The sequence below is a fragment of the Calonectris borealis genome, chromosome 6 (genome assembly GCF_964195595.1).
Source record: "Calonectris borealis chromosome 6, bCalBor7.hap1.2, whole genome shotgun sequence".
Lineage (NCBI taxonomy): Eukaryota > Metazoa > Chordata > Aves > Procellariiformes > Procellariidae > Calonectris > Calonectris borealis.
In genome coordinates, this window is record NC_134317.1 from 10,254,705 (window position 1) to 10,388,558 (window position 133,854).

Genomic DNA, 133,854 nt, shown 5'->3' on the forward strand with positions numbered 1-133,854 from the left:
GAGCTCCTCAGGCTCACAAGCCCTTAGGGCAGAGCTAATTAAAGTTCAGAAAGAGCAGCAAGAAGTGATGAGCATGACAATTTCTCTGATGGAGGGGGAAGCCAGTGGGAGGCTGAGCATAATCACCCTGAGGTGAGATGTGTCAAAGCTAGGGAAGGCCATTTGAAAACTGGTGATATCTCGGTGAGAAGTGCTGCGGTAAGCAGGAGGCAGTCCCATACTTTGCAGTGGGGGGCAGAGGAAAGCGGTAAATTACGTAATTTTTTCCACTCAGTACAAACATAACTTTTCTTCCACAAAAGCACAAACAGTTTGCGTGCTGAAGGACAGGGTGACTAACTGAGCCCAACCTCTGGACTAAACCTCTATGTCCAAATGTTTAGTCCTTGAGCCAGAATTAGCTGTACAGAGTGATATAATACTATTGGATGAAGCCATGGCTACTGGCAGAAATGCTATGAGCAGGTGAAAACACATGCAGTTCAGCTGTATGGACTACTAGGGACCCATGGTTGCTACAAGCTGAAACGTGGCCCACGACTGCTGTGGGACAGGGAGGAGAGGGGGAGCACTTCACCTCCAAAGTATTAAACTGTTCAGTGGAGAAATGTAAGACTGGCAGAAGAGAGAGCAGCATCTTGCTCGTGTGCATTCAGACAGGAACGCGCTATCAAGAAGCTTTGGTGAGAGGCACAAACAACATCACTCTCCCATTTTGGATCTCCCCTGTAGACAGTACACATAAGATATAGCACAAAACATATAAACAACTTGAAGTGCAGGACATATTGCAGTTCTATTTTTACCTGATGCTACATTGGAATAGATTGCTATTAAGCTGGTAGAAACTTCTAAAGCAGCGCCAACTGCCTTTAACTGATACTATTATTTTAACTGATTCCTTCAGCAAATAGCCAGCAATAGTCTTTATTTCCTAGGTTACCTCCCCATAACAGTAATCGAATTCTTGTTAACAATTTTCAGTCATGGAGGAAATCTGAACAAACTAATCTCTGATAAAGCACCTCTGTTCACAGCTGTGCAATCTGAAGTATTTCTGAGGGAGAGACATATTAAGCCTTGAAATTCTTCCATTTATTATCCTCATGCCAATGAGAAAATGGAACATTTTAATTGAGTTTTGAAAGAGTGTTTGCAAACTGCTGACTTAGAAGGAAAGCCCTGCAAATCATTTGCCATAGATTTCTTACAGGACTAGTGAGAAACCTGACATGAAGCAAAACAGCCGTCTGCCACAGCACTGGTGAGTGAGTAGTGCATACAGATCAAGTTAAATGCTGTTTTTCACAAGCCTCAGCCAGAGCTACATGTAGCTTTGATTCAGGAGCAACAGAAGCGTTTTGCACCACAGCATCATGCGCACCATTTCAACTTTCCTTTAAAAGGAAAAACAGGAAAATATAAACCCAGGAAAATAGGAAAATATGAACAGATACAGATGATGTGGTTTATAGTGCTTGCCTCTCAGCAGAGCACAGAGGTAGAAACTCAATTTGCTTAAGCAACCATCTGCCTGTTCTCTGATTTGGGGGAACCTTACACAAATTATCATAAAACTTAGATACAGAGTACATACGCTCATCTCATTCTGATAAGAATTGATTCAGCATAATTCAACTCACTAGAACATACACAGAGCAGCACAACGCCATTAGGCGGTAGGCATATATCTGCTCTAATGCTAACTTTCTGTAATAAATGATTCTGTTTTGATTCTAAGACTGGATTTCTGATAATGAAATGTGCTACTAACCTCAGAGACACTTACAGCTGCAGAGGAACTCACACCACAGTTACCAGGAAGGAAAAATATGAAATGATATAACCCGCATTCTTGCACTTCCAGACCAGAAGATTACATTTTGGATTATCTTGACAGGCTGGATTGCAATACTTGATATTTTGGGCAGAGTGTACTTGTGTCAAATAATTGTTCTATAAGAAAATGAAAGACACATTTACCAGTGAGAGACAGGTGTGAAAGCAGAGATCAAACACACAGAAGCATTTCTGTGCCGTCTCCCACAGTGGTGACTTCACATGTTAAAATATTTTAGAAGTTTGATCTGGTACCAAAGGACACGGAAAAGGCCAAGGTACTCAATGACTTCTCCATCTTGGTCTTTCACTGGTAAAGCTTGCCATCAGCAATCCCAGGTGCATGAGACCAGCGGGAAAGTCTGGAGCAAGGAAGACTTACCATTAGTGGAGGACGTTCATGTTAGGGAACATTTAAACAGATTGGACTTACATAAATCCATGCAAACTGATGGTATGTATTCACAAGTGCTGAGAGAGAAGGCCAATGTCATTGCACTCTCAATTATGAAAGATCATGATGATCAGGGGAGGTCACTGAGCACTGGAAGAGAGCAAACATCACTTTTTATCTTCAAGAATGGCAAGGAGGGTCCAGGGAACAACAGGCCAGATGGCCTCACTTCAGTCACGGGGAAGGTGACAGGACAAATTCTCCCAGAGGTCCTTTACATACAAATGAAGGTCAGAAAGGTGATTGGGCATGGATTTATGAAAGGGAAATCATAATTGACCAACCTGATAGCCCTCTACAGTTACAAGACCAGCTTGGTGATGACAGTAAATGCTGTTTATCTCTACTTTATTATGGCTTTCAGCACTGTCTACCACGGCATTATCACTGACAAACTGATGAAGTACTGGCCAGATAAGTGGAACATGAGGTGGACTGAAAACAGGCTGAATTGCTGGGCTGAAAGGGTTGTGATCAGCAGCATAAAGTCCAACGGGAGACCATTCCCTAATGGTGTACCCCAAGAATCAACATCAAGGCCAGTGTTGTTTGAATCTTCATTAATGATCTAGATGATGGGGCAGATTAGGAAGGCATCCGCAGGAAGCTTGCAGATGATACAAAACTGGGAGGAGTGATTGATAGACCAGATGGTTGTGCTGCCACTTGGAGGGACCTCAGTAGGGTTGAAAGATGGACAGAATAATGTTGGACTTCAGGAAGTCCACCAAAGGGAAATGCAAAGTCCTGCACCTGGGGAGAAATAACCCAATATACCAGTTCAGTCTGGGAACAACTAGCTGGAAAACAGCTTTGCAGAAAAGGACCCGGGAGTCCTGATAGACAACAAGTTGAATATGAGTAAACAACACGCTCTTGCAGCAAAGAGGACCAAAGGCATCCAGGGCTGCATTACAAACAGCGTTGCCAGCAGGTCAATGGAGGTGATGCTTCCTCTCTACTCAGCCCTGATGAGACAGATCTGGAGTCCTGTGTCCAGCTCTGGGTTCTCCAGAACAAGTCAGACATGCACATATGGATTGAGTCCAGCAAAACATCACAAAGATTACTAAGGGCTTTCAGCATACAAGTAGAGGCTGAGAGAGCTGGGACTGTTCAGGCTGGAGAACGGAAGGCTCAGAGTGATCTTATCAATGTGTATCAATACCTGATGGGGGAAGTAAAGAAAATGGAGTCAGACTCTTCTCAGCAGTGCCCAGTGACCAGACAAGAGGCAATGGGCACAAACTGAAATATGGCAAATTCCATGTAAACGTAAGAAAAAGCTTTTTCACTGAGAGGATGGTCATGCTCTGGAATGGGTTTCCCAGAGAGGTTGTAGAGTAGCTCCATCCTTAGAGCTATTCCAAATCTGACTGGACAGGATCCTGAGCAATCTGTTTTAGATGACCCCCCTTTCAGAAGGGCATTTGGACCGGATTATTTCCAGAGGTGCCTTCCAACCTCAACCATTCTGGGATTACGTGAATTTACCATTTTGGTTAATTGTCTGCATATCTTTCAGTGGGGTAATTCAACAAAATTGCAAGATGTCTATTACTTAATCTGAAAAAATGTATGTATTCCACTAGGCAAGACACGTTTGATGCTGTGTTTGACAGCTGCAGTTAGGGAAATGGTTTTAAAATATACTTTATATTGCAGTGCATTAGTGTGACTGCTCCTACTGTCTAGGTACCATTATTAGATGGAAGTACCTGAAAGAATGGATGCCATTGCTCTTTCCAAAGTAATGTATTCATGAAAGAGCCTCTTTGTAACACACAAAGAAATTGTAACTCATATTTTATATATTTTACAGCTTTCATAATTCAAAGATACCAGCACTTACATGTTATTGATTATACTTACAACTCCTAAGTCCAGGGACTTGTTTCTCAGAGCCAAGGATCACCTTTTTTCCCCTCTAATCCATACATATTTTTTATTGAAGAGGAGCTGTTTCACCCACAGGCACCCGCTTGTAGTCAGTTGCTGCTTAATAGCAATCACTGCCTCTCTGTTTTTTCTCTTAGCTTTAGTATAATCTCAACAGCAATTCCATACTGATTAATCTTACCTAAATTTAGTGTATATATGTTTCAAATAAATAGCATGAATATTGAATTTCAAAACACTACCCTCCATTCTGGTACTTCTCTGCTGAATCTGCTTGTCTCATCTATAAACTTCTTTGGAGCAAGAAGCATTTCAACTAAGGCACACAGACACTACCCTGACAGAAACAGTAGGAAATATGAACAATAAATCTCTCTCACTGCATGCTGAAAGAAGGTTTTGGCTTCTCTCTGTACGTGCATCTTCAGAAAACAGATTGAGATTATTGAACGCAGGAACACTTTGCCTCTTTGAGATCAACATGGTGAGGTGGGAATATAATCAAGTCAGACTTGAATAAATACTTTAAAAAGCAAAACAAAATAAAACAAAGCCATATTTTCCCTAGAGAATTCAATATCATGACTAGCCTTCTCCATAGATTTTCTCCCAGTCAGAAGTATTAAATGCTGCTATGGTGCCAATTTAGCTGGCCAATAATGAGTGGCTGGGGTTGGACTTAATGTGGTCTAATCAACATTCAGTAGCACTACATCATACTGCAGCAGGGAGGAGACAGAATGGGAGAGGGAGAGGAGATAAAAGGAAAGAAGGATTAAGACAAATATTATTTCTTAAATTACACAGTAGGTTTTCATGCTAATGGATATCCCCTTCCAGACTTCACGCTAAGTAAAGAAATTGGCATACTATGTAGCGAAGACACTAGTATGATTATATTTATTTTTGGTGGTTACATTTTGGCAGGAATTTTGGCAGCCTTATTCCACACAGAGATGTAGACAAATCATTCACTCTGTAAACAGGCCTCCATTACAGTCACAACAATATCTACTGTTATTCTCTTCTCTCTCTACACTCCCGAGACAACAGCATTTTTGCTTGAGCAAAGAATACATAGGGTATCTGAGGTCTTAACAGCACCCCAGGGCCAGATCTTTTTTGGTGCTAATGGCCACAGGGGACAGCAGACCACACCAGCTGACACTCCTTATTTGCAAAGATCCACCTGGAATTTGTGACCAACAAGCGCAGTTCGCACTGAAGCCTGTGATACTAAAGTATCATTGCTATCAGTATTCATTCTACCTACAGCGAACTGACTAGTTTTTTTGTGCTGAAATCACACTTTCCAGTGATGCTGTACACACGTCACAGGTCTCTGCTAGAAAGCACCTATGGTCCTAGTACAGCATTTTTAAGACATATTTAGTATGCTTGTTATTAAAATTGTCTACAAGTTCTACAAATCTATAATTATGTGTGGCAATGAGGCCATGTTTGTTGGAGGGTTATATATTTTTTTAATATATTTGTCTTATATATTTGTTGGATGATTATGTATATATATTTTCACCCTTAAATTACCCCTTTTTCAACTTGGGCCAAAAAATTGGTAATTTCTGTCTTTAATGAAGCACTAACATTTTCAAGCAAAAATCCACCTTGCTTAGCATGGGCCTTGGACTATCTCCATGCACAACCTCCAGGAGGGATTGTCACTCTATCTCCCCCACGCTCTTCTGGCATTCCCATTATCCAGAGCCTTCCCAGTCCCATGCTGACCACCTACATTGGCTGCTGGGGGAGAACACAGTCACAATCCTAGTTTCATCTCCACACAAAATTTGGTAAGAGGGAGTAATGGTACAATTTCTTCTTAAGGATTTATGGCAAGTGCATGCACTGCAGAAGAAAGTAAAAAGAGGGAACTGTAATGACGATACAGGTATAGATAAAGTTTCCACTCATATTTTCACATGGTGTTACTATGAAAAGAAAAATCTCTTCCATTTAAGTCGCCTCTCCCACTAACATTGCTGGATATATCAACAGACTTCACTCTCAGACTTTGTCACTTAGCAATATATAAACAGATCTACAGCTAGTTCTAATTGATTCATTCTGCCTGTTTCAGAGACCCTGCCTGAAATTTTATAAAATATAATTCCAGCAGTTTGCAGCAGATCTATTGAAAGGGTCCATAGATTTCTGATCCCCATTTGTATTGAAAATCAATAACTACTAGGCATAAGACAAGAGAAAAAGATTTGTTATTAAAATGGAAGGTCAGGAGCCCATATACCTAGGTTGTACTTCTGGGTTGAGTCTAGGTACCTGTGGGTCCAAATATATAATTTCATATTTCTGTATCTAGCTGTCTTTCTAAAATGAAGTATTTAATTTGCAGAAGCTGGCAAAGGTAAAATACCATTTCTAAAGGACCTGAAGTCTTCAGGTGGAAGGGCAGTCTGGTATCACTGGACTAACATTAAGTATCCGTTATATTCAATAGAAACCAAGCGAAATGGGAGCTATTAGGAACAAAGTCTAGCACACAGCAATTAGTCAAGGCCAGTTCAGTTGCCCTGATTCCCTCCCTTTTGTAAGTCCCTTCTGCACACTGAATAAGGTGGGTACCCTGTAAAGAACCAAAGTAGGACGTTATAATTTAAGACACTGGACATACAGTTAATATGGCATGGCCAACCATAAATCTGGCATTTTTCAGCCTCAAAATATTTGACTTTGCAACCTAAGTTAACTATCTTAATGAACTGCATTGCTCCAAATAAGTAGTAGACTGTTAATCTAGATAAGCATCACTTTGAAGTGGGAAGAAATATAAATAACATAACTATATATTTAAGTTTTACCTGTTCCCAAGCTTACATCCCCATAGTCAATTTGCCAGTCATTCTATGGACACATCTGGTAATCACAGAGCCCCATGCCATGGGGGTCTGGCTGCGTTTGCCTGAAGTCACTTCTGAATGGAAAGTATCGCTGAACCCTGAAAGACTCCCAGCTCCTTGGTCAAACAGGCATTTAACAAGGAGCTAAAATGGATATAACAACTCTTTTCCTCCTCTGACTGCTTCTTCCCTAGAAGCAGCCCTTGAACACCTATCCTGGCATCTACATCCTATACCACACCCCAGCCATTAGCATCTGGAAAAGTCCCAGAGACTTCATTTAATTCTTATTTGAACTAGACTATGTCTTTCTGTGAAAAAATAGTCTTGCTATCTAGAAAGGCAGAGAGATCTGAACCTTATACTGCCTCTTCATTTCTTGTACGACATTATCATCAAGGGGGAAGGCTGTGTAGGTCAGATGAGGTGCCCAGTTTCACCTGTGTAACACCCTCGCTGTCACTGTATTTGCACAGCTGTGGCTTAGCAAATGGGTGTAATGTTGAAGACAGACAAGGAAGGAAGTGTTTTTCTTTGTGGTACCGGCTGAGCAAACCTTGCAGGCATTCTGCTAACAGAGTAAAAAATCATTCAAAGCTGTCTCTTGTCACAGTAGTCAGTGAGTATCATTCTCTGAGTGCAGCCTTGTTGAGAAGGAAAAGCTATCATTACATAGATACTTTTTGATCTACAAATGCATTTTAAGGCAGAGGTATATATTTTAAAGTGAGAACACAGAGACCAGTTGGAGAAGACAGAAATGCAGCATGTGCTAGTATGAAATCAGCAATGGCAAAAAAGACAGGGCTATGATGAAATACTTTCTTTTACAGCATGGATATCCAGCTTCAGCATGCCCTTGACAAAGCCTGGAGACTGACCCAGACCCCTGAAATGAACAGCAGACTTCCACACAGAATATTCCTAGTTGCTGACTTGATTGCAGATATTTATACATTTCTTGCAACAGACACAGTATTTTGTACCTACTGACAGTCAGCCACCGTCATTACCCAGCCTGTGGGTGGCTGACTGATTTTCCACTATATATGTAAAATATGTAGAACTAACTAGGCTGTGATCTGGCTGCTTTCACGTATCTGTTTATCCTTGTGGCATTGCTGTATGACTGACATCAGACGAACAACGATGTAGGACCCTTCCTAAGAGTGTTTTTTTGCCAGGTTTCTTCATTACAATGGTGCAGCTGGACTCCTGTGGTCCACAAGAAAACGTTGATAGGAATGCCCCTGCGGGTCTCCAGAATGGGCTGTACCCAGACTTGTCTTTTGGGTTCACTCTCACAGATGTTAAAATGAGCATTTCAGATTCTTACAGCAATCAGACGGCATCCCTCCTGAGGCAGCAGGAGTGAGCGGTAGAAAGCCTTTTTAACCTATGGTGGCATGAAATATATTCTTCCTCAAGCTAAATGTAGAAACTGAAGAAACGGCTGGAAAAGTATAGCTGCACTGAGCAGACAGATTGATCTTCGTTTTACAGAGCCATGTTCCCAGTCCAGTCCAACCCAGTCTTATCTCCCTAGAAGAGTCACCACAGTGTCAGGGATAAAAATGTCACTGGAATTTCAATCTGCAACGTGCGATTTCGTAGTGCACCAAAAGCAGATATACAGACAAGACACACACAATGTGTGGAAAAATACTACTAGCTGTTAATTCAGTTCATAGATATATTAGTAGTTAGCATACAGTTTCTTCTCCTAAAACTAGCATATTTTAATGTTGTCTCTAGAAATAGAGCACTAGAGCTGGATCACAGCGAGAAACAAGGTAAGTTCAGCCATTTTCCAAAAAAAGATTTTTATTAAAAGTAGATTCAACACTAAAATGAACTGAAATAATTTTTCTGCAATTTTGAACATATTTGCAAAATGTATTAATGTACTCTCTTTTCCACAAGAAGCAGTTGATATGTACCAAAATTTCCACGCCAACAGAGACAGCGTTTCATGCGTCATTTCAGTGCCTTCCTTTTGGGGTTTTCAGCTTATGACGCTTTAATGAAACTTACTCCTTTTCAAGCCAAATATTGCTGTCAGATAGACATATCAATCAAAGCACCAACTAGCTCCTTTTTTTGGAAAGCATGAGTCGTGTTTTTTTATGGTAAGAACTGAGCTATAGGAAAATGGCTGTATCAGTTGCTTTACTCTAACAAAATGTCTGATTTCTTACAAGAAAGACTTGAAATGATGAAAACTCACTATCTGTGATGAGGTATATGAAGGGTGACGGCACAGGAAGGGAAGAGGTGCACATCTGCCACCTCTCCTCCATACCGAGATGCAATGGGAACATTCTGACTCCTTCCACCCAAGGCACTCTGTGATGAGACAAAAGCCTATGGTGGGACTCAGGCTGCCTCTGCAGTCTCCCTAGGGTCAGTGCATTTTTCAGGGTCTGTGCATTTTTAATTTCTTAGTAAAAAATTACTTCTTAAGCTTGTTCCTGAAAATACAGCTAAATCTTAAAGAGGATCAACAGACTTCCTATTTGAGAAACTAAGTGTCATTTTTCATATTTGAAAAGGAATACACATGCAACATGAACATGAAGCTAGAGGGTGTTCTTTTTATTTACAATGTCCTGGTTAAGGATGGGTTCTATGGCAGCAGAAGAGGGTTTTGTTTTTTCCCATACACCCACCCCTGTCCCAGAGGAACTATTCAGCTATTGCTGAATCTTTAGGAAGATCCACTTAGTTTATTGAAAATATTTTTTCTTCTTTGATGATATGCCAAAAGTGATAAAATATCAGCTATTTATATTATATCCCACTTTAAACATTTCCTTCAGTGTATCTGCAATTGTATTTTCTTATTGCTGTTCTGTGTTTCAAAAGAGGTGTTTAGAGATACAGCAAGGGCATTTGATTATTCAGCACCAGCTGAGGTCGGAAAATCACACTGATTAATGATATTAAGCTGAGAAGAGTCACAAAATTAATTATAACTTTACATCAGACCTTTACAAGCAGGTAGCTCTAGGTTCAAAAGAATGACATTAGGTTTTGCATAAACAGCTACGTAGCTGAAGATAACTTCTCCTATTAAAAGCATATGCATTTATAATTTCTGTTTTTATATATGATGGCAAAAGGTATAATCACGAACTCATTGTGCAGATCTAGAAAGTTCTGTTCTAAGATGTTTGTGTGTCGTGGTTTAACCTGGCAGGCAGCCAAATACCACGCAGCCGCTCACTCACTCCCCCCACCCCCCCAGTGGGACAGGGAGAGAATCGGAAGGGTAAGAGTGAGAAAAACTCATGGGTTGAGATAAAGACAGTTTAATAGAACAGAAAAAGGGAAAATAATAATGATAATGATAAAATATACAAAATGAGTGATGCACAATGCAATTGCTCACCACCCGCACTGACCGATAACCAAGTAGCGATCGGCACTTCCTGGATCACGCCTACCCTTCATATACTGAGCATGACGTCACATGGTATGGAATACCCCATTGGCCAGCTGGGCTGGCTGTCCTGATTATGTTCCCTCCCATCTTGTGTACCTAGCTCAGTCAGTAGGCACGGGAGCTGTCCTTGGACTAGGAGGGCCCTTAGCAACAACTGAAAACATCTCTGTGTTATCAACATTCTCCTCATACTAAATCCAAAACACAGCACTAGGAAGAAATTTAACCCTATCCCAGCCGAAACCAGGACATTGGGCTAGGTAAAATGTTGGAGAAAAAAGAAATGCAGTCCATTTTAATTTACCTCCTCACAGCCACATATTCTTAGGCAAGTTCAAAGACTCAAAGACTGTGGTCTCTTTACATTGCCTGTGAAAGACTAATATACTCACAAATGGCACAATATGAAGATCTATGGTTAAAAAAAACTTACAGCCTGGCATTCAACAGAGATGAACAACTGCAAGGGCAGATTTCGGATATCAGCTCAGGATTATTTAGACTGTTAGGCACTTGGAGACTGATCTTATTTCCACTGAAGTCAACAATTACACTTCTGTTCACACCCGTGGTAGAGATTTGATACTTCAGCTAAATAGTTTCCATGTTGCTTGATAGTATTTTACAACAAAATATGTCAAGCTGCACAGCTTCCCAGCACCAGAGGTATGTCTATATAATCAACAGCTGGTCAAACTTGCGCTCAGTCCAAACTACTCCTGTGTCCACATTGTATGGACACAATTCTTGGTTTAGGACTGCATAATCCCTTGGTGTGTATCCAGACAAGACAATAATCAAGAAAGGCGGATCCCTCATGTCCCTTGGCCCAAGTCCAAATACATCAATATCCAGTGTGGATGGGACAGATATGCTACATTTAACCTGGCTGTTACCACATATCCCGCTTGCTTTTGCAGCAATGTCTCATGGCTGAGGTCAAGAAGACTTGTCATTACTAGGTCTTTGCTGGGACCCTTTTGTTTGCACATGAGCAAATATTGCAAGGACTCCTGCACTCCAAGCAAGTGCATGCTATAGGCAACAATTTACATACACAGCATATGCACAGCTCTAATTTTACCTTCCTCTCAGGTGTTTGCATGGCAGACTCCCTTAAATTCACAAAAGAAGCAGTGTTGGTGCAGTGAAGATTATCTATGCAAATCCATTCCACTCTTTGTAGGACCTCTTCCATTTTCTCTGCAGCACCAGACAACCTTCTGGAACATAGCAAGTAAATAAAGGCCATATAATTTCTTTGGTGTTTTCAGGAGGATTCAGTCACAGAAAAATACTAGCATTGGCATGGTCTTGATTCAAATAACATTGTTTTATGTGCATCCTGTATTTGTAATTCTTTGCAAACCTGACCTTATAACCTTCAATTCTAATGTCACAAATATTTACACAGATAAGCAGTTTCTTGGATAACCCAGTTTTGCTCAGAATGCAAAATCCCACATATGGAACATAGTTCAACTATCTAAACATTTTTGTAAACAAATGCTGCTTAATTTGGAGCACCACTGTACTTAACACTTAACATTTCTTTTTTATTCCAGCATGCCATACTATTGAAATGTGCTCCATATTTGTTTCAAGAACCCAGCACAAAGGGGGCGGGTTTTGGTCCAGATCCTGCCATCACATACCTTCTTTCACCGACCTGAATGCGAGCTGCATCGAGCCTGATAGATACATCTTCCATTGAGAAATTCCAATGGACAAACAGTTTTGCTTCACCGTCCTATGAAGACTTTCAGTTCTGCAACTGCTTCAGTGCAAGGCTCTCCACGTACAGAGAAGAGTGCCACGTCACTCCCATTGACTGCAGTATGAATGACGCTTCGTTGCTTTACAAATCTCTCTCTTCCCTCTCTCAGATGGAAACTGCCCCATTTCTACTGGAGGGAGAAGAAAAAAAATGCATTAAAAAGGCAGCAAAGTGTATGGCGATTGTCTTTTTCCCTATCTAGTGAACACTGTCCCAAAGATGTTCTCCTCAAGTCAGATGAAATTGAATAATATATTTTAATATCACCGCAGGCTAAGTTTGACCTTTAAATATTAATATTTAAATATTAATGAAATAGCAGGAGGAAAGCAGACTGACAGGTGTAATACAAGGCAGACAAAATAGCACAGTAAAATTATATGCTGCATTGAAATTCATTAGTGATAATGAGATATGCACCTATAGTCCATGGTCTAAAGATCTACTCCAGAAAATCCAGGAAGAATAAACGTTCAGAAAATTTTGCTAATTACTCTTATTTTATAACTTTGGGGGCAATTCTTTAAGAAAGAAAAAGTCACACACCTGTACTTACGCATGTAAGTGGACTTTTTTCTTTAAAGTGGACGCTTACTGGATTTGTTTCCTAAAATATATTAGCCAAGGGTCTCTTTCCATTCCAACAGTATAGGAAAATCTAAATCTTTACACAGTTCTTCATAGTAGCTCACTAGTCTGTTCTTTATTAATCAAAGTGTATCTCTCAAACACGCCCCGAGTATTGCTTATACCACTAAAGGTGTCTGAGAACAGTGGAAAATTACATGCTGAAATTATAAACATTTTCCCATTAAGTGCAATATAACAAGATAGAGACATAATTTTGAAGTAGGATCAGTTCTTCATTCGGCACCTTCACTGCAATATAAAAAGGCAAAATCACAGAAGTCAGGTAGGGACACTGGGAGCTTTCAAATCATCCACACTTAAAATCATGTGTGCAAATCTATGAGACAATTTTGAAAACGTGACTGAAAGAATCTGTCTTAAAACCAATGAAAACAAGACATTAATAATGAAGGAGAGCTTAACAGATCCACAGCTCCTGCCTCACAGGTCTGTCTCGCTGCTAAAGCTGTGCTGTATAATGGAAAGATAATATGATGTTGGAAATTATGTAATTTTAAAAATTGTTTACAATTAGTTTGTTTTTCCTTTTTGAAGATAGTTAACTACCTAGAAGGTGTCAAGTTGTAAAAGGTGTAAATGTTTAGAAATGCATGGTGGAGGTGAGGTTTAACTTCCCTGGAAGCAGTAAATATTCTACACTAATATCAGGCTGGCTAGAGAATTCAATTTGTTATATCTCCCAGTGTCTCTCAGCATCACCTGCGGGACCAGACTTATTCAATGCTTTATCTTCTTCTGTCAGAAAAAAAAAGTGACTAACACTAATTCTATGGCATAGCACAAATGACTTTACTTTTGCAGGTAAATTCTTATCCTGAGCAATCAGACTCCAGAGGAAGTCTCATAGCGACCAACAAATAGCTGTACAACCTCAGCCAACGTAAGAGTACTGCAAGATCATGAATGTAGAATACAACAGAAAATGCTATTTTCACAGGGCGTGTATATTCTGAGGAGGCTGAGATCTGTGCTAAGTCTGAGCGCCAGCATAGCAAGTTTTATTTTAAATAACACCTGTTCCGTCCTTACTGAGCTTCCAATATAGCCCTTCCAATAATTACATCCCCACCACCTCACCTGCACTATGCACAACTCCATGGCTCAACAGACAGTACAACAAAGTGTCCTGCCAGCTCCTTACTCTCCCTAATGATTTCCCCTGACTTTATTGTGCCAGAATCCTGTAACAGGCTCATGAAATTCAGGGCAAACAACTGAGGGAGCTGAGACATGACATCCAGCTACCCCAGACACTACACTGCCCAAACCTGTGTGAGATATGGGTCTGGATGAGGCAGCCTCTAAGCACAGGGAACATGGTTGACCTCATGCCAAAGACATCTCCACTGTTCTTAGTAAGCACCACCCATCAGCAGAGATGCTCATTGTCCTTCTGATGTGAGATGATCAACCAGGAGCCATTAATTTCAGAATGTAACAAGGCTCTTGGGAAAAAACAAGCTCATTTTTGAGGATACACAACATGTAGATATACAACATGAAGAAATGTGGCATATGCTTGGATGTGAGACATTGCATTCTGGCATCATCAAAGGATTGTCCCACTACTGTTGCCAGGGTCAGTGAGGGAATGTGCTCTTTTAGAAGAGCACACTCAGGGGACTCTGGGGTTTAGCAAAAACAAATGTTTTTGTTGAAGTTGACTATCACTTTTTTCTAATCAAAGTTTAGTTCTATGGCACTTGAAATAGCATTTTACAACAGAAATTTTGCTCCACATTTGGTATCTAGACAGAAGAAATTTTTTGAGTGCTTACGCTTGCTGGGGTGTAAGGCTTAGAGTCTAAGAAGTCACACACGAGATCTGCTTCATTCACCAAAACCTGCTGCACGTCTGCGAAATATATGTCTTAGGCTCCAGGTTTCCATGTGCATCCTTGCTTTATTTTTCTTGAAATGTACAAATCCCAGCTTGGGATTTTTTTTTGGCATTTTGCCATCTAAATTGGTTAGGCATCCCTTGTTTTTCTTGCTTTCTTTTGTGAAATTACATAATTACGGATTAATGCATTTTGCCACTCAAGGTTGAAGTAATTCAGGCTTCATTTAAAGCCCTAAATTGCCCTTTTGTACATTATACAGTGAGTACATTTGCTCTCTGTCTGGAGTTTACCTATACTGATTTGCTGCCTCCTTCTCTTTGTCTTTGATTATCTTCATTCCTACGGACATGGATGGGAACGGGTAAAACACACTATTAATCCAAAGGATGGGCATTTTATAGAAGCAATGTCATTCTGAGACTAGAACAAAATAAAAATCCTTTCCATTTCACTCAATCTTACTTTAAAAATTTTTTTTTCACTCCGTACCCTCCAGAAGAGGAATGAAGGCATAGGCACAAAAACTGCTGCAAAGCAAGATGAATACCAGGACTCCCTCGTGTTTTGTGCAGAGAGGGCTGAGGGAGGACAGGCTCTCTGAGAGACCAAGGGCTCACCAGAGGGATACAGGAACAGGTCTAGGCCAGACTCTGTCTCTGACAGTAACCAGGAGCTTTAATTCCCTGCATACCCTGGATCTGGGGCAAAGACTGATTGTTATCATGGATAAGCAAGCATAAGTAATTACTGAACGCTATACAAAAGGGTATGAGGAACCCTCTAGGGAAGTCCAGCATTTCAACTCAACTAGGTAATACTTAAAGCCTACAAACTGAGATAAACATCCAGCAGTATTTCCAAAACTGTACTTAAGGACCTTGACTATGTCAAGAGCCTATTCACTCTCTACTCCCAACAGTCAATGAAGAGAGACAGACACCACTATGGAGCTCATGAGACATTTGAACTGCTTTTTGAAGTGAGTGCTTTAATACAGGACCTCTGTTAATGTCCATAGTTAGATAGCAGGAATGTGAGCATGAATGATTTATTTCAATCATGCAGGATGTCTGTGGCAGAGGTAGAAGCTCTACATGTAGGTTCTGAGTCCCATAACTGAGTGACACTCTGAAATAATTTTGGTTATATTATTAATGTCGTTTCTTTACACCTGCCAATTTACACGAGAATGTTTTAAGCTGTCAGAGTACGGGGGAATGTAGAAACTAGACTTATGCCATGGCTGAACACTATTTCAATCACCAAATGCTTCCTTCCTTTACTAATACATATCCTCTAATAAAGCTCTGTTAATTCCCTTCCAGAAAATTGGAATATCTGATGTGCTGTTGCATGCTTGGTAAATGACCTGTGTTTTACCATTATGTAAGTAAAGACGGAACATCTCTCTTTGCACGACTCAATGATTTAATAATTATTAATGAGACTTTATGCCTTTAAGCATTTCTGGCAGATGATTAAGTGCACGCTAGATGTTTAACATAGCTTTTAGAGGCTTGTATTATGATGCTGCATAGCAACTGAAACTTCATATACACAGCTAAGGTAAATTCCATTATAGCTATCTAGGAACTGTTGTTGAGATTTTGTGAAGAGGACAAAATAATAAACTTTGGTCAATATATTCAGTGTCATTTGTATATCAAGCAGTTTTGCCACACCAAGGAGTTTTGCACTCTCAATGTATCCATATTGCAAACCTATATCCAGATATTCCTTACCATGTACACGATTCTAATCTGCAGAATCCTGGCACGCAAGTCCAAAGACATTTGCCTTCTGCTAGATGTGAACAGCCTGTCTTCCTGTATGCCAAGTTAAAAATAGAGCTCTGCTATGAGAACCAATCATCTGCAGGATGTCTACAGGTATGAATGCTCAGGAAAGCAGTGGCAAGACATTGAGTAACGTGCATCAAACTGAACATGGTGAGCTGTAGAAGAAAGGTTGAGGACCTTTACGCACAAACATCACACGAAGATCTGTTATGACTAACTTAAAAAACCAAAAACCTTTCCCTTATAATACTGACAAATATGGCAAGTGAGAATATAGCTTGACATTTGGAACAATTTATTGTTTTCCTCCTTTGCTTGGTTCTGCAATAAGCTTAGGTAGCAACCGAATACTTAATAAACATTAGCTAGCTTCTACATCTGCTCATCTTATTCAGCATTGCCTAAAAGAATTTATTCATGTTATTATCATTATTATTGCTATTAGTCAGTGAGGGGTTGTTTAAGACAGTTTGAAATGGTTATAAGGTACAAAGCAAGAGTTTGCCCCAATAGAAGACAAAGTGTTAGTCCAAACAATGTATAAGCCTGATGTGGTCATGAATAATATGTGCTCTTGCTCTCTATACACTTGCCATTCCCATGTACCTTACTGCAGTTTAAGGGAAGGAGGGATAACAGTAAGAAGCAGCTTTGGGAGTACAAAAGCCATGATGATTATTAGTTAGAATTAAAACTACCAGAGGTCCTTGGTTCTAGTAAATAATTGAAGGCAGATCATCGTTTTCCTAAGCTCTGTTTGAGTTGCACTGTGACAATAAGGACAAAGAGTCAATTTAAGCCACCTTTATGCTCTCCTGTCTCAGAGTCCTTGGTGCTTACTCTACAGAAAAACATATAGAAAGGTAAGAAGTTCATGTTTATGTTTGCTGCCAACAGCTCAAAAGAAACTATATCTAATACTGCCGTGCAGCAATTACTTCTCCGGTAAGAATACATAATCATATATCTTAGTGCAATGATATCCCACTGGGTTATAAGCTGATGTGACATTGCCTTTTGTCAGATTATATGAACAGAGACCAAAAGCACCACAGCCAGTTAAAACCACTTTGATCCCTGATGAAGGCTCTGAGTTGTCCAAGAATGGTGACTGGTATCTGTTAGGAGCAAATTAACAAAGAGACAGAGTAGGTTACACAGTCTCTGGATGACTACATTTTTACTGATTAAACACACATGGATGAATTGTAGTTTGTTTCTAAGACAGTTTTCTCTGAAATAGCCTGCCTTCAGATGAAATACACAGTCTTAGGAAGGTGGGTTAGTCATTGATTTCTCCTACCAGAAGAGAATTGTCGTTCAGGTATGTTCAAACCGCCAGACTGCACTAAGGCCAATCTGAAGACCATGATTCTCCCTGGATTTACATGATTGTTCAAGATCTGACACCTGAAAGAAAAGGCTCTGGAAGATACCAGAGGGGTCAAGCATGCAATGACTTGCCGTGCCAACAAGATATGTGGCTCTTCCTTCTCTTCATTTTAAATTTTTGCCTATTCTGGGGCACAAGAAATTGTAATCACCAGAAGAATTTATCTCTGATGCATTAAGAAAGACTGCCATCTCCTGGTTTCTTCAACAACATTTTTCACGGAAAAAAAAGAGGTGGTTTAGTTAAAGCTTATGGCACATCATAAAGTCATGCTTGCTCTGAACCTTTAGGGGAAAATGTCACTGATAATAAAGGACAGGCAAGTGAAAGTTGGAAAGGCTAATGCATTATGACTACACTATATAGGTTAAGCCAACGTGTGCAATAATTATAACTATCACAGCTTGACAGAGTTTATAAAGGCTTGAACCATAAAAGCTCAGAGTCCAATAATACAAGCTACTGAGCATTTTCTTACGGAGCACTGACTCTCTGAGCTCCCACTGAGTTTCAATCAAAAAATGCAATATTACATAACAGTCTAATAATTAACCATTTGCATTCTCAGGAATATTAAAACTCCTTTAAATGGTAATTTGAAAGGGTCTTAAGAGTAAAAGTAACTTACACTGGTTTTAAGGACATGCAGAATGATGTAAAGCACAAAAGTAGTGTAAAACTATGGATGTAGGAGCATACTAATAATATTGAGCAATTTGAGGGGTCAGCCACTTCAAGGAAATCACTATTAAGTGTATACCTAACTGCGCCTTGCAGCAAATGTGAGGATGAACTCACTTGATATTTTCTTGAGGGTATTCTGTTATTCACCATGGGCTAAAAGCACACTTATGTAGAGGTATCACAGATCATTTGACATGCTGTATGTTCACTATTTAATTTCCTCCTCCAGGATTCTAAGAATCTGGTCCCTGAAAATGTATATTTTGTTACAAGATAGTATTTTACTATCACTTGTATATTTAAATTTTGGTGGTTAAGAGTAATATACTTTTGTTTAATACTACAATAGTGCCCAGAGCTCCCTGATACGTACAGGCCTTCTTTGTTATAGGACCCATACAAACATGTTTTTTAAATTAGTCTTTGCTTTAAGGGCTTGCTATCTAAATACAAACAGGCAGTGAGAGTAAAGAAATATGGCTATCCTCACCTTACAGATGAAGACATTCTCACTGTATGGATGAGATAAATGAAGTTAGAATGATCACTTTAAGATAATATGAGCATCTACAGCATAACAAGGCATTGAGTTCTGTCCTCACAAGTCCCAGACAGATGTCCTGACTGCAAAATCTTTTTTATAATTTTATACAGAAGGCAATGAATGTTTAAAGCATAAATGTCATTCTGAACATAGGCATGTTGTCAGTATTACTGAAGTCAGGGGCCTGAGCTCAAGGAGTTTAATATTTAAGGTATCAGTTCCCCATCCATAATCAGAAGAATGCTAATACCATTGTTTAAATAATGCTTTGTTTGATTCAAGATTTCAACCCCTTCTTCCTTGAAGGAAGAATTTTGCATTGTTTAGAGCAAAGGTAAAAGGAATTTCAAACTGTAACATAAACAAAATATTACTCTCTGGCACAAAAAGATGTACACTGTTTAGGAAGAAAAACAACAATTTAACTGTGTTACATTACCTGAAAGTTTTTCACAATGGTTGCCATTGCATCCTTCTATAAGCTTTTAGACTTCTAAGTACATATGTGAAAATGAATAAGACTGAAGAAAACTTTAAAAATATTACACTGTGTTCTCCATCATCTTTTTCACTAACAGTACAAGAAACATAGGGCTACTATTCAAGGAAGTAAAATCTGACTTCAACTTTCAGGAACCTACTTTAAAACAGCAAGTAAAAAATCATAAATGGCATGATAGAATTGAATTAAAAATGTTCAGCAATGTGTAGAAAATTTTGTAGTGAAACATTGTTCTGTGATAGTTAAATGAAGGAACACGTGATGGACAACTTGTGGGGGAAAAAAAGTAACCTCAATTCTTCATTCCCTTTTCTCTTCAATAATGGCATTCCATCCACAAAATGCCACAGATTTGTCTCCATCCAGCTGCCATGACCCAGAAAGTCCAAAGCTCTATCCCTCCCCTTCAAATTTTATCTTCAAAATAGCTGCAAAGAATCTTAGCTGACCCTATGTATTTCACTTACTGTCTCAGATTTCATCATCTCTTTAATTGTGACTTTATATTATTTAACAGAGCTATTTTAAATGAAGATATGTTAAATGATAAGGCAATATAAAAGACACACCCCTTCTGAAAAGGACACAATATATTTACTAAGATTCTTTAAATTAATGAAGGCACTGTAAAAGGAAAGTCTTTTATGCCTGAGAAAATCATTATTTTAAAGATTATGAACCTGTCAGTCTGTAAGTTATAAGCTAGCTGCTACACCTGCAGTTTGATTAATCTGTTAATTAATCACTTGATCCTACTTGTAGCCTTTGCAGTATTTTGAAAAACCTTCACTAAGTTTTTTAAAAACAGGAAGATATTAAAAAATGGATCTTCATATGTAAAGAAAGAATATTGTGAATTTAAATGCTATCTTAATAAAAGTGACTGTACCTTACTGTCATGTGCAAAACAGGCTATTTATCAATACTTACTAGGGATGGTGGAACAGCTGAAACAAACAGCTATAAACAGCCTCCTAAAATAGAACAGAAAATGTTTGATTGTTATTTCATCCAAATCAGAAAAGCAGTTTCTGAGTAGCCCAAAAATATTTTGTAAGTTTAAATTACAAATGTCAGAAACAACTTGTTCTGCATTGATAAAATAAAATAAAATAGAATCTAAACTATTCAGCTGTGTGCCATGCCTGCTTTTACGCTACAGTTATCGTCATGGTACCTTCTTGCCTGCCAGTAGGACATTACAAATTGTGCACTGCTCTTGTATTATGTATTATTTGTTCTCTCATTGCCTCTGTGAGGATAAAAATGTATACAGCACCTTGTTTTCCTAGAGGATTTTTTTGTTTGCAGTGTGTAGGTGTTAAATATAAAATGACTATATATTTATCTTGGAAATGGCAAAGTTTTCTTAGCAAAAGAGTTATACAATTATAACACAAAGGCCTGCTGTGACAACTGTGACAAACAAAAGGGAGGTGATCCTTCCCTCTACTCAGCACTGGTGAGACACATATGGAGTACTGTGTCCAGCTCTGGGCTCCCCAGTACAAGGACAGGGACATACTGGAGCGAGTTCAGCAAATGGCCACAGAGATGATAAAGGGATTGGAGCATCTGGCACACCAGGAGAAACTGAGAAAGCTGGGACTGTTCAGCCTGGAGAAGAAAAGGTTCAATGTGTATCAATACCTGATGGGAGGGAGTAAAGAAGACGGAGTCTTCTGTAGAGTCTCCATCCTTGGAGACACTCAAAAATTGAGTGGACAGGGTCCTGAGCAACCTGCCCTAGCTGACCCTGCTTGAGCAGGGAAGTTGGACTTGGCAATCTCCAGAGGTGCCTTGCAACCTCAACCATTCTGTGATTCTATGATTGCAACTGTCATCTTCATTTCAGAGAGATTTAAGCAATATTTTAGATAAGCTGAGCCCTAGTGATGATGTATTTTGGAGATGAGGAACAAAATACTGACCTTAGCATAAATTTCTGTGGCAAACCAATGCATAATCCCTCTTACTGCAGGGAAGAACTACAGCATTTTATACTAGGTGGCATTTCCTAAACACTGAAGATTTTTTGCCCATAAACGTCACATAGTCTAGTTGTAGTCACATCTATACAGCTCACTTCAGTTTAATTAAGCTAATCTCACACAATTAGCTGATCACTTTGGTAGTAGCACAGTTGATGATGTAGTCACAGATGGTAACGAATGCACATGGCCAGGTATCATCTGCAAATTGCTAGCCTCTGAATCCAGCTGCCAATGTGGTTGCATTCCACTGCTAGAAAAGGACACAAGAAAATTGATTTTTGTGGGTTTCCAGCCATTAAGGATCAAGTCGGGTAGGCATGCAGCTGATCATCGCTATCTGTTGTATGCATCTCTTCAGGAAGGGCCCACTCTAGGACAGTAACCTGGACTCCTGCCATCCAGCTCATGACACACCAGGATTTCACGATCAACCATGCTAAACTCTGCAGAGAGGTCTAAAAGAGTGAGATTAGATTTTGGTCCTCCATGCGTATAAAAGAGGAGATCATTCATTAGAACAATTAAAATGGTTTCAGTTCCTTACCCTGGCATCATCCAGATTATTCCAATTCTAGAATATTGGCTTCCCTTTAATGAACTAATAAGGGCAATGGTGATGGCCTAACACTGAGATATTAAATTGCTTCTCAGAAACACCTGAGCAGTTGTAAATTCCAGAAAATCCACAAGAACTATGCAAAATCTACAAGGTCTTCTACAAAATGCAATTCAACCCGTCTCTACTTTCTCATCGCAGCTGCAGATCTGCACTGAATTTGATTTGGAACACATTCAGGTAAATATCCATCTGCATTTATAATTGATACACTGAATAGCTTCAGTTGTAAAATATGGGGTAAACAAGAAATTTCCTAAAAAACTCAAAAATGTGGTTTGAATCCATCTGTATTCCACATGCTACACAAAGAGTTGATGATGCCAGTTACAACTGAGACAACACCTCCATTTGACACAAGGGAGATATTATTTGAAAGCAGCATTAAACAAAAACCCTAAAAACTCTGATTACGATAGCCTAGCTTGCTTTTTCCAAACCCAGATATCTCAGATATCCAAAAATGACTATACACGCCTATTTCACGATCTTTTCTACATGGGATTTTGATACCTTTTGTATAAATTATCACCATCTACGTGAAATGATACAACTGAAATCAATGACTACTTTTGTATTACATTGTTAATCAACACAAGTTAGTTAATGGTAAGTAGGAGCAAAGATTTTGAACTTGGCGTTAACGATGAATTGACTCTGGGAGATAAAATACTGACATTGGCACTAAAAATATTCATCCTCAAAGATAAATTCAGAGTATCTAATATGGACTTATTCAGCTCTATAAAGGCTTTGCTAACTCAAAACATGATTCCTTACAAACCTTCCTGCAAGATCATGTGTAGAGAATTCAAGACATTTTGACAACAACTCAATAACCATTTGAGAAAATCCTATTGTTAGTAACGATTGCCTGATAAGTCAAGCAATTAGGAATTAATCTATTGGACAGAAATGAGACATGTACTACGGGGAATTCATATGATATCTAAGAAATGCCAAACTTCAGAGAAAAACTATTAACATGGGTTAGTGGTTTAAACTATTGTCTAGATCTGTCACAATAAAATTATCATCATTGCCTTCTGAGTCGTCTTCTTTGTGACTTTCCACAATTGCAGCTTGAAGAAAAAACAAAGACAAAAAGAAAGAAGCCCATAAAACATGTTTTGAAATTTCCAGAGAAGCACACTTCTTTGCTAACTCTAAGCAACATTTTTTAAAAAGATATTGAGACAAAGCAATGTTGGAGCACGTGATACTTTGCCACCTAATGAAATCTGTAATTTCTGAATTCCTATACATAATGCCATGACATCTGTTTACACAGATGCAAGATCATAATTTATCTGCAAATGCACAAAGTTTTTCTTGTGCGCCACGCTGATAATAGTCAGTTGACATAGCCAATATATTCTGCTCAGTGGGATCTAACATACCTTCTCAGGACAGTTTATCAATTTGGGCCTCGTGCCACACTAATGCAATTTCACGAAGACTTGCCAAGTCAGCTGGGACTCAACATGGACACTGAGGTGAGTTCTTTATTTAGGGTTTTACCTGACAGGTTTTCCACGTCCTAATTCTTGGCAGAGCTGGGGGTGTGATGACGTGGGTGAAAGCAAAATAGCGATGATCCTGGCAGTATTGGTTAAGATAGGAACATGTGGACCATGCCATGCCCGAAAGACATAATTTTCTCCTCCCTCAATGTAAGTATTAATGTCAGCTCCCTCCTGCACAGATTTTTAATTCACTCTATCTGCACAATGACCATATTACAGAAAGGAGCACTGCCTGGGTTAAATCTGGGTCCAAACAGTAAACCTCGTCACATACGTATAAATCAGTACAGACTAGGAAGAGCAAACCCGTATCTACTTAAAAATATATTCTGCAGACACAATATAAGATAGCCAGGAAGAAAATATGTCCAGAATCTAAATTACACTGAGCTAGGGTAAGGAACTTTTTACCTGCTTAAAATTCAGCTTTGAACTGACTTCCCCTGGAGTTTTGTACCAAAAGCCTTTCTTGCTGAGGATGGTCAGTTTATTTTCAAAACGCAGCTGATGGAGATACCCAGTCTGTGAAAGTCTGAACAAGATCATGCCATTCATATTTTGAAGTTCTGGCAAAAAAACTTAATTCTCATCCTGGTGGTTCATATAACCTCTGCAAGACAGCAATTACAGAAGGTGAAAAATGACTTTTGTTTCATCTGTAACATCAGTTGCTTTTTAAAAAAAAAGTTATATGCAATAAACACTTTGAAATTAATATAATAATAGTTTTGCAGTTTAATCTGCATTACAGCAAGGTATTGCAGGCTGAACCTTACACAGTCTGTAATAATTCAGATTTCTAAGAACACGGTGGTTACTGGTTTAAGAGAGCAAAGCAATCTGCTGTAAATTCCTGTACTGTTTGTGCCATCTGCTGGTCAAGAAGGATCTGAAGGGTGCTGCTATTCAGCCTGCACGAATCACTCCTAGCAAGAGGATGTAGAGCCAAAAAGCAGAAGGACGCTAGAAGGAAAGGTCATACTGCCTATCACTGGAATCGAGGAGCAGCTGGGAGCTCCAGCTGGCCGGCTGGAAAGCACTACCTAATAGAGTTCCAAGAAACCGTGCCCTGGAAATGACAGGCTCCCAGGTTTGGCCCACTCGCCAGCACTGCCAGGCTAGTGAAATTCCAGGGGATTTCTATGTTCTTTGCACCCATCAGGAGGAACAGACAGCGGACCAGTTGGCTACCAAAGATGCAGGACTTCACTGAAGGCACAGCTGTGTCCTTTATTCCCAGGGTCGGTGCTGGGGATTCTGCAAGCCTGAAAGCTTCACCAGCTTCATGCTGGAAGTTGGCATGAAGTTTGCACCGCCACATGCTGCACCTCCCGGGGATGCCAGCGGAGCTAACAGCCGGTGGGGATCACCACTTTCAGCTCCTGTCTGCAGTTTGGCGGCACACAGCGCCGTCTCCAGTCCTCAAAACCACCTCTCCTGGAGGTGCTAAATTTGGAACCGCACAGGCGGATGCCCGGGAGCGGTTCTTGCTCCCGTTGGAGTTAAACATCTGTAACCACGAGTGGAAGCAACACCACCGGGCAAACGGGTACTGTGGGGCAGGGGGTGTCTGTGGCGGAGGTGGGGATTCCCTTTCTCAGGGTCAAACGGGGCTTTTCCCGCCCTCGCTCGCTGAGCTCCAGGGGACGGGCAGGGCGGACGACGGCCCACAGCAGCACGCACGCCGCGATCTCCCAGCCGTGCCCGCGGACGCCCCCGGGAGGGGCGGGGGACCCAGATGCTGCCCGCCGGCGAGGCGCGGGTCCCGCCTGGCTGCGCGGCGCAGTCTCCGCCGGGCCGCCGGAGGCCGCTGCGGGCCGCCCGTCAGGCCTGGCGGGCGGCAGGGAAGGCGGGGTTCCGGCGGGGCCCGGATGCGCCGCGGCGCCGTCCCCACGTGTGGCCGGCTGAGTGGAGGGAGGCGGTGGAGATGTCGGTGTCGGTGGCCGCGGGCAACCTGCCCATGCGGCTGCTCCGCAGGAAGATCCACAAGCGCAACCTGAAGCTGCGGCAGCGCAACCTGAAGCTGCGGGCGGCCGAGGGGGCAGGTACGGCGGGGCCGGGGCCGGGGCTGGGGCCGGGGCCGGGCGGGCGGCCCTGTGGAGCCTCTCCGCGGCTGAGCGCTTGCGGAGCCGTCGCTGACTTTCCCCCTCTCTTTCCGCGCCGTGCAGTGGCTCCGCCCGGCGGGGCGGCATCGCAGGGCCCCGTGGAGGAGGAGATGGAGGAAGCGGCGGCGGCCCCTGAGGTGGAAGCGGCGGCGGCCGGAGCGGCCACGGAGGGCGCGGAGGCTGCGGAGGCTGCCGGCCCCCGCGGCGGGGAGGAGAAGAAGAGGAAGAAGAAGAAGAGGAAAGCGGCGGCTAATGCGGAGGGTGGTACGTTATCTTAACGAACACAGCTGGTCTCTGGGGGCTGAGCTGTTCTCGGAGACCCCAGAAAGCGGCTGCTTTCGTTTCGTCCTGTCGGAGAGGGACTGCGAGAAGCGCCGTGCGTTGGTCTGGTGTACGTTTTAAAGCCCCGGAGGTCTTCAGTATTACCTGTTTCCTTATTCTAGCTGTAACATTTGAACTCTAGTATGTACTAAACCGGTAGCAACCAATTTAATTGCTGCATAGGATTATGCTTTGTAACATTAAGTTTGGATGTTTTGCTTGTTTATTATGCCGATATAGATACTGCCTTTCAAAGTAGAGCTTTGATAGATGGATGCTTTCTGTGCTTGAATATCAGCCAGTACGTCTTTTTAGCAATGCATCCAGCCTTTGGCAACGTTTGTATATTATGAAACTAAAGTATACCGGGAAACTACCCCAAAAAATTGCATCCTGCAAATATTACTAGTTTTTAGTATATTTTTATACATATATATACACACATCTATATTTCCATATATATATTTGAAACTTCTCTCACTTATGTGTTTGATCTTTGTGACACTTCTCGTGGTTATGCAAATAAAGAGGTGTTTTCATGCAGTTCTCTGAAGATTCAGGTACTTAAAACGGAACAGGCATTACATTTCACATGACCTAGGCACAAACCGTGTTGGAAACTTGCTGTCTGCTTTACAGATGGGAAAGAATTTTGTAACTTGTTCCACGTTTCCACAGAAAATTTCATATAGTATACATTTAAGCTTCGCTGTTTTATTGTGCAAAGTGGATTGTGTGCGAGGAACTGCTGAATTTTTTGCTCTCTGCCTCGGAAATGTCCATAGAACCTTGCCTCCCTTTCTCCTGCCCCCCTTCCACCCCATGAAAAAAGCGTGACATTTGTAAGTGGTTTACAGACTAAAGAAATTCACTCTGTGGAACGACGTTTAATGATGAACATGTCCTTCGTATCTCTAACTGACTTGTCTCCTGTAAAATAACGCTCTAGATACAGAAACTAAAAAAGCAAAAACTAAAGAAGATGGATCTGTGGAGGTAGAAGATGAAGATAAGCAGGATTCTGGAGAGAAGGAAGTGGAAGAAGAGGAAGGGGAGGAGGAAGAAGTGCCCAGTTTACCACTGGGTGTAACAGGTATCTTGTGTCCTCTTTTTCATACGTCTGCAAAAAGCCAAGGTCTAACGCTTTCTTCCAGAGCAAGTTGCAGTTTTCAGATTAGCTGTATAAGTCAGGTGTTTGAATATAGTGACATGACACTGGCAACTCCACAGCTATTACTCAGTTATTGTTCTTTGAAATTTGCATTATATACGCGCTCCTATTAGTCTTAAAATTACTAGTGAAAATCTGTTTTAAAACATATATACACATATATGTTTAACTGTAGAGGAAAAAGTTAATGAAGAGCAAGATGGAGGTGTATGACGCACAAATTTGGCAGGAGAAGCAGTGCATTCATGTTCATTTTTAACAGCTCTGCCTAGTATTCTTAGGAACACATTAATACAGAGTATTTTGTCCATGTCTTAAGATTTTATGGTAGAAAGGAATAAGAAAAAGTCCTTTGCTTTGATTTTTTTCATCTAGGTCAATTTTAACTGGGTAATCTCAGAGGGCAGATGGAATTGAAGAAATAAGTTTGAATATTTTTTTATTTCCCCCTCTCACTTCAGGTGCTTTTGAAGACAATTCTTTTACTTCCCTGGCTGGTGTTGTCAGTGAGAATACATTGAAAGGCATAAATGACATGGGTTTTACACACATGACCGAAATTCAGCATAAAAGTATTAAGCCGCTTCTGGAAGGCAGGTAAGAAATATGTTTTTTTAATCCCTGTATTGACCCCAAATGTTGTGTAAATTTTGCTAGCAAGCTAAATACATGAAATGTGACTTTTTGCAGCTAAACTGCTTTGTTTAAAGATGTTCTCATATATTTCCTATATTTTGTTTATAGACATTAACACAAGTTAACAAAGTATATCTGTATTGCGTGTGAACAAATACTTAGGGTAATCTCATGGAAACTGCTTTGGCTTTGAAAGCAGGGAAGTCTCTTTTCACTAGTCTTGTTGTCAGTGTGTCTCAAAGACACTGTCTCACACTGTCACTAGAGACATAGTGACCAACTGCTGTGAACTGCACCTGCCACCAAGCTCTTAATATCAACTCTACTGGTTTCCTTTAAGTCATGTTATGTTTTTACGTTGTCAATGTTGTTCAAAATAGGATTGTTCTTTTCTCTGTACAATCAATTAAATACTTCTTTTTCTAACTTTGCTCCATACAGGGATATTTTAGCAGCTGCAAAAACAGGCAGTGGCAAAACACTTGCATTCCTTATTCCTGCAGTAGAACTCATCTACAAGCTAAAATTCATGCCTAGAAATGGTAAGGCTCTTCGTTTCACAGTTGAATTTTACTGTGGTGCAGCCATTTAGGGACGTGGCTAGGAGAGGGATTGGATGGGTTGTAACTTATTCTTGTCTGATTGATGTTTTCAGGAACAGGTGTTATTATTCTTTCTCCTACTCGAGAGCTTGCTATGCAGACCTACGGAGTTCTTAAAGAACTTATGAATCATCATGTTCACACCTATGGTCTGATAATGGGGGGCAGTAACAGATCAGCAGAAGCACAGAAACTCGGGAATGGAATCAACGTCATTGTAGCAACACCAGGAAGACTGCTGGATCATATGCAGGTAAATAAAATATTGATGTCTAATCTGCATTATTAAAACTTAAAGAACTTCTGTCGCTGTCTGGCTCTGAATTTTTTAATCTTCTAGAACACTCCAGGTTTCATGTATAAGAACTTGCAGTGTTTGGTAATTGATGAGGCGGATCGTATCTTGGAGGTTGGATTTGAAGAAGAAATGAAACAGATCATAAAACTTCTACCAAGTAAGAAAAAAAAAAAATCTGTCTTTCCTGGAAATCACTTGACTAACATTATGTCTTCTTTATGACTCAATTATTATATGAGAAGTCATTAATTTTTATAGTTCTGTAAATGCACTTCAGAGTGAGTGTCTTACTCTGTCCTTTTTTTCTCACAGCTAGTATATATTACTTTATTTAACGTCATTTATCTGAAGGACAGAGTTTTCATATGCACTTTAGGGATATAATTCTGTTCATATAAGATCCTTTTAGTTTAATATCCACATTCTCTCATTCATCTTCCTCTGCCCGTTTATTTCCTACAATTCATTATTTCCTAATACGGCTTAAATATAAGGAAAAAGGTCTTCTGACTTGCAGTTTGAATTTTCTTCATACCTCCAAGAACAGTATCATAAGGAAGTTTAAGTATTCACCTTAAAATTTTCTTTTCCTAATTTTTCATTTAGTTATTCCTTGTAATTGATGTATTAAACACATTCTCAGAGTCAACAAGGTTCTCCCTTTAACTTTCAAAATGCAGAAAAAAAACCTCCATGGAAATATATAAGAAAGTTTATAAAAAATCAGTGATAAATATTTTGAGGTTCCACATGTTAAATATTAAAATTTGGATTCTTCACATGCTGTGAAGAATGTTAATGAACAGTGCTAAAAATGGGAAGGGAAGGAAGAGTGGGAAAATGACATGTTCTTCATGAAGTGGAAAATGATAGATAAAAGAAATTTTTTCTTTGCATGAGTTTAATTTGTTTTTGTTCTTTAGGAAGGAAATTATATTTTAAAACAGACACTTCAGAATAGAAAAAAAAAATTCAAAAATGGTGGCACCAGTTGTTCAGCAAGAACAATTGCTACTGTTCTTGCAGTTGTGAAGTGGAACAGGCTAAGTCTGCATTTTCCATGTACTCCTGTAACAAGAAAATGTTACAGGATCAGGATGTATATTTGAGCTGAGAGATGACAGGCAGGCAGGAGATTTCCTACACCTGCTTTAAGACCATTGAAGTCACTGAGGCTCAGTACAGACATACTGCCATGTGACTAAATAGCACGCACAAATGTGCATGTTCTAGACTGATTTTGCAAGACAAATAGTAACAATGCGCGTCAGTTTTGGTAAATTTTTTCTTGCACAATCTTTAGCATGATTCTCTTTTTCTTTCTTTTTTTTTTAAACAAAAATTTTAATATTCATGGGAATGAAATCAGTTTATAGTTAGAATTACAAGGTCGGTCTTTATTTAAATCATTGTTTTGTGTCTAAATTAGGGTGCAAATAATTATTAACATTTTCAGAAAGAATATTGTGTTTTGATAGTTGTTAGGATTTTGGGGGCGGGGGCAGCCTAAGTAAACGTCCTGTATGATCCATAATACAACTATACCTGTCTTTGTCAGTAGCAGTATGTCAATTAGAATTTAATTGAAAAAAGTAGACTTGCTCAGGGAAGTTTGCAGCTAGAGATTTTGCGGACTTGCTATTTGAATTCTCCTTTAAAAAATGAGGCTGTCTTTCTAAATAAGTATTTTTTCAGAGCGCAGACAGACGATGCTTTTCTCTGCTACACAAACCAGAAAGGTTGAAGATCTGGCAAAGATCTCCCTGAAGAAAGAGCCGCTATATGTTGGTGTTGATGATAACAAGGAGACGGCAACAGTAGATGGTCTTGAACAGGTAAACCACAAATGTTATTAAAAGGGGTATGATCTGTCAACATACCAAGTCCTATGTGTTTTTAACTGGGTTGTACAACACTGTCTTAAAGGATGTTTACCATCCTAGTGGGCAAAAAACTATCAGTTGCCTAAAGGGCTTTTTTCAGTCTGCTAACTATAGTAAGTTATATGCATCTAGTTAATGTTTGTAAGACAGATGATATAAAACCTCATGAAATAGTAATATAGTTACTTACACTTGTCTATTCCTATCTATATTACATACCTAAGCTCTAGTTGTCTTTCTTACTGTATTTTCCATGTTACTGACTAAAGATACATATACTTCAGATATATTTCATTGTTGCTGCTTCAGATAATAGCTAAATGGAGTTGCACAGCAGTTTCTGTGTTTGTGCAGTTGACATGATGAGTGTTGTTGTAAAATTACCAGTAGCTATGTATTACCTTAAAAGAGTAAATCAGTAGCAAGAATTCTGTAAAATAAAATTCTTGAAATCATAAAAAATGTTAAGAACCCTATGCAGTTTTTTCATGCCTAATGTCAGTAATTCAGAATTCTTGAAATGAATTTTTATTGTATAAACTAATTACTTTTCACTGAGCTTACATTAGTTTGGAGAATTAATTAAAAATTACTTCTTCACATTTCAAGTTAGTATAAGAAGTTTCTTGCCAAGTTCATCATCTTTAGGAGTTTCGTATACCAAGGTGAGTGACAGACAATAAATCGAATGGTTTGGCCCAATATACCTGGAAGAATTAACTATTTGGCATATTTGTTTCACAACATAACACTTCCCTGATTTAATTGTATTGCTGAAACAAAAGTTTGTTCCATACTACTTTATTTAACAATATTTTAAAAATTTCTAGGGGTATGTCGTGTGTCCATCTGAAAAAAGATTCCTTTTGCTCTTCACATTCCTCAGGAAGAACCGGAAGAAGAAACTAATGGTATTTTTTTCTTCATGTATGTCAGTGAAGTACCACTATGAATTACTCAATTACATTGATCTGCCTGTTTTGGCCATTCATGTAAGTATTTTATTCATTGATTAATTAATCTGATAGTACCTGTAAGTTGTTACTGACCTTGCATTTGCTTTGTTTATTTCAGTCCAGTTTCTAATAAACAGATACCCTGCTCACAAAAATGATGATGATCTTGCTTAGTCTGTAGAGGAAGGAGAGAAAGCAAAGGCGATGTAATAACAACTTCATTAACACTTCAACGTTGTTAATCTTGCTATTTTCCAAACCAGGATTGAACACTGATACTAATTTATGCTCTGTGTGTAGAAAACTTTCTGTTTTCTTCCAAGGGGTTGCCTTTCATAAGCACTAAAACTCAATTTGTGGAGCAAAGCCATTGTCAGAGGAATCCAAACACTCTGCTCCCTGGAGTGTTGGGTGCTTTTTCTAAGGCTAGGGTAATGTTTGGTTTTAGTATGCCAATTCTTAGCAGTATTTTAAATTTTTATCAAAACCACAAAATGCATAGTTCAGGAGAAAGAATTACTGAAAGTTTATGAAATAGTTATAACTGACCACAAATGTCCTTTTTTATTTTGTTCTTTTGGGGATTTTTTTCCTATCCTTTGATAGAACTGTTACAAGTTTATTTTTGTTTTTTTTTTTTTTTTAAAAACCTGTAACGTACCTTAACATGTTGCTAGACTTGCAAATGTCCTTTTTCTGAACTTCAGGCATTTATGCAGCCCTCCTGAAAGGAATGCTTATGCAACCAAATTTTTAATGCTTTGGAAGTTACAGTGGAACCTCTGAGAGATACCATTTCGTGTAGCCCTGTGCTGTTTACTGTGGTAGCATTGTTTCTTCACTGTGAAATAGTCCTGCTTGGTCTGTACAAGTCCATAGTATGGAAAGATCCCTCAAATTATTTTATATTTCGGCAGCGATATGATATGTGAAATGGGAAATTAGATTTAAGCTTACAAGTTGGCAGATGCTTTTTTTTTTTTTTTTAGTTGATATTTCATCCTTAATGTGTTTGTTTCCTTTTAGGGCAAGCAGAAACAAACCAAACGTACTACGACATTTTTCCAGTTCTGTAATGCAGAATCTGGAATACTGTTGTGCACCGATGTAGCTGCCAGAGGATTGGATATTCCTGAAGTTGACTGGATTGTCCAGTATGACCCTCCAGATGATCCAAAAGTAAGTTAAGGAAATAGAGAAACTTCGCAGCAACAAATCAAATCCTAGCTACAAATGTAGTTGCAGAGAAAAGCTGAAACTGCTGCTTGACAGAGGTCAGGATTCAGCCATGTTCATATCTAGCCGCTGATTTCTTCCACTTCCCTTCACCAGCTCCTAGGAGATGCTGCACCTAGCTGAGACCTTCATTACCTTTTTAAGAGTTGCTTTTTAAAACATTATTCTTTGTGCTGTTAAATTAATTTAAAATCTAATCAGCTAAACAACAAAACACTTCTCAGGAGGAGTATGAGTTTATATATGCATCCCTGAGTCTCCTAACAGCTTTTCCAGTGGAAATTTGATTTTTATTTAAAAGTCAGTATTTTATATAAGTAAATGTCCAGTGTAAACAAGCGAAACTCAAAAAACTCAGAAGTTTTGACAAATACACAGAGCAAATATACCAAAAGCAAAGTTTAATTTTCAGTTAAAGCAGGTTAAGACTTTTTTCTTCAGTAAAAGGTAAAATACTTTTAGTCAGGGGTTCTGTCTCAGCCTAATTATGCTTTGCATCCTCAGCACTTGGTTTGCCTCATCCATGTGTCAGTGCTAAGAAAAAGTCTTAAAATATAATGGATGATGCGTTACGCTATATTAATGTTAAGTTTTTTTGTGCAACTGTTTGATTATTACATGTTTGAAAGACTGATTGGACTTGCTGTTTCTTATTCTTTCCAAAAGGAATATATTCATCGTGTTGGTAGAACTGCCAGAGGCATAAATGGTAGAGGACATGCTCTGCTCATTTTACGACCAGAAGAACTGGGCTTTCTTCGTTACCTGAAGCAAGCTAGGGTAAACTTATGTCTAGATTTTTTTTTTTATTTTTTATTTTTACTATGCAGCAGTTTTTTAAAGGCAAAAGCTGTATTGATTAATCAAACACTTCAATTTTTTAAGCAAAAAACATTCTGTTGCTTAGAAAATATTTAACTGATCATCTGACTTTAAAGTCAGTAGCACAAAGGTAAATATTAAGTGTATTTATAGTTGCTTTGCAACTGTGCAACCTGTGTTATTAAAAAATAAATCAATTTCCTATGACCTCTCTGTGGAAGGCTACTGGGAGTTTGACCATCCAGAGGAAACTAAAACCCGGATGTTGCTTGTGCCGTTTTTATTTTTTCTATTCAAAGAGTCAATTGCATTTTGTTCAATTCCAAAAGAAGCTAGCTGCCTTCTAAATGTAATCATTTTAACATGCTAGAACTGCAGATAGTTTCTTGGTTGCTCTCCTTATGGGTTTGTTTACACTACAGAGTTTTGCCACTTGTAACTGAAGTGGTATAGCTTCTAAAGCAAAAGCTGAAGTGGTAAAATGTCATATTGAGCATCTTATTACTCTAGCTTAAAGGAAGTGATAATACTGGCATATTGATATAAAGGCATTTTACAGATACAGCTGTGGTATTAAAAAAAATCTCTGTTATGTAGCAGGTCTCTTTCTATTTGTTTTAGATCTTAAACACATTCACTATTTACACAGTATGAATAATTTTTATATTTTATTTCTTTTTTTTTTTAAGGTTCCACTAAGTGAATTTGAATTTTCTTGGTCAAAAATTTCAGACATCCAGTCTCAGGTATGAAATTACTTCATACTACAGCTACTCTGAATATCTGTACAATAATTTACATGGAGAATGTTAGTCTGTAATGACTACAGTTTAAAAATACATATGCTTGTTTGGAAAAGTTCCTGTAGATGAGTACTGTGCAGTAAATCCTGCCATATTGTCCCTTAATGACAGTAAAGCGATAAAATGTTCAGAAATTAAAGATGAATTTTAATATCTAGTACTAAATTGTCATCGTTATATGGCACGAATTTAGTTGTAAGAATTATTTTTTCGCATTACATCACAAAACCACAGTGATGTAAACCTGCTTGCAACTTTTGAACAGAATGTTCTTGTCTAGCATAGCAAACAGGGTTTTGGTAGCTTTTATTGAGTAGTTATGTATGTTCAGATTAATTGCGAGTAACATATGTCTTATAAGATGATTTACTTAGACTTCAGTGTGCAGAAAGAGATCCAGTACGAACACTTAGAAATGTTAGTATATACTCCAGATGTATTTTTAACTAGCTGGTGTTAATAAAGCCCAGCATCAGCTAAACCTGTTTTGTGCTCCAGTGCTACAAAAATAGCCATGGAGCACAAAGTTGAATAAAATAGCATAGATAGTTCTATAGATGTGAATTTCTATTGTTGTTTGGTTCTGTGAATCATTCTTTTGATAAGAGCTCTGTAAAGCTTCTTTGCAGTAACTTAAATTTGAAATAGCAAGTACAAGAAGCAGTGAAGACAGTCCTTACAGAAAGAGGTACCTAGTTAAGAATAATTAGGAAGTAATGATGTCTTATGCAACTTATTTTTAGTATGCTGAATTAATGTATGTTAAACATCAAATGAGACACTTGGTTCTAAAGAGTATTGGGAACTTAGCCTGCAACAAATAAAATGTGTCAGTCTACACTAGTGCATCTGCATTTTTGTCTTAGAATTAATACTGCTTACTTTACAATGCATTTGCACTGTAATAGATAATACTACGTATAGAATTACATGGTATGGTACAGTATAGATGTCTGACTTAAAAGTATACTATCACTGTCCGCTAATTCTCAGTACACATAGTTTTATGGTGTGGCTGCAGTTGTATACTCCTTCTTGATTAACTTGTTTGGGACAACCCAATTTAATATTTCTGTAAATTTTCATATTGCTGAGGCTTCGTACTGTAATTCAGCTTCAGGATTTTTTGTCCCTCTATTTGGTTATAAAAGCACTCTGATATATGTATGTGCACTCTACCGTCACAAGGCAATTTTGCTGAAGTGAATAGTGAGTGTCACTGCAACTCACACACTAAACAATTTGCTTGAATATAATTTATACACTTGTTACAGCTATAATTGGAAATGCCATTTGGTTTTGTTTTTTCTTCCCCTCACCAGCTGGAGAAACTGATTGAGAAGAACTATTTCCTTCACAAGTCAGCCCAGGAAGCATACAAAGCTTACATTAGAGCTTATGACTCCCATTCTCTGAAGCAGATCTATAATGTCAATAACTTGGATCTTCCCAAAGTCAGCCTTTCATTTGGTTTTAAAGTTCCTCCGTTTGTTGACCTCAGTATCCTTTTACTGCAGTGTTTCAAAGCTGAATTTCTGCTTTATACATGTTAAATGCAACTTAGTGAAGTTCCTATGCCATTTCAAATTCTGATTTTTTTTTTTTTAATTTTTGCTCTTAATCACATAAATGCATTGTGCTCCAACAATGGTTTATCAAAGAAAATGTTAAATTGCAATTTTTGCAGTTTTAGTATTTGCTTACAAACATCTATGTTTTAGTGCACGTACGTGCTTCAGTTGCTGCAGGATAGCAGATACTGGAATATTGCATACATGTTCTAGAGTACTGTCCTCCTCCATGCAGAATTATTTTCATTGAAAGGTACATGCTTAAGTTTAATAATCATGGAATATTGAAATAGGGGGGCAAGAGCATGAAATAGAAGACTATATCTAGATTACTGTCAAACCTGCCAGTGGGTGGAATTTGAAGCAGTAGTACTTTGGACAACTTAGTTGGACAACTGGAGGAATAAAAGCGTTATTTAGAACCACAGGCACAAAGTTCTAGTTTTGTCTGTAGGTATGCAGCTCAACTTTTTGTATAATGCTGTTATTTTTTTCTCACATTAATAACTCTTACAATACCTAAAAAGCAGCATTTCCAATTATTCCTTTTTAAGTTCTTTAACCAATAAAATTCCAGATGTGAACAGCAACCATGGCAGAAGAATACAGAAAAGAGGTGGAGGTGGGGGATTTGGTTACCAGAAATCGAAGAATGTCCACAAAGCTAAAATCTTCAAACACATCAGCAAGAAATCAGACAGTCGGCAGTTTTCTCGTTAATCATACATTCATTAAAATGGCTTGTGGCATTGGAATAGAGGACCTCTGACAGTTACTTCCAATTTAAACTGCTCTATTCACATTTTTAGAGGTCTTTATGATTTTGTTTCTGGGAACATCTTTTATCTTTCAGTTCATGAAGACTCTTTAGAAGGGAGACTAAAGATAGAAAGGGAGAATACGGCCAGCTAATTTTGCCATGCTTGTTGTAAGGAAGAAGATAGTTGAATATAATTATCTTAAGTCAATACTACAGAGTTTTTTATGAAAGAAAGAAAAAATACTTTCAGGTTTTGTAGAGAAATTTGCTTTGCACTTACCATTTTTTCTATGCACACCTCTGAAAATTGTTGGAGTAAATGCAAGGACAGATTATAGTGTGAGATAAAAAAAAAATTTTGCTCACAAGAATCATAGCTAGGGTGTTTAGTGCTACAGAACTCTGCTTTGTCCATCAAATATGCTGAAGAATATAGGAAGATTTCTTTAGAACAGAACATACTTATTAATAATTACGGCTGTATGAGCTTGTGATTAATTTCAGTCATGGTATCTGTATAGCAGGTACAGTGTCCAAGATTAAAAAAAAAAATTCTCTTACACCACATCTGGGACATGTTTAATGCTGTTTCTTTCAATGCTGTGATAAAATGGTAACATTCTAGTGAAATGTTTGGTTTTCCTTCCTGTTCTTTTTAAATCTGAATTTATCCATCTGGTAATGTCTAATGTAGTCTCTTATGAATACGCAAAGAAATTAAGAAAAGCAGATTACATAAATTGAAGCAATCAGCCCAGATAATGTTTTTTAAAATGCTCCGTAACCTTGATGCAGTGAGAATTTTTGCAGTTGTATCTTGTAATTTACAAAAGTGAATTGCTTTTTAGTCTTAGTTTATCACAACAGTGATAGGCAGAGTCAAAGATACTACCACAGGTTTGAGGGGGTGGGGAAAAAATGAAATGGCGTATAAATATACTAGAAGGGTTTTTGAGGGAAAAATGTAAAAGACTGAAATGGAAGAGGATGGAATGCACGTTGCAAACAGAACAAACATGGAGACTAAGTAAAAAAAGAATACGCAAGTTGGGCAAAAGTAGAGTAACTATTATATGTCTTATTTTCATATTTCTACCATTGTAGAAGTAGATAACTATTCTTAGAAGGCTACAACGGTAGTGGGCAATAGTATTTCAAAAATGTACATCCGTCAATGCAGGGAAAGACCAAAATGTCACAGAATCCAGAAATCTGGGCCCCGTGTGATTACAGTAAAACAACTTTTAATTTACATCTAAAATGTAACCCAGGACCAATTATGAATACATGGACTGTTATTCCTTAGGTCTTTTGAAGTAGAATGTCAGATTTAAAACTATGATATGCGCATTGAAGTATTGCAGAAAAACATTGGCGAACTTTCTTTTTACCCGTAGAGAAATGAGATCATTTTGGGGGGAAAACAGTATGATCATTCTGTTGCTAGTGCGTCCACCATTCAGAACGGAGTGGTGCCTTTTTTTCCCTTTTTTGTGAAACAGCTGACTTTAGCCCTAATGGACTTTTCAAGGCTTTTAATTAACATTGATCAGATACTAAGAACTTCGGATATGTCAAAATATTTAAGTAAATTAATTTAGTTACTAGGATTTGAATGTTTCATGCTTCCAGGGTTGCAATGAAAAAGCAAAATCTGCTCTGAAGGGTAAGCAATACTAAGTACACAATGCCTGGCTTGTTGAGTTCTAATCTTTGATTCTGGGTTTGTTTATATATTTATAAATAATAGATGTTAAAATAGTTCTGTCTGTTCATTAATAACACGTTCTCAAAGAATTATCTCTGAGATCTACAGCATCATACAGTTGAAGGGTTCTGTCTACACCTGCAAGCTCTGCAGTAACAATATAGAAATTAAGTTACATTATAGTGAAATTGACTGAGGGACTCATTAGAGGAACTGCAAAATTAATTACTTGGGAAGAGATGTAAGCAAAGCTGCAGTAAACCACTGAAAAAATCAGAGTTATGTGGGCAGAAGCAGCGTGAATGAAGTAGTGTGGAATATTCATTTGGAACAGGAAAAAAGCTGAGGTGATGGGCACAGTCAGTGACCACTTGTCTGACCATGTGCTGCATAGCTGGAACTGGTTGGGCTTAAAAGTGCATCAGAATTCTTGCCGCTTCTCTATGTAGGCAAAAATCTGCTTCACAGAGAACTGCTTTTTTCTGTCACTTGTCATTCTGTGAACAGAAGGTTGACTGCTTTCCCAGCAGCTAGAAACCTCCAGCTCCACCTGATTTTTTTCTTTGGAAGAGTTGAGGCACTGTCAATTTCTAAAGTCTAACATGAGGACAATTGAAAAATAGGGGTTTGGCATGAGTCTGCACAACTCCCTGTTTTTTTTTTTGGTTTGCATTTTCTTATATACCCTAATACAAAGAAATCTTTGAAATAATCTCATCTAGGAGATGAAAAGACTGGATGATATTGCTCTAGAGTAGTACTAGCTTATCCTAAAAAAAAGTTAACACTGTTATTTAAACATTATAGATGTATAATGGCTGTACAGTCTGAAGTAACTACATAGTCTGCTATTTGACACTGTAATTTCCCAATTAAGCAGAAGAGAAATTCCTGAGCTGAGACTAAGTGGGTGTTGAAAGAGAAGGGCTTCAGCTTCCTGTCTTGTGCAGATGCAGTTACTTTTCTCTTTGTTCGTGGAATCATAAATGAAAAATAGTTTCTGGTAAAGTATCTGTGTGTATCAGGGAGCATCTATTCTACTATGGTATTGCAAGAAGTTTAAAAGATTGTCAAACTGATTGGAAATCTAACGTTTCCTTTGCAACTTACCCTGTTATCAATCTTGTGAGCAGTTAATAGACCTCAGCCATCAGACTCTCAAGGCTTGTCTCATAACAGTGACTGATAGGTTGGGGACTAATATTGTGTGCCTTGAGAAATTGCCTTCTTTCTCTGAGAACCTTGACAAAGAAATTGGACTCTTTAAACCACTTAAGGGGATGATCAAAACTGTCCTGCTTGAACTGGAAGATTTTTTTGACAGTTCTTGGAACAGGCCCATAAAGGAGAATTCCATTGCTGAGCTACTGCTCATAATCATGAAAAATCTTGTCATGATAGGAGTTTCCTATGCCATAACGCTGCCGAGTTATACACAAGCACAAGACTAGTCAGAAAGTGTTGCCATCAAATTTTTCAGGGTGAATGTCACAGGTAGAGGGTACATTTATTGACAGTGTAGAGCAAGAATACTTGAGAACTGGATAAGATATTATCTACTTAGGTCTGCTGTAAATAAGTATATGTTTTGGCAGTAATTAGACTTTTTGTTTCATGTATGAGTTGATAACTCAATTTAAGTAAGCTACCAAAGCTTTAGATACTCTAATTACTTGCTTTCAAGCCAGTAATCTAAGGCTCAGGGGAAGCAAGCTCTCACAGGAAGGGTAAAAAGGACTATGTGATGTGAAAAAAAAAACCCACAACATTTGAGTAGAGGTCTCCCAATTCCTTCCCACTGTGAAGGAAGGCAGGGTACTGACAGGATACAGCACAGGTCTGCGACTTGGGTTTTTAGTTTTACCACTGTCCAGTTACTTCAACCCCCCAAAACTTACAAGGGATTTTACAGAGATCTGAAAAGCTAACAACTAGAAAAGAGCTGGCTACTAGCCCTTAAAAGGTAAGTTGTTTGTTCGTTTTTTTTTTCTTCAAACTAAAATAACAATGCTGACAGAAGCCTAGAATCAACTGGCTACGCATGCAGAATAAAATCTGTCTCTGCTCTTGTCTTTTGCTCTACTAGCTTGATTTCCTCAGGATTTTAGCTGCTTGGCTTGACAGAAGAATTCATGCAATTGTTTCCAATGGTTTTTTTTTTGCTCTAGATTTATAGAAGATGTTGAGCCATGACAGTAAGAACCCAGCCTCTTGAACTGGAATGCTCTTTGCTTCTAAAAAATTTGCTGGCTTGCATCAAAGTCATAAATACTATAATGTTGCTTGTGTCAAATCTCTTTATTGCACAGCCACGTGGGGAAGAGATTACCTTTTTTTTCTCCTCTTAGCCACCATGATAAACTTTTGATACGGAGTTGTGAGAAGAGGTAGAGGAAGGATGCCATTAAGAGAATGGAAGACAAATGGAAAATCGGGGTGCTGTCTGGACACACATTCACTTTGTTATATCGGTGTCATCCAGCTTAAGAACTGCATTCACCTTTCAAAAAAATATCTGAGCATACTCTACGATAGCAGTCCATCTTCCCAAACACTTTTGTAAGCTACAACACTGAAAAACATAACTGTCTACTATTTTTCCCACCTTGATCAGAATGAAAAAAAAAGAAAATAGACCCTGCAAAATCTTGTATAACAACTCCAAAACTTCTTCCAAGTGCTTCTCTCTATTTTGGCTGTCATCTGATGACATGTAGCTGTGCAGGGCTTTCTGGGCTCCTTTGTGAGTGGTTGCAATCCCCTATGAATGTTGAGAATCACAGGAACATTAAACATGTTACTCTGCGTAACTAAAACTAGATGTTCACTCATAGGGGTTGACAGACCATGTGAATTTGTAGGAGCTATTGAGTATTCCTTATAAGCTCTGGATAGTGTTCTTGATATATTGTTACTTCTTCTAATTAATAAAACCCTTCTGTACGGGAAGAGAAAACAGACTTGAGTAGCAGGTAAGTTCTGCCCAGCACCTTTCTCTAATTGTTATTAGGAAACCTGAGAAGGAATTTATGAAGGTACATAGTAACACTAATACCTACAAAATGTAATTTGAGAACATAAATGTAACCATAAAATGACGTTGCTTAAAAAAAAAAATCATAAAGCAACTTCATTTTTCCATAGAAATTGTATTCACTGATGTCTTTACATTCCTTTCTCAATTGTGGCAGAAGAAAAGTTAGCTAAATGGCTTGTAGTACTAAAAGAGGTAATTCTTTAACACTAGAAAAAGAATCCTTAACTTCTACTAAGCCCTAGCTGCAGATGACTGTAACAAAACTATATGAAGTGCTAAATGATTATTTAAACATTGTATTTTCCACTTCATTGCAAAACTTTATGAATCTTTTTCTGATGCTTTACTGTATGTTCAGTCCACCTTATAATGGCAGTGGAGTTAATTAGTAGTAATATGTGGCTCATATGAGGAATGTTTTGTGAACACTTTGTCCAGGGAAAGAAGGCCATTTCTACCGAACTTAAGACGAATGTGAAAGAGTTGCTGTGCAGGTTTGAAGCGAGCTAGAATGAGAATCAAAGGCATTTGGCCACCGCAACTTTCTCAGACATCAAATAAAATAGAAATCAATGGATGTGGGATCCTAAATAACTTTGAATCTGACACTTAAAAATATTAAAATCCACAAGTAGAAAGCCCATGTCTTGTACATAGTCAAAATAATAATTAAAAAAAAAAGAAATCTGGCTCTTCCTCAAGATTATTGGTGGTAGCAGAAGTCAATAATCAAGGTCAAGCAAATCAGATTTACTCGATTATAGATTACTAGTTGAGGGGGGTTTTTTATGTGGCTGCTCTAACAGGAAGGAAGCCTAATGTTAGCAAATCTGCTACTATATAATCCCCTTTGTATTCATGTGTTGGCTCATTGTCTGTTAACATACATGCACACACCTCTGTGGCAAACCTAACTGATGCAGGTATGCAGGTCTTTGCTGACTACCCCCACCCATGCGCTTAGTGGTTGGCATCCTCATAGGTTACATAAAACTGATATTTGAATGGAAATTATTCTGTCAAAGATTTGGTCATCATTATTAATAAAATCAATATTAGCTAGCATTTATGTGACATCTAGATTCTCCATCACATTTTCAATCATACAAATATGGAACCAGCTGTCAAAGGGGTTTTGAGGGTTTGTTTTTCCCTTGAGCTGAAATTTTTTCTGGATATTTATCAAATTAATTGTAGGATTTATATAACTGGGTTTTCTGAAAAATACTTTATAAAGGAGGCTGGTTTTCTGTTAAAGAGCTAGCAGAGAAGACAGGATGGAATAAAACTGCATCTACTAGAAGCTCTCATAGGACTTATGTATCTAAAACAAAAATGGAAAATGAGTCATAACAGTCAAGTTCAGTGTAGTCCCTTTATAAGTCTAAAAATAATGTTTCTCTCTAACAGATAAAAGCAAATTTCTGAAAAATGTAAACTATATTTAAATTTATATATTTGTTATAAAAATACAACATCACTTCACATAATGAGTTGAAATTCTGTTATCTGGATGAATCATCTTCCTCCAAAGCTGTTCCTAAGCAGCAAGCTGTCCTTGAAAGTGCTTGAAAACAGATAGCTATAATGAAGCTGCCTGGGTAGCTGCCGTCTGGTGAAGACAGCTGCTTCTTTAGCACAACTGTACGAAGAGGAGCTTGGACAGGAATTATAAGGATGCAGGGAGGATTAAGCTAAGTTAAGAACTTTAAGACTGACAGAAAAAAAAAAATTATGAGAAGACTAAGTCTGAGGAGATTCATTTCAACGTTGGCAGCCAGAAGGGTGAGCTTTGCAAGTGGTGTTTGGTAAGGTGATAAAGGCTAGGAAATATGTTTTGCAATTCCTCACCTCTGTCGCAAGTCCTTTTCTCAGTGATTCTCAGGTCACCAGGGAAAAGTGAGAAAAGTTGCAAAGGAAGATGTAAAGGATTTCTAACTTAGACTTATAAGCAGGTTACTATTTTCCACCCTTTTGTGTTTTGCATTCCTCAGACTTCTCAGCCCACAAAGCTCCAAACATCCAGATGGAAAGATGACATTATTTTGTATTTACTGTTAATTCCATCATCTTGCTCCAAGTCCTTAGTCACATATTTATTTGCTTATTTTAAGAGCAACGAAACAGCTGGTGATATCAGTTATCTTTTGAGGATACACATTGCCATACTTATTGAGAAAAGAAACTATGAACATGCAGACTGTAGTTTCTGAAGTCATTGAAAAGTATCAGTGAATGAAACAAAGGATTTTCATTGTTTTCATTGCACTTTGACATGTCAGTAACTCGTAATACTGTAATTATGTAAAAGTAAAATAGGTCCTTCTTTAGTTTCAGTAGAAGAAAAGTGTGGGTTTGTTTTGTTTTGTCTCTTTCTTGTTTTTTTTAAATTTTATCGTTTCATGCAATATTTACTTGTTTTTCTGTTATTTCGAATACATGAATACCTGCAAGTCTCCTCATATTTTAAAATTCCCTCTTCTCTTTTTCAAAGCATACCCTGGTTCCTGAGACACTGTAATGTGTTGCCATAGCAACCTTTGAGGCGCACTAAGCCTTTGCATTCACAGGACAAGACAGCAGTGGGGTAATTATCAAGAAAAAAATAAATCCTTTTGAGACTTTATTCCAGCCTCTGTATTATAGGACTAGCTTATTTCAGCCAAGTGGGAGGAAGAAGGAGATTTCAATGCATTTGACGTGTGGACTGAATTGTAACTATCCTGATGTGGCACATAACGTACACGTAATAAATAGGAGTAGAGGGATGGGACACACGGCTTCTAGGAAAGGAAGATTTTGAGATTATCTGGGCTGCTTGAATGGTGGCCCACACATAGTCTGCAACCCACAAATGAAGTACCCTCACACAAGATAAAAACAACCTCATTTCTTGCAGAAGCAGGAAGAAACGGATCATATCCTGGCCCACTTGGGCCCCTAAACATGAAACTTCTGCAGTTAGTCTGAGTTTTGTTTGTTTGTTTGTTTGTTTGCAGTCTTTCTTTAATAGCTGAGTTATTCAAATTGTGACAAGATTCTTTTATTCCTGTATTAAGTTCACAGAATTGGACTGACAATTATTGAAACATTTAGAAGTTAAAGGGTTTCCCTTATTGCTTTTAGGTCTGGTTGCCTTCTATAGGAATAAATTGTTGTTCAGTAATTCTTTAGCTGGCATATTAAAAGTAGCATTAACTAACAAAACGAGACACAAAATAGAAAGGAGCAATATAAAGACAAAGCATGCAAAGTTGCTTGTGAAGCAATCACATGCTCTCTGCCAACCCTGACAATTTTTTACCAGTGTCTAATTGTTTCAGATGCTGCTTTAGGCTTAACTTGCAGCAGTATTGTGAAAAGGCTTTTCTTGACAAGCTCTGTCAGATTCTTCCTATTGGCAGGTCAAGTGGCAAAATACAAGACATATAGCACTCAGAAGACCTTTTCTCCCAATAATAAAAGTTGGTAAGTAATGCAGATAGTTTTCTCTTTGCTGCTGGCTTATACCAGAGCACTTGTCAGAATTACTATAGGAAACAACAACTAAAATCATGTCTGCACTAAGAGCCTGGGAAAGGATTTATTTGCTTTATAGTTCATCTGGTGAGTGAAGTGGCATCCAAAAGTTAACCAAACAAAACAGCCTGATTATTCTGACTACAGTCATTGCCTTCATTTCTGTAATATTTCATCATTGTGCCAGCTTCTGAAGTTGGGCCCCCTGAGTGAGGCAAGCTGGACCCTGCTTGCTGTGGGTAACACAGTGGTGCTGTGAGAGGTTTGTGTTTTGTCAGATGGTGCTGTTCTTCAGTGAATGTGAATGTAAGTGAAAAACATTGATGTGACCAGCATTCATTTAGATGGGATTACTCTGATCCCAAAAATACTCCTCTTCTACCTCAAAAACGAGCAACCAACTCCCGCCCTCAAACTCTGTCCTGTTACAGTTTGTGATTGCAGGTGTGCTGCTATTTGCAAACTTACAAACTTCACTGACCTTCTCTGATCTTATTTTCATCATCAACATTTTGATCAACAACTCCAAACACCTCTGGAGAGCTCTCGACGGCACCGTATGACCTGGTAAGGGAAAAGAGCCTGTGTTTTGTCCAGTAACTCCCACTGAAATTGTCCTGGTAATGGTCTAAGCGGGTGGAAATGCTGATTACAGGTTGTAAAGGACCCCAGGAATAAAAGCAGGCTGGGATAAAGGATATTTCCCAAAGACCTTAGATATAATACCTTAAACATACCTTAAATATAATACCCAGGTTGCTATATGATCCTGTCACGGTACTTGTTACCCTTTATTACTCGGGAGGTGACAAAACTGATCACTGTGTCTGCACTGTGCATATCACCCGTTAACATACATTACAGACTTTAAAACAGGTTATGTAACAGGTTTAAAAGTATTTTTGAAACATTTTGATTTTGAGAGTAGTTATTAGAAAGGGCCGGGAGAAGGGCGTGTTTTCAGAGGCTGGGCACGTGCCCTTAGTAAAGAAACCATGCCATGAACCTGCCCCGAAACAGACGTAAAGATGGAGATGTTCCCGGCCATTTAAAAATTTAAGAGAATTTCAGAGATTTTGGGTTTGTGTTTTTTTTTTTTTTTTTTAAAACTGGAAAAATCCCCATTTAAATGCTGCAGCCTAGAAATAACTCGTGTTCAGTAGCAAAAACATCACCAACCTTGCAGGCTGCGCCCGGCAGCGGTGGGCAGGGGCTGTGAGGAGAGGGGGTGTCCGGCCGCCTCAGGGGTCTGTGAGGAGAGGGAGTGTCCGGCCGCCTCAGGGGTCTGTGAGGAGAGGGGGGTGTCCCGCCGCCTCACAGAGGTCTGAGAGGAGAGGGGGTGTCCGGCCGCTTCAGGGGCCTGTGAGGAGAGGGGGTGTCCCGCCGCCTCAGGGGTCTGTGAGGAGAGGGGGGTGTCCCGCCGCCTCACAGAGGTCTGAGAGGAGAGGGGGTGTCCGGCCGCTTCAGGGGCCTGTGAGGAGAGGGGGTGTCCCGCCGCCTCAGGGGTCTGTGAGGAGAGGGGGGTGTCCCGCCGCCTCACAGAGGTCTGAGAGGAGAGGGGGTGTCCGGCCGCTTCAGGGGTCTGTGAGGAGAGGGGGTGTCCCGCCGCCTCACGGGGATCTGTGAGGAGCGGGGGTTCCCGCCGCCTCACGGGGGCCGTGGGGAGAAGCCGGCGGGGCGGCACCTGTCGCCACACCGGAGCGGGCCGGACGCCGCGCAGGGGCTCCGCCACCGCCCCCGAGGCGGCCGCTGGGGCGGGGCGGGAGCGGCGGTGCCGCCCTCCCCGTGCCTGCCCCTCGCCGCGGTCCTGGCCAGCCTCCTCGTCGGCGCCGCAGCCGCCCGGTATGGGCGTGAGGAGCGGCGGGCGCGGGCGGCAGCGGGTGCCCGGCGGCGCCGCCGCGGGGGGCGCGAGCTGCGTTGAGGCGGCGGCACATGGCGGGCGGCCGCTGAGGGGAGGCCCGGTGTGGGCTCCCGCTCCGCGGCAGCGGGGCTGGGGACGGTGTCCGGGCGGCAGGCGACCTGGAAAGGGGGAGAGTGCTCGTCTGCAGGTGTAGTGAGGGGTCGAGTCCCAGGCATGGCGGAGACCCTGAGCCCCTGCACCCCACGGGGCCAGTGTCAGGCCAACATGGGCGCCAACACCTCGTCAGCCAACGTGGACACCAATGTCTCCTCGGCTGCCTCTGTGCTGGTGGGTGGCAGCGCGTGGAGGGGCCGGGAGCCCTTCTCCATCTTCACCATCCTCGTCCTGACCCTGCTGGTGCTGCTGACCGTGGCCACCTTCCTCTGGAACCTGCTAGTGCTGGCGACCATCCTGCGAGTGAAGGCTTTCCACCGGGTGCCCCACAACCTCGTGGCCTCCACAGCAGTGTCAGACGTGCTGGTGGCAGCCCTGGTGATGCCGCTGAGCTTGGTGAAGGAACTGTCGGCCGGGCGGCGGTGGCGGCTGGGCCGGGAGCTGTGCCTTGTGTGGGTCTGCTTCGACGTGCTGTGCTGCACGGCCAGCATCTGGAACGTCACCGCCATCGCCCTGGACCGCTACTGGTCCATCACCCGCCACCTGGAGTACACGCTGCTCACCCGCCGCCGCATCTCCAACGTCATGATCGCTCTCACCTGGGCGCTCTCTGCCGCCATCTCCCTTGCCCCCCTCTTCGGCTGGGGGGAGACCTACAGCCCCGAGCATGAGCGCTGCCAGGTCAGCCAGGAGCCCTCCTACACCATTGTCTCCACCGGTGGGGCTTTCTACCTGCCCCTCTGTGTGGTGCTCTTCGTCTACTGGAAGATCTACAAGGCGGCCAAGTTCCGCATGGGGGGCCACAGGAGGAACGCTGTGGTGCCCCTGCCCGAGGCTGCCCAGGTAAGGGTGGGGGACGGGGAGAAGAGCCCCCGCTGCCTCCCCCAGGCTCCTGCACTCCTGCTTCTTGTCTGCTCCCAGCCGTCACCCCTGCATCGGTGGTTTCGGCACAGCGAGAAGACTGAGACGTGCCCTGGGGCTCTCATGTGAATTTAGCTCTGTTACAGACCAGACATGAGCAGTAATTAGTCAAAAAGCACCACTCTCGGAGAAGAGTTTTATGCTCATTTTTTTCTTAAGTGTGCCATAGGAGTAAGTGATAGGTGCATTCACTGCCAGTCTGGAGAGCTATTTAAAAATCGTCTCTTTAGTCCGAATTTGCCATTCCTTGGGGTTTTTTTCTCTTTATTTTTTTACAGTGTTGATGGGGTAAACAAAGACATAAACAGATCCCTAGGTCATGTACAGAGTAAATGCATGCAAATTTATCTATCAGCACGGACTTTGTGTGGGTTCTATCAGTGTCTGAATAGATTTTAATAAGCAAATTATACATTTTATTTATGTGCGTGGGCTATTTTACCTTTAATACTGGGAACATACTGCTCACTGCATAGTACTGAAGCAATGAGCAATGAATTGTTTCTCTGTTAAAATTACCAGCTGTCTTAAAACCCATGTTCTCCTCCTTCTTATCCCAAACATTGCCTGTAATCCCACAAAGCCCTAGTCATGTGGGAGATCTCATTCATTTCGGGGATACACATAGCTGACAGGAAAGCTGTGTCCCTGCGGAAGGTGGGGGTTGGCCCCTTGTGTCCCGTTAAGTCAGACTCTCTGCATGACAACGCTGTCACCAATGCCGTGTCACCAAGGTGCTCGGTAGTGCTCTCAGTAAACTCTCTCTGCTTTCTGTCACATATTCTTACTCTCAGTCCTATCTGTGGAAATTATTCTTTACAGTACATTTTTGTGATTGCATGTTGTACTTGCTAAGTCCAGTCTCTTCCCAATAACAAGAGATGAGCTGTGTGGATGTTAGAGATACCTAAAGAGACATGGAACATTTCTGTTCAATGGGACTAATACTGCAGACCTTCACTCCTCTGCTAAATCCCTCTAACTTTGATTTGGAGTCATGGTAGGAAACATGTTATTATGGTCACAAATAAAAGTCTGTAGGTTGTGTCCCCTGATTCTAGCAAGAGATGACAGCATGGGCAATTATAATGCCTTGAAGATGTTTTTAATATAAATTGATTTATGAAGCTGTCTTCTATGCAAAAGCATAAAACATGTTAGAAAAGATCAGAATGTCTCCTCTAGTGGCATTCTTTTTTTCCTACAGCCTTCAACCCCTGGTTTGCACCAAATTTCTTTCCAAGTTGTTGTAAGTATGATGAATGTATTGCTTGGAATTAATGTCTAACCTTTCCAAGCACAAAAGCTAACTGAATATTTGTAGTGGTTTTGCATGCTTTGTCTTTTGCATACACACATAGTCATACAGGACTAGTTGTTTGGAATCTATAATTCTGGCAAGCTAAATGAGCTGAGGCATTGCTGCTTAAGTTTTAGCCTATACAGAGATATGTGGTTGGTACGGCAGTTTTAACATGAAAAAAGTCTGGCTCCTAATTGTCATAGTTCTGTCTGCAAAAGCCCTTGCGTGGGCACAGCTAGGCTGGCAGGTTAAGTGCTTTATGCTGATGCAGTGTCTGGGAGCTGGTTTAGGCTATACTGACAAAAGAGCTCCTGTCAGTGTGAGCTGAATACCCGTTCTGGAGGGGTTGCCAGTATAGCTGTTACTGCAATACCAGCAAATGCTCAAGCAAGCAGTTCTTCATATTTGCAGTGATTGACATCTTGACTTCTCCTTTTATAACAGTGATTCTTGAATCTGCCATTGGTATATAGCGGCAACTTTCCCCATTGTCCCAGCAGTTTCATTTGCTGACTTAAATAAAAAGACTGTTGTGATGCATGTGCAAACCTTTACTCATCATCTAAAGGAAGAGCTGATGCCCAGCTGCACACGTGTACATTAAATGAACCCATGGATCAAGGGAGCTAGCATTCAGATGCATTTCTTCTCAGTTTTCTTTCTAAGTTAAGAGACTAAGACTTACTCACTGAGTTTTATCCCGATCCCATTCAAGCTTATTGCAGCAGGATCCATCATGTCCACAGGAAAAGTAGCAGTTCCCCAGTGAATTCTGGAGAAGAATCTTCAGACACATCACTACTGTTCCTTTGGCAAAACGGATTTTTGTTTAACATGTAAACGCAAAGATAACATTGCCAGGGCATGTGGCAAACCTGGTGAGGTGATCCAGCTGTGCTTCTCCACATCCAGGGGTAATTAGGCTGTCAGTGTCAGCACTGTCCTTCTCTCTGATGGGGCAAACGCTGTTCCACTTATCTTGTTTTGCCCATCAACTCACTCTAACTTTCCGTTTCTTTCTCCTCTAATGTCTCTCCTACCTTTACTTTCTTTCATCCCTTCGTTCTCTGAGAATGCTCACCTGTCATGTTCACCCTGTAACATTTTTCTTTTATCGCTGTTATTCTGAGCGTGAAATGCCCTCTGCATCTATGTCAGTTCTCACCTCGGGTGCCCTGCACTAGTTGGTCTGACATCAGAGGGGCTTTCGGTAGCCGATGCCGAAGGCTGGAGGTGAGTAGTAACAGTGGTGATCCCTGCTGAGAGAGACGCCTGTGTGGCACTCAAGAATCAGCTGTCAGGTAGCCCTGAGTTGGAACTGCGTGCCAGGGCTACGGTTTGTGGCCTGAGGTATACCCAGCAGTGTAGCTGGTTAATACTAGCAAGTTAATTTAACGAGGAAAAGATTTGAGGTCATAGTACTCATATGCCAGTAGAAATGCCTTGAAGAAACCGATGCACCAAGTGGAACAATTATGATGATACCTTGATGTTTTTGCACAGTGCTTTTCAGCCAACAGAGCCATGTGCCAAGGCGCTTTGCAGGCTGCTACTGCATGTGTGTGTATATATATACACACAGAGAAAGGGCAGTTGTCTCCGAGCTGAGAGTTGGCATACATATCTTATGTTTCTGTACTCTTATAGAGGTGCTGAATAGAATAGTTACAAAATAACTATTTTGAGTTGTTTCTGGTTAAAATTTTGTCTGTGTTTTTGAAAAACACATTGTAAAATCTTTGAAAAAAATTAAGGTTAGGGAGATGGACATGAAACAGCTGAGCTTCTTCTAGTTTTAATGAGAGCTTGTTTCTTACTTTCCCTTGAAACAAAAAAATTGCAGAATTGGGACCCTATATTAGACTGGTGCTTGTATAATTATTTGTTTGCTAATTATGAAACTGCTTAAAAAGTGAATTCCAGTCAGTACTGATGTGAGTGACCCTCCTAAAAAAGCTAGTGACATACCATCACTGACAGAGAGCTATACTCTGTCACACCTTGTTGGCAGTAGGTAAGAATTCTCTCTGTAAATAGTCCAGTTGAAATAAATGAGACTGCTTGAAAAACAGCAGATACTAGTGGATAGTGCTCTTTTAAATCAATGAAGTCACTTGTAGCGTAGGTTTTCCCCATCAAAAACAAGGATGGCAGAATCTGAATGGTAGGATTACTTACATGTAGCAATTGCAGAGTCAGGATTAAATTTTCATGTGTTCTTTTTTTTGTGGTTTTTTTTTTTTTTCTTTCTCCCCTCTCAAAGTACCTTGTTTAGTGTATGAGTAATTAGGCCGGACCCAAACCTTATCAGTTTTGTAAGAGTCCTTCCCACTTCCGATAGTATCAGGCCCCAGAGCTCCAACCGTGCAGGTTGTTCTGCACCTTGGCCCATTCAGCCTCTCCAACCCACATAACCAGACAGGACAATATGGGAGAGAAAACAGATTCTCCTCTGAAAGAGTCACAGGCCTTCATTTCTTATTTCTGCCTCTGACTGTACACGTGGAAGAGATGGGTCAGGAAGCAGAGTGCAACTGTCCAGAAGAGCGGCAGCAGATGTCAGATAGGAGAAAGGTGGGGCAGGAAACAAAGTGGAGTGGCGGGCGATTTCCTGGGGGAAATGCAGAGCTATTCCTGCTTACAGAAAAAAATCCTGTGAGAGAAAGCAGGTGTTCTTTTCCCTATCAAATGTACTGTTTGTCATATTGGTGGAACATCCAAGAAAGTGAGGATATTCCTATGTTTTGATCCTTCATTGTGCATTTCAGTTTCTTGTGTTCTTGTTCAAAGAGCAAGAAGTATGCCAAAGCTGCACTGAGGCAGTAATGATCTTTGCTGAATCACACTGTAATAGGCAAAATTCTGAATTTGTGGTAGTAAGCCAGATTTGATATTGATGTTTATCATCTTTACTGTTGTTTTGTTATGGCAGACCCTGGAGGTACAATACAAACACATACACAGTACCTGCCAGGAAGGACCAGTAATAACAATCATTAAAGCTATAAGGAACGTTTTAAATCAAGGGATTTCATCAGAAGCTCCTTGGTGGCACGGCGTTTTTATAACGCTGCTAGGAACACAGGAATTGGGAACATACAGCTCTAGGAACATATAGCCATTCAGTAGTAGTAATTTACTGGGGACAGACAAACAACAGAAGTGGCATTGAACTGTAACTGCTGATCAACATAGAGAAGAATGAAACTAAAACCAAAATTCTTTGTGTCTGTAGAACAATTTGTACTTGAGAGCTCTTTTCCTTCATTTAACTCTATGATACTCTCAGTGGAAAATGGTTGTCTCTGCACTTCTCAGAGCCTGTTGTCCTGGAAATAGCTGACTTCACGAATTCAGAACCTAATTCTGGCTTCAGAGTAGCAGTCCTTTCATACCAGCTTTTTTCCCCACTGCTCCTGACCCGCAGCTCCTGGAGCAGTGCCTGGATGAATGGAAGGAAATCTGTGCCCGAGGCATAGGGTGCTGCTAGCTACCCAGTGAGAACAGCATGCAACACCATGCAGAGATGCTCACATATGAGGGATGTCCCCAGTGTAAACTAAGGCATCTTCGTGGATTGCTTTACTTTACAGTCTGTGACCACCTTTTCCCCTGTCACAGCCTCACAGGCTCACTAGCGCTCATCAGCAGGCCCAAAATGGGGGGAAAGGTTTTATGTTGGGCTTGTCCTTTGTTCCATGTGGCACAGGGATAACAGTCAGGTATTGTGACTTATGTTAGAAATTGGAGTCATGCAAAGAAAGCCTCCAGGATTGGCACTGGAAACTGCAGATTTGGTATAGTCAGAGCTGTGTTTAGTTCAAGAAAATCACAACTGGCAAGACTGGAAAGCAGCTACATAATCTTCTTGGCCTATGCTCGTGTTCAGACGATGCGAAATTGCAGTGGATTACTCTATGCCTGCATAAGGGGGGAATCTTCCAGCATGGTTCCCCCGCCAGCGCTCTGTACCACAACAGTGTTTGCCTACAATAGACTGATTTACTTTCCATGTAGTTTGTGTGGGTTGGCTTATAACAAACAGCCTTGACGACATAGTCTTGGGGGCTGATAGTTGTAGCAAGGATAATCTTGCACCAACCAGGCCTGGGAGATGAGTCAGGTCTGCAGCAAATCATATAGAGAGCAATAAAAATCAAAAAAAATTTGAAATGATAATGAAAGGTTGGACTTTCCCAGCTTTGCAATCTGCACGGATACATATTTTCTGTTATGAACAGCACTTCAAATTATATCTGTGTTTAACTTTAAAAATCTAGTGGACTTGTCCCCTGACGAATCAGTCCCCACACCAAGGATGAGATGCTGGCAGTCCTGTAGTAGGTGTATATGGTGACCAGGCAGGGAGGGAGCACAGTACCGCAAAGCTGATGCATTTACAGGGGAACTGAGCGCAGGGCCTTGCTAGAAACCCTGTGTGAAGTCTGGTCCCTTTTGCAATAGTACAAGCCAGGAGCAGCTGGCCAGTGGATCCCAGGGCTGCCAAGTGGCAGCGCTCGTGCCGGGGGCTGGCACTTGGAACAGTACCCCATGCCGGGAATGCCCGAGAGGCAGGTGTTGTGGCGAGCGAGCTTGATGGAGAGCCAACTGAGCGAGGGTTGTTCACAGCGTGTGCGGCTGGTCAGCTGGAAACAACGTACGGGGTGAGCATTAGACACTGATGGTCATGGAAAGCTGAGCTTTCATACAGCTTCCAAGGTTTAAATGCTTGTATACGTCCCATTGAAGGCACAGGCTGAAGGACCTTGCTGAGCAGGGATACTAGTTACCTTTTTAAGAACGTTTTGTGTATCCTTTTCAAAGGATTTCTTATGGAAAATTGAAGCAAAATATCTCCAGTCAGCCAGGGGTATTTACACAGTTTACTTAATTGAGGGTTCCATGAAAGATCCCATTATTTTTCCTAAAGCACCAGGCTGCTATTTGCACTTTTATTATTATTACTGTTATTACAACATTATTCAGAAGTCCCAGGCAGAATAGTAAAAAAATAATTGAAAAAACAGCTATGACAACAGAGAAGGTAGAAATTCTATAGACAGGAAGACAACTGGTGTCCTGTAATTTACAAAAATTACCATGATCTATTTTCACTTGCTGTTTAGTATTCAGAAGCTTGATCTAACAACCAGTGGAGTTTGTGAAAACTCCTCTGATTTCAGTAGGAGCTTGATGGGGCTGTAAGTGCATGCTTCATTAGGGAAAACACCTGAGAACTGTGGCATCTTCTATCAAAATAAATTAAGAAGTTTTTCTCACAATACGTAATTAAGTGATAAAAGAGTCGCTACTAGTAAATTCTGCAGTTCAGTCACAAGCATTCTAAAACCTGAAGTACCAAAAAGAAAAGGCTCTGATTTGATGATGGCACACTGCAAGCTCTGTCTTTTGAATAGGAGTTGAAGGTTAAATATAGTACCAAACTATGCCCAGTGCTAGTGGCAAACTCCTTTGTATGGCTCTTCCCAAGAGGCGTGCTTATGTAGCTATTCCTCAGGGCTAAGATGTAATCTTTCAGAGTTGCTTGTCACAAATTTGTCCTCGTGTCATACATTCATCCTTTTTTGCAGGGTGTGATTAAGGATGTGCGGAGCAAGTCCTTCTGCAGACAAATGGTGTGATCCTTGCTACATGAGGGGTGTCCCATTTTAATTGTCAGGACAGATGTGATTTTCATTTTCCTCCATTATTTGCCTGCGCCCATAATCTGCTGCTCTTACATTCTGCAGCCATGTCTCATGTCTGAGGGTGAAGACAGGGATATCCGTCTTGAAGAGTGATTGTCTAGCCATTGCCAGTGCTTCCCTCTCTGAGTTGCTGTGCTCATATTAAAGAGAGGCCCTCCATCTGTTATAAAGCTTGCACAAAAGTGGCGCGCACATGTAGAATATGTAGTTAATTTAACAACAAGCCATCTCTGGAGTGGTGTCAAAGTCTTGCAGTTCCTGTAAATTATCAGTTAGGCAAATTTTAGAGCCTCAGGTTGCATCCTTAAACTGTTTATTTTATTGCACCGTCTTCGTTAACTGTAGTGCCTAGAAGAACTTTAAACTCGCAGATACTTCACTCTTCAGATTAAAATCACAAGGGAGTATCTTTTTCTGGATAGACTCTAAGCACATTAATAACTTGTGCCCAGAACCTGTTTGCCACAGCCCCGCTGCCACCCAAAGCACTGTGCTGTACTCACTGTGCAGATGAATGTCTTGCCCTTGGCGAGAGAGAAGGAGACAAGAAGCAGCCTGGAGTAGCTGATGTTTTCCTCTCTCTTGTGTAACTTCTGCTGAAGTCAGAGTTTGAACTGAAGGCTGATTGAAATGGTGTTTTTCTGGCAATGGAGTACTTTTTGTGAGAATACCAAGTAGATCTGAGTGAAATAAAGGACAGGTGACAGAAGAGAGAAAATGAGGACCAGAAAATGCTGCTTCTCCAGCAAAGCTTTTCTTTGATTACTACCAGAGTATTTTATAAGCTAATTCAAAATGGTGGCACAGTGCCTGAGGGTACGTCATTTCAGGCGCGTCCTTGTGCTCCCATTGTCATATACTGTGTTGGCACTGTGACCAGGCTGCAGCTGGTGCGATACACTGCTCTGTCCCTCTCCAGCAGGGAGAAGTGCCTGTGAGGAGATAGCCTCTGTCAAGGAAGAGCAGAAGGGACCCGAGTTCTGTCTTTCATAAGGGACTCTTCTTGATGCGTTTATTTTCCACTGAAATATTTCCAAAGTATTCAATTTTATTTCAGGCATTTATGATTTTTTGGGGGTAATGAAATATCGGCATTTTTCAAAGATCAGACACATTTCTTAAAACTTTCTTCTAATTGAAATCCCATTCTTTCATTAACAAAGGGTCTGATGGAAAAATATTCCTGCAGATTTAGCTGAGTTTTTTGCTCTGTGCCTTCTGCAGAACGAGTGGTAGTGCCAAGCTCCTGCACCCACCAGGGACGGGATTTTGAGCTCTGCATTCAGGCAGTTAGGCTGAAGAAAATCTTGTAGTTGACGAGCGGGCATTTGTTGCAGGTCCCTCTTTAATACCTTAGGGAAATGACCCAACGGGCCTGCAATGGAATGACATTAATTTACGATTCAGGCCTGAGAAACCCTAAAGGTCATGTAGCAGCGTAGGAGAGTCTAGTTTAGGGATAGGCAGAAGGCACGTGCCTTTGTTAGCCTTCCTTAACAACCTGATTTCCCACTAGGTATCAAGGCACCCAATAAAATAAACTGAAAAAGAATGCCCACAACGCACATGGCATCAGTTACTCTTTATTTAGCGTTGTTTGTCAGTCACACTCAGCAGCTTTTCCAACATAATGAGAAGTCTGGTAATTTTGGCACTCTGGGGCATTTTCTTTCTTTGAGCATGGAAGGAACGGAGTTGAGGCCTTTTGTGGTAGGTGCACAGATGTCGTGCTGTCATTTAAAAGTAATACTTCACTCAAACAAATTGTCTTGGTAAGAATCCATGTTTGCTTTTGTTTTGAGGTGAAGGAAGCTTCGCGTGAACCACAGATGGTGTTTACAGCTCGTCATGCAGCTATCACTTTCCAGACAGATGGAGAAACGTGGAGAGAACAGAAAGAGAAAAAGGCAGCTCTGATGGTTGGCATCTTAATTGGAGTCTTTGTACTGTGCTGGATCCCTTTCTTCATCACAGAATTAGTAAGTCCCCTCTGTTCCTGTAACATCCCACCCGTCTGGAAAAGCATCTTTCTTTGGCTTGGCTACTCCAATTCTTTCTTTAATCCTCTCATTTATACAGCATTTAACAAAAATTACAACAATGCCTTCAAGAACCTTTTTGTAAAGCAGAGATAAAAGGGGACACGGAGGAGAAAATTATTCCTTTATTGCATAATACAGAGATTTCTTGAGGGAAACGTGCCTGTGAAATGTACAGTTTTCATGCGCGAGAGCTACTTGAGGGGATTTAGGAACAATGAAAAAGAAGATGGAAGATGTTTGGATATAAACCTACTGACAGTTTACAGTTCCCCTTTGGAAACATATGCTGCTCCAGGGTTTGGCATCTGCTTTTTCAATCAACGTGTGTTAAGATCTGCAAGCGAAGCACTGTATGTGTCTAACACCATGACTGTCAAATCTAACTGGACTGATCTCATCTAACCAGCTACAGGTGCCATTCTGTACCTTGATCATCATCAGCAAAGGCGCCAGTGGGAACTGCTAATTGAGCAATACTGAAATGTATGTGATACGGGCAGGATGGTGGCGTCATTTTTGAGATTTATTTGGAAGGGAATAAACATGCTTTATTCAATCAGTTGTGGAATTGATGTGAAATTAAAATGGATGACAAAGCAGCTCAAAAACACGCCCTAGTATGATTGAAGGGCTGCGTGTTCTCTAGCAAGCAGCAGTCCTTGATGGGAAGTCTTGGTGAAATACAGGTCAGTTAGTTATGTCCCTGGAGTTAGGTGAAATTTTAGAGCCACATGTAAAATTATTCAGAACTACTGAGAATGTGCTCGCACTGCTTGCACCGGAGGAGGATCTAGCGTGGAGTTTTCACCTGCATTGTACTCTCGCACCCTGCAGGGCTCAGGCTCTCCCTGTTTTCTGAAACCCAGGTGAGTTCAAGATAGACACCTGATACCTCCAAGTGAAGGGGGACTGTATGCATTGTTACTTCATGCTACCATAAAATTAAGCACGCATTTGTGTTACAAACACCAAACATGCTGTATTCAATCACCAGGTTTGCTGGCAGCAACACATGGCTGCTTGGCAGTGGTATGTGAGTAGCTGCAGTGCGCCGTCTGGCGTCCTTGCACCATAAATGTTGTGCTCATCACCCTACCTACCACAATTTGTCAGCTTGCATCAACTTCCTCCTACTGTAAGAAAGGTATTGATGCCATCAGGTCCGTGTGACTCCAAGAACTCCAAAGTGACTCAAAACCAAGCCTTAAATTGTTTTTCCAAGATCTAACGAACACCCGTGTCCCAACAATACATACATACATAAATAAAAAGATAAGTATTTCCACGCATACTTTCCAGCCAAGTCTCTCTCTCTCTCCGTATCTGTTCCTCTAGTGGGTTTCACTTCCTCCCCTTCCCTGAGCGGGGATGCTGACAGCATCTCTGAGTATTTCTAGCATGGCAGCTTTTTACTGACACGGAGTCCCAGCATCCTCTCCCGTCTCCTCCTAAAGCTTCTTCAGTGTCGCGGTTTAACCCCAGCCGGCAACTAAGCCCCACCCAGCCGCTCGCTCACTCCACCCCGGTGAGACAGGGGAGAGACTTGGAAGGGTAAAAGTGATGAGAAAACTCGTGGGTTGAGATAAAGACAGTTTAACAGGGAAAGCAAAAGCCGCACACACAAACAACGCAAAACAAGGAATTCATTTGCTGCGTCCCATCGGCAGGTAGGTGTTCAGCCATCTCCAGGAAAGCAGGGCTCCATCATGCGTAACAGCTACTTGGGCAGACAAATGCCATCACTCCGAACGTCCCCCTTCTCCTTCTTTTTTTCCTCAGCTTTATATGCTGAGCATGACGTCATATGGTATGGAATATCCCCTGGGTCAGCTGTCCCGGCTGTGTCCCCTCCCAGCTTCTTGTGCCCCCCCCCCCCCCAGCCTACTCGCTGGTGGGGTGGGGGGAGAAGCAGAAAAGGCCTTGACTGTGTGTAAGCACTGCTCAGCAGTAACGAAAACATCCCTGTGTTATCAACGCTGTTGCCAGCACAAATCCAAAACACAGCCCCATACCAGCTGCTGTGAAGAAAATTAACTCTACCCCAGCCAAAACCAGCACATTTAGGTACTGTAAGGGCAAAACATCATAGCTCCAATGGGGCTGGGCGACATCGCAGCTCCTTTTGAAGCTGAGTTTTAACCTTTTACACTGCCTTTCCCTGCCAGTTTTGTGGTTTCTTCTGTTTTAAGCAACTCTGATTCAAAGCATACCCTCAGGCACACAACACAAAATTGCACGAAATGACTAAAAGTCACGAATTTCAGCTCCAGCAATACACACCACTGGCATCTTGATCTCACTGCAGTGCATCACACTCAGCCTCATCTCTGACAGTCACCAAGCTAATGGGCATCGCATCGACGCGAGTGCTGACCACGAAGCTCCTACCAAAGTCTTGGTATCCCGGCAGTCTCTCACAGGCCACAGCAGCGAGGTGTATTTCTGTCTGCTAGCGGCTGACGTACTTAACAGCCATGTCAGAGAGGTATTATCAGATGTCTGTATCTTGTAGGCTGAAAAACAGAAAAATGATGGAGACTTTACTTGCTTAACTGTAAAGCAGAGTTTATTGCGGTGTAGCCTGACATGATTCACGTTCCTGGTGATGTCAGTTTGAGCTTGATGTCAGGTATATGGGCAACTTAGACCAAGGCAAGTTCCAGCTCCTTTCTAAATAAGTGATTTAAACAACGCTGTCAAAGCGCGTGTCCTCCAGTCCCTTAAGGGAACTGCCTGGCCTCATGTCACCAGCTCCCTCATGGGGAGCTCGGGCACTGCTGTACTTCACACCCGGCAGTACTGTGAAATTCCAGCGTGACCTCCTGTGTCTCCAGCCACAGCCACATGTCTATCTTATGTACCTGCAGTGGGTGCTTCTCCTCTCAATTTCAATGAGAATGAAGAAATTTTAATAACCTAGAATTTCAAAAAGTTGTTAGATAGTGGCACAGACTTTTAAATGACAACTTAAGTAACTCCCTTGTGAATCTCAATTTGCCTGCATATCGAATAGCTACAGTTCAAACTAGTGTTTTGAGGCTTAATTAAACCGGAGGGAAGACACATATGTAAGAGTCTAAAAGTTACTAAAACCTGCGAGGCTTATTAAGAACCACTGATGAATTTTTTAAGTGAATTGAATTTTTCATCTAAGCTAGTCACTGCTCTAAAAACCTTAAAATCCAAACAGATGACCTGGAAGGAGAAAATGAAGAGGTCTTCTTAAGCTGGTTGTTGAAGAGCATACGAATCTCCTGCATGTGGCCACTCCTGACGTTTCCAATGATCATGCTTTGGCCAAATTTCCGTGCCCATAAGACAAGCAGTTACCAGCATGCAGATCTAATCACCAACCCTCCTGCACTGAAGTTAAGGGCCATCACAGTCTGTGGCTGCAGCAGCAGCAGCGAGAACTTTGTTCCAACACTAAGCGCCAGCTGACTGGAGGAACACCAGGCTCCAGTTCCAGTGCAGGAGCCCTTCCAAGAAGCGACACAGATTTTGGGATATGTTTTACCGTGGCTCGGCATGTGGAACTTGAGAAACACCATGAAGCCAGAAGGCTCCTGTGCAGTTCAGCGCAGCTGTACGCTTGCACTGGTATTGCTGCAAATGCTGAAGATGCAGCAGGGCTGTCTTCAGCTAGCTTGAGAAGTGGTAGCAGGGCTACTGATGTAGCATACCGTGTGGCTCTCCACCTCCTCAAAGATGAATTTAGCTTCCTTAGGAGGTGAATCGGAGCCTCTGTAATTTTACTGAGAAGCTCTCAGGATAACTCGTTCTGCCCACCCAAGCATCTGTGACAGCAGTGAGTTGTTACAGAATGACAGGCTTCTGCTGAAAGCAGCCTGGCTTCATACTCACCCAGAGGAGACGAGAAACAAGCGAAGCGTTCATTTCACCACTCTGGTTTTGGAAAGCTCTTAGCAAAATCGGCTTCCCACACCAGCTCCGTGCATGTCTGCGTTTAGAAGAGCAGCGGCACATACTCAGGATTTAAAATCCTGGATTTTAATCACATGGAATCTAATCACAAGCTTAGTGTGGGGGAAAGAAATACGTTATCTGGGGTTACTGCTGGATGCTGCTTCCCACTTACAGCCAGAAAAGGCATTACCGTCCCCTGGCCTCTGCACAGCCAGCGCAGCCTTTCGCCCACGGACGCGTGTGCCAAACCCAGTGACTTGGTGCAATGGGAGCATAACTGTTGGGTAGCCATCAACCTTGATTAAAAAAAGTTGGAACTGTGGATAATTTTCTACCTCCCTTGGTACTTTATTTCTGTGATTAATTACTCTCATTATTAAAACTTGCAACTTTATTTTAATTGAAAAAAGAGGAAAGGGTAAAATCAGGCATGCAAGCATTCCTCTTTCTGGCACTTCCAAGCGTTAGAGTTTAGATCTTACGTTATCGCTGTGTTGTTATCCTTGGCTTCAAGACGGACCAAAGAAAAAATTGAAAATACAACCCCCATGTGAACTAAGAGAAATGTTACAGTATCTTGAATATCCAAACAGAAAAAAAAAAATTCAGCTATTCTAAAGAAACATCATTTGGTAGTGCTTAGACATACGGTCATTTATTTCCCCAACTAGACGTTGCCGATTCGGAGTACACCAGTCATCTCTGCTAGTTTTATTTCCTGACACTGAATCTGTTCCTAGAAAAACTCACTGGAGACTATTGCTCAGCAGAAAGGCATTGCTGCATCCTGCAGCAAGGCTCTGAGAACCCTGTAGCTATACTGAAATTAAGGCCTCCGTTTGTTGTGCTGTTGGAATTCAGATTGTGCAGAAATCAAAGAGCTTTGGAAGATGAATGTGAACAGAAAATGCTAATAACTTCCTGTGCTCCTCCTCGCTCCATGAAACCCACATCCATGCTACAGCTTCCACAATGAAAGCTCTTCAGTAATTTATTATTGTACCCAGGAGCTCCTGATCTTTCAACCGTACTTCAGTCTCTCCTTCTAAACAGCTGTTTTACACGAGAATTCCCAAGCCCTTCCTACATGAAGATTGATGCAAGAAGAGATGAAGGGTTTGGCCCTGAGAATACAGTTGACAAACCCCTGTGAGCAGTTCCTCATAAGCTACTCTACACCACAGTCACCAAGAAACCAGGTATGAGCAGCAGCTGATGACGGCAACATGCTGCTGGGTGCGAAGTGGCCGCCAACCCTGCCTGAAGAGCTGGGTAGAGAGGCAGCGCCTGCCCCCAGCTGCAGGGACCAGAGCCCCAGCAGCTCCCGTGCCAGCTGGCCGAGCTTGCGTAGGCTGCAGCCGTGGCTGCGTAGCCACTGCATCAATAAACAGGCTTGTGTTCGTACATTTTTTTAGGTAAAAGACTATCCCAAGAGTATGTCATCCACCACCCAAACGAGTAAGATTTGTGTATCGCCTTGTACGTGTGCCCTACTTGCTTACATGCCTAATTTAGCAAAGCTGGCCCGACCCGGCAAATCACAATTCTCCAGCTGTCTGTTTTGCATGAGTACCAGCAGCTATACAAAGTGGGATCTCAAAGAAGTAATACCCTTTCTCTCGTGCAAGCCATTCAGAGATGTCTTTAAAGCTGTGCTATGTGCTGTATGGCTGGGTATACCTGTGCCCCAGTGTCTCCAGAGAATAAAGAGTACAATCTGCTACTTTGTCACACAGTGAAATGCTTTTGCCTGTCATATGTTTCTTCCCCATCAAACACTCTTTGGTTCAGAAACCTACACACTAAGGCCACACTTCAATAAGCAGATTTTTCATGAAAAAAGGAGGAAGAAGGGAAGAAACCTTAAAGAAAATATTGGTCACATTTTAACTTGCCTTCCAAGATTTTCTTCTATTCAAATCGATAGTGACTTGGTGCAGTACTGCATTTGTTTTGATATACTGTAACAAAAAGATTGTCTGGATTTTGTCATGCTTGGATGAGGTGTATGTCACTGATTTCACTCTCAAAAGATATTTTACAAGTGCACTTGTGGAACTGCATTTAAAGAAAGCTGTCACGGTCTAAAAGGTAAGTGTATGCCTTAAGTTCAGAGACCGTCTCAGCTTCTGAAACAAAGAGCAGACTTACTTTACAGCAGTTTATTCATCAGCATATCAAAATAATTAAATTTATTGAAATGCAAATTAAAGCTCTGAGCAGGCTCTATCAAATAAAAAAAGAAAAGAAGTTTTGCTACAAGTCCTGTAAATGTTATTTTACAAGCCTGGTAACACCAAATGAATTCAGGGCAAGATCTTTCTCTTTAAACAGTCAAAGAAATCCAGCAATATGGAGGTAAAATTCTAAGAAACTCTTAGCTCCTCCCTCACAGCCAGCTGAAATGGAGAATTAAGACAGATTCTGCTTGCTCTAGGTTTGTATAGTCCTGTGTATACACACATCCACACACTCAGAAATTAGTGCCTCAGCTGCACAGCTCCAGTTGCCAAACTGGGCATTAAAAATATTTTTAATTCTGTAGATCAAGAAATTAATGTAATAATTACGCAAAAAGACCTTAAATCTCCAACATCGACATGGTACACGTTGAAGCTTATTGACTTATGACCACCTTAAAGCACTGCCCTCCATTCTTTGAAAACTCCACTTAGAAGTTACCTCCTGACTTTGACAAATAGCTGTCATCATTTTACTGGAAGCCAAAACTAACTCCGTTGTTTCTGTTTAGCAGGATTGTCATGTTTATAGTGTCAAGGCATCTTGGATACGGTTCCCAAAAGTCACCTTCCCACGAGCCGCCACAGCACGATGTGTACTTGTTCCTCCACACTCGACTGACTGGGGAGAGCCTGATGTAATGGTTAAGCCTGAGAGTCATCAAGGTAAGCAGGCCATTAGAAGAAGTGCCTCTTTCAGTTTGGTTCCTCCTCGGGTATCAGAAGAAATGACTGCGATGGAAAGCAAGGAACAGCTGATGTAACTTTCTTCACGCCTCTCTGGCCTCTTTCCTCTCCTTTTCACACCGGGATCTGAAAGCAAAGATAGGGTTCGTCTGCCCTGGATTTCAATCTATTGTAGAAAGAAACGGACTTGTTGCATTAAGTTATAATCTGGACTCTGATTTATTTTCTATGAGCAATAACTGCATCTTCACAAATCCCAGATTTCTATCTTAGTCAAAATCACTAGCTCCTAGAGCAATGGTTCTAATGTTTTTATATTCCACGTTGAAGTTTCCCGGTTACTGTGTTTGCAACAGGTCAGCATAAAGTTTAATGTTATACTGAACACATAACCTATTTGAACAAATTATCTCTTTTTACATTTATTCTACATGTAAATTCATTACTTACCCTACCTAGGAAATTTTTCTTGATACTAATGCAATTTTGATGAAAATTGTAAAACCCAAATTGAAATGTCCATTCAAGTTATTTTTTAGAAGTGCATGCTATGCAAATACAACACAGCTTGAATTCACAAACAGGTTATCTTGGTGCCAAAATTAAATTATTTGGTTTACAAATTAGAAAGAAAATTACCATTTTTATAGAGGGCAAAGTTTTTAGACATAAATAATGTCTCCTAATATCAAAGCTGATTAGAGAAAGTCTGCAAATAGCACTCAATGCAAATTTCCTTCTTTGAAGGAACTCTGAGTGTAATTTTGCCTTCATTATTTCACTAGCTCTAGGAAGACTGACTTTGAATACATACAAGCGGAGCAGCCTGTATATATTCAGTCACTAACTAGTGTGGGGGAGTAAGGTACAAGGTGGCTCAGTAGAAAGGTTTTTTTTCCTGTTTGCACTGAAGGAACAGGAAAAAGCGTTGTCACAAAACCACAGTCTCATTTCTGAGAAGGTACATCACGTTGAACCTAGTCTACCACAGTTCTGGTAGCTCACGGCATTTTACCCGCACAGAATGTCAGCAATCTCCTTATGCAAGGCTTAACAAATGCCTACGCTTCTCCATTTTCAATGCCACAGCTTGCATAAATTCACATGCTAATATCAAACCCTCCATTGTATTCAAAAGGAGTGGAATCAGGTACTGCAGTGTGATGAACTTGTAGCATCTCCACTGAGAATTCCGCATCTTACGCGGATGCTTATGGAAGACAAATATAACCTTCCATGGACCTCCTCTGCATACACCAGGTTTGATAGTTTGTGCCAAATACCAAAACACCACACTTACCAAAAGCAGCAAGAGAAAATAAAATGTTACTGATGGCTATGTGACACATGAAAACATCCTTAGGAGTGAATATTGACACAATTCATGTTTTAATGCACTCGTAATTAAAAAGCATATTAAGGCTTTGAAAGCAAGTTCCACCTGAAAAACACAATAGCAGAAGGTCACTGGATTCCAAACATTCTTTATTTTATATTCGCTGCCATAGAAAGTAATCAAACAGCACTGTCATCATTCTTACTGGGAAAAAAGAACGTGGTTTTTCTTCTCCTGAAGACGTGATGTATATTAAGAAGTCAGTCCAAAATCCTGATGTTAAGTACAAAAAGCAACTGTTTGAATTATAAAATACTGTATATACAGACGTAAAAATGTTCCAGAAAGTGTTCCACAAAGTTTCTAAACTTTCAAGGGCAAATCTTCAGCAGGGTAAATAGGTTGTGTCTTCAAAGGTGCGCATCAGTTCATTTGAGCAGAATGTCTGAACCTTTATCTTCCTATATTACAGGTGACATAGACTTTGATTTTCATCCCAGCCAGGGATAACATGATGGTGCTAGTGATTAAGGTGTTTATTCCTGGAGCTATTAATTTAACAAGCACACTCTCTATATATAAAAATGAAATTTCAAAGAAATTTATACAACAGCTAGACTTTATAAAAATATAGATCTATAATTTTACACCAGGAATTATCCAACGTAAGTTTCCATTTTCTTATGTCTTAACCGTTAGAAATTAATTTTTATCCTTTGGAATCTTATCTATGGCTAGAGTGTAAATTAAAATAATGTGAAGTTATTAGCTGGTGAAGAGAGTTTCAAGAATCTCATTCTGTGGGTTTTTTTGGCCAGAATTAACAAACCACTGCATTCTACAGTGCTCATCTTGTGGTACTGGACATATTACACAGTACGTATCTACTTAGTCCAGAATCTTGACCTAATTCAGTGTTAAACACCAAATAAAAACATTCCCATTGTCCTTACTGTTGAAAAAAACCAAACCCAAATAAATAAAATTAGACAATATTTCTGTTTTGCTGTACTGCGTTAACTCTTTACTGTGTAGTGGAGGCAATAATGAATAATACAGCCATGTGATGAAGGAATGTAAAACTGAATACATACTGGAAAAAAACCCAGACTTTTACAGCTGTGTGTATATATTTTTTTATATATATATCTATATATATATATCTACATTGCAATTATAACTGTCACCTCACAAAAGAGATTCAATGGACTGAACAATCATCTATAAACTTCACCAGCTGGAGTTCTTCAGGAAGAACTAGCTTTCAGCTTAGACAGCAGCATTTCATTCTTACGGCATTCCTGTTAACAGAAAGCAAACAGATAAAGAGGTAGTTGCTCTTAACTCTGCTAGTTATATCTTCACATCAGCAAAATCAAACCCTTTTACTTTGAAAGGTCTCCAAATCCAAAGTAGTCTGGAGTGAGTGATGAGCTGAAGGTAATTCTGATTCATCCATAATGTTATTCCAATGGTAATATTCATTAAACTTTATGACATTCAAGGCAAAAGGAGTGCTGCTTGACTATTTGTCTAAAGTTGTTACAAGTAGCTAAAGCAAATCCACCTTTTTACTTATAAATTGAATAAATCTGAAATTGAGATTACTTTTAGGTTATCTGGAACTTCACAAGACAGTTTGCAAAAAAGTCAGTGTTCAGGGAACAACTCTAGGTCAAGAAATATATTTACATAAGTACATACCCACTTGTTTTCAACACCACAACCATGACTTCATTTATTTTTAAGGACAGCAAGGTCAAGTAGAAGTTCCCTCAGTGGGAGAAAAAATGGCTTATTTATGCTTCCACAAAAAAAAAAAAAAATTTCCACCTAACTTCTGCAACTAGGATGTAAAATTCTGTGTGTCAGAAGAGTAGCTGAACAGTCCCTGTCGTTCTCCCAGAGTACGTTGTCCAAAACAGGAAGGAACCGTCTCAGAACAAAGCAGGACGAATTACAGAAAGATGTTTTTCCTCAAACATCTGAAGCCAAACGACAATTTTGCCTGGCAGCACTACTTTATCATTCATTATCATGGAGACAATAATTAACAGAAGCACATTATGATGAAAAGCTCAGGAAAGGCTAAATCAATGAAGTGTTAAACAGTGCTTTCACAGTGGTTGGAAAACAAGGTTGGTTCCTAAAGGCATTTGTAACTACTGAGACTCTGGATTCCCTCCCTTATTCACACACATTTCCACAACCCTCTTTGCTCCAATACCTAACTGCTCATAGATCTTCCAGAGATTCCATTTGGAAACCCAAACATACAGGTTGCTCGGTAACACATTGTCCTTCCCCTGTAACGTGGAGGGGTGCTAGTCCATCAGTGAAAAAAGAATTTCCAGAATCAAATTCAGAGTCCAAGGATCATGTGGAGATAACCACCAAGAGACATGGTGTGATAATCATTGTATTAGGAACTCTTGTGCATATATTAATGCACAAGTCAAGTGTGCGGGATTTGGCTGGGGTAGAGTTAATTTTTTTCACAGTAGCTGGTATGGGGCTGTGTTTTGGATTTGTGCTGGAAACAGCATTGATAACAGAGGGATGTTTTTGTTACTGCTGAGCAGTGCTTACACACAGTCAAGGCCTTTTCTGCTTCTCACCCCACCCCACCAGCGAGGAGGCTGGGGGGGCACAAGAAGCTGGGACGGGACACGGCTGGGACAGCTGACCCCAACTGAGCAATGGGATATTCCATACCATATGACATCATGCTCAGCACATAAAGCTGGGGGAAGAAGGAGGAAAGGGGGGAACGTTGGGAGTGATGGCGTTTGTTTTCCCAAGTAGCCGTTATGCGTGATGGAGCCCTGCTTTCCTGGAGATGGCTGAACACCTGCTTGCTGATGGGAAGCAGTGAATGAATTCCTTGTTTTGCTTTGCTTGTGTGTGCAGCTTTTGCTTTACCTATTAAACTGTCTTTATCTCAACCCACGAGTTTTCTGATCACTTTTACCCTTCTGATTCTCTCCCCCATCCCACCGGGGGGGTGAGCGAGCAGCTCAATTAGTTGCTGGCTGGGGTTAAACCACGACACAAGCCAAAATGGGTCACTGAACACTTGCCAGTTGCATTAGCAAAAGTGTTCTTACCTCTTTAAATTCTTTCACTGTTTTAAAGTAAAGCCTCTGTTTCTCTAGAAGCTCTAAGTATTCATCATTCAACTGGTCTCTTCGCATTTTGTTTTCTTGCTTCTTCTTTTCCATCTGTTGGTAAACAGGAAGGATACAAGATCATACACTTTATAAGGAATACACTAACAAACACGTATGTACTGTATAAGGAACAACTATCTATAATAGAAAATGGGAGACAGATGCTTCATAAATGATACCCCTGGCTTGTGCTTTAAATGCAATGAACATTTAGGCCAGCTCTTAAAAAAAAAAAAAACACTAAAAAGCTAATGCTGAAGCCTCAGTACCAGTGGCACTATAGGTATCATTCAGAATTAAACTAAAGCTCACATCTCTGCAAACCAGGAATCTTGCTCACTGAACAATCCTATCTCAACGATGACACAGTGAAATTACTTAACACAAAAAAACCCCAAACTTTTTTTGATGCAACACTGAGATCTTGATTTGGTTGTTTATGTTAGTTGTATCAAATGGGGAGGGCAGGAGACATCTTTACCTTTCTATGCAATCCTATACTTGCTCAAGACCCACACATAAGAAATCTCTTTTCTTTTCTCCTTGTGCCAGAGTTGTGACAAACATAACTTAAGTCCTTAAATGTGAAGAGGATTGATTCTTATTATAGAACAGACTGCCTTCCTCTCAGGGGCCGTTCTAATAAAGTTCTTCCATCACAGCATCACAGCAAAGTTTGCTGCTAGTCTACAGAGTAAATTTTCCCTCCCTCCCTCCCACGCTAGGGCAAACCACATCAAAAAAGCCCTGCTGTATTCCTCTCCCCAAAAATTATTCTTGCATTCTCTCCGACAGGCTTTCGCCTCCTAAATTTTGACAGGGAAAAATGCAATTTGAAAAACTGCAAGAATCCCCTAAAGCCCAAACAAGCAGGTAATTCCACAGCAGCAGAACTTGCTGCATTTCTGGATTTATGTATCAACATTGATCTTATTGATTCTTATACCTAAAAGAAATGAGCAAATCCCAAACTTTCCCTGGGTATGAACACTGCTAACAAGGTACGTCTCTTTTACAAAGCCAGCTGCTGTCCAAAACATCAGAGAATCTCTCCTAACATAACTTATCAGGGCCAGTAGGTTTTTAAAGTTATGCTTGAGGAAGAAAAAGCGTTACATGTGTTAATGCAGAAAAAAGTATTATCACATGTGTCCCATTCCTTTAAAATGAGGCCAAAATCAGCATTGCTAAAACATCTAGGAACTAGATACTTGTGAAGAGATAAGACCCTATTACTATCCTTTGATAAATTGCTTCCTTTATGCATGACCATGACAAATCTCTTGACATACTCCTCTCAGTAGAAACTGGCCTGCTCTGTCCTCAGAAAGTCTCATGAATATCTGTTATCACACTGAAATGCTTGTTTGCAAGTTACTCATTTTGGGTAATAAGTAGGTCTGATTTCTCCTTAGGCCTCTTTTACGACGCAGTTACAATATGATGGGCTTTGAAAACCGAAATTTCTCTTCAGATAGAAGGTCTTCAGGGCTGTACAGAAAACAAAGTGGATGTACTTTAAGTGTGAGTCGTGAAACTGTGAGCACTTCTAATGCACTGCAATCAGAAGTCGAATAGATAAGACTAAACCATCACGGGGATGAATAACCTTTGCAGCGTACAACTAGCCTGTCTGTTGAAAAAGTCATCCAACAGACATCTCCTCAGTGAAGAGTAAGAAAACCTTCCCTTTTGCAGCAGAGCTGTTCCCCAACGAACCACGTGAACTGTTAAAACTTTCTTAGCATCCATTTGTCGTCAGTATCTTCACTGGCACTGAGAAATTACCTATGAGAAGGCATCAAATAATTATCTACTCCAATCCATTTTTTTCTCTCAATTGAGATAAGCTTAGCTTTTTTGTTCAGAAACTCTTGTTCTTCTCCATTAGTTGTAACTGCCACCTCCTGCTGATCCAGACACCTACACCAAGGAATGAAATGTCACTTGTGAACTCTCTCACAATATGCCAGTGGCCAAACTGCCAGTGCAGAAATACAGCACAAGTGATGTGAGCTGCCATTGCTTTCAGCAACCATCAGAGATGCTGAAATCATTCTCCCAAAATAATGAGTCGCCTGACTCACGATAGCTCTCATTTACTTCCCTCTCCCTTATCTGTACATAAAGCACCTGAAAGTTTTGATTCCATTTGAGAATACAGTAAGAGAGTTCGGAACGATTCTATGAACTTCAAAGATTCAACAGTTCAACTGCAAGAACCTGAAGTAAGTCACAGCAGAGCTCTCAGTCTGCTTTCGCTCCTTGCATTTGCTGTGCTGTTACCCATTTCTGCATGCATAACGGAGGACAAGACAGAAAACAAATCACTGAACTCCTGGACAGGCTCAATTTGGGGCAGTTGCTTGCTGCAGCAATTAAAATAATGTCATGCTTCTAAAAAGAAAGAAATGTAATTATCTTCAAGCTCATCTTCACTAGTCAGAATTGCACTGATCTAAAGTATTTTCATAATCTCAATCACTGAATCACTCATTATGTCAACAGCTTTCATGACAGAAAGATGACCCGTACATACAACCACCAATATCTCTATTCTTTCTGCTGTCATCTTGTCCTCTCTGAAAATAAGAAGTCAAGCAAATAAAAATAATTCCTTGCAAAAAAAGGCAATGAGCTAGCCACCTATTTGAACACAGCAGTCTATAGCAGATGTCATGTATTTTTATAGTGGAGTTTATTAGTGCAAAAGAGCTTTATTACAGCTTAAGTTCCATCCTGTTGTGTTTTTCTATATACCCATGCTTATCATATTTTGTACTTGGAAGTTTCTATTTAGCTATTGAGACAAGCCTAATACCTGGACAGACTGCATTTTCAGTACACATTCTAGAATATATTGATTTATAGTCTATCATACTTCCATTTAAACTCAAATAAAGAACAGCTATAATCCACTACAAAAATTTTCTGGCTCTATAGAGAAAAGAATCTCAAAGCCCCTTTATGGGATTTAGGAAAATATGAGTATGTTCGCATATGAAAATAAAAGACTAAAACAGCACAATAGCTACAAGTTAGTAACTACCATTATCAAGAAGTACTTAAGCCTATCCCTGTTGTATGCAAATATGCCTGTGGACAGCTTTACTTGGAGCCCCTGTTGGACCTCATGCTTGCATTGCCCGACACCACTTAACACAAGTCCACTGAGGCTGTGCTTTTACAAAACAGCCCCCAAATGTTACCAGAAGCAGTTTTGTCTTCTCCGAATGAGCACTGGGGCTCTGCTCACCCACAAACCCCTTTCACTTGCTAAGTGGACACGACGCACTCACCAGCAACACTGAGTCTTTTCTAAATCAGGTTAAAACCAACAAAAACAACAAAAAAACACCCGAGTGGATTCAGCAAGGTGTCAGATGAGCGCTGCAACTGGGACACGGGAAGCTGATGGTTGGGACTCTGTGAGGTGCTGCTGACCCTCTTCAGCAGCAGAAAGCAGGTTCAGTCAGCTCCAGCTGCCTGAGAAACCGTGCCCGAGACATAGGTCTGACTGCGCCCACGCAATCCAAATGGACGAATTCTCACTGACTTCAGCGACATACAGCTGTTTCAAGCATCTACACCACTACACTGCCAATAACGAACTTAAGGGGTATAAGCTTCCCGACTGGAGAGAAGTGTTGTAATACCTCTGTTCATTAACATTCCAGCGGTGAGCAGTTTCTTATGGATGTGAAAATAAGCAATACTTGTTAGTTGCTTGCTTAATTTGCCCCTCACGTAACAGATTTCTCTGTGCATAGTTATTATCCAAGAGGCTTTTCTGAAATAATTCCCAAGTTCTAGCAAAGAAAGTGAAAAGAGTCTCAGACCTTCATCCGATTCTGTTTGATGCCTTCTACAATCTGCTCCATCTGCCGTAAAAACTGCTCACGAGAACCAGAAGATGCCATTGCTCTGGAAAGAAAAAAAGACAGCAACTGACAGGGATGTAGGACAATGTGTCTCATCTACAGTTGTCTTGCATATTTACCCGTGTCCAAGAATTCACGTTGCTTAGTGTTCTATGTAAAAATTCATCTTTTTAATCACTGATTTCAGGTAACAGTGCAGCTCTTCAGCTGGTATAAACTAATCAAAGAGACGGGAACAGAGACTACAGAGCTCATCACAAGTGTTCTCCCTGTTCCTTTCCCTCATGTGTTGTAGAGAAATAAATTGCTATTAACTAACCAAAAGCACAAACTTCTAAGAAAAGCAGCTATTGTGAATATTAAGGCGGCAAGTAGAGGACTAGTAGATCAGTAAATATTCTAAAAAATAATTTCATGCCCTAACAGGGAAAGCCCAAAAGTAATTCTAGACTTGTAATGTATCTTAAACAGATTAAGAAAAATAAAACAAAGAAAATACACCTCCACCCCCACCCACCCCGCCCCCCCAACAAAAAAAAACAATCCAAAACCCAGCTGTCCATTACAGGATTGGTTTCTACTGACTGGACAGAATCAAAAGGATCTCATCACTGAACAAAACAGAAATACAATCCCTGCTGCAAAGGAAAACATCTGAAATACTTAATTCCTGTTTTTTGTTGTAATTAGAAGTTTTGGATATCACAATAGGGGGAAAAAAAAGATTTCTGACCAAACACAGAAGAACACAAGTGTATCGAAGTAAGTAAAGAGATAATTAATTACTCTGGGGAAAAAAAAAAGCAGCTTATAATTTCCCAACAGAATTATAAAAACATGTAATAGGAAGAATTGTTTAAAACTATTAAACGGCCATCTCCTCCCCCATGACGCTACTGAATTGTACTGTTGTGACAAAAATTCATACTAGACTTGTGAAGTCTAGTTTGTGAAGTCAAAAAAAAACACAGGAAAAAAAGTGCCGGCTGCATCATAGACTGATATTTGACCTCGAACTTCCAAGGGAACCATGGTTTTACCTAAAGACTTCACACTTCATCACAACTTTTAAATACAGAGTTAGTCTATAATAAACATGTCTGAAATATGTCTGAGTGTAATGTTTTGTACATAATGTAACAACCACAACTTCACAAAATGGAGAAAAACATTTAAATCAATGCCAGGAAAATTATGATGGAATGATTTCTTTCCACAACTGCAACTGAAAAGCCAGATATTAAAAACACATGTTGGCTATAAAAGTAAGGTAATTCCAAGTCTTTGATTCCCCAAACATTGGCTTAAACAGAATTAATAAAATTATTTTATAAAATAGTTTTAAGTTAATAAAAAATTCTAACAATTTTTTAGACTCTATGACTCATGCCCGCTCCCATTTTTCCAATCAACCGTGCTACTCATTTCAACTATCAAGAGAAAAATGACCATTACTTACTGATGAAAGTTGTCATGAATAGAATTCAGTAAGTTAACCTGTGAAATGGGGGGGGGGGGGGGGGGGGGGGGGGGAAGAAGAAATTATATATTTATCCTTTCTGGTATGAATTTTCATGGACAATAAAATGAAATTCAAGTTAAAAAATTGACTATATAGATGTTGCCCTGACAAGCAGTCAGCTACATGAAAATCACCATGAGATTTCTTTTGGAAGAGAAACCACAATCCCTCTGTATTAGTAAAATCTATCCCAGTGGGGAAGCCACAGAAAGCAGAAGCAAGTCTTGGACCACCATTGCAATTTTTAATTTTACTGATGCTCAATTATACCTCTGAGAAATTTCCACTGTGACGTGAAACTTTCCAAACTAAAGTGATGCAGTGAAATGGCGTATACATCTGTTCGACATGTGTTGAAACTCGACATACAAGTAACTTACAGGTACTCACCCAGTGTTCAACTGCGACAGTGCACAAGCCTATGTTGTGGCTATGCTAGGTTTGCATAATTAGTCTTGTAGTGGTAAAGCAGAGCAAACAGTTTCACTTAGGCGTATCCCTGACTATGCTTACAAGCCAGACAGGATAGCAAATGAAGAAATATCTTTTAAAAAAAATGCCACCAAACAAAAACAAAAAAAACCAAGCAATAACAAAAAAACCCCAAGCAAAACCAAAAGAAACCCAGATTGTATTAACAGTACTGAAGATGCTAGCTTTGAAGCTGTTAGCAGCATAGCTCAGTCAAGAAGCTGCAACTGAGCTCACCAGCCCGAGCAAAGCATTGCATCAGCAAAAAAACCAAACCAAACCAAAACCAAAACAAAACAAAAAAAAAAAACAAAATAAAAAAAACAACCAACCAAAAAAACTTCCACTTTTGCTTCCGAGACTGGAACCAGTATCTCCACACAACACTGTAAAGACTCACCAAGCAGTGCAGGAACAGAAGGTGAATTTCTGCACTGCTTTCATGGTGCAGATGAGTTTTACTGGTTTCTAAACAGCCATGCATCATTACTTGCTTTGCTTATATGTATTTTACAGGCTGTTAAAAAACTTCTAACAAGTACTGAATGGCGTATCACATGCATGGCTTCTATTATGAGATACTAATATTGCACTGAATCAAGACAGAATCATCATCATTATAACAACATCACAGGAATATTTTGTTGCTCTCAGTATAAACTCCGCCAACTAATTAAACTATGTATTGAATATTTTCTATGTTACCATCTTTGATTTTTTTTTTGCTTTCTACATATTGCTAAGAGCACTAAATTTCACCAAGTAGCAATTAATGTGATCCTCTCTCTTGGTTTTGAATACTTCTCGCAAGTCTCATGTGGTTAAACCTTCCAAGCAGTTTCTCCTTTTGATGAATATTTGGAAGTGTTCTGTACTGAACAAACCTAAGTGTTGCAAACAGAATCACTTCCCCCACTGCTATGGAAAGCTGAACTGATCTCCCAAATCTAAATCTTCCATCTGAATGAGACAGCGATAAGCACATGCATGGCAGAATCTGCAGTTGTTCCTGACCTCACTTTGAAAAATTCAAACAAACAAATTCTGAACAGACTCCAAAGCAGCTAAGATGCTTAAGAATTCCTGTTACTTAGAGGAAAGAAATTATTGCGTTACTCATCAATATCTGCCAAGTCCACATCCTTGCCTCAAGATATTTCCAATAAGCATGCGTTTAAGAATGTAATTACAGTTTATACCACAAAACATGCAAGTCATGAAAAGTAGTACTGCACAACTATCGCACAGTAAGAGTGCTGATGTGTTACAGTAAAATCACTGTATAAGCCCCCAAAATCAAAGACATTATGAAAAAATGAGTTTAAGAGCATTTTAAAAATGAATCTTTCACAAATTATGATTAAAATATCAACCATATTCACAGAGACCTTTCATGTCAGAGCTATAACCTTTATAGCGAAAATTCCACTGTATAACAATTTCTGCTATTATTATTTTAAAGCAATTATGCTTTATGAAAGGGTTGGGTTTGGGGGAAGAAACGAGGAAAAAGGAAAAAAAAAGGGCTAGAAAAAGCACAAGCATATTCCAGAAATCTTTGTGAGGCACAAAGATGCCAAAGGCATCTTTTGTACATTACTTATGCATTTAACAAAGTTAGGACTGCATCAGAAGACATTCAGACCTCTCTCTCTTGTGATTGACATCAAGATAAAAGAAACCCTTGATCAATTTATTTGCCTTTTGAAATTATATCCATGTAAGTGAAGCTTGGATCTAAAAAAAAAAAAAAAAAAACACCCCACACAACACACAACCAAAACCCCCGCAAAAGGCATTGAATTATATTGGCAAGAGTACTCCCAATTTATACAACAATGAAATACATCTGCTCTGTATTCTGTTGGCTGTTTTTTATGTGCCCACTTCAAAAACAATCTCTGTATGCTTTTTAAATTTGCAGGCTTGCCCTCAAAATAATAAAAAAAAAAAAAAAAAAATCTGTATTGAACTCTGATCTAGGGGAGAAGTTAAAGTAACATGAATTCTATAGCGGCTACTTAATGTAGTATTTTAAATCCGATATATATAGTTATCTGCAACCTGTTGTATTATATATTATGAATACATTTCATCATTTAGAATAAGAAAATAAAAACAATGAAAGGCCACAAGAAAATCAAAGCGTGTGATAATCTTCTTATAGACTTAGGTAAGGCATTTCCCAGGACCACTGGCAGCCATTACACCACCCACTCTTGCACAGGGATGCAAGTTTTACAGCTACGGTGCCTGAATATTCAGTATGTAACTGACGTTACATGGTATCATCACTGCTGGTTTGTAAGAAGTTGATGGTTGAAAAACTTTCAAGGAAAATTCTTAATGGTATTTTCAGGAGATGAAAAGGTAAGTTACACCAAAAATCCAAGATAATTTATTTGAGGATCTTAGGGACCATCAGGTAGCATAATTTTTAGAAACAGCATTCTCTCATTCTAAACGGAAACCTCTCCCAGAAATTAGGTATTTCTGGAGCACATGACAATCATCATCACAGGTTAAACTTTGGCAAGATCCTGCTTTGTACTGATCATTGACCTAACTCAAAATATATATATATACACACACATCAATAAAAAAGCCATAAGGATCAATTCAGCACAGAACTTGAGATTTTTTTTTACATATATTATTTACACGTGTTGTTAAGTCACCTAGTCACCGAAGTTACTTTTAAATTTATTGTGATGCAACTTGGATTCTGACAACATTCATAGAGCGATATAATACTGTCCTGCAACAGAAAGGGCCAGATCTACCCCGACGCTGCAGTCATGCCTTAAAATACTTCTATCAGGGTAAACTGGGGAAAGTTAAACTTTATAATGGTAGTGTGAAAACAGTATTCTGGGTTGTGGGTTTTTTTTCATCATCCTGGCCTCCAGAAAATCTGTAAGGAAGCCCAGTCTTGAATGTTTGCCAGAGGAAAAAGATATTCTATCTCCGATTATATCTCTGAGTAAGTTCTGCACAGAAGTAGAACATGGGTGAGCTTTCCAGCAGACTCAAATGGAGCCTTTACTAACTTAAGGTTAGTAAAACGAAAGCAAGTAAACTGTACTCAGTTACTGTAGAACTAAATAGGGGAACCGGGAGGGGATGAAGCTGTTTTTTCCCCCCAGTTAACATGCTCTTATACATGCCTAACATTACTCCATCCTGAAGGGCTGCTGTTTGCCAGAAGTTCCCCCTGCTCCCCAACTACCTCTCCTCACAGTTTTACCACAGGTACAGTACCCGCAGCATAGGTTAACTGTTAAAGAATATTTCTGTATTTAAACCTATTCCTTCAGTTGTGTTTTGTGGCAAGCAACTGTCACGATCACACGCCCTCTAAAGAACCTACATAAATGAATGACTTTTCTGAATTGAAAAACTAAAAATTGTCTAGCACATGTATTAGAATAGCTGCCTAATGGAAGGAAATGGTTGCTCATCATCTTCAAAAACAGGAGATAAAGTGCCTTTACATAGTCAGAAATTTGATTACTGCTTGTCTCATAAACTAAACAAATGTATCTAAGTAATACAAACCTAACTAATCTGTTCTTATTTTATTAGAATAAGCAGAGAAGCCTGAAGTATCAAAACATTATATATTTTAAAAGCAATGTCATAATGTTTATCACGTCTTGATTGCTCCTATTTCTCCACCTTTACTGAAGTCACATGCTTGTCATTGAAAAAAAAGAAAATTGAAATCACTTGATTAAGCCATCCCCAAGAAAGAGACGAACTCTGTATAGTAGGGAGAGAGGGGAGGGGAAAAAACCAAGTTGCTTTCATGAAAACTACTCTTCTGATCCTGATCCAGTAAAATCACCAGCGACTTCAGAGTAGGCAGGTTCAGACCCTGAGAACTAACTCTGATGTTGCTGACAGCAGCTGGAATTTGCCCTCCAAAGTTACTGACTCTAGCATTAATAACAATAAAAGATATTGACCAAAAAGAGAAAAAGAGGGTAATTTGGTCCTGTGATACCAAGACAGAGATATTTGCTAATCAAATGTTACTCATGTTTTGTGAACACAGTGAGTAGTTCAAACATGCTGTACTAATAGCACTTCTTTACAACACAGACCATTTCCCCCTCAACATTAGAAATATTCTTATGAATCAATTGTTTCATTTTTACTTACAAAGACTGTTAACTCTGCTCTGACACCACTGAATATGGTGAAAGCCAAGTAAAAAAAAAACCTCTTTATCTCCTTCTCCACACATCGAATATTTAGAAAACAGTAATAGCATTTTCTTACCTCCTTTTCCAAATATACTTTCTTGTCATCCAGTGTATTATAAAGAGTAAAGAACTGCTTTGTTTCTTTGTGAGTTGCTGAGACTGCAAACCAAAAAAAGGGTAGAATAATAAAAGAGCATGAGGTGAAATGGAATCTGTAAAAATACTTTGTAGGGTTTTATAATATACTTTCCACTATCAACAAGGGAACACACTCTGGAAGTGGAAGAATATTCCCTCTGCATGTAAATCTCCAGCAAGGTTTGCAGCTATCAGATTTTATGAGAACGACACAGCTTAGTGTTTAAATTAAGCCTCAACTGCTGACAGTCCTTTATGCGAACATATGTTGGCACTATCAGCTGTGCTTCCTTACTGCTGTCTGTTCACCCTCCTTCATCAGCGTTACCCTTACACAATACAGGTTGCTGTGCTGCTATAGTTGCCCTCGCATAGCTCGCCCATGGAGGCAGAGAGGCGCAGGCTCAGCAGGGACAGATAGGAAACATAATTTGGTAGTACTGTGTGGAAAAAAGGTGCATTATACTATACATTTCAAGCTACACATGTGCAAGATGCCCAAGAAAGCTTTTACTGTTCTTAAGCCTTTTTTTATCTTCTTACAATTTATTCATGCTGATAGGATTAAATACTACTTTCTTTTCAAATCATACTTTCTGGTTTACATGATTATAGCAGATGTTGGTCATAGCTCGGTGGGGAAGGTAAGGTTCAGACATGCATTCCCTTCGGGCCTACAAGATGATGATCGATACTCAAATCTGCTAAGTCTTCATCTATTCTTTAGTTCTTCAATGCCTAAGGATACCTAAGATATTTGTGATTCCCAAAGAAAGAGTTCAACAGAGAAGGACAGATGGCAAAAATTATTATAGTTAATATAGTAAGCACTGTTTAGAATCCTGAACCTGGAAAAAACATATGGGTTAAAAAAGATCAAATGATTTAAGAATGAAAATTATTCCAGAGGTCATGATTAAGTTAGATAAACCTGAGGGAAATCATGCTCATTACATCAAACTCTAAAGGCTAACAAGTTGCCGTCTTTAAATAAAACCTTTACTGAACTGATACGCTGGACTAAGCTTTTGAATGGAACCATTTACAGACACCATGACCTCCTTCCCACGTTACATCATTAAACATCCACTTTTTTAAAGAAAGTCCAACTCCTGATTTGTATAATTCTGTTCTCCAGCTGAAGCCCAACAGCAACCCACAGCTCAAAGCTGAATGTGTTAGTGACAGAAATCCAGCAGTGGCTACTTCTGCAGGAGCAACATGTTCGGGACCAAGAGCGTTCTCATTGCCACAGTATGATTGTGACACACGTTCTGCGCATGCTGTAGCCTTGAGAAGCATACTGAGTACTGGGAGCCTGAAAGCACTGAGGAATTCAGGAAAGCCTGGGATATGTGGACAAATTAGTAAGGGCCATTCAGCATGTTCCACAAAGATTTTCCAAATGCTGAAATCAGGATGCTTCTTGAAAAACTGCATGAACAGGCTTACTTCAGGTGTGCTCTCTTAGTTAGTTTGGTTTTTGCAGGACTTGCAGCTACCAAATGGAAGAAGCCTTTCCCAAATTATTTCCTTCCTGCAGCTCCTCCTTTTCTTGCAGCAGCTCTGGCAGTCACAGATCTTTTATGAGTAGATTCCACATAACCAACCCAGAAGAAAACTTTTCAGGATTTCCACTGGGTTAGAAAGTTGTACCAGCCGGTGGAGCCTTATGGGCACGGACCAGAGCCCATGTCAGGTAAAACAGACAAAGACAGAAGAGGAAGGAGGAGCCAATTGGCTCACTGATTCTCCTGAAACCACAGCTTCATTTTTTCAAGGGAAGAGGCTTCAGTTACATCAAAAATAAAGCAGGGAATACTGGAACTTAAAAGCATTCTAGTACAGAACGACAGAATCACTGAAGTTGGAAGGCATTGCTGAAGATTGTCTTGTCCAACATACCTTGGATCAAAGTTAAAAAAACCAGGTTTTGGCAACTCTGAAGATCACCTGAATCTGGCTAAATGAAAAGCCTCTAAAAAATACCACAATTCACAGAAAGACATGCTAGAGATTTTCAGCTCATCTTTCTAAAAACTTAGCCCGTACAATGCAGGTTCCCGGCCACAACTGAGCAGTGTGTTATCTAAGTTACTACACGTATTTTGTACTGTAGAAAACAAAGTCCCATAAAATTCAAAGCATCTTAAATCTACACCCAAAGCTGCACAAGTTTCTTTGACCTTAATCTTTCGGTACTTCATATATAAATGAAGACCCCATCTTCTGAGCGGGCAAATGCTCTGACCATAAATTATTTGTCTGAATTCACTTAGACATGACAGAGAAAACAATCTGTAGAAAATTTAATGAAAGACAACAAAGTTGTCTTTATAACTGGACTTGATTAAATAAACTGCACGGCACATAAGAAGCAAAGTGGTGGGAAGGAAATACTGGATTTGTACTCTAACTAAAGAAGTACATCTATTCCATGCATTGAGTCAGACACCACACATGGAAGAATGCACACGACTATGTCACTAGAGACGCCTCATCAGGGCAAGGGATTTGAATCAAAGTTAGATAACAATTTTAGAATTGCACAACCTTCAAGGGCTTGGTTCACACACATATTTAGTGAATGCAGAATATCTTTAGAACATTAGCTAGCTCTTCTTGATAGAAACTTATTCTAGCTAATACACAAGCTACATTAAATATACACCACTAAGCATACTGGTCTGTTCTCAGTTTAATGAAACAACTTTAAAATTTTATTCAGTTTGCATGCTCCATACCATCCACACACAGCAAACGCATACCTATCTAAAAAGTCAAGTGAGCACATTTCCCCATTTTATAACTTATCATAAAAAAAAGTTAAAGACAATTTGTATTCTGATCCTACCAAGACACTGCAGGATATTTATAAATCAAAAATGAAGGAAAACAATCCCTTCAAGAAATTGCTTTTACTTTGTAGTTCTTGACATAGTTTGGTTCAGAACCAGATATCTCACGTCAATGAAAACAATGAAAGCAATCTAATGTTAAGACCAATTAATTAAACACAACTCAAATTTAGAGCAACCTCATTTGTAAATAGTGAATTAAGGACTTTCTAAACACACTGGTCATTAACCTAAATGACTGAACCTGTTGCAGACAAAATTTACTCCAGAGATCTTGAGCATCAAGTTTCGCCCTCAGGAAAATTCTTACAGCCAGCTCATAAAGCCTTGAAAATAGGATGTATAACATGTATACCAAAAGACCCTTAAAATGCCACAAAATTAGCAAGTGCTGTTGTTACATGCCATATGCTTAAAATGCAATTGCCCTCCTTCCAGGGCTTTAGCCTTCAGCAGGATGTTCCTGCTTGATATACATACCCTGACTGTAAAGTTCAATAAATCTCTTCTGATACTGTGTTAGCTCAGCTCGGCTGGGTACTTCATCAATCTTGCGTTGTAAAATGGCTATTTCTCTGTTTCTTCGTGCCTGAATAGAAAGTTAGGAGGGGAGAAAACAAAGCCTCTTCTTGTTCTCTTCTTAAAATGGATGAAGGCCCCCCCCCAGCAATATTCTGTTACTAAATAATTAATTAAAAGAAAAAAGCATTGGCTGAGGCTCAATTTTTTTGGTAATTGATTTGTGACAGAAAAACTTTTAGAACAACAAAAAGAAGTATTAGAAGTTACAAAGTAAGGAAAACATCAATAATTTTGTACAAGTAAATTTACAAAGAGTTACTCACCAATAACAGCCGGATCTTTTGAAGTTTATCTTTCTCAGTTTTGTACTGCTGTTCTATAATCTTATTTGGCTCCTAGAATTTGAGAACCCAAAATAATTGTGTATTACAGTAGCAAAACTATGCAAACTGGCTTTGTTTTCTGCATTTGTCTATCTTCCATTTAATGGCTCCCACAGTAACACCATGATTTGCTGTTATTTTTTTTAACAGATTCATAATCTGCATTAAAAAATTGCCATCTTTACTGTAAACAAGTGCATTTTGCTAGCTTTTAAGCTTTTGACGTTTTAGTTTTTAAGATTTGTCGATAGTTTTTCCACTGCTTTACAACAGTCACACTTTAAATGAAGATATGTATCGGAAGATTGTCCGTACTCCTTGTCTGAATGTTTATACTTTGATTCAGTGGCGGGGTTAAGGGTAAACATGGCCCAGGACAGAACATAAACCCTGACACGTATTCTAGATTTCCTGGATTGCGGACTTGAAGATAATTTTTTCTTGTTTAAAAATGTAAGATTTAGGTTTGCATTTTAATTTTTTCATGCTGTGTTCAGAACAGCAGTATCATGGTGCCTGTAATCTACCTCATTTCAGAGGCATAAATGTATCAAATGTTTACCCATTGAAAATACAAAGTAATTCAAGCTTTTCCTTTTCTGTTCATTCATTATTCATTGCCATCAGTCTGGATGCACTTGTGTTAAAGCCTAACTTCTGACAGCTGCTCATGGCATGCGGATGTACGGAGCCACTGAAAACTTGTGTTTTCATTCTTCAAATAAATCCACTTTTAAGAAAAAAACAACCAAAACATACATGCTTTCTGAGGAAGACCTGTTTTTGCTCTTAAGACAACATCCAGAGATTTTTCTCTGGTACTACAAAGAAAGAAGTGAAAGGCACAAAAGCATCTATGAGTTAGCCCCATGGATTCTGCAAGAATAATGAAGAATACTAGAGCTATTTTCAGTCTACTGTATTTCTATGATTATTAGCCTGAACTGTGGCTTTACCAGTGGAGGAAAATAGAATTTTTCAGAGATTGCAACAGATACTTTAACACTTAAAAGAATATGCCAGAAGTCAGAACGACCTAAAACAACATTTTAAAACACAAACTGAAAAGAAACACTTAAGACATTTGCTATTACCTGTTCCTCCCCATTTTCCACTGCCTCAGCTTTCAAATTCTCAATATTTTGTTGAAGTCTCTCCATTTCTTCCTTTAAAACAAAAAAAGTTTATGTTGCTTTTAACTGAGACCTATCCTCTTAACAGGGGAGAGCAGGAAGCTTGACAACATACACCTCTAATAAAATTGTGGAGCTGATCACACACTTTATATTTAAATTTGTAAGATGAAATAGCATTCCCTGCTTAAGGGTAAGACATCCATTATTACTCATTACATAAAACTGTCTGCTTTTATCAAACAGAGGAACAAATTTATTTCTTAATTGCAAATACACTAGATCCATCTAAGACAACTAATGCGTGACATGGAAAATGAAACTGAGGAAGCAAAGGAATATTACAATAGCATGACGCAGGACTGCAACATACGGCATTTGTAAAAATGAACAAACCTAAAGTTATTTGCAAGGTAGTTTCCATTACTATCCTTTAGAGCTTTCCAAAGGAGTATATATGGGAACATGAAGTTCCTACGCTCAGTCTATGCCTCAGGGCACTATTTCTTTTTAGTTCTTTTCATTCTACTGAATCCCATCCACTATTGCTTCAATAGAAGAGAATGAAAACAATTCTCTCCAATCGTATTTCTAGGCAGTCCATGAACACAGCAGTAAACAGGACAGCAAAACATAGTAATTAAGCAGTAAAACTGAAACATGCTCTGAAAACTGCAACAGCTTCATCTCAGTCTTGTGAGAGTTGCTCCAAAGCTAGGGGCCTTCATGAAGCCCTCCTCTTTGGCACCATACCTCTCCTCAGGTCACTGTTGGCTGCATTATCCAAGAAGAGACAATCCATTTCAGGTTGTGAAGAGCACAGGTGGGTAACTAGTACAGCCCAACCTCAAACTTCCATTTTAGTGCTCCCTGTCAACCCACCCCAAGTTGCTCTCAGCAGAATGGTAATGGGAACTAGAAGAGCCACAGCTGTGACCAGTACAAGGCTGATCTGGCACTATATGTCTAGGAACTGCCCTTTACTAAAGGGTTCCAGGCACAACAGAACATTGAAGGCCACACTCATTCAGATGCCTTGGCAGCCTTCCTTACACCTCCCTGCCTCAGGGCAGGGGGCAAGTCCTTCTGGTTAACCCAGTTCCAACCTTCTTGGTCATCAGCCCTGTTGCAGATATGATACACTGCACAACTGGGCAACTCTCCGTAATTCTGCCGCGAATCAAGCTGGTGGCAATATTGAAGATGAACCCGGAAATACCAGTAAATGGGGCCAGGCGGGGTTGGGGGTGGTGGTGGCGACAACAGGGACATATGACATGACGACAAATCAGGAAGAAATATAATGCTTATTTAACAAGTTTTAAACGAATCCTTATATAAGAAGCTAAAACTTACCCTACAGTGTGCTTTGAACTCTTGCTCCTGGCTTTTTAGGTTTTCATTCATGGCCACCAGTGCTCGCAGACTCTGTAATATGCTAAATTTGAAGATCCAGTAAACCACATTAGACTTTTAGTTTCTAATTTAAACAGATGGAGAACTAAAAGACATTAGAACAAGCTTAGTTCTAAATAAATTTCCAGTAAAATCTCTGTAAATTAAAAACCCAAATATCACCACTGATACACCAAGGTCAAAATAAAAATGTACTATTACACTGAGTACTTTGATGGTTTTGCTATGTTCTCACCTCATTATTGTGGAAGTTTTGAGAGAGCCTCCTATTTAATTTATGTGAGATGAAGGCTTCAAATATGAAGAAAATAAATCAGGAACGCTTCATCTACTTGTCAAATGTGTCTAGGGTTCTGCTTTAAACACCTACAATTATTTTCAACTACAGATTGACACTTTTCATTCTGACTGAATACTATCGTAATATTTCCCTGTCTTTGGAAAGCAAGCTGGAGAATTATTTAATTTTTAAATTTTAGTTATTTGTTTAGGTTGACAAAGCAAGAAACACTGAATGGTTCATTTTAAAACCATCATTTTTCAGAAGGTCACAAAGGAAGAAACTTACCTAGAATCTGCTTGAGATTCTATTGTTTCTAAGGCTGCCAATTCCTTGTCCAGCTTTTCACTGTAACTCTTAACCTAAGGGTTGCAATTAATAATAAATTGAAATACACTTCCAGACATAGAATGATTCATGGTACTCAGGTTTCCCACACCATGGGATCAGTGAGGTAAGTTGTCAAACACCTTCACCATTTAATACATCCCTCTACAGACAGAACTTCTCAAAAATGATTCAGCTAGAATCAGTGCACAGAAAAATAAAGGAAGATTACCTCAGTTAACGTCTTTTTTGCTTCGGTACATTTTGCCTGCAGATCAGCACATTTAGCTTGCAACTATTATGAAAGAGAAAGAAAAGAGTTTGATTCTACATTCATGCTAATTGCACCTATAACGGAGAATAGCAGTATTTGAGCTATTAATAATGGTTGTCTATTAAACAACAGGCCAACCATCACAAACACTGTCTTTTCTTGTCATCTACTCTGAGAGCATTTGGTTGCAAGAATTCTGATTGAATATTTAATTAATAACAGCAAACATTTTCCAACTGACCTTCTAGATGTATTAGGTCCCAGAATAAACAGCAGCTTTTACAAAATGGATGCCAACAGAATGGTAACTTATTGGATAGAATCTCTGCTAAATTGCTCAAAGCTATTTAGCCTGGTTATACGGGCCCAGTTTCACACCAGGCTAAGAAGAGAGTCCCATGTCGTAGTTCTCCAAATAAGTTAGGGTGATTCAAGACTTGCATAAAAACGCCATGGCACCATACCATAAACATGTTCATTACCAAATAAGCAAGCTGGATTATGATTTTCTTTTGTGTAACTACAGAAAGTCTAATAAGAAGGCAGTAAGCAAAACGCCACTGGATATTTCACTTGTCAAATAATTTAGAGACGCTAATTCTAGAAGAACATCCTTCTTCAAAGTCCTTATGATTTAAGATTACTTTGCAAATAGTACCAACAAAAATGGGACATGGGTTACAAAAGTGGAGCAGAAGTGTTGCAAACAAAGAAATGCACATTTGGCTTTCTGTTCCACTCCTTTTCATGCTGGTTTGGTTTGCTGTTCACAACATGGACCTGTGACTCAACACTCCACTCATCCCTTTCCACAGCCGAATTTATAAAAAGAAAGCTTTTTCATTGTTTTTCATATTTTTCACCAATAAGTCACCAATAGACTGAATTCTAACTAGTAGGAAAAAAAAAAAATTTAAGTCTACAGTCCGCATCTCATGGAAACTGACATAAAGATTAAAGAACTGTTTGTTATGAGAACTCTTGCCGAAACCTACTGCAGTATTGAAGCCAGAACTTCACAAACATTTTCTAAAAGGGGGATCTTGACTGTCACTCATTTCAAAAGCTGTCTTTGGCAAGTGGTAAAAAAAATTCAGCCAGGAAATTTTTACTTTACTAAAGTGATAAAAAGATTATATTTGGCTTATAGCTGTCAGTAGTTTTTTCCCATATAAAAACATAGCACTGAGGCTGTTATGTACTGGAAATAAGCAACACGGAATTAAAGGGCCCTCACGCACAGAACATCTGTATGTTAAAATGGCAAATAGCATGATAACTGATTTAGAAAATACCTAAGTTTTCCTGTGGATTATGAAGTTTGTTTGGCAGTTAAAAGCAGATCTGTAAGGAAGTAAGAACTCTACCATAATTTTCTGTGGTTTACAACCATGTTTCCTCCCCACTCCAAACTGCTTTCTTCTTCTCAGCAGTATTTGGAAAGCAAGCAGATATATTCATTCATATGCCAGGGAAACTGGTAAAGGACATTACTTGCACCAGGCCTGAAAAGGTAATCCACTCAACATATATCTAGTTACAGGCATATTCTGTATTATTAATTCAGTAGCCACACTATGCTACAAATCTCTAGAATGCAAGAGCTATCTGCTGCAGAAAAAATGCTTTTGAACATTTCAGTCATTGAGACTGCATACAGACATTGGCGGATCCTTTCTGACTTCCAGATCATAACAGCACAACGCAGAATACCTGCAAAAGCCAGCCACAACTGCTAAGCTCGTTTACCAGCCCCTCTTACTGCTCAACTAGGCAAGAAAGACCAAGGGAACAGCATGGCTGGAGAACTGTGCTAGTGCACATTTTAATTTTCTGAAGCCTGAGCAAGCTGTTGCAGTTTCCTAACGCCACTCTTACTACACAATTGTACCCAGGTCGTCCTCCCGAAAATTAAGCTTGAGCTAACTGCCTCCAAGAACATGAACTGTTCTCACAATGCAGGGGCTGCGGTGCAGCGTTCTAGTACATGCATACATTCAAACTGAGCATGCCTCCAGTATGTCTACATACTGCCTGCAGAAAAACTGCAGATGGATGTGAGCTGGGGGACACAACCAAAATCCATTCAAAATCTGTAGAACTGTACTAGAACATCCCTAAACCTGAGCAAACATGCCCCCTTTTATAATAAGGCAGTGCTAAACCATTGCCAGTCATGACAACAAAGCTGCTTATCTCGAACAGGTTTGCAACCCGCTAGCTCAGAGCAGATGCTGAGAGAGCCTTCATCTGTCTCCATTCTACAATATACACGCAGCACATCTGTATCTCCCTTCATATGTATTTGTCTTATAGCTTTTGTGGTTTAAAAGAAGAGTTAAAGTGTGACAGAAACGTACTGCAATGCCTTAGGATACACTGAACATCCTCTTCCCCCCCCCACTTATGAAATTCCGAAGATCTCATTCTGTAATTTGTGTTTCTACTTCAGGAAAGAAACTCAAACCAGCATGGGAATTCACCCAGGATTTAACTGTCTGTAAGCCCATATTATGATTTTGAAAGCCTGACACTTCAGCCTGCATTTAAATGCTAGGTATTGTCAGTATCTTTTTACTAACAGTCATCATCTTGACAGGGCACCAAAGTTATGTTTGACATAAACAGACATGGAAAATTCGTATTACCAAAGTGTTAAAAGAATACAAACTCAAATAAAAAAAAAGTGTATTTAATTTCAGTATATCATAATATCATAATTATAGTATATTACAGTACTTTCTAATATTTCACTCTAGAATGGAGAGGAATTGTGACAGACATGGTTTATATTCAACATACAGTGCAAATAATAATTGTAGCGTTACTGATTATGAAAAATTTTTAACAGATGGAGCATGCCAGAGGGCAACACAAACAGAAATGCATCAGTTTAAGAAGAACGAAACTAGTTTGGCATGTTCCAATGGAAATACATTCTAAAATTTACCAGTTAAAACACTGTCATACTCCACCCTTTGAAAGTCCTTTTCTGTGCAAAATAAATTAAGAACAACCTGCACCGGTTCTTCATAAAGCTTTTTATTAAAGTTGGAAAAAAAGAAGAGAGAAACAAAGAACAGGATAGGCAATTAGTCTTTCCAAATTTTGTGCATAAGTTTTATTTCTATAGCTTTATTTAAACTTAGTATTACTTGAATGTTAGTCACAGACTTCAAAAAATGGTTCACTGCATATGATTTACTGAAAGGAGATGTAAGTTTTAAAGGGATTAATATCTTTAAATAAAAGACTTTATTGCACTGTTAGAGACGATTTTATTCTCATTTTTTAAATAAATAAATAAATAAATAAGTCAGGTCTACTAAGTGGCTGAGCAGGAAGGTTTAAACTCTAGTGCTCCCACAGTTATACCATAGTAGGTAAGGTTTTCAAAGCTACCATTCTTTTACCTCTGTTGTTTGTAAGACTGAACATACCACTATCTCATAAAATGTGCCATATAGTCACCCATCTTTCAGAGCCCCTGTACCCCCAACATTTAATAGGCAAAATCAGTTAAGATGTAAGGCATTAAAATGTTACTGACAAGAGCAGAGCAAAACAAAACAAAAAACAAATGAAGGCTGCTGGAGCAGTGCTGTACTTGACAGAGTATCAACCACAGAAGACATCAGCAACAGTTTTTCCTCAAGTACTATTTCTTTTTTGGCAAGCTCTTCCAATTACTAACTGATGCAATACATTTTCATCAGATTCTGCAAGCTAAAGATGGCATGGTGCTGATTACATCAGTATGCATAATTAAAAGCAGCATTTCATTAATGGCATAGCTTTTCTGGATTTAAATGGTAATAGCGTAAGTAGGTTGAAATACAGGAACAGTCGTTTTTGCTCTTACTTATAGATATGAACAGAACATCAGTCACAAATTCAAGAGCCTTTCCTCCCTAAAACAAATGTGAAGATGTGAACCAAGCAGTGACTGTGCAAAAACACCCAAACAAGCAAGCAAGCAAAAAACCCACCTTAGTCAGCAAGACAAGCTGGCTCATATAAAGGGCAGGAAGTGACAAAAAGTCATTTGTAGCCTATTTTAGAGTAACTTCCTAAATTGTTTCTTGAAACTGTGAAAAGAGCCCATTCAACACTATAGCTAACAAGTCAAATGGAGATACTCTCTCTGTTTTTCTCCAAGAGAGGAATGCAAAAAAAAAAAGGAAAAGCATGTTTTGATTATCCAGCCCCCTCCTCACAGACAGGGCTATACAATTTTTTAATACAAAACCAGCCATATTGTCTTAGTAATAAATGTGCAAGCAAGACATTCAGAGAGGCTGAAATGAATGTTCAGCAAGACAAATTGCTGGTACAGAAGATAGCTTGCAAATCTTTTCTGGATGGCAAAAACTTTGTGGTCAACCACATTTATCAATGTTTTCTTCTTTATTACACACACAATACTTACCTCTTCCAGGAGTTTGGTTTTTTGCAAAATCTGCTTATTCAGAGATGCCACCTTCCTTCTGTGTTGTTGGGCAGCTCCAAGCCTTTCTGGTCGCTCCTCAGCGGAAAGCTCAGATTGCTAAAATAAACAGTAACAAGAGCCTGTTGGACCTCATGCCATTATTTTTTGCTTCTTCAGTAGCTCAGGAAATGCCAAAATGGGACACACCTCTGATATTCCTTATCAAGAACTGTGTCCCACTATCCAACAGAAAGAAAGACTTCCCTATTTATCTCGCATCAAGGTAACGAAGCAGCTGAACAACTGAATTATATCCCAAAGGTAACGGGTAAAGTAAGCTAAAAATAAAGTCAGGTGCCCTGGGATGGGTGGAAAATACTACAGTATACTAGAAGAAAGAAATAATTTTTGCATCAGCATTACAGTTAAAGCTGGTAGAGTTCTTAAATGGAAAAAAACCAAACATGCTAAAAACCACCTTAAGCAGTGGTATTTACTGAACTTGTTGAATCAGAGATGCTCCATACCCCAATTAGTAGATCCAGAACTTTCAAAACCCTGGAACAATTGTGTATTTAGATTCTGAAATGGCTTGGATGCATCTTTATGCTGAATGACAATGACATACTCAGCGTGGTAGATACAGTTACCACTCTAAGCGTTTTTTTGTGCGCGCGTATGTACTATGGACACCAGTCTTTGAAAACTACTCAATCCAGCATGCAGTGCTGAGAAAGTCTCATAAATACATAATAAAGACAGCAATCTGGATCCAGTCTCCTATTCTCTCTGAATTGTGAAAGGAAAGCGGCCAGAAACACTCTTTACCAGGAGTAACATTTATAATAAAAGTTGTATATTTGCAGTAGACAAAAGAATGATTAAAAATCAGTGATAGCTAGATGCCTAAGTGACTATTTGACTAAACATTATTTGTACCTTTTGAAAGTCCTCACTTTAAAACTTACATCCACCTGTTTTGCTAATTTGCTTCATGCACTCAGACTTCTTTTTCCAGTTAATCCATCTTCCAATATTTCGTTAGAAAACTGGTTAATTTTCAAGTACTTCAGGTGCTAATTTGCAGAGTCTGTCAAAGACTAACTGCTTTTTGAATAATTACTAAATGTTGACAACCACTACAATGTATCATCAGCAAAAATGTTACAAGAAGTATGAAATACTCCTTACTCATATTTGCTCCTGGTATCCACTCTAGGTAGACGGGTAAGCATTAACAGCTTAATTTTAAAGGAAAATAAGAGGCAAAACCTATCTTCCTCTTCTCCATTTTCTATGTTATTCATATTGAAGAGCAGCGTAATGATTTGTTATACTTTTACATCCACAGCAAGAAGAGACCAATTTTGATATCTTAACCCAACAATTCACGTACTTTCTTTCCATTTGTTAGGAAAGGAAAAATGCCTCTACACAACACCTGTAACACTGAACTATTCAACAAATACACACTCAGATTTACTTATTCCTCTCATTATTTAGCCAAATCACATTCCCTCATCATGTCATGCATTTTAAGACCCCATCCTTCTCACCATACAACTAGCCTGTCTAATACGCATAACATGCAAATCAAGAAAACTGGAAATGCAAGAGAAACATGAGCTAAACCAGTCTGAGACTGATCTTGCAAAAATAGTAAAAATCCATACAGTACAGCTTTGGCATAAAGAAAAGGTCATGTCTCAAGAAGTGGACTGTTAAAGCTTGCTTTTTGAAAATGGGAAATAACCATCACTGTAATACAGAGGTTTCTGCAGAAAAATCCTTCTGGTCTGCAAATGAAAAAGCTAGGGTCAAGCCTCATGCAGTCAAAGTGGGCTAAGGGATCTGCTCTGCAGCAACACTACAGCTTTAAAGTTACCGAGGAATTGGGTTCCAATTTGTGGAGAAAAATGCATCTTTCAGCACAGAAGGAAGAAAGCACAAATTATAGAAGCTACTTTGCTTTTGACACTATTGTTGTTACCAGGTCTCTTACTAGACTGAAACTGCAGTTGCCTTCTGAACATAATTTAAGAAAGCTGTATCTGAGCATCAGGGTCTCTGACTGTTTAAGATTATCAATTTGCTACTCTATCTCAAAACAAGAACTTCAATTACACGTGACGAAAAGGGATACGTGGATACATCCTTCAGCTTCTCTGTTAACATACATTATCCCCAGCACTGATAAGTGTAGACTCACTTCTGCATTCTTCCCCCTTCCCTGCAACTACTCAACTGCCCTAAAAAGATTTAGCCAATTCAAATAAACAAGTGAAACAAGAAGTGTTAGCAGCCTCATTTTCTATGACAGAATTTGTTAAGTTAAAACGCCGTATTAATTAAGCATGAGGATCACTAATCTATGGCAGGTCAAAAACTGCTAGCCAAATTAAATGGCTAATTCTAGTCTTTAAGAGCCTGCCTCCCACTGTTCACATGTAAGTTTTAAATGGGATGAAGGAAGGAAATACATGCCATTAATGTTATTCTGTGTAATGAGATTTTCTCACACACATTAGTGCTATGAACTTTCCAATAATTAAAGAAAAAGAATTCAATCATTACAGAACTTCACATTCTTAAAAAAAGTCTCTGTACAAAAATACAAACTTTGTAGCCGTAAATAATTTTGTTCATCTCTTCATGTTCAACCATCTCCTACTAGCAAATAGACTTCAGAGGTTTAGATCTGTGACTAACTCCATCATAGTTGCCTCAGTTTGAAGTCCACTGTCTGAAACCCACTGGGAAAAAAAAAAACTAGCACCCTAACAGTTCAAATCTGTTTCAGTCAAGTTCCACATAGATCTTTATCAGTCATTTCGATGTAATTTGCTGTCATTTTTCCTTGACACTTTTCCGAGGCTCAGAACCCAAAGATAAAAATCACTGCATATAAAAATATCCAATTTAATACCTTCCTTGAATGATAACCCCTAACCATACCAAATGGCTGAAATGCTTATTGTATTCTACTTCAACTGACTGTGTAGGGTGCATAGTAATCTCTGATGTAGGATTCTAGAAGTCCAAAAATATTCTGAGTCAACTTCTCAAGATATAAGCAACTTGCAAACAGCATTTAAAACTGCTGAAGAGGATTCTCCTTCAGGCATTTTTGAAGGGAGTAGCTTTGAAACAGCACTTCTCTACTTTTAGTCATTCTCTCATTTGACCAGGGAACAAGCTTTTCCTCCTATTCTATTCCTAGCAAAACCACTTGTTATATACGACTATACTTGTAAATTCTCAGCGGAAGAATCCTTCTAACACAGTAAAATCAAAGCTACTTTGAATAATTGGCCTTAGAAAGCTGGTGATGAATAGACAGATAAAAGCCATGTTAATAATTTTCTGTCAGGATTTTTGGAAAGTGAGGAACGACACTAGAATCTTCCTTCCAGTTTACCCAGCAAGTTAACATAGCAGTAGAAAGGAGGGGCAAATGCAGAAAACTGTATGCATTATCTTCCGCAAAAATGCCATCTTGTAAGAAACGTCCTGGCACATGCAACATCAGATCTAGAATTTTGTTTGCCAGCTATCTTCACTATGGATTCTATTAAGACTCTGGTAGACAAATAAGCACTGCTGTGTTCTTCAGACTATGTATAGTTACAAGGGGTTAAAACTATTAGGACTATATCCAAACATTGCTGATGCTTCAATAAGCTGTTTGATAACATCCTTAATTCTCTTTTCCTGGTGCATACATGCACACACAGAAAATTTTTTTTTTGATCCCATCCAATAGATTTGAAAAGCGATATATTTTTGGTTTGACTTGAATCAGTTCTTACTTTCCAGAGTATTAATCATTGTTCTGCTATAATAGTCAAGGTCCTGCTGCCTTCTCTCAGAACAGAAGGAATGTAACATTGAAATATGACCCTTGGGCTTCTGTTCTTCCAATCTTTTATAATAAAGAAAGGCCAAGAATTTGCTATAGACTCTGTTGAGTTATAGGGTTTATCTCCCAAATGGGAAAGCTCCATACCTCATATGTGTCAACAAAAAGGAAGAAATATGAGAAGACTATTGGACAAATAAGAGCGACCTATAACTCTCATCTGGCAGTGATGTATTGTATGTATTAATTGCTTGAAGAGCCAGATTTTCTTTTCACATTACTGTAAAAACAATCACAGTTGAACACAATAAATGGAGCTAATACACACAGTTAATTGCCTTGACTTCTAAATGCAACAAAGGTTTGTTTTTGATGATACTAGACTCGGAATGAGAGATCCAGGGCATGACTGATAATTGGAGCCCAGCGCAAGTAAGATCCCAGTGTCTGAAAATCCGAGTGGAGGAGGCCTAGATTTTTCTCTGGGCAGGCCCACAGAACTGTATTTCTGTGCTTAACACAGAACATTTTAAAATGCATTAAGAGTTTAGGCCTCTGGTTTGAATAGATATCAGTCCAGGTCCTTTATTCATGAAAACATTAAGCAAGTGCTTAAACCCAAACTACTCATGAATGCAATTCAGGAATCTGTGCTGTCACACCAAAAGCTCGTGCATGTTTAAATCTCATTAAAATACTTTCCTGAATCCTGACTGTGCTGTTATCCACAGCATATATGAAACAGTGTTGTTTCAAGAGAATCATGGCAATTAAGTTGGAAGCTTAAGGCCTAAATTAACAAGCTATCAAACATGACTTGGTAAAACATAATCAGGTAACACACTTACCTTTTCAGCATATTCTGACACTATTTGCTTGATCTCATCCGATTGGAGTCCAACGATCTGGCCCACAGTGCTTGCTGTCAACTTGCCCTGCAATCGTGTCAAGAAGATGTTTGGACTTTTGGAGCTGCTTGTGCTTTTTACATGGCAATTTCCCCAGGCTCTAATTTTAACAGAAATGTACAAAAACTTTCCACTGGCTAAAAATCTCTAATCATAAAAAAAGACCAAGAAACATTCTACCCCCAAAAAAAACTTTGCTGATAGAAATTTCTCACTTACAACCTGTTAGCAAACAACAGTGGTAATTTGAATTCAGATTTTCAACAGCTTACTTCGAATTGTATTCTGTATACTGAATTTTGCATACACAGTAATAAAGCCCACTTTTAGACCACATTTTGAGCCAAACTATAACAATGCAGATGTGTGAAAGAATGCACCTTCCAAATTGGATGCATGTACAAAAGCAATCTTCAAGTACAACTGAATTCTACAGTGGATTTCAGTAGAAAGCGTGTCAATCGACTTTGATACTAGACTAATTACTACCTTTTCTTCTGTGACTTCAGCATAAACAGAAACAATGTTTAACAACTGAATTTCCTCCCAGTCCTCTCACCCGGAAATCAAAATGTAAGAATTTTCAGAATTACAACAGCCTAAAAGTTCCATTATATCCATGACTACAACCAATTAAGAATTTGAAAACAAGATACATATCCAGTATTTCCAGTGTCTTACACTGCAATGGTGTCGTTTATGTGCTTTGAAAAACACCTTGAAACACATACAATTTTCCTCCACTCTCCCCAGTAAAATAATTACTCCTCTGGATATCTTCATAAGATGAATAAAGTAAGATCATACTGCATCTTGGGTAGCTGCACCGTGATCTTTCCCCTGAAATTCTCCTTTTAGAAACCATCTGAAAGAGGCACTTACTTATATTGCTTTTATCATTTCAAGGCAAATGATTAAGTATCAGCCTCATAAAAATTCCCGTCTTCCTAATTCAACCATCTTTTGTTGCACTCCCTCCCAAAATTTAAAACACAGTCATTCCAAGACTTCAGACTCACCATTAACCTGATTTTAGGAATAATTGCCATAACCAACCATAATTTAAACAAAGCTGTATCAGTTTTAAATGCTGCTTACCTCTTCCGTTGCCATTGCAGCCATTCCAGTCATCAGAGTTTTAATGCGAAGCTAGGGCAAAATATGAGGAATTACACATAACAATTTATCTTTTATTATTTAACTTATTTCTGCCCAGTGACAGGGACACATGTATACAATCATATAACACGTGTCTTTTAATGCATGTAATGGGACAGTAAGTCCATGAAAATTAAAGAAGAGGTGGTTGAAGTTATCATATAAAGGAAAATTCCTTATAAACAGTACAGATTCACTCCGAGTATTCAGCTCTCATTATCAACTGAAAACTGACCTCTTAAAAACGCTTGGATTCCAAAACAGAAGTTGAATTTTTTGGTATTAAACATTAATAAACATTTAATTTTGTGCATCAATTACAGGTTCCATGTTCTCCTGCAGAAAGCAACTCCCACTTCAGCTAAGCAGGGAAATTTTCCTTCGTACAGAGAATGACTGTGATAACTGCTGCCCTCCCCCCAAGTTAGTAACATCCATGCCTACTGTGTATATGGCACACCTCTTCAGCAGCCTGAAGGTCATCTTCATCACAAGGCTCAGCTTTTCCTGCTGCTGCAACCCCTGGAGGTAGCGCCATTTTTTTATCTTCAGCCTTTTAAATAAAAATTAAGAAAATATCGTATCTAGTTCCAGTAATCTAAAGTATTAAGAAAGACAACAAGGAGAAAACTGGAATATAGCTGTTCTGTTTTTATGAATACATATTAGCTACTGGAACATCCTCGCACTCCAATTCATGCCAACTGAGGTGTAACCCTCACTGACCTCATAAATATTCCAGCTGTTCAAGACGGTGTCTCTGGCTTGCTATACACACATCCGGCGCAAGGATCCCTTATTCCACAACCTTCTAAGAACTACCAACCTCACAAGACAATTGGCTAACCCAGAATATGATGTCTGCTATATAGGAGAAAGCTGATTTTTTTTTTTTCAGATAAATCATTTTTTATAACTTAATATAAATTAATATTGGTATAACAAACATACAACATAAAAAAGTGTAAAATTGCTTAGTTCAGTCAGAAGAACTCATACCACTAAAATAATGAGAACTGGTGACAGACAGACTAAATTTCTAGGTCACTCTATTGCATCACTAACCTGACTATTTAATCTTCCATTTCTGCCTTACTGGTGACTCAATTCACACAACAAACATGATGACCTTCTAATATATAATATTCCAAAGTCAGTAAAATTTCTGAAGAAACAAAATGAACTCTATTATAAACATTACTGTAGCCTGACAGTTACTTTGAGGGGAAAAAAAGGTATGCCTAGATTTGGAAACATCTCCATTTATAAAATTTAAATGCTAAATTTGTATGCGAAATATTGAGATAACGAAGAAGGACAACCTTAATGTACTCAGTGTATCGCTGGGTCCACGACATGCTTAATGCACTTCTTCATTATCTCTGCCTGTAATAAAAGCTTGTACCCAAAGTAACACTGAAATAATAAAACTGAATACTCTGACAAGGACATTTTATGATTCCATAATCATCAAAAGCACAGCAAGGATGCTACTTCTCAAGAGCCACTATGATTTATTTATGGCATGGTATCATGTTTCTCTATCACATTAAATAACCTGTTATGTAATAAATATCTACAAAATTTCCTACCAAGCTGAATGGTTCTTTAAAAAGAAAAGGAAAAAAACTTTTTAATGATCACATTACGGAACACTTAATTAAAAGATATTCATTAAACAGACAGGATATGTTAATTACCTCACATTAAAAAAAGAAAACAAAACAAACAAAACACCCAACCCCTGCTTTCTTCTAAGCAAAAAATGCTTGCAAAATGTGATCTTTGAGTACAGATGAAGGAAATGCTTTAAAAAAGGAGACAGTAATCAACTGCAGCTTTCATGGCATGCAGATTTTTAATTCCAGCTAGCCATTTTTAAAAGGTGGTAATAATAGAAGCTATAGCTGTTTATTCTGTTGTATTCCTTTAAGATTTTACAGTAACCAACACTCCAACAAAACCAATGCAATTCTTCCCACAATACGAATATTTAAAATTAGTACATTTTTACCTGTTCTGTTTTCCCTGCTTGTCTGCTAAATCCATATCTCCTAAAAGAACAAGAGCAACATGAAAGAAATACCTTGTTGTTTACAACTTCCACAAATAAATTGTTTCTATCAGTTTTCAACATAAGAAATGCACTAAAAAGTGAATCGTTTTACAAAACCAACAGCCAGGTTCACGTTAATTTTGGAATGCTTCAAATAAACTAAATAAGCAGCTACTGCAGCATATTTACAGAATAATTTCAGCTCTATCTACTCCTTCCATTATGATTTGCAAATCTAGACTGTTCATAAAATATTGTCATGTAAAGCTCATGAAAGGAAAAAACAATGCTCTCTTTCCATTTGGAAGTTAATCCTCATCCATTAGCTATATACTTCTGAATTCTGGAAAGGCCTCAGGAAGTTGTCAGTGCAATCTCTACTCCCCAAAAAACCATTCATGCTTGTGTGCTTCGATGAATCTTTAATTTCTTTCCGAAGCATGGCGTTCAGAGCTTTAAATATATACTCAATTAAACTTTTTTACCTCTGTTTTTTTGAGGGAGAGGAAAACATTTGAGTTTCCTTGACATTTGAGTTAGTTTGGAAATATTATCTTAAAGAAAAAACAGGTAGAAAGAAATTTTAGATGAGTAAGCAATCATCTTCAGTATTACGAAGCAGTAAACCCAGCATGTACAGAGATATGAGAAGAAGTGATGTTCCCAATTGACTAACTTACAGCTACAACTGTTTAATTCCTTAACTACTGCAGAAGCTATTAACAAGCCTTTTATGGCTAAAAGTTAAGTGATCCTCAGCAGCAGTATCAGTTGTCACAGTTCTCCATTTATTCAACACTCATACTTAATTCAGTCATATTTTATTACAGCATAACACCAAGTTTTCAAGAATTCCCCAACATTATGTTCTCTCTGCGTTTTAAAGCTTAGCAGTGCAAAGAATGTGGCAGAGCACTACCCTCCCACAGAATATGCACAAAGTTGTATTAGTATAAAAGCATTTGTAATTAGTATTGCCATTATCGTATATCTGTTCTTGCTTTTTGTAGGAGCACAATTTTATTTTCACACAGATAATTGCATCCAAGTAATGAACTGCATCAGAACAACACTAACAAAAACTTAAACATCAGTTATATCAACAGAGAACCCAAATGCCTCCCAGCCTTAACATTTCACATCTGTTATAGGAACTGACTTTGTATTTTGCTGATAATATGCAAAGATATGGCAATGAAAGTCCTTAGCTGAAACAGACTATGCAATTGTGTGGAAAGATGCTCACTGGCATCTCTCCACTCTCAAGCCAGACTCTGGCCTACCACATTCAAGCTCATTGGTGATAACCTTTAAACTGGAGGCCACAGGATCGAAAAACAATTTGCAAGACCTTGTATTATTTGTTGGACTGAGAAAATTAACTTTTATGATTAGTATGCTCTGAAAGGAGCTATTTCTATGATAGCCAAGGGGCATTTAGGAGGAAAAAAAAAATCCTCTACTCACGATTTTCTACGACTGTCATCTACATGCAGTAAAAGAACGAAAGGGTCACTTTAACTATTTGAATTCTGAAAACATTCAACTACTTCTAAATCTACTAAAAATTTGCCTTTTTCAACAGTGTCCTAGTTCCCCTAACATTGTTGAAGAATGGACAGTAATTCCTACTGCCCCCACAGATTTCTGTGTGTATCTCTTGAGTCCTTGTACTCTTTTGTTATTTTATTACTAGGTTCACAGCACACATACTATCATGCTCCTTAAGTTTCTTTGTCTACCAAAACACATGAACCAGATATTTGTGTAGCTTACTACTGTCATTTTCTCAGATGTTCTTTATTTTTGCACTATATCAGAAATATTTTCCTGATCAAGAGTTTTATGCTTTGAGAATTCATTATAAAAGCATTACCAAAACACATTCAAATCTTGCAACTATCCTAATTTTCTCCCACTTCCATTCAATTCATGTTAAACTTTTCACACCAAATAACTAACTGTATTTGTCTTCTAGTAAGTACTGTCCTTCATTCATATCACCTATTTAAATAATCAGTCCAGCAAGTCTTCTGTCACGCTTCATGCCCTTCAAACACCAAATACCTCTTCTCCATTTGTTCTTCTGCTAGGACTCTGCAATGTCATCTAGATCATCTCAACAAATACTACCTTGAAGAGGTATTTTCCTTCCCAAAATTCACAAGTTCTTAGCCATCTTCTTTATTAGTCCCAAACCACTCCTCATATCTATGTACTGATGCACACTATACAACAGAAGAGCAGTTCCCTTGTATCTCCAACGCCTCCTACTTTTCTGTTCTTATTTCCTCTCTCTATACTTAAACTTTTTCCATCATCTATTTGCACTGTTTCTTATATTAAAGATTTATCTGTTTTTCCAGCAGAAATGAGCTTTACCTAGGTTTCAACTGTTCCACAGTACCTAAAGCTAAAACAATTTGTGAGGATCTATGAAAAACATCTATTTATTTCAATTTTCAAGCTATATACTGATTTCCAGTTTTGCCTTTTTGCTTTTTTAAAAACTAAAATTACTCTAGAAAAATCATACACAAAAATTCCCTTAAACGGCATAAACTATTTTATACTCTTTTTATTTATTAGGAGATGTCTATTGACACCAATATATAGTAATGACACTGAAGCAATACAAGAAACTATAAATAGGATAGGAGTACACCACTTGGTTTCTCCATACCAGCTCTGTGGATTCCAATTGTGAGCACTGATGAGGTACCAATGACCTGATCTAAATCTAAAGATTTTGGCATGCATGTCCCCCCATGAAGAGTCAGGGAAGAAATCCACATGCCAGGCAGAATAATCCCTGACACTGTCACCAACTTGCAAATTCAATTTTCATTGGGGAGGGAGGAATTGGAGTCTAAAATGGATGAGGTAAACGAAGCCTAACTCCTTACTAGTGTAAGGAGTTATATAATAATAAGACTCATTCAAGACTACAGCCCACAGAATTTGTGAATGCTAACTGTTTAATAAAATTAGCTGTTTAACATATATAGACATATATATATATTAATGTATTTCCTTGTAGCTCTCTGTGTTTTGAATGGATTAAGCTCTTTAGAGCAGCCAGTCACCTTAGGCTTCTAAATCAGCTTGCTATACTTCAGAGCTTTACTGCACTAAACTCCACTGGTGGTGGAAGGAGGGGAAAAGTTCTACAGTTAACCATTTGTACATAAAGTTTATGCAACATCAGAAGAGCCCTGCTGAGTAACAGGACACCCACATGTCATCCAATAGTTTAATTCCATTAGGAACACAGAGGATTTCATCCCACTTTAATGGAAAAAGCTGAAAGATGTTAATTCGTCCATGCTGCCCTCACCGAATACCACCATGAATGAGAGGGGAAGATTATAAGCAATCTGCAGCCAGGACACTCGCTGATTTCAACTGTGTATCAAGACAAATGCACAAAAGGGGTAAAAGGAAAGTACTCAATGAGACAAAAAACCCCCACCAAATAAACTATGTCTTTGGGGGAGAATCCACCACAGAAGATACAAAAATGAATTCAAATGTCATTTGCACTCATTAAGTGTTAAGAGCTCAGACAGTATCCGTATCACTAAACTATGAAAAGAAAATTGGTAAGAGAAACTAGAAACAGAAACTCTGTAACATTATTCTTATGTGTTTGGAGAGCTCTCAGTAAACCAGAGGGACTTCCAAAGGTAATGGATAACTGCAAACCTTGGTAACTTCATCTCTATATGGAAGTTTGCAGAAAGAAAGAAGATAAAGCACTAAACCACGATTCAGCCTCCTGATGTAGCAACCACATTAGAACCACAAAAAGAAGCAATAACAACTTCAGCTCCTTTTTTCCCCACTTTCCGGGGATTGCTTGCAAAGAAGCAATATTGATTGACAGACACTACCTAGAAGCATCATGTATTTAAGCGATTTTTATGAAGCCAAGAACAGGTATGTTAAATAAACATACCCTACTAGCAGCATAAAGTCAGAACTTGGGCTCCCATTGAACAAAACATTGTTTACACATGAGAGGACTGTCCAGTCCCCAGAGAATTTACAGGGTAAACAAACAAAATCTGAAACCAAACAGGAGTAAATCTTAAACAGTTTGATTCTCTAGTAGTAGGAAAAAACCTCACAATCCAAATTTTATACGGAATGCTTCTAAATACACACAATACAAAACCCACAGACAATTAAATGAAGCCTTTCACCTGCCATATTCCAGAAGCGTAGCATGAACCTTTGATTCCTCATCTAGGAGTTCTTCAGCTCCCTTCTGACGTTTATATTTTCTCTGGGGTTTGTAAACCTCCTGTAAGACAGTGAATGAATTCAGAGCTTGTAAAAGGCTTTTCTAAAATAAATGAAAAATTGTTATCTAGAGTGATATATACCACTGTTTGCTTTCCAACTCAATATACTTACTCAAATAAACATCCTTCCATTTTCCCTTTTTGGAATTACATGATAAAATCTTACTTCTAAACAATTTGCTATAGGACCTGTCTTTCCAGGTTTTAAAAAAAATTATAAATGGGTATTTAACAACAAACATGATTTCTTCCACCATGTCCTCCATCATGTTTGAAAGAAGAGTCAAAAATAACACAATCAATATCTATTAAAAAAAAGGTCCTATGATTTAGCTGATAACGCCTGTGTCTAGAAATGTTACCTCCTTTGTGAGTTAATTCTATTTTTAATCTCTTACTAGATAATTAAACATAATTATCATCTACTCAATGATCACAGGTTACAATGGAATTAAAGCAGATTTTATTGGAATTTACGGAACAAAAGTATCTTAAGAAATTCGGTACCAAAATCATTCGATCTCATGCTATCCCAATGTGATCCTATAGCTGGACAACAGCCCATCAAATAAAACAAGGATTCACAAGTACTATTTTGTGCTGATAGAGCTACTTCCAATTTAAAAACAAAATGGAAACAAAAGGACAGAGCTGCTACCCTGACTGTTAACACAGACACAACTGTTACCGCACTGTAAAACTGGTCTATATTAAAGTACCTTTTTTCTTCCTTTTCCATACAGATCAACTATGCCACTATAACAGTCTATATAACAACACTGGAAAAATTATTCTGCCTCAAGCACAAATAAAACCAAAAACCAAACCAAATCAAAAATAATCATGAGATCCTCAGCTTTCTCCAAATTAGAAACTGGAACCAAGATAACATTTACTTTGACTGGAATTATTTTTGCTGTTTGTTTGGTGAAAGATTAGGGTGAGTCTGTAATGCAACATTTCTGTTGCTGGAACAAAGATTTTGAAGTTAATTCAAGTCTAGTATTTAGTACTATCCTGCTAGCAAGGATACTGAAAAAAACTAACGAAGAACCTGTGATCTCAAAGATTTTTTTTTTTACTCCAATTGATTTTTTTTTAAAAGTGTCCCCCCTCCAATCAATTAGATTACATTTTCTCTTTTCCTTTTTCTGAAATGAAATTCCACAGCAGAGAAAAACTTCATCATCACCACCAAATAATCAGCATCAAAAAGGAACACCCCACTCTTCTGGTCTGTTTTACATTCAGATCTTTTAAATTCTTTGAGGGCTAGGCTCAGAATGCTTAGAACAAATACATTACAAAAACAAAAGTTGAAATCAAAGCTCGGGCTTTCTATATATACATTTAAGTTCAGAAGATCCTATTCATGTGGGACAAAAGATTCAACGCAAGAAGTTGCAAAGATTCTAAAAGAAAATAAAAAAGGAAGATTTTTTGCTTGGTCTGACTTTTTGTACAACATAATCTATTATTTTCAACAAGCAATTCCTGTACCATAATATTGCTGAAATAGCTTTCAACCTTTTTCAAACACATGTAATCCCAAAGCAGAGATTTCAAACAAGTGAAAAGAGACAGTATTCCTTGGCAAGTTTCTCCTGAATTTGTCAGTTACCCTTTGCGATTTTTACTTCATTTCTAATTTGAATTTCTGTCCTCTTGGGTTTCCAGCTACCAAATCTTGCTACATTTTTGCCTGTCACATGAAAAAGCTTTTTATGATCAAGAATCTCCCACAAAATGTACTTTCACACCTACAGAAAAGCAATGTAAGCCATAAAAGTAATTATAGCTTTTATGGTGGCATTCTGTATTATACTTGTGCTGTATAAAGTGTAGGCGTCATACCATAAACATTAGTCTTGGCATCAGATAATTGAGTAGCTGAACAAAACCACTGCAAGATAATCTCAATTCACTAGATAGTCACCTTTCAGCGGCAGTAGTTCTGATTCCAGGTATTTAATATTCCCTTTTCTAACCTTTAGGCCTGATCGTGACCATAAATCTCATTGTATTGTCCCCTTAAGAAGAGCAGGGTAAGTCCTTAGACCAGAGTTATAATAATGAATTCAGACAACAGACTAATCTTTCACACTTTCTGGTCCTCTTTTAGGGAAGTGGATTTCTCTTCCAATTCCAATGCATAATGATTTAAAGGTGACCTGCGAAAGAGCTTTCATCTAATAACTGCCTTCTCCTTCTTCCAGTTCCTATGGATAGATAGGAAAGCTTGTGCACTTTCTCCCCTGAAAATTCACTCTGTGTGTTCTTCTAGACCGCACTCATGCCTTGATGCCTGAAGAGATCACAAGAACTAATCTTTTGTTAAGACAATCAGCTGCCAGCTGTAAGGGATATAATCCTGACAGAGCTCACATATTTAAGGAAGAGGTGTTTGTCTAATGATACGCTGAGCAGTGATGAACAAATGTCAAAACTTTATATACCATGAAGATGCACCTAAAAACTAGAGATTATATGATATGGAGGAGAAGACAGAACACACCTTTAATATACAGATATTCTCTGCCTGAATATCTGCAGATAGAGATATTCAGACAGGCTAGCTGAATGGTGCAAAATACTATCAAAATTTTAAGACTGTACCTTGTTTTCCTTGCTTTCCATTATCTGTTTCATTCTTGGATCCTGAATATGGAACTATTCCCTTAGTTGCAGAAGCAGACACATGCATATCTGATTCCAGGGCCATGACCCATGAATTTTAAAGTAATAGCTCTAATATAGTGGGCAAGTGAAAACCAATTCACTGGCTTCAACCAGCAAAGAAACACCTGATCTGGCATACGTATACCTGCTTCACCTTTGCCATATCATTGTTTTTGAGCTCTAAAAAGCTATTTCAGAAAACATGCAGGTAGACAGGTAAAGAAAACTCAACCAGGCACCATGGGACTTTGGACAAGGCACTTGAATGGACCTGACATTTACGAGGTAACTGCACACTGAAAGTAGATTGCACTCCTTCTTTTCAGACAAGTTCTCCCAAACAAATGCATTAATGAAACAGAATAAACTTAAAAAACCAAATTATTAGAACATAAAAACTAGGCCTTGAAACCACCTCTGTTCCTCAGCAACCAAAGGGAACCTTCATCACTGTTAAGCAAATATCTTCTGGGTTTTTTTAAATGACACTAAAAATTCTAGGTGTTTCATAACAGCATTGCGATTACTTTGTTTCTGTCCCTTCAGTGACAAGGTTGGATACAGAACCTTTAGTGATATTAAAGACAATGCAGGTAGAAAATGGACACACCTGAAACACTTGAAAAACAAGGACAATTATTCTGAAAATTGAAAATAAGCAGAAGCTCAATGAATTTCAAGTGCTACTTGATACAACACACATTTGGAATTTGCTTTCTTACATGGGTTTGCATTCTCTCTCAATTTAAAGGGTTATACAGGTGAACAAACAAAACAGTAATACCCATTTTCAAGGGGAGCTAACTTGTAAAATGGAAAACAGATCTCACTAGAAAGGAAGTGTTGCTGGCTGGAGTAAAAGACTCATTGCAAGTCTGCTAATAATTAAAAAACCCAACGAAACCATGGGGAACAACAGTTAGAGACTGTAATTGAAATTTTCAAAGCAGGAGTAATTATTCAAATAGATTAACAAGGGATTTGCATTGGTCATCACCTGGAGACTTTCATAGCAATGTTTTTCTATAAACATACACTGTAATTCAACCACATATATTAGGCCCAGCAGCACTCAGGTCATTAATATGGAAAAACAACTACCTCCAAAACATGACAGAAGAGTAAGATGACTTGTCTGGTCCGTTATGCAAGCTATCATATAGCTCATTATACTGGCACTTAGCACCTCTATCCATGGACAAGTTTAGGGTGTCTGGCTAGAGCTACCTGAAATAGCATTGATTTTCTCAGAAGAGCGGGGTTTCACCATCTATTGAAGAGCCTTGGAAGTGTCCCATTCAAAGCATACCCAGATTTCTTATCTCTTCTCAAATGCTGGCCTGTGAATTTATCAAGATGTTCCAAAAAAAAAAAAAAAAAAAAGAAGGTAGCAAACTGTTGGAGTCTGAAATGGTGAATTGACAGTCACAAGCAAACAGGGAAATTAGAGGGAAAGCAAGGACAGAAACTCAAGTTGCTAGCTAGGCATCTCAATTCAGGTATGAGACAGTGATATAGCCTATCACTCGTCACTCCTGGTAACGTTCATGAACAAGCTTTCAAAAAATATAAACAAACAGTTTATCCAAGAGTTAGAAGATCCAGATCTGAAGAGAGAGAACACAAGTGATACCACCTTTCCCAACTAACATTTGCTACTCGAAGAAAACATTTCTGAAGTAGGGTGTGTATTTTCATTGCTAATTACAAGAACTAAAAAAGACAAGTTCTGAAATGCAGACATTTAAATTGAGGAAATCATCGCCATTTTGATTAATTTCAAGATAAACAGTCCAACTGCTGATAGCTTCAAACAAACACTTAGTGTGATGAGGATTTAATAGTCTGTAAGCTACCTTGTGACTTTGATAGCGTGGAACTCTACACTCTCTGCGCAGGGAGTCAATACAGTTTATCTACTCGTACAGCGCACACCTAAAAGGTTTTCAATCTGATACGTTGGCATTTGAGACCTGTTCTAATAATGAAGCTCGACATGTAACTGAATTGGGACCTTCTCATGAGAAAACCCAGGACTGGCTGCATTAAACAGAATTAACCACCACCGTTGCATTACTAAAACCACTTGCTTCTTGATCATAAAAATCTAACATACTTACAAAGATATCAGTAACAGTTTTGATAGCCTTCTCTTTTCTTTGCATAAACTCATCATCCTGCAAGACATCAACGGAGGTGATTAAAAATACAAGGAATGGAAATTAAATCTCAACCATCGCAATAAGTTTAGCAAACAAAGTTATCAAATAGTTTTTAACTGAGCTGCCCAATTATTTGGTGAAATGTTAGTGATTTCCTGTAATACAGAAAAGTATTTGCTTCTCTCATCAGATAGGTAGGTAGGTAGGTCTTTAAAACTATATCCAGATCAGCAGTCTTTCTGCTCTCTGCTTATACAGTATCCTACACAAATGCAATCCCAGCCCATTACCGGGATCCCCAATCATTACTACACTATGAAGAAATGAAGTTGGGATGGGCTTAATGTGGAAAAGAGAAGTTTCCCCTACTGTTATTTTAGTTTCTAAGCATTAAAAACCACCAAAAAAAACAAAACAAAATCCAAACCACCTCAAGCTAATAAAATCCAGCTCGCTCTCCCAATACTAGGGACATCTATCTTTAATGCTGTTACTGAATTAGAGACAAAACTTGGGTTCTAGGTTTTAAATATGGAATTGCCTTGGGATATGCATGAACAGAACTGATGGCTCTGCACTTTAGGCACAAATCCAAGCTCGTTCCAGCTCTCCTCCTACACCAAGGAACCTTCGTATCATTACTGCAGAATAGGAAGAAGAGAGAATCACAACACTGTTCTAAGCATGTAATTTCAAAGTGGGCAGCGTCTGACTATTATCAGAAGGAGAAAGAATACAATCAAGGTATCTCAAACAGTGCAAAATTACTCTTACCACTACACTTCTAGATAAAACTGCACTTCTCACTCCTCTGGCAATCAGAGACAAATGTATTTCCTTTTAACCCAAACCTGTCCCTCTCTGTCTTTCCCCAAGTTCAGTTTTTGAATGAAGTTTTTTTAGGAATCTAGTTTTCAAGAACAAATTTTGGCATTTGGATACAGGGAGATACGAGCTGACTTTGAGCACTCTAAAACAAAACCCAAGTTATAGAGCATTAACAGCGTATCAATTCTCGTTTAGCTAGATCAGCTTCTCCACAGGATGCCAGGTGTTCTCGAACACGTTTCAGGCAACAGAGTTCCAGTCACATAGCTGGCCTGGATACACTGCACAGAGCTCTATCTCCACTCCAGAAGCGAGCTACCTTGCAAGCCAGACTGACAGAGAGGTACCAAATATTGCAGAAAAACTAAGGCAACTATTAAGCAAAAATTAATCAGTATCTGTGAACTCTGTCACAATAAAGTTTTAATTTTTTTCCCAATTGATTTTGTGCATGGAGTCCTCTAGGACAGATTAACAAAATGATAGCAACAGCAACTCTGGTATATCGTGCTGATTTCAGAGCTGTGAAGCTGGTACTGCACCTGAGCATTTGACATATTATAATAGAAACAAGATTGATCTTACCTCCGGTAGTCTATGAGTTTTTTGAAACTGTGATATAGAGTAAGAACGGATATAGTCTCCCATTTCTTCCCTTGTTTCTATTGCACGTTTCACCAGCCACTGAGGGGAAAAAAAAAGTTTTTATCAGTAGAAAGGGGAAGAATAACAGCAGCAAACACCAAACTACTGCATAATTATTTTTAATACATGATAAAAGCTAAAAGCACATTTTAAGCACACAAACAAGAACATTTATTTGTAAACATGATAACTCAGGGACCTACACCTAATAAAATGAGCCAGCATTAGCTATTTTATAAAATTCACGTTTGCTCTTCTTCTATGTACTAAAAAGCTCAGTAGAGCAATCCCATAATGCATAAGCTAAGAAACCACATGGCTTTTCTTATAATCAGTAAGTTTTACATATAAAAACCTAAATATTCTTCATCCTATTGAACTATATTGAACCACGCAAACCTCAATGAGCCAGACTGTTCATACCACAGTGGGATTCAATAGTCCAAAGAAGACCAAACTGCCTTCCCTTATAAGGGGGAGGAGCTCCCTGGACTAGGGGCTGGTATCCCAAAAAAACACTTTTCTGAATGTTATTTGTAAATAGTGTATTGCAAAAATAGGGTTTTTTTTGCATGATTTCCCCTTTATTTAGCTTGCACTGCAACTTCTCATATATGAATTGCTTTTACATTCTAATTAATTTCTTATAGTAAGCATGGAAAGAAAATTCTATTGCAAATTTCAACTTAGGAATTCTTAGCTGCTAAATTCATTTATAAACAAAAACATATGAAATCTTCACAAGCATAAGCAAAGTTCATTGAAATTTTGCCAATATGAATTTCTGTAACCCAAAAAATTGGATCTTCAATAAAATAATTCCAAAAAGGAAAATGAAAAGCACCTGTGGAATAGAAATGGGTGTGGGCCACTTCAAAATTATTCTTTCAACTTGCATCTTTTTTTTTGGGGGGGGGGGGGGGGGGGGGGAATACACCACCCCCCCAACCCCCCCCAAAAAAAACCCTAAAGTGCCCTCCCAAAAATCTGAGTGGCATAAACCCTACATCCTAGCACAAGATATCTACTACTTAAGCTAAAAATACGTTTAAACAAGTACATTTCACCACACTAAGTAGTTATATATCTATAGTATTCGTTGTTATTACTTGTTAAACATTAATAACATTATGTTCTCAAAATACAGAATAATACACAGAAAAATACACAGCAGTAATTCACGAAACAAAGGAATGTTAATTTTCTGGCTTTTGTTTTCATCTATACCATGGAATAGCCTGCACAACTTGCCAGACCAAGAGCTTAGCTGTACCAGCCAGCACAACATATATCCTATTCTACGTTCAAAAAACTCAAAACTCTTACTGTACTCTAAAAGCTATCAATGTTGTCCTGCTTCTAAGCAGGCCATACTGAATAAATAAGAAATCCCTCGGTTCTAGGAAGCATTGGATTCACAGCACGTATACAAAAATGTGATTATACTCTGCATGCATATAGGTTCATCCCTCTCTGCTCCAAAGAAGCCCTTGGGTGCATACTTCAAAACAAACAGATAGTCCAGATGGCTTTTATATAGTCTGTAGGCTACGGTATGGTCACCCTTCTACAAAGCAAGCTTGAACTGTTCACAGCACCCATCTCTATCAGTCTGAGTGGGAGGAGATGGGCTGGAACTCTGCTGGAATTTGAAGCAATCAGAAGTTGAACAGAAAATGTTCTGGGCTCTCAGTGCCAGGACCCAGCACAGAACCTGTCTTGTATCATTAGTCCACTAGACTCTGACAGAGGACACCGTTTGGAACATGACCTCAAATGCGTTAATCTTGGCTGTACCCCAGGTAGAAGCCATTACAGCTAGGTTATATACATTTCTATCAAATTTTTCTACTATAGATCACCTATTGTTTTCAAAAACTACAGCCCCACCGTGAAAAGATATATCTTCAAGCCTATGACGTGTTCAAGAAGAACCACATGCCCGTATAAGAAAAAAAAGACTATGACATCTATAAGACCACACAAAAAGCCACAAGAGATTGAAGTACATTTTAAATAATGTTGGAGAAGATAAATCCTGTAAGCTGTTGACAGCCTGTGCAGGAGGTCACATAAGAGATCAGATCAATCTTGGGATCCAAGTTTGAACCAGCAACAGCTTTCTGTGCTATAACCATGAACCCCTGGAAAGTGAGGGGAAGACGATGACAATAAGAGAGATGCAAATGCAGACTATTAATTACAAAGTACATCTCAACACAAGATTGTGTACATACTTTTCTCTGTGAACATAAGCAGAATTTACTAGGAAGAACAGCACCATTTCTGCCCACTGGAATTTTTTTTAGTCCTTTCCCCCCCACCACCCCCAAGTTCTGCTACAGTCTATGGCAGTGAGCCAAGTCAATCTAATTTCTTCCTGTAGGGAAGGATTCATCTAAATCCCTCCCATCAAGTTCACCAGAGTAGCTTGCACAGTGCAAGAGCTACTGGGACACAATGCCAGGTGGAGGAAAGAGCTTCTGTATTATTTGAGGACTGAGTTGAGATTTACAGATAGCAAGTGAAATCTTGAATTTAACAGGGCATTGAGTGAAGTGTCATTATTAAACACATAATTCTTGCATGTCGTGGTGTCGTCAGCCTATTACAGTTCTCGCATGGTCTTTTTCAGAACACAGTATACTGGTGACACCAACAAAAGTTTTCTTGAAAGCCTATGGTTGGGACGAAATAAGGAACCAACAGCATCTGGAACAGGCAGAACTTCACAGGGACCTAACAGAAAGCCACAATTTCTAAAATACATCCTCTACATTCAAAAAAACTAAGCCCATCGAGAAAGACTTCTTCACCAAGTATGGATTAGATATACCACCTACTGGCCAGCTACTAATAGTGAGAATCACTGCTCTCAGAGAAATCTAGAAGCTGATTTCCTCCCTGCTTAGAATTAATGTTTCTCCTTTCCAGAGGTAGTATCCCAAATCAGGATTTTGGATAAAGCAGGTCAGAAAAAAGAATACATAGTGTTTTTACAGCAGGAGTGATAGTTTATGTTCTCCCTTTAGGAGAGAAATTATTTTTCTGTGAGAGAAGTCTTGCATTTGATAAAGGTAACCATTCATTATCATCATCATTATCATCAAGTAACCAGGGCAAGAAATTAACCTGGGTTGGGATTTTTTTTTTTTGGTAGCAAAATACAAGTTTAGAAGTAAAAACTCATATTAACAAGATACAAACTTTCCACCTGAGATAGCACAAGCACAGCTTGAAAGCTGTTTAACAGTAGCGCACACCACATAATTTTTTGTGGGAAATGCAGTTAAGTGTGGTTTTCCTCAGGAACCTCCTACTAGAAGGTAACAAGAAAGAGACAACAGGAAGTTTTCCCCACTTCTTACAAACTGGAATTTAGGTTTAACTCCTACTTGCTAAATTCTTTCACAGGCAGGAGGTAAGGAGATATTTAATGAAAAAGAAGCTTGCTTAACAGTCTTCATTTTCCCTATTTATCAAAGATACATTTCTGTGTGCAGATGAAAGTAAAATCAAAAAATGATAACGACATACCAAGGATTCTCAAGATACCACATGTAACTGAAACACATCACGTGTTAGCTTAAACCTTAATAAAATGGAGAACTACGAGCATGCACATGGTCAGTTACCGTTGCTCAACTAATACACAGTAATAGGGTCACACGTCAGAGCAATTTTTTTTCCACGCATACAGTTTTTAAGTGATACGAATGAAGGATGAATTACACTTAAAAGAAACAAGCGCAACTGGCTTTTGTCTTATTCATATCCTTTTGATTGAGTGACTATCTGCATAACTTATTCCACAAGCTTAAACTTGTGGAATAGACTGTAAGATACTTGTTCTATTTCCTAGTCTGGCCAAGTAGATGATCAGATTCTGAAACAAGCTTAAACTTTAGTTTCTTTAAGCAGACATTCCACAAAAGGCAGAATCTGACTCCATTTCAAAGAATTTAAAGAGTTTGTTTTGTGTTTTTCTTAAATGTAGATCAAACAATACTTAAGAATTCTATCATCCATAACATCACTCAATTCTTTAAAAACATTCATTTAAACTACTTCTCTGTGATTATCCATTCCAAAATTAAATAAAGAGCCAAACAATAATACAGATCTTTGTTAAAATTTTTATGCAAGTTTTATGGCCTCTTTCAGCAAAGTATCGATACATCACAAAATTATTACCTGTACAACAGGAAATATATGAATGAAATCCAGTCCCTGGATCTGATGTGGTTCCAAACGATGAGGACACTTCATTTTTGGTAATACCGACACGATTTTTTCAGTTAAGGCACTATTATAAAACAACAAAAACACACATGTATATATGCTGCAATTTTCTTTTGTAAATTACAAATTATTTTTGCAAACACAGTTAGTAGTTAGAAGGTTCCCTCTAGTGGCTTCCATTGTACACAGCTGTGAAAAGCAATCAAACTCTCATTTACAAAATAGCTTTTACATTGTACTATTTATATTATTAGTCTGTGAAGAGGTGATTAAACACCTCTTGCAGGCTCCTTGCTTATGATTTCATTTACAGTATTAGACACAAAATTTTAAGATCTGCATGTCTGGTGAGATGAAATGCTCATGTAAGACACATCTACAAACACCGTTGCATATTATTATATATGCATACATAAAGAAACACTATCTTTAAGAACAGTTACACTAAGTAAAAGATACACACTCAAAGAAAGTCCAGAATCAAATGTAGGATTTAAAAATTTGTTTAGCAGAACTCCCAAAATGTATCTTGACATTACTACTGAAACTTTATGAGTTTAAATACATATTACACCTAAAAGCTAAATATACAGTAAACTTCACATGGTTTTGAGGTGAGTAAAACCGAATTTGCTGGCAACCATCTCATTCTACAGCTCAAGTAAGAGCTGGTAAAGTGAAAGGATTACCCTAACACAAGGGATTCATCTACAGCAACATCACCCTACTTCCACCAAATCCCTTGTTTTAGGGAAAGGTATTTTTTTGCTGCCAATGCCATCAAGCACATTTTTAAAGCAGGTGTCAGCACTGAGGGTGAACACTGTACTGGGAAAAGTAAAGCTATTTTTCCATGAAGGAAAAAAATTAACCGGTCCTGTACTGAACTCAGTGGTATTCAGTATTGCCCAAATGGACAACTGATATTCTGGAAGAACAAAAGGGGAGCAAGAGATAGGAGACACAGACCAAAGTCTGGGAACAGAACCTGCAAAGTTATACTTAAGAGAAGTGAAAACTTTGACATAATTCTTGTAAGGCAATTTTCACTATGGCACCATACTAATTTATTTATTTCAACCCAGCAATTAAATAATAGGACATCATCAAAATGTCTTCAGAATAATACTAAGAAAACACAACTTAACTTTTCCTTATCTTGAGAACATCACAGAAGCACTGAGCCACCACCAATATAAACACTACATGGACATCAAAACAGCCTGTGCTTGTGTGACTCTGAACACTTTAGATTTATAAATAAATCATCCTTGCTGTTTTGGGAGAGGAGCCTGATTTTTGTTTTGCCAGTTTTGCATTCAGTCAGCTGGAAAGATAACAGAACATTTTCAGAACTTAACTATTTCCTATCCTGCTGTTCTTAAGGATAAGAAAGATGGCAATTATAAAAACTTGACAATTATAAAAACTACCACCACCATCTTCACTCCTATTCTCTACTTAGTTCTGTGCACTTAACAATGCTTTATGTAGTTAGTTGTCTATGATGATTTGAGTGTCTCCAAGTTTAATGGCAATAACCACAAATCTTTATTTTTAAATGTGTTACAGTCTTGCCGATGCTAAATGACTTTGAAGAAAACAGCACAGAAAGATGTTCTTTTCAACTACACTGAGCAAACAAGACTCCTCATGCAACTGTAACTTGACAGGCTATTCTTACTTTCTGCAAATTTTAATTATGGCTCTTTTATCACAGAAATGCATGAAGAAATAATGTAGTTCAGAATGTATTCCTTTTCTCAGCATAAACAATTTTTACAACCTCCCTAATACAGGAAATAGCTGGCTTATGATAAGAAATGAATCAAACCAAAATGGTCTCATCGGGTCACTATCAGGAAGGAACTCCTCCTCAGTATGGGGCAGGTAACTGTTTCCGCAAGTGTCATGCTTTAAATTCTGTTTGCTGATGCCTACAATTCCAAGCCAGAACCATAAAGGAGAATCAGAGGTTATTTACACAGCAAAACTGCAGACATAGAGAACTCGAGGAAGGTCTTCTAATGTTGCACTCCAGTCTCCAGCAGCATGGTCTCCCTCTGCCCTTTGTTTTGGCCTCTGCATCATCCTCTTGTGCCAGCACAAGCATCTGTGCAGCTGCATAGAGAACTGGATCCAGGGACTGATTCATGTTAAAACTATTTTCCCCTCTTTTTTTTTTTTTTTGTAGGTTTTAATCTGGATCAGTTCCCAATCCAGTTTGATGTGGAGCCACACAAATGCTTTCACTGCTTAGTAGGGATATAAGAACATGGCAGCCCAGAAGGGAATAGTACTGCCTTTTTTTGAATAAGCTTCTTTCTGGTTTTAGAGTTTGTGGAACTACAGTCTGAGAAACCCAGAAACCAGTGCAATGTTTTGCAAATGGGTGGTCTTGCAAAGCAGGAAACTTGGACTAAAAATCCTTCTTATAAACAGGCAAATACCAGGTAACTTCCCCCCCATCCGCTGCTTCTTTTCTAAGAAGAAAAAAAATACCACACTTGCCATTTAATCAACTTACATTTTTTGACCGATAGTAGAGTTTTCCTGAAACAATAAATCAACATCGATATCAAAGCTGCAAGTAGTGATACACCACGTCATGCCGCCTACCACCTAGTAAAGGAGCAACAGCACGGTTAGTCCCATTTTAATTTGAAGAGGTAAAACCAAATACATCTTAACGGCTTTATTTATTTTAGAAACTACAGCTTAGTATTTTCTCCATCCTCAGTATTCTTATACAGAGACAGAAATACATATAGATAGAATGCATATATCAACTTCTACATAAAATACACATACACAAGACGACAGAAAAAAAAAACAGCAGTAAGTGACATTCTAAATTCCTCTCTCAGATTTATATATTAGTTTTGAAACAGCTCTCAGATTAAAAAAAAAACGCCAATAGATAAAACACGACAGTATGTTAAATGTTATGATCTTTAAAAAGTGACCATATCAAAATTTTAGTCAAGGATCACACTTTCTGTATTCATATAATTACCTTTATATATACACCTTTGCTACTATTATTCTTTGCTTGCCGACATATGCAACACCAAGTGCTAGGCACACTATCAACATAGTAATGGAAATCACCAGCTCTGTAGAATTCTCTATTTCAGGCCCTATCCCTACAGATACCTAGGCATATTTAAACTCCTGAGCCACTTCATCAACTTTACATAAATTATGTAAATATTTAAAGACACCCTTGCATAAACATATGCAAGATAACCTAAAAGTATGCAAAGGCAAAGAACAGAAAAAAGGGATTAAAATGTGGAATAACTTACCAACATCACACAGCAAATTAGGGTGTTCTGTACAAGGTTTTCTAACACATTACCCCTCTCACATTTCCATCTGAAATAGTTGATCAATATCCCTTTTACACTAGCAGCTAGATCATTTTCTATAGCAGTGCTCATTTTTGTAAAGGTTGGGCATTGTCATGAAATGGTAACTTTGCAATCGTATTTAGGCAAGTATAAACCTGATGCATGCATTTCTACACATAAATGCAACAATATTACATCCTAAGGCGGTCTCCTTGAAACTACTTTGTGCCTCTGTGCACAGCCTCCTGAGCAGCTAAGGTCAGTAACGCCAAGCAGTTTGAAGAAACTAAAATTGTATTGCAAAGTAGGGCTGTGCTATGATCAAAGAAACAGCAGAAAACAGAAGAGTCCATTTCAAGGCTGCCATAGTTCTGTCTTTTCAAACCTTGGTTCAGGAATTTCTTACAGAGTCAGCACTAAAACAATTCAGAAGTCTCTTTTCAACCTGAACTTTGCTCACTGTCGGTATCACATACTTCCTCTCTAGGACAATGAAAGATTAACACATGACATTCTAAAGATATGTAAAAACAGCCCAAAAATAATCTCACTAGGCTAACAGTTACACAGAGCCTCTCAAGACAAATATTTCCTCATTTCTTATTAATGAATACTTCTTTTTAAAATTACCATGCTATGTCCAAGTATCAAGTCTTTCTTGCTATTCTAACTGCAGTTGAGGGAGGGGCAAATTTCCCCATATATGACTCTAACTTAGGCCATAACACCCACAAAAAAGCACATCAGCAATTAGCTTGTATCCAATTGTCTCCTTTAAAACACACCTTGTTGCACAAAATCATTTTTCAAGACTGAGGAGGTCCTACCTGTCTGATACCGAGTCATTTGCAGAATTATTTACATAGGAAAGCCTCATATGTTCCAAATATCTTTTTTTTTTTCAATCACCTAAAACTGCTAAATTAACTTGCAAAAAATATGTAATCCTCATATATTAAAAAAAGGTTTTTAAAAATACTGCATTGGTCTCACCTTGTCAAAGGATGATAATCCTTTGATTCTTGCTCGAAAATATCCAGCAGCCACCAACAGTTCCAAAATTTCAGTCAACTTGATGTTTTGTTCCTCATCTTCTCTTGTTTCAACCTGACAAACAAACAACGGAACACTAATTCAGTGTTTCTCTTTCATTCGTCAAATGAACGTTTTCCAAATTTTATCTTTACATAGATCACATATCAGGGAAAACCTTAACTTCCATTAGCAACTTGGTTGTTAATTTGAAAGCCATTAAAGAAATAGGTAATGCACTTCTACATGGATTTAACATCACATCTTTTTCACCCAGTTAAATACTTTAATCTGCTTTTGCTGTTCAAACTCCTGGCCCGCTGCTTGCCTCCACCTAGACAGATTGCTCCTGTTGCTGTAAGACAGTTAATTGATTCTCCATTTTGCACATTTCTTTCAATTTCAGGGTTCACAAAATTGTACACCTCACATTAACGCTCCTACAATCTTTTTACAAAAACAAGAGAAGAAACGAGTGTGGAATTCCGCTTTTTGGGTAACGCAATTTTAAGCAAACTCAAAGTACGGCAGTAACAAAAACTAAGCTCTGGCGGGCAGCCTGGGCAGTTTCAGTGCTCCAAAGCCTCATCAGCACAGCACCCTTCTAAGAGCGCTTTTGTCCCCATGGGACAGGGTGAAACCCCACAGCTCCAAGAACGTACGGGATTTACTAGAGGCACAGAGCACCCACACACCTCAGACCTAGGCCGGAGAGACGGCTAACGGGGCTTTCGGTCTCCCCCTCAGCGGCTGCAGGGACCCACCTACGCACCCTCCCCACCTCCCTCTTCCCCAAAACCTCTTCGACAGCCTCCCCCTCTCCGCTCCCTCCCACGGAAACCCGAAAAGCCTGGCAAGCAGAGGGGACAGGGAAACGTTAATGGTGCAGAGAAGGTGACTTACACAGGGCTGCCTGCAGCCCCACAGGGCCTCCCCCGGGAGCGGGGCGGAGAGGGGCCCGGCTCCCCACGCCGCGAGGGACCCCACCTCACGGGGCCGTGGGCCGCACGCGGGGGAGGGCGCAGGGCTGAGCCCGCTGTACAGCAGTGACCCCCGGGCTCCCGGCGCAGCCCGCGGGGAGGCGAGGAGGGGAAAGAGCAGGCAGGGAGCCCGGGGAAGCCAGTGCAGCGGGGCCGGAGGAACAGCGGGCGGCCGCGCCTCGCCAACGGCGTTCTGCCCGCGGGGGGGGGTGGGGGTGGGGGGAGCTGGGAGAGACGCCGCTACGGTACCTCCTGGGGGGCCTGGCACTCCTGTCCCCTGGGGACGACCATCGCCCTCCGTCTCCGGCAGCCTGCGCTCAGCCTGTCACGTCCGCTCCCCCCGCCGCAACGCCCGGGCGAAGGGGTGTTCCCAGCCGGCGGCTGCCGGGTTCCCCCGCCCCCGCTCAATGGTTCGCCCGCACCCTCCTTGCGTACAAGCGCATCCGGGCCGTGCCATTCACGGCCAAAGGGGTGCGGGGGAAGGAGGGCGGGGGCTGCGCAGCTCCCCGGCGGCTCATGTGACTGACTGCATGGAGCGCAACCGCCGGAGCGCCGTCCCGCCCCCGCCCGCCAGTGCCCGCGGGCGGCGCCCCTGGGGGCCCCCCGGGTGCCCCCGTGCCCACGGTTGCGCCTGGAGCGCGGGGTGGGCCGCGCAGGCGTCCGTCCCCTCCCAGCCCGTCTCCTCCCTGGTCGCACCCGCTGGTCCCGGGCACTTCCCCTCCCTTTTACTGGCGCTCGCCCTTTTTTCTTCTTTTTTTTTCTTTCGCGAGGGGACCTGAGGCCTCCCGCCAGCATGGAGGACAAGTTGCCGAGTGCTCTGTGAGCTGAGAGACGCCTCACGGCCTCGCATGCCCCACAGGGCACTGGCGCTCATTAGCAGCTGGGTTCTGCTTGGTGACCTCCAGCTGAGGGGGGTTTAACTGTGTTTTTTCTGGCCTGCACACAGCTCCCACGCTCGGGAGCCATTGCACCCCCTCAGTCCGGTGCCACTCTGCCTCCTGGCAGCGGGCGCACCGTGGGCCCCTGGCTAAGCGCAGCCCTGCTGGGAAGGCGGGCGTCTGCGTGTCGGCGGGGACTGGATGTGCTGGAGCCTGGCCTCCCATCCCACGTCTGGCAGCAGCAGGCAGGCCCCGTGGCGCGATGGGTGTTCGTTGGCAGGGCCAGGGGCCGGAAAGCTGCACCCAGACACCGGTCGGTCGCTAACACCCTGGTCCAGCTCCACCACACTTTGGACTCCTGAATAGAATTACACCGATGCACAAGGATTTACTGGGTGATAACAGCCTGGTAGTAAACTAATCCACAGCTTGCAGGCAGGGTAGTCTTTCTTGTTGATGACGGCTTCGGAAATACCTGACGGTCTCTTTTCAAGTCTACCCCAGGCGTTCAGTTTCTAGGCTCTTTGCCATACAGAGCATTATAAAAAATAAACTGTGTTAGGCTGCAACTAGAGACATCTCAGGGAGGTGAAGGAACAAGAAAAGCCACGCGAGAGCATCGTCTCCATCCGTTGGAGGGCAGCAGAGCAGACACGAGCCAGTCCATACCGACTGCTGCCTGACAGAGTGATCAAAACAATAATAATAAAAGCAAAAATATGCCAGACTGGCTCAGGCCACGTACTGGTGTAACCACAGGCCACGTCTTAATTAGAGTTGCAGAAAACTGTTATGCAGCCCCAGAGGCTAACGTGCTCACCAGAGCAATACAGGCTTCTTGCTTTTTGTCTGCCTTCTGCTCACAGAGAATTGTACAGCTCTAATTTGATTGTCATGGAGAGGAAGACTGAATCAAACAAACAAAAAACAGGGACAAGAAGAAGGGTTGGAACAGAGGAGCGTTAGGAGGGGATGTATGTGACCTTCAGAGGCAGCGGCCAGCACATGTTATAACATAACTACTGAAAAGAAACATCAACTTGGAAGAAAGCTTCCTGAGCCATGATATGGTCATAAAATTCCTTTTCAAATATGTTACAGGATAAATAAAAAGCCAAGGGCAGTATAAACTAGAGGCTTAAGTAGTAACCGAGTATCAGACAAGGTGGGGATCAAACTTACCATGGAAAACTTAACTGTTTCTTTGGCTTTTTAAAGCACAGTAAAGGAAAGGAGGGAGACAGGGCTAATTAAATCCTAGGGACTTTAAAACTCATGCAACTGGCACCCAAAATCACAAAGCTGGCTTAAAATGATACACTTACAGAAATATAATAGGTTCTTTTAATTTGCTTTATGTCTATGCGACCACAAGGACTGGAAACAGTTTTCTCCTTTACAGTGAAGGCTGGAATTTTCCTTCACCTGGTATATGTTAGGAAATGAAAAGGAAAGGCATGAAAATACAAAAACGTCTTGCTGTTGTCATTACAACTCATCTTTGATTACTTGAACCTCAATAAAATACTCCACAAAGGCATTGCTTCCCAATACCTAATTGTGGTATGCATTGTGGTATGACTTGTGATGCAAATTCACCCAGTTATCCAGACAGAGCCATTGTCCCCTATGACATTCGGACAATCAATCTTCTAAATATCAATTAGGTTTAAAAAAAGTCCCAAGAGGGGTGGGTACCTTCTAAAAAAGAAAAACCTCCCTTCCTTCAGATCTTCAGATTTTGTGCTTGCAAATCTCTAGCAGGTTCAGCTTTGGTCTCCGTTTTCCCTGTCCCTGCTCTATTTTTATCAGTGAAGGTAAGCCAAACTCCAGCTCTTGGTGCAGCTGCTCTGAACAATCTTGTCTTGATTTTTCAATTTCATTAATCTTGACCCCATGAAGCTGAGCTAAAGAGCTTTCTCCCTTTTTTATAACCACACAATTTATTTTGCTGTTCAGCCTGGACTTCTGACAACATCAGACTTGGTTACCACTGAAAATGTAGCAATGGGTTTCACTGTATTTTTTAGCACAATTTGGTTTTTCTTGTAACAAGAATTAAAATGTGAGATGGGGTTATAACAGCAACAGCAAGGGCTCTACTTTTTGTTGGGCAGGCACAGTTAGATAAATAAACAGATAGACTTTGATAATTTCCCAACGATCTCTATGCTGAGGAGGCCTAAAAGACAGATTTATTTCCATAAATTCTGCATGATAGATAAAATAAAGATAAAGTATAGCTCCCTGTGTAATGGTCCTTTGTACAGGGTCCCTTTGTTAGGGTACAACGTTCTTTTATGTGTACCATAAAATAAAGTGTCATGGACAGATCTTGGAGTAAATGGAAAGGATCCCAGTGACTTCATTGGAATATGGACATCAATAATGCCATAATTGCATCTTCTGAGTTGTATTCCTAATTTCAGGAGAAGCTGAAGCCAACGGTAGGGAACTTAACCCAAGCCTTCCAAAGTCAGTATCAATTTTTGCATTGTTTTCTGGGCTCACACCTTGGATGAGCTTTGTTTTCAACCCATTTTGTTGCCCGGCAGCTCCAGCACAGAGATCACTTCCATCCTGATCCATAATGAAATGATTCCTGCCATGAAGGTTTCAGTCTAAATTTCTGGAATTAGCAAGACTGCCAAGCACAGCAGCAGTATCTTCCTCTGTATGCATTTACTCTTCTTTCTTATTTGTTGTCTTGGTTGTATCCTGTCTCCTTACAGTTATTCAGCCCCCCTTCATCTATTGCTTGAGATGTAGTAGGCATGAGGAATCATTCGGTAGGCAACTGCAAATTCCCAATTATCATCTGTGGAAGTGAGACTCTGTGCACTGTGAAATGAAAAAGTCACAGACCTGTTAAAGTAGCCGTTGCGTTAGAGGCTACAGCAGACCATTGCATCTCATCAAACAGGCTGATATGTTTTGCAAGGTATAGTGCCCTTTCAGCAATCACATATAACATTAAATAGTGATGTTTTAAACATGCCCACTGTCACATCCGTTGGTGACATCTAGAAGGTACAGTCTAGCCAAGATCCTATTCAGTCTCTCCTCTGAACAATTCCTATTCTCAGCATTTAATAGTTTAAAACTTACAGAGAGGCAGGAAGACATTTTTCTTGAAAATGATATTTATGTCATCTTTTAATATTGTTTTATTAAGATTGGCAACATTAACATGAACATTTTTAGCTCACTTACCAAGCTGCTACTTCATCCCAACTAGACTCAAGGCAAACACGGGTAAAACAGGTGGTAAAAGAAGCTCCTGTTCATGGTCAGCTTCTTGGTGATGTAGTTAGCATAGTTCCTTTTTTAAGCAAGAGGAAGAGGAAAGACTTTATGGCCTGTGGAATTTGTAGAGAACAAGACAGTCCACTGGTGAAAATGCTGATGTTCTGACAAGAAAAAAACCACAGCTCCCTCATGGTCTATATAGGCAAAAGTCGAAAAAATTAGTGGCTGGTCCTCTCTACAATTTCATCCATGAAAGCTCTCATAGCAGTCTGTCTGGAGAATAAGAGAATATTATAACTAAGTATCTGATTAATACTAAAGGTTTTACCAGACTTCTCTTCTGCAGTGTCATGATTTTGGTCACGTCACTCACAGACTGTGGTCATAATATTCAAGTAACTAGTCATTTTGGGTACTTCGATTTTTGAGAAACTTTGTGAGAGGCTTGGTTTTCAGAGAGTGCCCTCTTTGAAAATCAGGCTGCCAAGGAGTTTCTCGGTTTCTACGTGGGTACACATTGCAAAATCCAGGCAAGGACGGCCACAGTACACCCTGACACAGAGTAATTACCCATAGTGAAGTTTGTTCGGGACAGTGCCGTTACGCGTCTTCTCTTCCGAAAGTCTCAGGGCATCTGTAGCTATTACAGTCAAGAGAAATTAATCTATGGGAGAATGAAGCGGGTTTTTCTGACTCAGGTATCATCCATGAACAACTAATTAAGTCTGAGTCATCGAGCCTTCACCTGAGAAGGTACAAAGAAAAAGAGAACAATTGCACTGTAAGTGTGTCACGCAGTCCTCAGTTTGGGCCAGGATATTACACTTCAGATTGCAGCTGTGTCTGCAATGCTAGCACCGGGAAGAAACGTTTTGTTTCGTTTTTATATTTAGACTGAGCAAATCTGATTTGGAATTGTTGGAAAACAAAAAGCCCAGGAACTTATAATATACTTTTAAAAGGTAAAACTTTTCCAAATAGAATAACGCTTTAAGATTTATTTGATGTTCAAAGACCAGAAGAATATAGATTGTTGGATCACTGGCTGTCTTGGAACAAAAAAGGGGGCAGAGAGGTGTATATTTTCACCATGGCTTTTTTAGGCAAAATATATGGATTTAGACTTTACCTTCTATGTGTCATAATGGTATGGCACATCCTTCAGTTAAAATAGTTGTAAGAATGAACAGTTAAGTTCTCCGATGGAGACAGATAATCTGAAACAGTAACAGACTTCTCTCAGGTACACCTCAGTCCCAAGGGAAAGATGGTTTAAGGTGGAGGAGTTTCTTTGGCTTTTATTCTTCCGTGCCAATTTTTCTGAAAGAGAACTGAAAAGGCGGAGAAGTACTAAGAGGCGCAAGAGAAAATAGCAGTGGTGTAGAGGTAGAAAAGACAGAAAGGTAGAGATACAGGGCGAGCACTTGAAGTGTCACCTTGAACAGAGCTAAGCAAAAAGGAAAATAGGCTGAAGAGTGGAAAGGCATGTGAAGTATGGAACAAAGACATTCCCCCTTATCTGGTTCCTATTTTATTCAAGTAAAGAGGACTTTGCCTTTTCTGAGAATTACAAGCACTGCATCAACAATTATTTCACTTCATTAACTTCAAAATAATCTACACCCTTTTCCGATGAAAAAAATTTGGATGAAAAATGTTAACTTTTATAAATCCTCCATGTTCTTCTTATACTAATGTCTCATTATGACACTAATAACACACCTTTAAGATATCAGGACCACTTACAAGCTGCTTTACCATGCAGCTTGCTGCAGAAAAAATTAGCTGTATACTGTCTGGGTAGACATCAAGTTTAACTTTATACATGTACCCGTTCTGAAATGAAACAGTCCCACAAAGCAATGTTTTTTCAGGAATTTTAGCCTGACAGCAATTTAACCCTAAATGAAAACCAAACTTTGCTACCATTCAGTCTACTCCCTCCATCTTCCAACTACTTCTAAGCAGTGGATTCTGGCATAATCCAAAACTGCCATTAGAACAACATATCTTTTTAAGAATCAAACCTTGCTTACCCTAAGGCAAACACTTTGACAAATGGTGGAAGAGCACCATCTGGTGACACCAGACACATCACTATATTCTGCTGCCATCAGAAAATATATTCGTGGTGTACAGCCTGTATTTTGGAAAGCCTGTCTCAATGTGTTTTAATATGTTTTAATCCATTATTCAATTATGCATAAGGAGTAGAAGAGTGAACTTCCTGAAAACCAATCTGAGCTGACAGTGACCCTATCTCTACTGTCCCTTAAATCACTGAGAAGTTCTTGTAATTTGAATCCAACATTTTCTGAATTGTTCTGAGCCATTTTTTTAGGAGGCTTCGGAGCGGATTTTATGGGCACTATGAAATGCAGTCCCAAGTTTTATTGCACTGGACATTTCAAGGTTTTTCTGTGTGTGATCCAAGTATTTCCTTGCAGTGTTCAAGAAACTTGGCTTAGCTGTCTTTTCAAAGATTTTTTTTTTCCACAGAAGCAATTATTAAGAAAAATGAATTACCTTTTACCATTCTAGCTATTCAGAGGTAAGGAAAAAGGATGGATCTTAACCTGACTATTATCTGCAAATCATAGCTAATTTCAGCACAAATTGAACCTAAATATGCTAACGAATAAAATACATGATTTTTCTGAATAGATTCTTTTTCACAATGATGATCACACCCATTTCGTTAAAGTTCAAGGGCAAATTATTGTGAGTTTAGTTAGGAATTAATAAAAGCAGTTAGTAATTATAATAAGCCTGGAAAACTCTGGAATTTTAGTCTGCAAAGAACTAGTTTTCTAAGGCTGTGGTTCATGCAGGCTAACTCTCTCACACTTCAAAACCCCTCAAAACTCAGGGAACCTTGCCAAAAATTAGATAGAGGTCAAGAATGTGGGAAACATGGAAGCTCTTAACAGTTACGCAGGACTCAAGTATATAATTCATAAAAAACTTGGTCATATAATTACCAAGTTGTTTTTTAATTTATCATATGATCCTGGTCCACATAATATTGATTGAATCTTTTATTTAATAACATAATAAAGCATCACCTCTCCAAAGTGTAAAGATAATCATCAGAATGTCACCTAGCATAAAACTGTGCAGCATGTCTGAATAAGTGCACATAGCATATGATGGTTATCCTGACAGAAAAGTGATGTGCCCTGCTTCCTCCCACCTTCTCACAGCAGTGGGATGATAAATCTTCAGCCTGTGATGCCACCTAAAAGTGTTAAGTTTGTTTCAGTTGTTCAACACGCTGTAGCAGAAACACCCAATTGGTACGTCTACTGTTTTGTGCAGGGAGGAATATTGAGGAAGGTTGCAGCAGTTGATGAGTTGGAGAAAAATCACTCATACTAAACAGTAAATTAGAAAACAGGTCCATTACTGCCCAAAAGAATGAGGGAGAATCTCCAAAAGCCTTAGCTTCCAATTCGTACAAGACTTCTAAGGCTTCTTAGAGGGCAAGAATTCAAAAATAGAAAGAAGGAGAGACCCAAGTCCAGAAGATCCAGGTTCTAGCTCAGCTGTTGAAAAGCCACCTAGTAGGGTTATGTTCACAGTAAAGGTTCATCAAATTCAGCGCTCTCTACAGCTTGGAAGAAGCTGTCTCATGCAGAGACAATAAGCAGCCCACATTCATTCGTGATAGTTCTCTGTCCTTTCTGATGGCGAGACCAGATGCCCACTGTGGCCAGAAAGGTGTACAGGGTTTACAACCGTGAGTTAACTTCAGTGGGGGTTCTTGCTTTTAGAATCAGGTATCTGCAATTCAGTCTTGCTAAAGATCTAATGTCACATGCCAGCAGGGGAAGATTCCTCTTTGGCAGATTTACGTGTTCCAGGCAAGATTATTTCCTTTTCTGTGTGCTGCAGAGTGATACTATTGCCATTATCTTTTGCATCTAATGTCAGTCATGTGGCAACTCAGTTTGGAACAGCCAGGGATGCGTGATCTATCTTTATATTGCATATCCTGCTTAGTTGCAGTCATACAGGTAACATCAGCTATCAGTGCTACCTGCTCCTTTTTCCTTCACAAGTGCTATCACAGAGGAATCAACTGACTTGAGCCTGGATCTCTCTGAAGCTGTTTTGTTGCTAATTAGAGGATAGGTCATTTTAAAAAGGAACCTCCTCTTGGGTTTGGCATCATCAGTGTTACTAAACAATGAACATTAAAAATTCAGTCTCCATAAATAATGTAATCAAATCAGGTGATTTAATATATCTAAATCATATGATTTAGGAAGGTTATCAATATGAAGGTTTTTCAATATGAAGGTTTTTCTATCTGCTTTTTTGGCTTTCGAGCCCTTGGAGAGCTTTTTTCCCAGCAACCACAAAATGAAGAAAACCTTTCTTGTTTGTTTCTTAATTAAAACAGAGACTTTCACTTAATCTCTTGATTCCGGGAGCGGGGCTTTAAACAAACACCAAATATTGCAAGGCCCGTAATAAAAATAGGGAGAATTGGCAATGCATTATTACACAGCTTCACATCCTTTATGCAGGGCCACTTAGGACAACAATTTACCTCTAAGATTGTTAGCATTTTTCTTATCAGTCAACTCAAAAGCACCAGTTTGGCTGACTCCAGTGACTGTGCTGGATTTTTTTATAGTTCAAGGCTAATGAGGTCTTTTTGTTGTAGAATTCTCCTAGCAATTTCTCCACTGTCTCCAGTAGTTCCTATTCTTGTGAGTTTGAAAGGCTGGAAGTAATATGTTTGGAGTTACACTGCATATCCCCAAAGCATGCCCTCTTATCAGTGACTGTGCCTTCTAGAAACCAAAGATGGAAAAGGATGCCTTCTAACTTCCATGACTTTTGAAACTAGGAAAAAAAGTTCCTACAGATACACAAACACCTGGGCTATGCCGTAGGCTGTCCAGTCTAGTTTGTTCAGAATGGCTATTAAAATCACAGCTCATTCACAAAACAAGCATTAAAAGCTCCAGCCAGCTCTGCTTCCCATTGCTGCTGTCCTCTTTCTTGGGATTCGTGTTACTTTTGCTTAGTATAAGAAGCAGATGTGCAACTACCTCTTCTCTCCTAAATCTGCCTCTGTGTAGGGGATATAACCTCTTCCTATCTCTTGGCCCTGCTCTTAGAACTTACTGGAACTCCTTTAGCACCGTACCCCTTGGCTGTGATTACCTGTGACTGCAGAGACATGTTGCTTCTCTTATTCAGACTTTTTGTAAATTAAAATGCCATCCTATAAAACCATCCATTCCCTGCAGATGGACTTAGCAAAAATTACTTCCTTGCACTTTGGGAAGCCTAGGGCTGGAGGGAAGCTGAGCCGTGAGCACTGAGCAATGCTATGAACTGCCAGTTCAGCACAGTCCACGTGGAGCTGAAATGACCAGAATCCAGGAACTGCTTCTAGCGGGGAGATGCAGTTGCCCGCTTTAATTCAGGGACTGTAACTTCCACAGAGAGAATAATTACCTTTTACCTTGACTCTTGTTCTACTGAGCTTAAAGACACTTCTCTGTCTTCATCTCTTCTGGCTAGACTCTCTCCTGGCTCCCTTTCTACTGCAGATTTAAAGAAAAATCTGACAATGCAGATTCTTTTTTGTCAGTCTCTGCTTGGCTAGCTGGCTGCCTCATAGTCAATCCTTCTGCTATATTTCTCCCTTTGTATAGCAGAAAATAGCCTGCAATTTTTGGATTTAGAAAGAAGGATGAAATGAGCTGCATATACTGTATCAGAACATCACATCAGCATTCGCCTGCCTTTGTTTCTGGAGGTGTCTATGAAGCGAAGCAGCACGCTTCACAGTTGCTCAGAGAAAACGGGTCTGTGCTGACCTGTCGGAGAGAAACCAAGTCTGCTTTCAGTAAGACAAAGTGAGCTGGGGGTTCCAAAGTCAGGTGGCAAGCAGTGGCTCTCATGCCATGCAGTACGTCAAAGTACCAGTGAATCCCCACGAACTTGACAGCAGAGGCAGAATGTCGAATGATAAGCCAGTTCTGAAGAGGTTCTGGTATACTGAAATTCTGCCTGCATATATGCTGGGTGCTTGTGTGAAAGAGTGGATGTTCATATAGAAGAAACCGAAGGAAAGAAGAAATGCACGGTGAAAGGGTTAGAGTCAGAGCAATTATTTTAAACGCTTTATGGAGAAATAAAACGCAAAGGAAAAAACCCACATCTCTGGCCTTTGACCTTGTTCAGCTCTAGACCAACCTCTTTCTAAAGTGTTTTACACAACTCTCTCATTTTAAGGGTATTTTGTTCCACGTCTCATTCAGAGGTTTTTCAGGTGATCTAGACATGAATATGATTGTTAGTATATTCTGTCCACCAGAACACACTCTGGTGCTAACAGGAACCCAATGCTGGATAATACTTTTTCATACAAATCTGGCTGCCCTGAGGGATGTTGCTCTACTTGGGAACTGGCATGTTGGTGTTCCATTCTGATGCTTTTTCACTGAATTCTGTATCAAATTCACTCCATTTATAAGGCAAAATAAGATTTTTCTAACTGCCAAGTCTGCACTTAACAGAGTATCTGAAAATCGAGCTACATTTTTTCTGCCGTATAGTTCATAACTTAGCTTTGATAGCAACAGATATTCTGAGATCAGGCCTGAACTGCAATTTTATTGCTAAAGCATAAGGGGAGATAGACTGTATCTTGCTTTTTCTACAGCTATATTGTTTACCAAGCCTTTTAGTAATTAAAAAAAAAAAATCAGAAAAGCAAGGAGATAGTAGGTGTTGCCATGGGGAAAGAGTTAATACTAGAGTAGTAACCTGCTTCTGACAAGAGCTTATCCCTGACACTGCAGAGTAAAAATATACTATTTGTAATAAATGTACATAACTCTGTAATAACATCATTTACCTTTCAAAGCCATCAGATTAATGATCTAAACACAATATTTAGGTTAATCTTCAAATATCACTTTAGCTTGCACAGTAGTTTTACTGACAGACTCAGCCAAAGCCTACTGAGGTCAAAGTAAAGTTTTCTGTTGCTTTATATTGAAACAGGCCAAAGAATTAAGTCAATGCGTCAAAGCTGCATAAGTGTACATAGGAAACAATAGAAAATGTCTTGCTTTTACAGACTTCCTATCTCTAACTGCACCCAGCAGTGACAGAATATTTTCCACTTTTAACATCTTTTCCATAATCAAACTCTATTGTTTGAACTCATAGACTTTACACATAGCTCTGGTTTTTTTTGCTGGATGCAACCCATTATCCATACTGAGTGTACTTCTATTTGTTAAATACAGTGAAAATGCCAGCATCAAGTAATTAGACTGGAAGGAACTACCTGACATACTGAATGACAAGAGTTGATGATCCATCTGGTCCGGTCCTCTCTGCCTAATAAACTGCTGGTGCTTCCATTGCACAGAATGAGAGCTGCTATAATTACTGATTACTTTTCAAGCTGTTCTTCTTGGTTCTTTTAAGCTAGGTGGAAAAGATGGGATTTTCCACGATCTGTCTGAAGGAACATAGAGCAATAATGCTGGGAAAAGAAACACGAGGAAGGCTTTCTCTCTAGAGCAAAAGTGGGAGGAATTGAAGGGGAATTATGCTGAAAGAATGATGGCATTACTTAGGTTGGTGTTGCTGGAGTCTTGATGTGATAAAACGCTCCTTTGGCAGAGTATAAGCATGCACAGGAGGGCATCAGGCAGCAGTCTGTACTGGGCCAGGCTTGCTTCTGATTTAATCAGTGGCCATTTTAACACTTAATTTAGTAGAAACGCAGCATCTTCTAGTCTATTAGAAGAACTCCTGGCAATGGTAGCGGTAGCATAATGCCCATGGACACAAGCCTTATGGACAAGTATTTCCCTCCCGTCCTTTACAGTACATTAAAATTTAAGTGGAAGAGTTAGAAGTGCTATGGCAATACCTTTGCACATCACAGATATTTCCCGGGCCTGCGGTACAGGTTCCCTTCCTTAACAGCAGATGGCACTGAAGTTAAACAAATGGATGGAAATAAGTCGCGAGAATGTGTTGTGCCTGCTGGATGGTGATGCTGCAGAGAGCTTATAGAGCTCCGTGCATATTCAGACAGTGCAAGGTTTATTTCCAGTGCACAGATCACCCGTGGCACATTCAGGTAGCAGAAAATATTAATTCATCCATAGCTGTTTGTAATCCAAGTCATGTTTATTTTGTTTGTGATGTTTTTGGTCATAGAAACAGTAGAACAGATAGAATCTGTTATCATTTCTTTCTTACATCTGTATTTAAAACCTATGCATATCTGAACAGATGAGGATGAAGCTCAGTTCCAAGTGAGTAAACTTTTATTCTTTATTACGTATCTTGTGCTACATCTGAGAGAATGAAGATATATCACCGTGGGTTGCTTTAAAACTTTTATAATGTCAATTTTTTTTAACCTTAAAAAGCTGCGTGAAAGGGTTAATAAGATCTCGGTTTAGAGCTACAAGAACAAAGAGACTGAGAGTAAACTTTTACAGCCCTGCCTCACAGTTTAAATTAATCTCAGTTCTGGTGGAAGGATGGGAGAGGGGAATGGTTGTTTTCCAATTTCCAGCAGACAAATGATGGAGATGTCAGTATAGATATTTGATTGTGACTTTTAAGTTCCTTGCCTAAATTAAAAAAGGGGTGAAAAGATATTAGGGATGTCTACTTAATGTCATTAATATCTTAGTTCCATAGCAGTATCATGAAAAAAACATGCTTGTGGGGTTTGTGATTTCCAATCAGATGCTTGACCATCAAATACAGTATCTGTTTCCCTTATTTACTGCTCAGTGCTTGATCCACCTGAGGAAACCCAGCACGACTCTCCCTCCATCACATACCAAGGTAATTACTCAATCCTGTATGATTATGCAAAGCACTCGAAGAGTGCCTTGCATACGGCACTGAAGGCCCGGATCTTCATTTCAAAACCTGTTCAAGACATTAGCAAGCTCTGGCTGAAGTCCTCAGCTATTAACAGTGCTGATCTGAATGTCAATACTGTGATAGCAGAAGGAGAGGAACCTTTCTTGTCCCCCTCTTTCAGACCATTAATGCTCTGCAACACAGAGTTGGACTCCGCTGCCCTGTTCCTGAGAGAGGTATCAAGCCAGTGGGACTGCTCAGAGCAGAGAGGGCTTCAGGGCTGCTCTCAAGAGTTTGATTGCCCTTATCGTAGCATGCATAACTACATATTTTCTTTTCAAGCTCATATTTACACGTACTATAGTCTGAATATGCTTTTAATCTTCCAGTTATATTAGAATTTCTGGTTAAAAAATGTGCATGACACCCCAGTAGACATATTTATAACAAGCAAGGGCACAAGTTTCAATCACTTGTGAAGAAGCAGCCCTTCTTAATCTGTCAATCAGCCCATGCACAAAATGCACAGAGCATCAACTGCTTTTTAGGTTATTTACTGTGACTTAGGTATCTGCCAATAAATCTAAAATACAGGTCAAAGAATATGTAGCTCAAGTAAATCCATAAACGTAGCAGAAGAGCTTCACTAACTACCTCAGATTGCCAAAGCTGAGGTCATTTCCTTGTTGTGAAAAATACTGAGGTCCATAAATTATTTTTATCACCTCTGGGGCAGTGCAAGCAGTTTCCCACAGATGCTGAAAGTATGATATGTTTTTTATTTAATATCAGAATACCGCTTTTACACAGCTCTTAAAATATGAGGTCCAAGATTCTGCATGTGCTTTAAGGCCCCAATTCAGCAACATATTAAAACAGATGCTTCAGGTCCTGACATTAAACACGTGCCGAAGTGCTTTGTTGCATAGTCATAGATTGCTGAATTGGAGCCTAAAGGCTAAATCTTTTTCCCATGAAACTCGGAATTTACCTTCCATTTTTCTTCAAGGAAAACAAGGCATTTATTCAAGTATGATAGAAATAAACATTTAAAAACATTTGAAAAGGCTTGTCTTTCAGAGATCACTGCGTGAGCAATAGCTCTGGATGTAAACCTTGGACAAGAGTTGGTGTAATATTTTTTGCAACAGTTTAACTGGTGTTTATTTAACATTTAGTTAGCATTGTTTCCATGAAGAAAATAAAAATACGTTGAACATGTAAAGAACATCAGTATGAATGGTGAACATCCTACAGAGAACTTTGGAGAAAACACCACTGAATTAACTTACAGTACATTTGTTAAACATGAGCAGCTCTAATAATGACATTTCATTTAACAATGCCCTTTGTCTTTTCAGTTCATCAGTTACCTATTTCAGTAATGAACTGCAGTCATACCATTCTGATTTTCTCCTAATGTAAAGGCTGAGATCACTTCACTTGCAGTGGAGCGTGATGCTATTATTCTGTTTGTGGCTTAGGAAAAAAGCTATAGAATATATCACAATTGTAATTGGCTAACAAATATTAAAGTCTGTGATCGGTAAGGATACCAATAATTTCGTTTAGCTTTTAATGGGAACAAGTAAAATTTAAAAAAAAAAAAAAGAAAAGAAAGAAATGGTTGAAAACGCTCAGCATATCTATTTCATGAGCAGAGCAGTAAGTATTCAGCTGGGAAAAAAAATGAGCTACGCATTAAACGTTACTTTAATTTTTTATCAACAGTCCATGCATAGAACTTAACAGCAACGTTTTCAGTTAGGATGAATAATCTCAGTCGCAAAAATAAAATGGAGTTGCCTGCACTGTTTAAGGAGGATTTTCTAAAGAACTAGAGGAAGTCAGATTAAGTGGGTAATATCCCACTTTGCACTATGTAAACACAAGACAGATAAAAAATATCATAGTACTACTTGATATGACCCATAAGTCTTATCAGGGGTAATGGAGCCTACTTTCACTCATCTGCCTACCTCTTTTTGGGGTTTCTTAAATTTCAAAAGCTTTTTCATTGCCTTTCTAGCTGCAAGAGAGACATTTTAACCAGGCTGCTGTTTTCACTTTTCTATTCACCGTGATCCATTCAACATATTTTCAGAGCTCACCAAAAACATTTAATTAGCAGAGACTGGTGTTCAGCACGTCATAATCTTTTCCGAACTGAACCAAATCTGCCCAAT

The 133,854-nt window shown here is 39.4% G+C and overlaps 3 protein-coding genes across 5 annotated transcripts; 2 read left to right on the forward strand and 1 right to left on the reverse strand.

Moving 5' to 3' along the window:
* Positions 1 to 25,708: 25,708 nt before the first annotated feature.
* Positions 25,709 to 37,637, forward strand: DDX18 (DEAD-box helicase 18). The gene is made up of 14 exons (XM_075152781.1): positions 25,709 to 25,888; positions 26,012 to 26,212; positions 27,219 to 27,362; positions 27,902 to 28,037; positions 28,518 to 28,618; positions 28,732 to 28,931; positions 29,019 to 29,133; positions 30,672 to 30,811; positions 31,690 to 31,851; positions 32,842 to 32,994; positions 33,718 to 33,831; positions 34,563 to 34,619; positions 35,999 to 36,176; positions 36,825 to 37,637. Exons 1-14 carry the CDS (start codon positions 25,771 to 25,773, stop codon positions 36,965 to 36,967), a joined length of 1,962 nt encoding a protein of 653 aa, XP_075008882.1. The 5' UTR covers positions 25,709 to 25,770; the 3' UTR covers positions 36,968 to 37,637.
* A 9,708-nt stretch (positions 37,638 to 47,345) lies between these two features.
* On the forward strand, positions 47,346 to 57,815 carry LOC142083415 (5-hydroxytryptamine receptor 5A-like). Its single transcript, XM_075152783.1, has 2 exons — positions 47,346 to 48,128; positions 57,020 to 57,815. The coding sequence occupies exons 1-2, from the start codon at positions 47,346 to 47,348 to the stop codon at positions 57,350 to 57,352; spliced, it is 1,116 nt and encodes a 371-aa protein (XP_075008884.1). The 3' UTR covers positions 57,353 to 57,815.
* A 5,518-nt stretch (positions 57,816 to 63,333) lies between these two features.
* On the reverse strand, positions 63,334 to 119,181 carry CCDC93 (CCC complex scaffolding subunit CCDC93). 3 transcript variants are annotated; one of them, XR_012674052.1, is made up of 24 exons: positions 118,920 to 119,181; positions 117,652 to 117,765; positions 115,833 to 115,927; positions 113,258 to 113,369; positions 109,004 to 109,102; positions 107,549 to 107,605; positions 102,648 to 102,748; positions 98,401 to 98,440; positions 96,847 to 96,939; positions 96,327 to 96,377; positions 95,169 to 95,255; positions 90,462 to 90,578; positions 85,991 to 86,053; positions 85,720 to 85,793; positions 85,092 to 85,173; positions 83,697 to 83,768; positions 82,543 to 82,614; positions 82,178 to 82,286; positions 78,778 to 78,860; positions 73,960 to 73,997; positions 72,459 to 72,543; positions 68,557 to 68,670; positions 66,637 to 66,750; positions 63,334 to 64,239 (listed from the first exon to the last, which is right to left on the reverse strand). XR_012674052.1 is itself a non-coding variant. In XM_075152782.1 (23 exons), the coding sequence occupies exons 1-23, from the start codon at positions 118,959 to 118,961 to the stop codon at positions 66,697 to 66,699; spliced, it is 1,854 nt and encodes a 617-aa protein (XP_075008883.1). In that variant the 5' UTR covers positions 118,962 to 119,180; the 3' UTR covers positions 65,582 to 66,696. The 3 variants fall into 3 exon arrangements, 1 of the variants encoding a protein (XP_075008883.1); XM_075152782.1 differs by lacking the exon at positions 63,334 to 64,239 and having other exon boundaries at positions 65,582 to 66,750; positions 118,920 to 119,180; XR_012674053.1 differs by lacking the exons at positions 63,334 to 64,239; positions 73,960 to 73,997 and having other exon boundaries at positions 65,582 to 66,750.
* Between the last annotated feature and the right edge of the window lie 14,673 nt (positions 119,182 to 133,854).

What these genes read in the sequence shown, in the direction of transcription:
- DDX18 (XM_075152781.1), top strand. Translation starts at nt 25,771, where the DNA reads ATGTCGGTGTCGGTGGCCGCGGGCAACCTGCCCATGCGGCTGCTCCGC. An exon ending in TTTACCACTGGGTGTAACAG is followed by an intron (nt 27,363 to 27,901) that starts GTATCTTGTGTC and finishes CTCTCACTTCAG; the next exon opens with GTGCTTTTGAAGACAATTCT. An exon ending in GTTACCTGAAGCAAGCTAGG is followed by an intron (nt 33,832 to 34,562) that starts GTAAACTTATGT and finishes TTTTTTTTTAAG; the next exon opens with GTTCCACTAAGTGAATTTGA.
- LOC142083415 (XM_075152783.1), top strand. Translation starts at nt 47,346, where the DNA reads ATGGCGGAGACCCTGAGCCCCTGCACCCCACGGGGCCAGTGTCAGGCC. An exon ending in CCCTGCCCGAGGCTGCCCAG is followed by an intron (nt 48,129 to 57,019) that starts GTAAGGGTGGGG and finishes TTTTGTTTTGAG; the next exon opens with GTGAAGGAAGCTTCGCGTGA.
- CCDC93 (XM_075152782.1), bottom strand. Translation starts at nt 118,961, where the DNA reads ATGGTCGTCCCCAGGGGACAGGAGTGCCAGGCCCCCCAGGAG. An exon ending in AGTTCAAAGCACACTGTAGG is followed by an intron (nt 83,769 to 85,091) that starts GTAAGTTTTAGC and finishes TTTGTTTTAAAG; the next exon opens with GAAGAAATGGAGAGACTTCA. An exon ending in CAGTGAAAGAATTTAAAGAG is followed by an intron (nt 66,751 to 68,556) that starts GTAAGAACACTT and finishes TTCTGTTAACAG; the next exon opens with GAATGCCGTAAGAATGAAAT.